The 144,179-nt window shown below is 43.8% G+C and overlaps 8 protein-coding genes across 11 annotated transcripts; 4 read left to right on the top strand and 4 right to left on the bottom strand.

The window, feature by feature from the left end:
• Positions 1-9: 9 nt before the first annotated feature.
• Positions 10-2,975, top strand: LOC118787702 (transmembrane protein 254-like). The gene is made up of 4 exons (XM_036543362.1): positions 10-96; positions 2,286-2,389; positions 2,568-2,627; positions 2,761-2,975. The coding sequence occupies exons 1-4, from the start codon at positions 10-12 to the stop codon at positions 2,882-2,884; spliced, it is 375 nt and encodes a 124-aa protein (XP_036399255.1). The 3' UTR covers positions 2,885-2,975.
• Positions 2,976-18,173: 15,198 nt separating this feature from the next.
• valopb (vertebrate ancient long opsin b) lies at positions 18,174-25,928 on the top strand. The gene is made up of 5 exons (XM_036531566.1): positions 18,174-18,537; positions 20,082-20,292; positions 20,687-20,804; positions 21,717-21,956; positions 25,692-25,928. Exons 1-5 carry the CDS (start codon positions 18,174-18,176, stop codon positions 25,926-25,928), a joined length of 1,170 nt encoding a protein of 389 aa, XP_036387459.1.
• Positions 25,929-55,279: 29,351 nt separating this feature from the next.
• Positions 55,280-74,907, top strand: gabrz (gamma-aminobutyric acid type A receptor subunit zeta). The gene is made up of 10 exons (XM_036527944.1): positions 55,280-55,502; positions 60,193-60,275; positions 68,333-68,445; positions 68,813-68,880; positions 69,130-69,347; positions 70,137-70,219; positions 71,999-72,136; positions 72,607-72,759; positions 73,383-73,576; positions 74,455-74,907. The coding sequence occupies exons 2-10, from the start codon at positions 60,220-60,222 to the stop codon at positions 74,776-74,778; spliced, it is 1,347 nt and encodes a 448-aa protein (XP_036383837.1). The 5' UTR covers positions 55,280-55,502; positions 60,193-60,219; the 3' UTR covers positions 74,779-74,907.
• A 21,649-nt stretch (positions 74,908-96,556) lies between these two features.
• Positions 96,557-110,269, top strand: adgra1a (adhesion G protein-coupled receptor A1a). Of its 2 annotated transcripts, none has more exons than XM_036543045.1 (7): positions 96,557-96,877; positions 97,467-97,664; positions 104,238-104,365; positions 105,076-105,199; positions 106,442-106,602; positions 108,297-108,392; positions 108,988-110,269. In XM_036543045.1, exons 2-7 carry the CDS (start codon positions 97,662-97,664, stop codon positions 110,246-110,248), a joined length of 1,773 nt encoding a protein of 590 aa, XP_036398938.1. In that variant the 5' UTR covers positions 96,557-96,877; positions 97,467-97,661; the 3' UTR covers positions 110,249-110,269. The 2 variants fall into 2 exon arrangements, with proteins under 2 accessions (XP_036398938.1, XP_036398946.1); XM_036543053.1 differs by lacking the exon at positions 96,557-96,877 and adding an exon at positions 97,001-97,057.
• Positions 110,270-119,825: 9,556 nt separating this feature from the next.
• Positions 119,826-121,505, bottom strand: LOC118772894 (zinc finger protein OZF-like). The gene has a single exon (XM_036521557.1). It carries the CDS (start codon positions 121,433-121,435, stop codon positions 119,834-119,836), a length of 1,602 nt encoding a protein of 533 aa, XP_036377450.1. The 5' UTR covers positions 121,436-121,505; the 3' UTR covers positions 119,826-119,833.
• A 3,254-nt stretch (positions 121,506-124,759) lies between these two features.
• On the bottom strand, positions 124,760-134,673 carry LOC118787653 (zinc finger protein 883-like). Its single transcript, XM_036543236.1, has 4 exons — positions 134,657-134,673; positions 132,815-132,962; positions 131,307-131,774; positions 124,760-126,433 (listed from the first exon to the last, which is right to left on the bottom strand). Exons 1-4 carry the CDS (start codon positions 134,671-134,673, stop codon positions 124,949-124,951), a joined length of 2,118 nt encoding a protein of 705 aa, XP_036399129.1. The 3' UTR covers positions 124,760-124,948.
• A 535-nt stretch (positions 134,674-135,208) lies between these two features.
• On the bottom strand, positions 135,209-140,095 carry LOC118772914 (zinc finger protein 501-like). Of its 3 annotated transcripts, XM_036521590.1 has the most exons (3): positions 139,925-140,095; positions 139,802-139,842; positions 135,209-138,638 (listed from the first exon to the last, which is right to left on the bottom strand). In XM_036521590.1, the coding sequence occupies exon 3, from the start codon at positions 138,318-138,320 to the stop codon at positions 137,049-137,051; it is 1,272 nt and encodes a 423-aa protein (XP_036377483.1). In that variant the 5' UTR covers positions 138,321-138,638; positions 139,802-139,842; positions 139,925-140,095; the 3' UTR covers positions 135,209-137,048. The 3 variants fall into 3 exon arrangements, with proteins under 3 accessions (XP_036377483.1, XP_036377475.1, XP_036377493.1); XM_036521582.1 differs by having other exon boundaries at positions 139,802-140,095; XM_036521600.1 differs by lacking the exon at positions 139,802-139,842.
• Positions 139,569-143,395, bottom strand: LOC118787530 (zinc finger protein 501-like). The gene is made up of 3 exons (XM_036543131.1): positions 142,351-143,395; positions 139,925-140,161; positions 139,569-139,606 (listed from the first exon to the last, which is right to left on the bottom strand). The coding sequence occupies exons 1-3, from the start codon at positions 143,318-143,320 to the stop codon at positions 139,569-139,571; spliced, it is 1,245 nt and encodes a 414-aa protein (XP_036399024.1). The 5' UTR covers positions 143,321-143,395.
• Positions 143,396-144,179: the final 784 nt, after the last annotated feature.

Below are 144,179 nucleotides of genomic sequence, written 5' to 3'. Positions count from 1 at the left end.
GGAGTCGCCATGGCGCCCGTCCGAAATGGGGCATATTTCGAGAGAACATCCTGGCGCTGGGCATTCCCAATCTCAGCTCTGCTGCTATGGTTCACAGTGAGTATGGGGGGCTGGGGGGTCTCAGCTTAGCTATTCTTGATGGCAAAATTAAACAGGTCAACAACAAATGCCTGTGGAGCAGAAACAGACAGAAGTACCTTTAATCACCTTGCATTACAGACACTCTTATCTGGGACAGGTTACAGAGCTTATATGTTTATGGCTGAATAGATGTGCGCTAATTTGAGTGGAGGACTTTGCCCAAGGGTGAAACAGCTATGTCCCACTGCGGAACTGAACCTGGAACCTTTGGGTTACAAGCTCTGCACCTCACTGCACCAACAACTCTGTATTGCTGCCCTGCTCCTTACCATTACATCACACTGCTACTCCTTACCACTACATCACACTGCTGCTCCTTACCACTACACCACAGTGCTGCTACTCACCACTATACCACACTGCTGCTCCTTACCACTACACCACATTGCTGCTCCTTACCACTACACCACACTGCTGCTCCTTACTGCTACACCACACTGCTGCTACTTACTGCTACACCACACTGCTGCTCCTTACCACTACAGCACCTGGGTGCCTCATTTAACTGATCTAATTGGTCAGAAGGGGGGGTGGGGTCCTCTGGAGGTGCAACAGTTTGAACTTTTTATGAATTGGGGACCTTTTGCTCGGAGTGACTGTAGCAAAGGGCGAGAGCAGTCACCCCACCCGGCCTTGAATCCGGGTCTACAGGGTACCAACCATGCAACTTTGACCGCGACGCCAAAGAGCCAGGCTCGTTGGTATGGCAGTCAGAGCGCATACTCAACCGTAGTGACGGCACTCCATCACAGTGACTCAGGCCTGAAGTCACACAGGGAGGTGACAAGATCATTGTCGCACAAATTCTACAGTCAATAGCATTGTGATAAGGACAGCCCCAGGTGCACAGTGCAGTACTGTAGTGATCCACAGGGATTCTGCATTCACTTTAGTGAAACTATAGTGGGCAGTTTGGCTTCATTCAGACATTGATTTGTGTGTTGAACCGAATTCTGTTCTAATGGCAGTATGTTTCCCAGTAGACAGTCTGACTGATTGCAGCTTCTGAGCCAGCTTCTGAAAAAAATTAATACAGCATATGAAAAAACTCCAGTCTGATTACAATCTGTTTTATTTTTGTTGTCTTTATTACTTTCCGAAGGTTTATCATCATGCCTTTAACTTTATAGACAGCTTTTTCAATTTTGGAAATGTCAGCACAAACTTACATTGGAAGGAAGCCAAAGGAAGTTCAGACAGAACTTTATCAGGGCAATGTTCCAAACAGCAACAGAGATACACGCAGGCAGATGCATATTCCAAAACACGGGCTTCAGTGTGAAGAGTCATGACTGTACATGTGTATATGAGTCCATATTTATTTCAGATGATAAAGTCGGAATTCATTTCTGCTTTGCTGTGATACCCTGAGGTGTGTGTGTGTGTGTGTGTGTGTGTGTGTGTGTGTGTGTGTGTGTGTGTGTGTGTGTGTATGTGTGTGGGTGGGTGGATGGGTGGGTGTGGGGGGGAGGGGGGTAGTTTGAGAGAGCTGAATTGAGGACATCTAGATAAAGACTCCTTTTTTCCTGGGTAAAAACCTCATTGCCACAGTCCAAATGGAGGCCTTGACTCAGGAGATGCCATGTGACTGTGGGTGAGGCCATGCTTTACTCCTGTGAACACTGGCCCGGCGAGGCCTGCTTCAGCTGCAGTCTGAGTGCACTCACTCCTCAGGCTGCCTCCGTCCTCACACGCCATTCTTCATGACTCTGTCTTCATGTGTCAGTTGTCGGAGTTTAGTCATCACAGTTGGCTCTTCATGGACTGGTCTCAGTCACCCTGCTGCTTTAAAGAGGGGCACACAGCTGTTGCTGCCCCACAGAACTCAGGCCACAGCAGCACAGGGAGACGATGCTTCAGTGCTGCTGTTTCAGTCCCCACAGGCCAGCCCTCCGTTATCCTGCCCTCGGTTCAGACTGCAGGTGTATAAAACACAGACTGGACCTACGGCAGTACTCTGACCTACCCCGGTTCAGCCCAGTTCAGCTCGGTCCAGCGCCTCACAGCTCGGTTGTGTAAACTGATTAATGTGGATCTGTCAGACTCCCTGCTGTCAGACATTGTTTGGCCACTGTGATGCAGCGTTGCTGGAATATCCTGCAGGCAGATGGCTGCCCTCTAACTTGTGTCTTTGTGTGTTTCAGTGGACTGTGTTCTGGCCGGGTCAGAACCTGTACAACACGTTTGGTCCTCTTGGCTTCGTGTCCAAATACCTTGTGGAACATCACTACCCTCTCATGTACTATGGGTGAGTCTCTTTGATACCTTATGAGGTACAGGCAAGATTCTTTACTACCAAATAAGCTACAGGAGAGTTTCTTTAGTACCATTTTCTCTAGAACCTAATGTCATATGAGCGGCAGGTTGTAATGTAGTAATGGAGGAAGGGTTACCCTATTTCAGTGACACGCTGCACTCTGTTCCAGCTGGTGGCTGGCCTTGGCCATTCACATTGGTGAAGCTCTCTACAGTCTAAAAGTCTGTCGGTAAGGTTAGATGCATGTGTGTGTGCACGTGCATGCATGCGTGTGTTTGTGCATATGTGTGCGTATGTACATGTGCGTTTGCGTGTGTGTATAGACTCCTTGATGCCAGTGTATTCTCTGTGTGTCTCCGCAGTGAAAAGGGGGTGGACAGTGTGCTGACTCGCTTCCTGTGGTTCCTCCAGACCTTCCTGTTTGGGATGGCCTCTCTTCACTTCCTGCTAGAGTACGAGCCTGCACCCCACCCCAAACAAACCTGAGGTCCCCCGACGTCCACTGCCCTTACCGGACCCCGCCAGCTTTCCCACAATCCACTTCCATGCCTTCTCATAATACATCATCAAACCTCCCACAATGCACAGCTGCCCTCCCACAATCCCCTACCATTCATCACCATGCCTGTTTGTTATCAGATTGACTGTTCAGCTCTTAGAATAACACACTTCTGTTTTCTTGGACATGAGGATTATTTCATATGCAAAAAGCAAACACATAGTAGTCCGAGTAGTTTCTGTCACTTGGTTTAGTTCAGGAAAGACAAGTTCTTGAATGAATGATAAGGACTAGAGCATATACTGGCACAAACAGTGGCTCTGGGAGACAGGGATTTGACCCACAACAAGCCCAGTTACTGTGGTGCATTAATAATATCCAATTTGCTCTGCTTTATAATTAAGGTTTTTAACTTTAAGAGGAAAAGGAGCATCTGGCCTTGAGCAGTGTCCCCCAGAGGGATCTCAGTGCTGTGGTGCTTCTGTATGCGTATCTGTGGAGATGCCACTGTGTTTCTGATGTCTGATATTTCCATTTTGATAAGCATGCATATCCATACTGCTTCTTCATATGGTCTGGGTCTGTGCTCTCCCAGAGGATCAGCACTGATCCAGGTACAACACTGCCCCCTGCTGTCAAGAGTGTAGGAGTGCAGGAGCTAGGCCTCCTGCATTACTGTTACGCTGGAGTTTTAAAATGCCAGCCAGATACCTGAGCTACCACAGCTTGGTAAAAGCCTCCTCGTTCAAGAAACAGGTGGCTTAAAAGTGTTTCTTTTTCCCTTTCAAACACATTTTGACAGGAGGAAAAACAAACAGTTTGCCGATGGATCCAGTTTGAATTTAGTACAACCACAACCTCAGGTTAAATTGAAAATGTGTTTAGTCAACTGGCAGTCTTTATTCTCAGCATAATTCTCAGCAAAAGAAAAGCTCTCCTCACACTCTTCCCTTAAAGTCAGCTGAGGAAGCGTAAAATATTCGTCTGTCTAAGCACCTGCAAAGGAACTGGCTTATGAAGCCTGAGAGAAAGGGGCGCAAAGAGTTACCAATCAATGACTGATTTCTATGTAAGATCAATGCTAAGTAGAAAACCAGGGTGTTGCTGGAACTATGACTGTGTGTAAAAGGAGCTAGAAGAATGCAAGGCTGTGAGATTATAAGAGAAGATCCATCCTATTGATCTGACTTGTAACACACAAAGCAATGGGCGGGTCTTTATTTGCACTGTCCCTGCTCTGAGCTGGTGGTTCTATTTTAAACTGTGGAAACAATTTTTTAAAATTTCAGCCTCCACTAGAGGGCAGTACATCCTAAGGTGACATGGAGTCTGCCAATGCTGTGAGACAGAGCAAGTCAATCTTCACTAGTGTGAGTGTGTCGGTGTATCTATGCATGCACATACATTTTGAATTTAATGAAGGCTGTCTTGGCTTGAGGTCAGTCTCCATGGATAGAGATACTCTGATAGGTAAAGCATGCAGGCAGAGAGAGATATTAAAGTTGCACTATCCAGCCAGTATCAGGTTTTAGGCTTAAACAGTGAGGCCCAATAATAACAGAAGTTCAGTTTTATCTTTTCGTGGATCCAGAAGAGGCTGAAAGCTGGATCCTCTCTCTGCTGATGTGTGAAGAGGCAGACAAACAGCAGGTGAAAGTTTTGCTTTGTTTGGACTTTACTCCACCTCACTGGCATGTGTTTGGCAGAGGGATATCTCATCTGCAACACTGCCTTAGAGGGGCACAAAGGCCTCCCCTGGACCAGGAGGTTCCTGTTCTTCCACTTCACCAGCAGCTCAATTCTACAGACTCTGAAACAGTCTTTCTGAACCATGTTTTCGTGTATAAACCACTTGTTGCAACAGCCGTCTGCGGTAAACCGCAAATCATGCAGGTCCAACCAAATAATTTATTAGCGTAAGGTCTGTGAGTGTGGAACTGTTTATTAGCCAGCAATGTGGAAATGGCATAAGCCACAGGGTCTGTGAGGAAGTGACTGTGACTTTTATACCCTCTCCTGTTTTCTACCAACACGACTGATGCATGTCATGCTTTTGTTATGTACTAAAGTAACTAAACCATTCATGAAGAACCTCCACAGTTCAGCCCTTTTTTATATTCTTTATGTTTATTCAAACTGATCTGTCAAAGCATGAGAATAAGAATCATAGCTCATAATATTTCTGTAACAAGGTTACAGAATCTAATGTTTATGATTTATAGTGTAATCTGACAGATCCAGAACTATCTACTGGTTAAACATATAATCAGAACCACTGGCCAGACTCCACCCACAGATCAAACTCCACCTACAAGTCAGACTCCAACATCCAACCACTCTGCTGCCACTCAGACTCCACCCACTGATCAGACTGTACCACCATGCAAATGCAGGTTTATTCATGATGGGTTCCTGAGGAATCAGATTTCATTGCTCATTACTCTCCTTTCCCTCAATCGTTCATCTGATGGCCAATAGAGGTAATCCAAACAGCACAGAGGTCCAGGCGGAAAGTGTTTGCATCAACTGTGAAGAAAGATAAATTTTAGCAGAAGTCATGCACAATGCTGCCTGAGTAACATTCACTAAGTACAGTATGAGGACCGGGCAAGCATTACTGTATAACACAGAAGTAATCTTTCCTATCCAGCACGGACACCATGTCTTAAAACACAAACATCATGCAACTCTTTCACAAACCCAACGACCAGACGTCCACCATCATTAAGAGGCAAATCATGGCTTCTGTTTCTCTCTGGTGGGAGTCACGGTCATGACCCCCCAGGGGCTGTGTAATCTGTGCTCAGCAGGAGAGCCATTTCAGACACCAGTAAACACACATGCTGAATTGCGTTAGACGGACAGCAGCACTGTGCTCAGCTCTGTTTGGCTTCCAGCACCGCAAGCTGCACCCTGCTTCTGTTCGTCTGCTCCACTCCTGACCGATTCATCCCCACTCTGAGGCCGTTCACCGCTGATCTGGAAACAGTTGCTCCCTGCGACTGCATGCCTGGATGAGTGAAGACTTTCCCAGATTCAGCAGGACTGAGGCTGTGCTCCTTGTGTTAGAGCGGAGGAGCGAGCAGCGGGCAGCAGAGCCACAGAGACGCCCTGCTCCCGCGTGGCCGGCCTCCACGCTGCTCACCTGTCAGCCACAGCACTGCTCTGCATTCACCTGCCGATACACAGCTGCATGCTCACCCTCTGCAACCACCCACCGCACACACACACACTCACCCTCTGTAACCACCCACCGCACACACACACACTCACCCTCTGTAAACACCCACCGCACACACACACACTCACCCTCTGTAAACACCCGATTCACACGCACACTCACCCTCTGTAAACACACACTTCACACAGAGATTCACCTGCCGATACACTCCTGCACATTCACCCTCTGTACACATGCTTCACATACAGTAATACTCTGTAAACACAGATTTAACAGAAAGATAAATGGGTAATGCACCGTGTTGGCCATTATTCACAGTTTGGTATGTTAAAAAAAAACTCAACAACCCAGTCTGAACTTTGACTTGGTTTGATTAAACATGAATTATGTTTCAAGAATAATTACATTAATGCATTTTATTTGATAAGCCCTTTTCCCACACATAGTTTGAAAAGGTGAATAAGGCAAAAAAACAGCATGATGGTTTTAGTTTTGGGTGGTTCCCTGAGGCCAAGATAACCACCCTGATCTGCATTCCTCTGAGGGGAAAATAAGCAGAGAAGCTCTGAGTTTGAAATGTTCAGAGTCATCTGCAGTCCACAGAATCCAGATGGAGTCACAGTGTAACAGTAATTTACTAATGGCATTTACATTAGACTGCCACTAAATGTTACTAAAAGGAAGACTTTCCTGTAATTGATATGAGTTTTGCACTGAGCTAGAGGGTAAATGGAAGATCTTTTCAAGTTTGTCATTCTACCTGAGAGGGACAGAGTGATAACACTGGGGTCTGGAATAAGAGAAACACTGAAAACTGTGGTTATCCAGAGAGATGAATTCACCAGAATGAACTAATTCATACATTTCTCATTATGGATATTAAAAGATGTCAATAAGCATTATTCACCTCTCCGTTTGCTTCTGTTGTATTTTACTACTACATTACGTTATGAATCATAATTCATAACGTAATGTAGTAGTAAAATTCACAAACAGTTTGTGTGGAACATTCAAAACTGTAGCAGCACTTAGGAAAATGAATGCATCTACCATCCCTAACAGCTCTAACAGCCTTAAAGTCAAGTTATTTAATCCTTGTCAACAACATGCAGACAGACAGACAGACAGACAGACAAACACACACACACACACACACACACACACACACACACACACACACACAGGTACAATCACATAACTTGCAAAATACAATCTGGACCGTGCAACGCAGTTTAAACTTTCCAGTAGAAAAGAAGCGTAGTTCATTCTGCTGAAAGAGAGTGTGTGTTTCCTTTCACTTGACTCTGCTGGGCTGCTCTTTGGAGTCTTCTCTCCTGTGACGCCAGTCGGTTGACAAATAATCGAAAGACCAGAATATCTACAGAATTTCAGACTTAGATTCTCATCAAAGACGAGACAGTTTCATCTCCAGAGAGTGCGGTATGAGATTTAAACTTTGTAACTGGATAGGGTTTATTTTTCTCATTATCCCAGAATTCCCTTAGGAGAAAACAGCAAAGTCTGTTGTGGTATTGGAGGTAAATATCTGTGTAATCTTACACGGCCACACATTCTCACTACTTTCATCTGAGACGCTACGCAGTGCGAGCAGCACGGAGGAAAATGCTGCTTATCCACAGACATCCGAGCCCCACAAGGGCAGGAGCGCGTTTGTGCATGATGACTGCGGCCAGTGTCTGTGTGTGGAATCTGCTCTCTCCCCCCCAGACCCCTCTCCTCCCCCAGCCCCCTTTTCCTCCTTTTATCAGGCAAGATGCAATTAAAGCCCAATTTTCACCTGCCGGTGCAGGCGCCTCCCTCTCGGATGCGCTCTGCTCCTGCGGCTGACGGCTGGGTGGAGTCAGGGGTCTGTGTGAGAGGGGCAGAGTAATGGCTGTAATCTGACCCTGATGAGGGGAGATGGGACCATTCAGCCCATTTACACTGGGAATGGAGGAGGCCGCTCTGCTCCGGGATTGTTTTTGAAGATAATTCACCTTTCTTGTCTGTTTCCTCCGCTGCTCAGGGTTAAAGTGAGGCACCAGATGCTCCCCTTTCAGAGGCCTGACGTTTCCACACCCGCAGCGGCATCTGTCCCGCTGAGCATCAGTGGTGCTGATGAGGTTGCCATAGTCACTGTTTCATACAAACACAACAAGGCCCGGCAAGTAAAAGAACATTGGGATGAATTCACAAAGTCATTGCTGGTCAGAACATACATGGCGAGTGATCAGTGCTGAGCTTCGGTGCACTTCCTGAGACCCAGCCATTCACCAGAGCTGAGCATTTGAGAGGAATTAAAGCTGAAAGTCCATTGAGTTTCATTATGTGGCTGACAACCACTGCAATCTAAACTATCACTGGCCTTCCATTAAAATATACAGCCCTGCAGTTCTATACTTCCTGGCCAGCTGTGTGGATAGCATAGGAAAATGTGTACAAAAATGCAGGGACTCTGCACACCAGCTACCATGAGGTTTATGAAATCCATCTGCATTATGTTGTTATGTATTACTCTGGCAGAATATTTTATCACATGGACTGTGTTGTTTGTCACTGTGCTTTCAGTTAAGGCCAGCTTCTTATCCAGTGATACACTGAGGGATGGGGAGGCATTTGAGGCGAGAACATAGACTTGCCTGGGATGTGGAGCAGCTCCGTTGGAGGGGAAGAAATAGCTGAAGTCAGAGGAGAAACTGGAGGCTGCAAGAGATTAACACAGTGCTAATTTGCTGCTAGATGTAGCTCATCTTAATTTTTATAACAGATCAAATGAAAAGCTAAAAGAGGCTGCACAGGTCTAATGTTGTTGCCACACAGTGCCTCCCAACACTAGGAAGCGAAACAGAAGGAATGAAGAGAAGCTGCCTGTAGATACAGATACTGGGGTATTGATGCTAATGCAGAGGGCAGAGCTGGCCTGAGGACGGGCCCGTAGAATGTTCACACGGCAAAGTAAGAAGAAGAGCTTGGGCTCTGGATCTGGGCAGCTACAGGGTCAATGAAGGAAACTGCAGAGGGGGAAGACAGTATTCTGTATAAATGAAAGTTGAAGAGGAGGTCAGTCAGCAGGCAAAAACAGAATCATTGAGATCGAACTGAGACACTGAGAGTCAAAGGTCAGTGGGCCAGAGGGTCGTGTTCCTTACAACTGTGTTTAATGTTGACTGATACAGCCAAGACCAGGTCTGTTCTCTCTAAGACAAACTGTAGCCATTATGTAGTGCAGATATCTGAAGGAAAACTATATGTATAATTTCAGAAATTGCCGATACAAGCAGTAAGCCAAAAATAATATTTACGTGCCGTGTGCTCGACGAATGATATATAGGGCACAGGAGGGTGTCCAAGCAGATGGGCAGCTCCTTAAGGGGACGGCCTCTGTCACATGACCTGGGAGAGCTTCCAGCCAAACATCTGAGCTCAGCTCATTTTTTCCAAGAAATGTTTGCAGAAACATCAGCCTCTTTTTACTTTCTTATTTTTTATTTTCTCCGTGTTGCATTTGTCGGGTCAGTGGCCAGTGAGGAGCCTGCATCTCATAAATTTTTAGATCTGATTCAGATTTGTTGTAGTTCATTAAAGGGCAAAGTGAGCTTATTTAAAATGTCCTAAAATGTGTTACTATTTCATGTTAAAAAATTAAATTCATCTTTCTGTTTCCAGGCACAACTTTTCACTTCAGCAGAAATATCATCAGAGAGAACAAATTGCTGACAAATGTGAAAGGTCCTCTGTTTTTTTCTGTTTTAAAAACTGTCTTTGTGCTGAAATCTGAACAAAGCATTGCTCTGGCAGAGAGGCATCTAAGGCTGAATTTCAATGGGTATTTGTAGGACATTCATCCTTAGTACAGGCCACTCATACAACCACTGGGTTAACAGCCACATTCAAGGGATAAGCCACACACAAAAAAATTTCAGCCCTGATAAAAGTTTTGTGTTGAGCTTGCTACAGGTTCTTGTTGAGATTCAGCTTATACATGCTGAAATAGCACATCAACTTGAAAGTTCAGATCTTGAAATGTGTCCACAGCCATGACGAACAGTAATTGTTCTTCTGAGCATCTGCCAGGTAAAAATTTCTTACAAGTAAAAGGGTTCAACCTTTCAAAAATGAAATTTTACAAGAAACAATACAAAATCCATGGGAGCAGACAGACACGGTGGCAACAAAACATGAACAGCAAAGTTAAATCATGAGCGGCAGAGCAAAATCATGAGAAGTAGAGTAAAATCATGTTGTACAAAAAATGAGGGGCTAAATGAGCAGTCGCAAGAACATGGGTGCATCTGCGGAAACCTGCTCACACACCAGGCCACCACACCAATAAACTGTAAAGACACCGCCAGGGGGCTTGGTGGACCTGCAGTCCCAAAGTTAGCCATGGTCTGAACTGTAAAGCCTCAGCAGATAGTGGCACTCATTTTTAATACTAAGGAGGCACACCAAGACTCCCTGAGTTTAAATGTGTGGTGTATGATTCTAGCAGCTCAGCAGCTCAGTCATACAGTGTGTCAGGTTTACTTACTTACACTCCTTCCCTGTGTTCTGGGCACAAAAAACTTTCCTCATAAACAGTCCAAATTGCATAAGTAAGCTTTTATACACAGTTACACATCCAATGCTGTGTACCTCCGTACCAAGACCTTCTAAAATACCTAAATTGAAAACAACTTTGTCTGAATCTACCTCCTCACCAAAGCAAGCTACCGAACTGCACGGTGCACTTGTTGCCTTTTTCACAGAAGGAAAACTAACATTTTCTGCTAATCAAAACAAATCTTTGCTGGCAGCCCTTTGAAAGGTTAAGCAACTGTAAAGAAACTATCTGAGATGCCTTTGTAAAAGGTTGTCTGATTATCACAGAGAATCAGTCATTTCAGTCTATTCCAGCTTCTTTTCAGGAGGGTTCGTCTGCAATGCTGAGGACGCAGCCGCTCATTTGAGATGCATGTTATCACCTCTGTGATTAACGTCCAAGTTGACAAATGATAAAAATATAAAAAAACAACATAGCCATGGGTTCTGTCTGTCTTCAGTGAAAAACAGCAGACAACAACTGAGAAGAAAGTTAAAGTTGCATTTAAATGTCTGTAAAAAGAATACCAACGCACAGAGGTATAGGGTATAGGTCCTTTTAATGAACAATAACATTGCATGTGCACGTGTGACTTATTTTGTTCCCAGTTAAATTCCAGCACAGCATTTTAAACAGGGATGGCTAGCGAGCTAATGGCAAAAAGACAGGGTACTTACTTCTGAAGCCAACCCAAAGCAGAACAAACAAAAATGACACCTGATCCGAATTCATTGCTAACAGATCCGCTAAACAAAGGCTTCAGAGAAAAATGTATTGGCAAAAGTTGTAGCTAAAATTTCTGTCCTGAGGTAACATTCTCAGATGTGTAACAACTCTCCAGGAAATAAATAAATACACTTGCTTACATGTACAAACTCTATTAAAATGATTAATGTACTTTTTCCTGCATTTATCAGTGTACGAACCCCATCCTCTCCTAGTTGCCATTAGAATGAAACGTGAGTGAGGGGATGTCTGCTTCCAAACTGGAGACCTTAACATTCAGTTTTATACTGGGGGCCACCTGGAGGCTATCTACCAGACATACCTGCATTACGCTGCCAAGAAAAAATGCAGCGACTAATGTTGCCATACCTAGTTACCCAGTTTCCTAGTTAAAGCTAGTTACATTAAGTAAGATGAGCGGACAACTAGCTTACAGTGAACTAATTTACTGGTATGTAGTAACAGAGGCTACATTTGCTTGATAGATAAGTATTATTTCAGACACACAAATTGCTAATTGAATTACTGATTGAATATATTTTTAGAGCTGCAGAACTGAAGCTGATTTCAGTGTTAATTTGTTGCAGCTCGATTCAGGTAGATCAAGAGAATCAGCTCAATCAGAGATGCTGGTTAAACTCTGTTTTCAGTGCAGCAAACCCGTCTTTATAGCTCCTCTGTGTCACTGAATACTGCATTAGCTGCCTCAGTGAGCAGTGTGAGCCCACGATACTGCTGTATCCAAATTGCTCTGTACAAGTTCGGTTAAACGTTTCTCACTCATCATTTTTGTCGATATATCGCTGGTCATCTTCAGCGATATGTTAGCTCTCCAGTTAAAATAATTTGCTAGCTCTTTATAATACACAGCAAGTGGGATCTTTATCCATAGCGATGTAATAATTAGCTAACTGACTGTATTAGTCATTTGGCGTAATTACAATAAGAATATTCTCCAGCCATAATACTAGGCATCTTATTGAACCTGTAACTTTGTGTAAGTCAGTCAACCTCAATGCTTCAATCTTAATCCCGCGATGCAGTAGATGCAGATCTGTTAATTTCGTAGACTTGATTAAAACTTTCACCGTGTGCATATACATTAACAGAAAACATTAACAGGGGGATTTGTTCTTGTGCGACTCAGTGGAGACACTCCAGCAGTTCACTCTGGGACACAATCCAGTTTTTGAAAAACACTGTTGTAGAGCCATGCTGGAAATCTGAGCCTAGTGTCTGGTTGGGGGCTAACAAACAGGTAAAGTCTGAGCCCTGATTATGGTGACACAGGAGTCACAAACGTAGCTCTCCACCACATTCATCTGTAGAAATGAAAGTAATTTTACGCATCCTGCTGTGGTTCTTCTTTGGGAAAATGAAACGTTTTGATTTCAGACAGCAAATTTGTTCCAGGTCATGGGGGAAAAAAACCACCACCAAGCTACTTGGACCTAGTGTCAATTCAGAAATCTTAAAACAAACAACTGCTAGCTGTTATATCAGTAAATTTAATTTAACTCAGATATCCTGGATCTTTAGAGTTTCTGCTATTGTCTATGATCACAAACACAAATGTTCAAGGACCATTGACGTCACATCTGCATGTCTCACACTTTGATGCTGCATTGTTTGGTGTTAATAATCTATTATGCAAAAGTGTATTATGTTGTAATAATACACTTTCAGAACTGTATTATGCTAAAGGTCACTCTGGATAAAAGCGTCTGCTAAATGAATGTGATGCATTGTGTACCTTCACCGTGTCTTGATACACTTATTTGTATGTCACTGATTGTATTGCTTTCCCCAACAAAACCCAATAAGAAAAGCTATTTGGAAAGTGAAGTGGTTAAAATTAGATGTTGTGTTCTAGAGTAAAACAGCAAGCACCTGGGATGTGATCCTGCAGTCTGCTGGGTAAGATCCCAGCCCCTTCTGTCTGCAGTAAAGTGTAGCACAGTCACAAGGTGTAGTAACCTCCTGTGCTTCAACTCTAGCGGTCTAACTGTAGTCTAACCCATATGTCCTGCTAGCTGTCTGTAATCTGGTCTGTTACCGTTTGTGGTCTGTTTGTGGTCTGAGCCTTAAGGACAGCCGGTGGACTGCGGTCTGAACCTTGTGGTCAGCCAGCAATCAGAGGTCTGTGTAGTGATTCCAGGTCTGAACCTTGTGCTTGGCTGGTGGTTTGAGGCGTGAACCTCGCAGTGGGTGTCCAGTTTGGGTCTCTCTGAGTTTTAAACACGCCCTCCTGAAAGAGCCGCGTGGTTATCTGCTGCTTGGAGTCGTCTGGGTGTCTCTAATGTGGCAGATAAGAGCAGCCAGGCTAATGGAAGGTGGGAGCCACGGTGAGTGCTGCTGAATGCCAGGCCGAGCATATGAAAGCAGCTCGGGCAGGAAGATGGGCTGCGTTACACGCTGGAGGAGATGAGTCATCAGGACACAGAGGCAGCTGTCAGATGCGGACACGCCACGGTGCCGCTGCTATAGGTCACCAGCGCATTACTCTACAGCCCATATGAGCCCCTTCAAGGCTGAAGTTTTATCCTCAAAGGGTCCCTCAGACTCCATCCCACTGCCTGTAACTCGGTAATGAAGTCTGTAAATTCAATTAAATGACCTGCACATAACCTGCAAATTGGATCTGCAGTATTTGGACAAAGTGAATCCTCTGGATGATTTTCATCTTGTAATTGCTGTTCGTTCTGACTTTAAATTGAAATGGGATGGTAACAGTAACTATGTTGCCTTTTGTTGGTAATTTAACTGTATAGATAAAATCATGTCGCTGTTCTTAAAATCACAATATTTGTATGATTCTGTCATTTGTTTCCATCATGGTTTGACCCAGTTATGCTTTATCCACACCCACTGAGACACCTGTCAATCACAGCTGCAACACCCACTGACATACCTGTCAATCACAGGTTCTCCCTCTCCAGCTGCTAAAGTCTAGGTAATCCAGGTATTCTGGGAACCAGGAAACTCAAAAATCTAAATTTTCAGCTTCCCAATGAGAAGTGTTTCAAAATGTGTCAGTTCTTTTGCAAAGAAATAGCTGTATCTCTAAAATGATATGTTTGGTCTGTGTATTAGTCCATTAAAAATGTCCAATACTCACCTCTAGCAGGAGCGTTAGAGAGCTAAGTGTTCTACAGTACAAATATGAACGTCACTGAACTTCAACATACCATAATCAAATAAAAAGGACTATTGTTAGTCAGCCAGTTATCTTAGCTCACCACTAAAAGCTTTCAGTCTATTCAATCTCTCAGTCTATACTCATAATCAAAGCTATAGACATAGCTAGATGGGATACTGTCCCAGTAAACTAACAGCTACTCACTTTTCTGATGCTTTGTGCTTTCCTTCATGTTTCATACAAAAAGTTCTCTTCATCTGACTTGTAGCACAATTCCACAGCATCTACAGTGAATCACTGTCACGCAAACCAACTCTGAAAGCAAAATATCGCTGAAAATAGAAACAGTAATGCCATTTCGACTGCTTTGTTTCAGTTTGGAATTTAGTGTTTATGTGGATCTATGTGCTTCTGTGGTATAAACTGAGGATTATCTGTGCTTTGGCTGCCTGTAGCCTTCATGGGATTCTCCAGAGCTATTCTCTGCTGCACCTGAAACTGTCCTCCCGAGGTTCAGAACATGTGAATGATGGAGCTTACTTAGTTCTTTCACAGACATCTTCAGTGTTAATGAAAGTCGCTGTGTCTGTACAGACTCCTGTCCAATAACCTCTGTGCTGGACAGTGTTAGCATCACACTACATTTGTAATAATGTGGAGCTGAGCAGTGTGTAGCATGCTGATGTGTGGGGTGTCCTTTGCTTGTCCAATCAGGGCTGAAAGGAGCTGTCCTTGCTCTTCCCCCCTGACAGTTCAGCAAGGATGCGTTATCATGTCAGGTTAACCTAGTCCCTCTGCTCCCCGTGCAGGAAAAGCACCATCAATTATCAGGGAACCATTCATGCTACAATTTATTTCTGTTCCACAATTAACCCTCAGCTAATGTCATCTGCTCCATTTTCCACTCAGAAATGTATCTGCGTTTAGCATGTGCTCTTTGTGAATGTGACTTTATTAGGGGTATAATGGGTGATCTTTGCTGAATACATGCTGTCTGTCCTGTTATCTATGACTCCAGTTCTGCCATTTTGTGCACATTGTGTCCATTCTAAATGAGTATTCATATGAGCCACGTACATCTGTCCTCTGTGTGTCTGCTGCGTCCCTGTGATGTCTCTCTCTACAGCATCCACCTTCTGCAAAAGCATCTGCTTGCATCTCTCTGTGTCTGCATTTCTGTGTCTGTGTGTTTCTGTCTGTGTCTGTGTCTCTCTGTATGTCTGTGTCTCTGTGTCTCTCAGTGTCTCTGTGTCTCTGTATTTCTGTCTGTGTCTTTATGCCTCTTTGTGTCTTTGACTGTGGTGAGTCTGACTGTCAGGGCTGAGAGGTTCAGGGGTCAGAGGTCACAGGTTAGATAATGGGCTCCCCAGCATGTGCTGCTGTTTCTCGTGTTCTCTGTATGGGGTCTCTCTTAGCATGCCCTGGGGACGAGTCTGCCCCCAGGCTCTGAACTCGGAACAATTCAGGCTTTTCAAAGAGGGGTTGGGGTCAGGATTTGGCACAGGTCAGTTCAGTCTTTTGCACATATGGGTCAGGATAAGATGATTTGATGATCATCTGTGAGCCTCAGGGTTCTACCTGTGGAAACGAAACCAGACTCTGCACACCAGACAGTCCCAGACTCAGGGATAACTGAAGCAATCCACACATCCTGCACTCAGATCCACTGATCCTGGATCCAGCCTCCCTCACCCGCACCGTCCTGCCAGCAGCCCTGGTCCTACCCCAGTGTAATACTCACCCACTCCCCTAAACGCCACAATGAAGCAAAGCACACCACCACCACAGTCTCTGGTAACTGAGTAGAGTACACCCTGCCAATACCACTTTCACTCATGTCACATCTAATTTTGCCCTCTCACATTATCACTGGCTGCATATTTCTTACATTACAGTAATACTAGACCTGGAACCTGTATACACACAACATGTAACAAAATATTTGAATATTTATTTCATTTTTTTAAGATAATATTTTTTCTTGTAGACTGAGAAAATTGATGAGCCAGACCTTCAGTGGGACAAGACCATAATAAATCATTTGCTGTTTGAGCCTAATTCATGGAGCCCAAAGGCAGCTACAGCCAGCAAACACTGAGAAACAGAATGCTGGGTCACATACAATAGGCTACTTACCATTACACTTCTATTCACTGCGGTTTAAGTGGTGTGTGTGTGTGTGTGTGTGTGTGTGTGTGTGTGTGTGTGTGTGTGTGTGTCAGGGCTACAGCAGTATAACAGCAGACACACAGGTGAAAGTGTCTAAGCCAGACGTTGACAGACGGTGGTGTGATCAGGCGCGAGAACATGCTGCTTCAAAGCCCAAACAGCCTAGCCAATGGTTCCTACGGAAACAGACAGGACAGAAGGAAGTGCTTCACCGCTGTGTGCTTTATGGGTTGAACTTAGTTTAGTCTCTGAAAAAGTCATGTTTTTATATATTTCTATTAGTAACCTTTCACTCCTGACAGCAAAGGTGGTAATTCCCAGTCTGGATGAATCAGACACCCAGATAATCCTTCCCTAGACTTTACTTTTCAACTGTAAAAGAAGACAAAAGATGCTGCTTCCAGCACAGTGACAGGCAGCTGACATAAAGATGTGCACATATAGAAGAAATGAGCTCTCCAAGGTTTCCTCCCTTTAAACCACATCAAACGAGTGGAGGCTTGGGAGTCTCAAACAGAAGAATCCGAAAACTTACCCTCAGACCAATCACTGTCTTCGATCTGTTTCAGTGTCTAAGGAGTGAAAGAATGCCATGGAACAAGGGCATCAGTTTAAAATAACGACATCCTCTTTATCGACAGCGGATTCCTGATAAACGTGTCTGCTTATGAGGTGGTTCCACTAGAGTAAATATAATAAATTTGGCTGTATTATATATTATATATGTAGTAAAATATATAATAAAATATAATATACAGGCTATATTAATATTAATATTTGATAGAATGCAAAACGGTAATGTAACTCTACCACAATGCTGTAGGTTCATAATAATTTTTTAAAAATGCTGATTGGGTGTCACTTGTTGTTACTTGTTACACGCTAATCACGAAAAGCAATAAGAATAAGAAGAAGAAGCCTGTGCTGTCCGTCTGCCTCCCCCGACGTCCATACAAGGAGGGCAATGAAAAAATGAAGAAGAGGTTTTTTTCCTGGAGCGCAGTACTGCACGGCGCTATATAAAGGAGGATGCGCTGAAAATGCGTTGCAGGAGGCTGTGCGCGGTTCGTAGACCGGACAGTGGCGCTCCCGTGATTTTTCTCAGTCCGTGGATCCTTACCGCGTATTCTCTAAGACGTGGAGGAGCTGTGGACCATCAGTAACAGCTACAGCTAGCTACTTTTATTGGATCTTTGTAGCAAATACGTTCTTAGAAAGAATGGTTCTTGAGAGTTCCAGGAAATCATTTCTTGTGAGAGTGCTTGTGCAATTGTTATTTTTTCAATGTTAGTTTTACATCATATAAGACATATTTGGGTTTGATGCTATTTTTTTTTAACTGATCTACGGCTATTCCATTAACTGATTGCATAAATTAATTGGCATTGCTATACAGAAATTTAGTTACTTGGTAAGTGGTTTTGTTTCAGAATAAACCATTTTATGCACTTTGTCCGTTTCCTCGCCTGTAGCTGAGGAATGGATGCGTTTGTAACGACAGTAAACGGGGTTTCGTTCACCGAAGCCGCAGATATCCCGAAAGCAGACGATCCGTTTTCTGGTCCTCTCAAATCCATCGCGCCCTGGAATTACACCGTTTTGGCGTGTTTAATGTTCGTCGTCACGTCTCTCTCGCTGTCGGAAAACTTCACCGTCATGCTGGTCACCTTCAGGTTTAAACAGCTCCGACAGCCCCTCAATTACATCATCGTTAACCTGTCTATCGCGGACTTTCTGGTGTCTCTCATCGGCGGGACCATAAGTTTTCTCACCAACGCCCACGGATATTTCTTTCTGGGAAGCTGGGCTTGTGTGCTGGAGGGATTCGCGGTGACGTTTTTCGGTAAGTATAGAAATATCCCACACAAAAATTAGCGCAAATCACCTGTCAGCGCTGCATCTTTGGCCGCGCTGTGTGCAGCGGATGTCAGCAGGTGTCCGGGGTTTCGCCGGTATGTAGAGGCTATATCGGTAATGTCGCTGTGCAGAAACACACCGCGTTCCTGACTCCAGAGATAAAGAGTGTCATAGAAGTCCGGATTAAGCTACACAGCATTAATAACAACAACAATAACACAACATACGTGTTGAAGAGTAGGCTATATTACGTTCCTTGTTTATTTAGTTTTAAAAAGTGCCATGATGTAACCTACACCTTGTTTAAATGTAATTGTAGTCTTTATATTTCGTAAGTATACCGTTTAGACATTTAGGCTATGCATGCAAAAGTCAAAGAATCATTAGCCTACAGAAATACTATACAAATACAGAGTTTGTTCTATAGGCTAACTTATAAACGTCGTATTAACCCTCATTAACAATATACGGCTTAAAGACGTGGAAGAGGCTAGACGACGGAAGAATAAAGCTGGTAACTTAAAACTGCAGAAAATTATGTGCTATTTTTGTAAGTCTTTTTATTTATTTGCTGTGTGGTTGAGCGGCATTTCCCGTTTAATGCAGGTGCCTTCACTTTAATGTGCTATACTTGTTTTCCGTATTAGACTGAAAACTGTAGACTGAAAACTGGGGAAACTGTAAACATTACTGTAGTGTGCGTTTTCATCCGTATAAGGATGTACTGCTCCCACACGGTACACTCTCACAGTTACTCCGGGACAGAAACAGAGTGGTACCCAGCGTCCTCGAGGCTCCCCCCGAGCGGGAGTAATTGAGCACATGTCGGATTCAGTAGTAAATGTACTGTTGTGCACAGCGCCGCCTACAGGAGCAGTAAGGTGTAAAAAGGCAAAATCGACCCGTTTTAAGAGCAGGTATACAGGCGTAGGATATAAAGGAGTCACGTTCCCAGCACAGATAACTTGTCACAGAGCTCCTTATTACTTTAACTTTTATTTCACGGATGAAAAACTAGAACTAAATATGGTGAAATATGTCTGACTCTTGGGTGAGGATGTACTCAGTGTAAGTCTGCAGGAAGCCTGGGAAAGCAGAGTTTGATGGGCATTATTGCACCTGTCAGAGTCACAGATGTGCACAGATCTGTCAGAGAGCATATCAACAAACCAGAGCAGCAGTAACAGTGTCTTTGTTTCAGCAGCTACATCACAGTACCCATACACCGCAGTAATTACCAGCTGCATTACCTGCCCTTACCAGCACAGAACAGCGTGACATCACTGAAGACTGATTCACTGACCTTTAGGGCCTCCAGCAATGTGTCACACAGTCAATCAAGGAGCTGCAGGTTTGAACGCCTTAACTAGCAAAGCTAAAATGTGGAAATAGGTGTTAAAGTAGAATGGCTTTACAAAAAAAAAAAAAAAAAAGAGAGTACGTGGTTATATTATACTGTGTTATATTATATTACCTGGGGAAGGGGTAGTGCTGCAGGGTCATGGGGTCAGGTGATCTCTCTGCCTGCAGGTATCGTGGCTCTGTGGTCCCTGGCTATCCTGGCGTTTGAGCGCTTCTTTGTGATTTGCCGGCCGCTGAAGAAGGTTCGTCTCGGGGGAAAGCACGCTGCTCTGGGCATCCTGTTCGTCTGGACCTTCTCCTTTGTCTGGACCATCCCTCCCGTGCTGGGATGGAGCAGCTACACCGTCAGCAAGATCGGAACCACCTGCGAGCCCAACTGGTGAGTGCAGCCCTCTGCCCTGACCACACTTTCACACACACACACACCCATACACACATACACACACACACACACATGCACACACATGCACGCACGCACACACACATACACACACACACATTACGTGTTCATACATGCATAACTAGCAAAGTTTAACAGGCCAAAGGACAGGCCATTCCATCATTTTGGCTGTACTCTGGAGTGCTTCTGTGTCAAGCCTGACTTTGACCGCTTTGCTTCTCCTAACACATTCCATGAATTTATAACTCTGAGAGGGAAAAAAGACCTCCCATTGTCAGTGTGCAATGTACCTTTAACTGAAACACAGACACAAGCATGTATATATCATAGGCAGGAAGTAGAGGGTAGAGATGACTTCTTGTCTGTTTTGCAGGTATTCCACTGACTACTCTGACCACACCTACATCATCACCTTCTTCACCACCTGCTTCATTCTGCCACTGGCCGTCATCATTGGCTCCTATGCCAAACTCATGCAGAAACTGAGGAAGGTAAGTCCCTGTGAACACCTCACAGCTTCTCCATCCCTGAATGAGACCTCACAGCTGCTCTGTGACTGAGAGAGACCTCACAGTTGCTCTGTGATTGAGAGTGAGCTCACAGCTGCTCTGTGACTGAGAGAGACCTCACAGTTGCTCTGTGATTGAGAGTGAGCTCACAGCTGCTCTGTGACCCTGCAGCAGTGCATTTACGGTACAGTACAGTCACAGAAAATAGCGTTTCAGCAGGGTTCTTGCTTTTTCATGTTGTTCATCAGGAATGAGCTTGAATGAAGCTGTGATGTCAGTGCTGAATGAGCTGAGATTTCAGACACAGGAAGTAAAGGCTGGAGAAGGAGAGGATGTGCTGCTGTCAGTGGGTTAAAGGGAGAACTGTGATTATAACACACTGAAACCTAAACCAGGCCAATTTCAGAGGACAGAGTTTAAGAATGAAGATTACTGTAGTCTTCTGATATCGGTGGCACCTTAGGTGTGTGTTTGTGGCTTCATTGAGTGGTGGTTAAACTGGAACAGGTATTTAAATGTCCCCAACCATATGGCCCTTTTAGGCAACTGCCTATATTTATCATAAAGGCAGCCGCCTTGAGCAAGCGTAATTTATGAAGTCCACATTTTCTATACTGCCTGTATGTACAGTTGGATAACATCTCCTGAATCTGTTTAGGTGAAAGGATCTATCTATAAACAGTTTCTAAGCTGGGCTTCAAACCTGTAGCATGCTGGCTTCCAGGTCTGTCCTGTGAGCACTGTGAGTGTGCATGGCTGATCGAGGCTGTTCCTCTCCCAGTCTGATGGAGGCTGTTCCTCTCTCAGGCTGATGGAGGTTGTTCCTCTCCCAGGCTTTTGGAGGCTGTTCCTCTCCCAGTCTGATGGAGGCTGTTCCTCTCTCCGTCTCTGCAGGTGTCCAACACACACGGCCGGCTGGGTAATGCCAGGAAGCCAGACCGTGAGGTGGCACGCATGGTCATCGTCATGATTGTAGCCTTCATGGTGGGCTGGACTCCCTATGCTGCCTTCTCCATCACTGTCACAGCCTTTCCCACAATCCACCTGGACCCGCGGCTGGCCGCCATCCCCGCCTTCTTCTCCAAGACTGCTGCCGTCTACAACCCCATAATCTACGTCTTCATGAACAAGCAGGTACCCCCCGAGCCGCTGCTGTCTCTCACACACATGTCCACAGCTGTGTGGTCAAACCAGTGACCTGGCCAGTTCACATGTTATCTCTGTCTCTGTCCCAGCAGCTGGTTGTAGTTGGTGCTGGAGCTGTTGGACTGTTGGGCTGTTGGGCTTGGTCTGTTTCTGTCTCCCACATTCAGGCTGTGTTCTGATTAAATTCTCACTGCTGCTTACACACGTGTTATTGAGTATGGATTCTGCAGCCTCGGTCACAATCCTCTCCTCTCTGTCTGAGCACTGGAATCCCCTGACCTGTTACTGATGGCAGGGTAGGAGAGCTCATCTGGAAGAGGTAAGAACCAGCTCAGAGTCTGCTGACAGGAGGATTCCTCACAGACAGATGCGTGTCAGCATTCCAGCTTCAATAATGTAGGGGGCTGCAAGCATAACTCAGCTGGGAAAGCCGTAGTGGAGCGCAGTCGCATTTAAAAATGCATCAGTCCTGCAGCCTGCACCCACTTTCCCCATCTCTCCACCCTGAAATGGCTGGAGAACCTGCGAAATGTATCCACACGGTGAAGCGTTAATTTATGCAATCAGTCCAACTTCATCTTCAGCACTGTTTCACTCCTCATCTGTGTCAGTTCAGTGCTCTGTATCTGTAACACTTCAATGCAGTAATCATTCAGCACTGTTTCTCTTGGCTGATCTCAGTGCAGGAGAACACTGTGTGGTACAGTAGTGAGGAACAAGGCTAATAATCCAAAGATTGCTGGTTTGACTCCCTGTTGGGGCAAGGTCCATGGTACCAAACTGCCTCAGTAAATATCCAGCTGTGCAAATGGATGGCATGTAAAAATGTCAGTCCAGTCCACATCAGTCTGGCTGAGAATGAGCAAAATAGCATAACTGTAATGAGTGAGTGAGGTCAATAAAATTCACTCCATCTTACAACAGTCATACCTTACATTATCTGATATATAAGAAATGTGCTGAGGGCTAACTAGAAAGATTAAAAAAGGGAGAAAGTGTCTTTTTCTGGAGTGTTTTTATATCCATCTCCTGACAGTCTAACTTTCCTGTCACCCTGGTCTACAGATGTAATGTAATGTGAATGAATGTAATGTAAAGCCCTTTGACAGGAGAGCTGTGTGAGCTCTCCATCTGCTTTGCCAATACAAACTACAAAATGTCAAGGTGAACCTTCCCTCAACTGAAACACGTCAGACACCAAAGACATTTCTATCGGTATGCAAATCACATTGTCCAAACGACATATAAGTGATGACTAATAACGATGCTATCACTCTGACTTACATCAAACAGCCACCTGCCACCATTTAAGGTCAGCCAATCACTGAGGATGTGAGAGTCTCCTGCCTTCAAACAGCTCCTGGACTGGTGCTGAAAGTTCAGGGCGAGAGGAAGGCACAAAGCTGTAGGTCTCTGAACCTGTACACCTGAAACAAAACTCAAACCAAATCTTCTCTGTAATTCACAATATTTTCCATTCATCTTCGACATGTATTTTTAAGCATGACCATCCATTAACGAATAACTGAATATTTGCGAACTGGTTCACCAATTTTGATTTCTTGAGTTAGTGTTGTTAAACTGTAGTGAGGTCCCATGGAGAGAGGAGGTGGAAACTTCATGCAGAATCAACACACTGTGAAGATGTCCCTGGAGCTGTGACATCGCAAAGTGAGCATGACTTAAGGAGACAGTTTCCACCTCTCATGTGATGATCTGATACTCACCTTGGCCCTCTGTGATGTTTGCCCTGCACAGTTCTGTGAGTTGCTGTGTTTGACCAGCACAGCTCTGTGAGCTGATGTTTGAGCTGCACAGCTGTGTGAGTTGCTGTTTGAGCTGCACAGCTAGTGAGTGAGTTACACAGTTAGTGAGTGAGTTGCTGTGTTTGAGTTGCGCGGCTCTGTGAGCTGATGTTTGAGGTGCACGGCTCTGTGAGTACCTGGGTCTGATGTCATAGCTGTGTTTACAGCTGTGTGAGAAGCTGCAGGTTTGAAGGGGGAGCTCGTGGTCTGATGTATGTCCCTGGCTCTCCTGCTGGGTGGAGGGGGTGGGGGGGGGGTAAGTGAGGGGTCCCGCTGTGACCCCGTGAGCGCTGTGCACCTCACAGCTGAGGCCTCTGTAGCCCAGCTGCTCACACGAGCTTCGGAGAAAAGAGCAACTGGCAGCTCTGTCAGTGAAGAGGCTAATGAGAGCGTCCTGCTGCTCTGCAGCCCGGGGGCCGCGAGATGCTGCTGCTGTAACCCTGCGGAGAGCAACTGCATCATCTCACTAATAACCCTGCCATATGATACAGGCCATGGAAATGCTTTAACACTGTATATCACCGTCTGTAGCAGCACCTGGCCAGGACACCATCAGGTGGGAACTAAAAAAAAAAGTGTTTCTGGGCGTGATTTCCAACTGACAGCAGTAGCAGCTTGTGAGTGTCTCGGGTGGCATATAGTGTTTCAGTAGAACACCAGCTCATCCTGACTGACAGCATTGATAACTGTTCTAGGACATTCTCAGTGATCATGTTACCCACAGTCCACACACAATTCTCTCTGACCGCAGTGACCATGGTCCACACCCTATTCTTTCTGACCACAGTGACCGCAGTCCACACCCCATTCTCTCTGACCACAATGACCGCAGTGACCATGGTCCACACCCCGTTCTACCTGACCGCAGTGACCACAGGCCACACCCCGTTCTCTCTGGCAACAGTGACTGCAGTCCACACCCCGTTCTATCTGACCGCAGACCACACCCCATTTTCTCTGACCTCAGTGACCGCAGTGACCGCAGTGACCACAGTGACTGCAGTCCACACCCCATTTTAACTGATAGCATTATTAGCAGTGCATATCTCACTCAGACAATGACAGGGCTTCACATTGCAGGAAATAGAGATTTTTACGGAAATGAAAACCCAGCCTCTCTCTGACATTTTCTGGTTGAATCGGGGTCAGAGCGTCAGCAGATGGCCTCAGTGCAGACACACACAGCCCTCATGCCCTCGCCCTTTCTCCGGCCGCTGTGAACTGGAGCCTCCTATTCTGTGCCCTACATGGGAAAGTGTTGCTTTTCTGCTTCATAAACTCTTTAATCAGTATGTCGAATACAAACATAATTCCATAACCAGCAGGGATGTAGTTATGATCATAGACAGTTTCAGACAAGCTTCCCTTTGATGATTCATCAGAGTGGTAGCACTGTTTAAACAAGTGCATAAAGCTGCTTGTTTTCATTTTTACTTCAAGCAGTGAATGGTAAGACAGTAACATCAATAACAAATGGTGACACAGCCAAAATTGATGTTCCAGGACATAATTTAAACATTGGATTTGAAGTAGAAATATGCTGTGAGGTGGACTGACCTGGGCAGTTTGCTAAGACTAATTAGTCCAGCTGGCCCTCAGGTGTGTGTGTGTGTGAGAGGAGTCTGTCTGTCAGTCTGTCTGTCTGTCAGGGCAGCCAGGTAGGCAGAGATGCCACCTGGTTAAAAAGCTGCACTTTGTCTTTATTGCTGTGCTGGTGCAGCAGGTTGCTGTGTTTTGATGTGAAATGTACTGCACTGTGGAATGGTTTGAAAATATATCAAGCATGTTGCACTGGTGTTAGTAACTTTCCTGTGTTTGATTAATATCTGTGTCGGAAAATATCCAGGCGCACAGGTGTGTGGATGCCCCTTACCTGTCAACCTGACCCTGTAACCTCTGACCTCTGACCTGTGTCCAGTTCAGGAAGTGCTTGATCCAGATGTTCAAAGGGAATGGCACAGCGTTGGAGTCGACCCTGAAGCAGACGTCTGACCGCGGGGCCGCCACTGCGGAGAGTCATGTGGGAGAGATGTCCACCATTGCTGCCCGAATCCCTCTGTCCAGCTATGCAGCTGAGAGGACAGAGGAGGAGTCCAGTGACTTCTGCTCGCCCTCCTCCCCACCTGTCCCTGAAAACAAGATCTGCCCCATGTAGGGGAACACCGACCCCCAATCCCACCCCCTGCACCTCCCCGAAAATGAAGCCTGTCCCATGTCAGGCACCACCTCCCTGCCCTGTCCAGAGGAAGCATCTCTCTACCGATCAGCTATTCACCTGCTGATGAGGGAGAGAGACAGAAGGGGAAGGGTTCCTGGAATTATGGGATGTCGACAGACGGAGAGGTGATGCACTGTTATAGTTTCATAGAGAAGCGGATACGTTTTCCATTCAAAAATCTGTAGCCATAACAACACACATAAGAGAAAACATTTTTGCTGCAATGTTATTAGCCCTATTATTCTCCCAAACTGTGCGATTGTTGCATTACAGAATGCTTTAAAACTGGGATCCAGAGAGAGTCCCTGGCTCCTCTGGGGGGGCGTCCTGCTTCATCCTGAACCCCCCCCCCAGGGTTCGGGCTCTCTGTGCAGGTCAGCCCCAGCCACAGCTCACCTGGGGGGGCAGCCTACACCTATATCCCCTTGTCCCACAGCGATCACAGTATGAAACCCATAACTCCATGGATTCAGTATTAAATAATAATGTGGTCCGCTTTTAAATTTGTCTTCCTAAGTGTGCTGTAATCGTTCCCGTCTGTGTTTTCTGACTGTCTGTGTTTTAGTGCAGCTAGATGTTTTTAATTCTTCTTAAAAACTGCATAGGAACTACATCACACAGGGCCAGACATTCCTGCTCTGGAGAGCAGGAAGCAGATGCATTAGAGAAGAGCAGCAGCTTCTGACATGAAAAGCAATATCTTTACAGAATAACACTGTGTTTATCCCGTGAGCTCAGCCGATGTGGCTCCACCTTGTGCTAATATGATCCATCGTATTCTCTGAAATGTGTTCATGAGTCATGTCTACAGAATGTTTTTCTGTTCTTGAACAGAGAGATAGAGTTGTAGTCTATCTCAGATATTAAACAATACCTTCGGATGGGATTGATATGATCTGAATATCACTGTTTATTGAGGCACTGACAACTGTCCGACTGCTGTCTGACTGCTGCTGATCTTCCTGCTTGGTACGTTAGTTTCACAGTAAAGCACACAGTGTTTCTATAGTCAATCAGCGCATATTCCTGTGTTATGAGTTCTGTGAGCACCAAATAGTCTGAGATGGGAGATCTCAGCAGCATGACTCTTTCTGGGAGTGATAACTGTCTAATTTGGATTATACTACACAGCTATATGAACGCCTGTCTAAAAGCATGTCTCACACCCCCCCCCCCCCGCACCCCACCCCCCATGAGCCGCCTGCACCTAAAGAAGGAAGCATCTGAAATACCATCTCTCTGATGCCCCATAAGGAGACCAGTTTGGGCCGGTTTTTGCAAAGGTCAGGCGGCTAGTGTCCGTGGGGCAGGGTCCATGGGGTGGGACTGTGGCAAAGACTGCTGATTGGCTGCAGACTTAATATTCCAGTCCAGGAGACCTTTTTGGATTGGTTTATTATGCATTAGATGCATTGGCTACGACATTTTCGTAAATGAAGGAGAAGAAGTACTCAGAGCATGTCGTTCTCTGTAAGGTCATATGAGTCCTTTTCTCCAGCTCATCCAAATGTAGTGTCTCCTTCCATGGTTTTGTTATGTCTGTATGTTAAATTTGCACTCAGACTAATAATTGTCAATGTATTTATGCACTGCATGTTTAAGAATGCATTTCCAATGTTCACTTGTCACGCGTCTCTTTTGTAGTTGGTGGCCATTAGGATTTATAGATCAGACCTCTGAAGGAATTACACTCATTGCAAATGTCTGTATTTCCATGGGAATAAAATGTATTTTTTGAAACCAGTTCAGAATTTCCGGAATATTTGTGATGTAATATAACTATAAATGTTTCTGCATCCTGTGAGCAGATAGAAGAGTTCTATGAGGGCAGATATTACACGTGCATCATCGTTTTAAGAAGGTTACTGTGAGATGTTTGATGTTTGATTGACGTTCTTCGGCACACACCTGCAGGAGCACACCTGTTTGGATGCACCTGCAGGTACACACAACACATGATTTAGGTTCAGGTTCCTGTGGAATGTGAAGAGCCTGTCAATTGTGCCTGTTCCAGAGGAAACTCCGTCTCTGATCATGAATGTGACCTAATCCAGCCATCACAAACATGCCGTGAGAGGGTGCTGGGGTCAGTGTGTGCCAGACACCGATGGCCTAAAGTAACAGCAGCCTTTTCACAACCACAGAGGCAGGTCACACGTCATGAGTCCAAAGGCTGCTGACAATCCCAGGGCCTGCAGTAAAGGTTAAAACGATGAGAGCACAGAATAATTCACGCTAGCAGAACTCCTCCTGTGGACGGATTACAGGATTATCATGCTGAGAACACTGACACCTTTTATTCTCAGTTATTTCAAACAATTTCTGTCACCTATAAGCAGAGCCAGAGGGAAGAAAGTGGGGTTTGGTAAAACAGCCAGGCTGAACAGGTGTGTGCGTTGGACAGAAGGTCAGCACACGTATGCAGTGCTGGGACACAGATAACATGGGCATGACCCATGTCTCACTGTGAAAATATTAATATTTTATCTTTCTGCTGCTCCACATGGACTCGTGCAGGAGAATGGATAGGTACTGGTCAGGCTGTGTTAGCGTAGTTGTTTTGGGTGCATGTGGGGAATTTGACCCATGGAGACTGCAGACTCTACCACATCTCACAGCGTCCTCAGTGTGTAGGATGAGAGCATCTGATAGGATGAAAAATAATATCAAACTAAGCTCTCTCTCCCTCTGCCTCATTTCAATTTCAATTTGAACTGTATGCACAGAACATACGGTAAGATTTACACACTGTATGTGCAAATATTTCTGTAATTATTCACATTGCATACAGTTCCCCTCCATATTTATGTATTTTTATTTACTTATCATATTTATTATATATGAATAAAAGACATGTTACAAAAAAATTTAAATAGTGTATAATTTTTTCCTACTTTTGAAAGATGTTATATTTGAAAGGCGGATAATTCAATGCTGCCACACACTCAGCATTCTTTAAAAAATAATAGTTTGGATTTTACATGCACTAAAGTGCTCCTAAATTGGTTTGCCTGTCCTCATGAAATCCCCTTTAAACTGAAGTGTGAGGGTTCATTCATGTGCAGAATGAGGCAGGCAGCTTTCATGGTAGCTGGGTGATTCAGTATCTGGAGATTAAAAAAAACATACTGTGACTCATTAATAATGTGCACATCTGTTGGATGATAACGTTGAACAAATGTTAAACTGATGTTGCGATCTGTACATCTCTCCAGTGACGGGAGTTACATCTGAGATGCGTGCATGGTACCCAGTCCTGCTTTCTTGTTCTGCTGTTGTGTGTCAAATTTTCCAGGAAATAGTGACATCGCTCTGCTGAAGGTGTTCTGCGGGAGATGGGTGGCACCGCGACGGGGAGCTGGAAAGGTTAAAACGCCGACAATCCCCGATTCTGATCTCTTTTCCTGGAATGCAGGCGAGGCGAGGAGAGGGGAGCTGGTCCCTGTCGGCTAGGGAACAGGAATGTGGAGTCAGGAGAAGGAGTGAAGGAAGGGGAGTGAGGAAGGAGGACCAGGAGGGCCAGTTATGAGGGCTCAGCCATGTGTCTGACCTATTATTCTATATATGATTTATTTAAATCATCTCTGCAAAGTCAGGACTGTGACAGTATACCATGCAATATTTAACTTTCAGTGCTTAGTAATGATCCTTTCAAAGACAGGAGCACAGCAGGTATCACAGAGACCAGCCAATCACGTTTTTATCGACCAATGTGTTACAGACAAGCCTGCTCAATGTCTACGCTGCTCAGCTGGGTTTGTGGGACACTCTGTTCTCATCTCAGCCATTGTGAAAATATGTTCAGAGGTATCCTGCAGAAACAGGTCCATTAAGGCGCTGCTTTTCAGTTAGAGCTGAGCCCACATTGTGTGCAGAGAAATGTAGACTAAAGTTTTCTCATCATGTCTTCTAAACATTTATAAATATCAGGGTAGTGGAATCAGACTGTAGATTTACAGAGATTGGAGTGAAATCACAGGTTTGCAGGTTTACTGTCTGAGCTAGATGGCTGTGCTGGGGTCAGCAGGCAGGGGAGTGTACAGGAGTGAATGTTTGAATGGTGAATGGATGAAGGTATGGCTACAGTGCAGTGTTTCCTGCCTTCACCTCTTTCATGATCCCACTAAAACAAAGGAAATAACTTTTCACCAACCTATGACTGGGTGCTGTAGCCGAACAGTCAGTGATGCCACGGTATGGCACGTATGACATACGGTCATGATGGTGTCGGTACGGTGATTACACACTCAATCTTAAATATTAAAATATAAAAAATAGGAAGTGCTCTGTTTTGCAAAGACCGAGCGGACCGTATTTGCTGCTGTCTGTGCCGAGCTCTCGCTGTTCACTGCCACAGAGATGATCCCCATAAAATACCACCCCCCCTCCCCCCCCCCCCTCCTGCCACCCTGCAGGTCCAGCAGGAAGAATACTAAAGTGTGGGCCATTTATATTTAGTAAAGGTCACAGATACCAGTCCATGTTTGAAGCAGAAAGCTTAGCTTTCCTTCCTTATTTTACATATCTACGTCTCACCGTGAATGACCCAGGCAGCTCCACTGTCTGCCCCATATTCACCCTGTTCCGGAAACACAACCCCTGGAGGCTAACAGCGCCCCCTGTGGCCCTGGAGTGGTGAGTGCACTCTGAGCCCTGAACGGACCGTGTCTGATGAGACCAATGCATAGATGGGCCTCTTAGGGGGGTGTGCTCACAGTGAGGGGTCTGATACGCCAGGAAACTGTGGCTGCCCTGCTTTTAAATTTGTCGCATATAGCTACAGTTCAGTGATCCGTAAAATCACTGCAATTTGAAGCAAAGCACCATGACAGAGAAAAAAACAGTTGCATTTAATTTAGACTTCCTGAGAGGCAAGCTAGCTGACAGTAAAAAATAAAATGCATTTTCAGTTCTGAGAATGCACGAGGACAAGGCAAGGATTCTACATTAATCTAACCTGTGCAGTTTATTTATCATTCAAAAATTCTATCATAGATGTTTACTATATATTAATCATAGCATTAAGCGTCCTTTCTCAGTTGAGATATTGAAGTATGTCAAAAAATCTGTATGTGGAAATTCTCATAGTATTCATGGAGTACAGTAACACTAAATTAATGGTTGCACTAGCGCAAAAACCTTGTAAACCCTCTGTCATATGGGAGACCCCTGTAGGGAGACGTACAGGAGAGTCAAGTCAAGAGTCAAGAGAGAGTTTATTGTCAGCCTATCCATATGCAAATATACAGTAGGGTTGAAATAACATTTCCCTGGGTCCCTTGGTGCTACATTCAATCAATCAATTGAATGAATACACAAGACAATAAATAGATAATAACAATACAATAAATAGACAAAATAACAAGCCATGTAATTGTAAAAGTGGCAGTGGCAGGCAGATAAGTGGTGTGAGGCTACAAATGACCTTGTTAAACACAATGGATGCTCACTCTTCCATGTGGCTTTGGGAGCAGAGGCAGTGTTAGGATGGAGGTGATGGGCTGCAGGGGTCAGAGGTCATGCTGGATCGATACCCAGAGTGTCTCTGTAGGACCTGTTGTGTCAAACAGCTGCAGTGAAGCTGATCACTCTTACAGCCTCCACACATCTACCACTGTGCTCAGAGACGCTGACACACTTACATGCACTTACACATATATATATACACACACACACGCACACACGCACATATAAATACACTCATACACGCACACACAAACACATACACGCACACACACACACACACACACACTTACAGAGTACACACAGCATGTTGGCAAGCACATGATTTATTTTATCTGATTGTTGTACTTATTTATATAATCCTTATTATTATTAGCATATGCTGAGAGATGGCTTTACTGTAAGTGGGAATTCTTTATCTACATAAGGAAAAAGCCTTCATTGTGTATACTGAGCACGCGTGACTATATAACCGTGATGGGTTTCTTCCAACAGATTCCTGGAGGAAGAATCTTGCCTTTACCTGCTCATCACTGAATGCAATAAATGCAGTGATTACAGTGTTTTTTCTGAGAATAGCTCTCCCCATGCCGTGACATACTCAAATGAAGCTGTCATAAATAGCGCAGCGTAGCGTGTCTGTTTTCATATGGCTTCAGATCTCATACCTTCCGCCATCTGTTTGGAGTTAGCCAGCAGTCCCTACAGCATTAGCTGCAGGTTTCTGTAGCATTAGTTGGACGTATCCATAGCATTATCTGGACATTTTTTTGGCATTAGTTATTACTGTTTGCAGCAATAGCTTTCCTTGGCATCTTTAGGGTCCATTCAGGTTCCTAACTGAAATGAACATAGAATATCTACAACTCTCCAGTTTACCCGTACATACTATAAATACAATCCTAACTGAACTAAGCATAGAATACCTGCAACTCTCCACTCACCCCCATAATATGAAATACAGACCCTGACATAGACTCTTTGACATGCATTTCAAACACTTTTCATGCACATATGTTTGCTGAAACAAGTTGAGTTTGTATGAATATTTAAAATGGGCATACTTGAACACTAAATGCATATGGCAGCAGAGTCATGTTTCAATTTCCCAGAGTCAGGGAATAATTTTCCAGTTTTTTGCCAGTGGGCCTATTGTCTTATGTTTTCTTATTTCCTCTAGAAAAAACACTGCCATTTGTACAGCACATTGTGAAAATCTGAAGTGTTAAAATGCAGTATAACAAATAAATTTCATTTGACTTGATTCTGAATTATAGTCCTAAAGACTTATTTTCTGACTGATAAAAGTATTTTATTTTGAAATCCTTAGAACCTGGTGATGGTCATCATCTCAACATTTATGACATCTTTCTAAGGGATTTTTTATGAATGTATAGCATCATCTTGATTTGTTTTTTCTAATTAAAATTGAAAAGAATAATTGAAAATCATTTGTGTCCACAAACTCACAGCTGAGAGGACCAGGCAGGTAACTGTCACAGGGAAACTCTGTCAAAACACGAACACACCCAACACAGTAGTCTGTGCGGGATGCTCACTGAGAGGGGGATTCTGCACTGACTCTGAGGGGTGTTTGCTGAGGGGGATTCTGCACTGACTCTGAGGGGTGTTTGCTGAGGGGGATTCTGTGCTGACTCTGTGTTTGCAGGTGGAGGCAGTCTAACAGCTAATGCAGAGGGACAGGAGAAGCTCCATTACAGATGACCCAGGAGCCACACTCTAGCATCAATCATTTGTCTGACACCGCTCCACAAGGAAAAATAAGTCAGCTGCAATAAATCATGGGTTTATAATTCATATTTTGGGGTAGTTATAGAGGCCCATGTGAGTTACCATTGTCCTCTGTTGTGCCAGAAGAGGCTTTTTTAGCTTACTGCCTCAAAGCATACACAGGAAACAGTACAGAGCTTAAATAAATGATACAGAAACCTTGTACATTTTACATAGAATAACCACAGAGGATTCAAAGATTTTATCATACTGGTTAAATATTACGCAAAGATAACAGGTTGTAACAGTTCCACAGTTAGAAAGCTGTAATGTTGGATAATATTGGATAAATGTATTTTTAAAGATAAAAAATTTGGTTCCTAGAGACAGAATATGCTTTTCTGTAAACACAATTTGCCCAAAATAGTAAAATAATTATCTGAAGTGGTCCCAGTGATGCTTTCGGCTCCTTCTCTGTCAGATTTACCCATCCCACACAGAGCTGAACATTCAAAACCACATCATTTGCCATGTGTATGCTGTCCAATGCCAGACATTATTTTACACTTAAATAATAGATGAATTTCCAGCACACACAAAATGAGGCCCATTGAAGTTTTAATTTAGTTTTTAATTGAATTTTTAGTACCAGTGCTCAAAAACCTAAGGATGTGTTTTGGGAACAATTATTTGGAAATAGAGCAAACACGTACAGGCAGTGTAATTAGGACATCAGTGTTCAGTTAAAGCATCTCCTAATGGTGGTTAGTTGGTGATTTGGAATATTTTGAGCAGAGATGTTTATGTCTTAGGGAGATATATTTTTAATTGTCATATTTTGAATACACAATAATATGTGTTAATTGGTGGATTGAGTATACCTGGTGCTGATCTCCAGGTGATGTCAAGGTAAAGTCAGCTCTGGAACTCAAACAGACAGGTGGGGGAGGGGGAGTCACTGGGAGCTCACTACTCGCTGATTGCCTGGGTCAGGCGAACAGCACTGCTGGTTTGTGATAGATGGACCCCATGGGGACAGCCATGTAGAGACGGGTGTTTCTCTGTGTGTGATCAGTCTCAGAGAGCACCGTGGGGAAATCCGAGTCTATAAGCGCCCCACACCAGCGCTGGGTCAGTCGGGCTGGCCTTGAATCCTAAAGAACAACACCAGAGCTGCTGTGAGACCCCATAAATCTGCCTGCCACTTTCATGGTTCATTCTGGGAGCACAGAAAAGGGAGTAATCTCAGAGAGGAACAGCTTTAAGCCTGAACACCAGGTTTAACACTGTCCCTTCTCTTTAGAAACAAGTGTGAAAATAGCTCTCTGAGGTCCACTGTCAGACGCCCTCCACAACATGCCTTACACACTAATAACATTATCCACTTACAACAGCTTACACACTAATGGAAGACGATACACTTTAACAGCTATTTGGCACTAACTGAAGACCATCTTCTGTTAACAGTTTATTTTTGTGGGGATAAAAAATGTCCTACCATTACAGTCCATGGTGTCCTCCACTTTTGCCCACAGAACCTTCAGTGGGATATTCCAGCTGAGTTTCTGTCTTTTCACCTTTCAATGTCTACCTCACTAGTGAGGTAGACATTGAAAGACTCACACTGCAGGATCTTGATGTCCAGAAAAACTCACACTGCATGATCTTGACCACATGACAACCATAAACAGATATGGGTCTGGTTTGGGGGCGTGCAGGCTGTGTGAGGGTCTTTGCTGCTGATATCCTAAAGATCTCCTCTCAAATGAATATATATTTGTATGATCTTTCTTTGCATTGTTATTATGATTTTATTTTGTGACATATACCCGATTGAGAGTGAGGTATGTCTCACCTATTACAGCAGCTGGATGAAAACTGTCCTATCCAATAGATCACAAGGCTGAAAACAATTAGAAAAATCACTCAGCAGAAACGTTTATACGAGTCTTTTGCTTCAAATTTTAACACAAGTTAAATTATAAATGTGTTGTGAGTGGTGTTTATGAAATATTCAATATTGATGTAAAGAAAAAGTGTTTCCACTGTCTGCAGAGGAAAACAGAGCTGATCTGGCTAACAGGTTGGCTAAAAAAATGCACATTCTGTAAATGAAATGCATCTACACATCACTCAACAGTGGGCGTCCTTTTCAATACAGCATATATATATCCTTCCTTTCCTGGATAGAAGAGAATGAGGACAAATCCTCCAGTTCCTAAGACGACATTAAATACACAATCAGACATATATCTTCACTGGATCACACCTCCCTGTGTAGTCACCATTAGTGCTTCAGAACATTTCTTTGTCAAACCTGTAATACAAATATACTGATGAACGTAAGGGTTGTAAGTTCAGAAATTATTTATTATTAAAATGTAGCTGTTTGCTCTATAAAGGGAAATTTTATTCATAAGCTGTGAGCAGCAGAGTTCTAGAGAAAGTGCAGAACATCCTGGAGGTTCAGAACATCCCTCTTTGGAAGCCATCGTCCTCTTTCAAGGTATAAAAACAGTAGAACTGAGAAATTATTTGTGCCAAACGCACTCGTCTTTGTGAATAAGTCACAAACCCAGCCTGTGGAGGTATCCAGGGTTTTGGCTGATATATTGCTTTAGAAAATAGCGCTCATGAGGCTCTTTTTCATTTGCTGTTCTTGTTTTCGTAAAAGACATTTTTAAATGTATTATTATTTAATAATCATGGATCTAGACATTGGGTTAACCCCCCCTCTCCCCAACTCACAAAAGTCTCACCCCGTCAGAAAAGCTTCACTACAATCAGAAACCCTTCAGCTCTGTCAGTAAAGTCTCGTGACTGTTAGGAAAGTTTCACTGACATCTGAAAAGTCTCACTTCTGTTAGCATAATGCCCCCTTTCAGAGGAGTCTCACCTTGTCAGAGGACTGAAGCAGCAAGACGGACTGGAGAGCATCCTTCAGGGCCCAGTCTGAAGTCACAGCATTAATCACAGAGAGATCTATGCTAAAATGTACAAGGTCTTTTCATCAAAACACACAAACTTCTGCGGCACTTTCTGATTCTGTTGTAAAAGTACATTGGATGAAAAGCTATGCAGCCCGTGGTACAGGCAAATGAAAAGTAATCATATTCATAGTATGTACATTTAAAACGCAAGAGGGTGAACAAAAACACATAAATCCAGATGAAACTGACACACTGCAGCCTTCATTTGGATTCGCTCACCTTTGTTCTGTTCCTCCGCATTTCTGTGGAAAATAACTGGGATTCATCTGGGCATGATTAGGCTGTAATCCCCAAGGCCTCCGCAGGGGGCACCAGAACGCTCATCCACACAAAACAAATGGAAAAGCATCTGAAACAGCAGCATTGTTAATCTCAGCAATCACACTACTGTCTGCGTGGGAATACATTTGAAAATGATCAGACTTGCGGAGCATCTGTCCTTGATTTTTTCCATAAAAGTAGACATTGTTTTGAATTATAGTATCTTATTGTTCATCATCCTTAATCAACACACCCAAGTATCTTTTGTATATAAATACACATATTATTCCTTTTAACAGGTGCTTTCATTGACTCCCGTCAAAGGGCTGTGAGATGCTAAGACAGGTCACCTGCTGATCCAGACCAAAGTGATCTGATCCAAAGCGAATCTCCTTGCAGGACCTGTGCATTTCTGCGGTGTGTTTGGGTTTGTGCTGCATTTGACTCGTCTGGCCTGACACACTGCAGTCGTCTGTTTGCTCTCTTTCACTCATTGCTGTTGGGGGGTTTGTGAGGAGTGAAGCTGAGGTCGACAGGCCCTCCAGAGCTCCCTCCAGGGTTTGACAGCACTTGCTCTTTGACAGCACAGCAGGGGTTTCTTCCAGTGGTTTCTCTTGCAGAAATGATTGAAACTTAGGGATCCGCTCATACTAGTTTTTATAATGCTTCCCCACAAAAGAGGAAACTATGAACCTGATCGAGGGGTTGGCTTTTTCAGTAAGGTTCTATCATGGTCCGGATTGTGTGGTTTACACTTTTGGTAAGGTTCGATCATGGTCTTTGGATTGTGGTCTTGATTCTGTGGTTGGCTCTGTTGGTAAGGTTAGCTTGTGGATGATAATTCTGATGTGTGATGTGTTATCCCTCAGGTCTTGCTGAGGTTGGCAAGTACTGTGAACTGGACCAGCTGATGTGCATATCCTGGAAGTAGCTCATAGCCATGGCCTTGATGTTGTCTGGGATGTAGAAGCAATCTAGCGTGAAGGCAATGAGCTGGTGTGGTACTGACCCATATGCATTGGCCAGGTCTAGCTATACAATGTGCAGATCTTTTTTCTCCCTCTTAGCTGTCTGGATCTGTTCCCAAATCATTGAGGGATGCTCCACGCAGCCTGGGAAACCAGGGACCCCAGCCTTCTGGCAGCTGGTATCGATATAACCATTCTCCATCATCATCATCAAGTGATCATCCTTCTTGCCATCACAGAGAAGAAAATCTTCCCCTCAACATTCAGTAGGGCTATGCTGCTGAATTGGTCGAAAGTCTTGGAGTTCTGCTCTTTGGAAATGGAGACTGCCACTGCCCTTTGCCACTCAAATGGAATGCTCAGCTTGATCCAGGCAATTCTCATGAGGGCCCATAGGAGCTTTAGCACTCTTGGGCAGTTCTTGTACAACGTGTATGGAATTCTGTTTGATCCTGGTGCTGATGCTGATCTTGGCCACAGGATCACCTGCCTGACCTCGCTGAGTTTGGGGGGTGATGCGTCGAACAGCAGCAGTGTGGGGTGGTGGTAAGGAGTAGCAGTGTTGTGTAGTGGTAAGGAGTAGCAGTGTGGTGTAGTAGTAAGAAGCAGCAGTGTGGTGTAGCAGCAAGGAGCAGCGGTGTGATGTAGTGTTAAGGAGCAGCAGTGTGGTGTAGTGGTAAGGAGTAGGGCAGCAGTATAGTGTAGTGGTAAGGAACAGCAGTGTGGTGTTGTGGTAAGGAGTAGCAGTGTGATGTAGCAGTAAGGAGTAGCAGTGTAGTGTAGTGGTAAGGAGCAGCAGTGTGGTGTAGTGGTAAGGAGTAGCAGTGTGATGTAGCAGTAAGGAGTAGCAGTGTAGTGTAGTGGTAAGGAGCAGCAGTGTGGTGTAGTGGTAAGAAGCAAGGCAGCAGTGTGGTGTAGTGGTAAGGAGTAGGGCAGTGTAGTGGTAAGGAGCAGCAGTGTGATGTAGCAGTAAGGGGTAGCAGTGTGGTGTAGCAGTAAGGAGCAGCAGTGTCGTGTAGTGATAAGGAGCAGCAGTGTGGTGTAGTGGTAAGGAGCAGGGCTTGTTGCTTAATGGTTGCTGGTTTGACTCCCAGTTGGGCCGCTATTATTGTACCCTTTGGTAAAGTACAACCTTTAGCTGTGTAAAATTCTTTTACTGGATATTAATTGGAATCTTAGCTTGTACAATGATGCACAGTCATAAGAGGAATCCCTTGAAACCACACACACACACACACACACACAAACAGTAAATGAGATATGCATTTTTGCTGCCCCTCCATGTAAGATGAAAGAGGGAGATAAATATAATTTCAGACAGAAATAGGAATGTTGTTGCATGTTATGTAATTGATGGAAAAAGCTAAATAATTGAAACAGAGCTGTGAGGGAGAGACTGCGCTCTTTGGCTCTTATCTTCACTCCCAGGTTAATTCGGCACTTTGAAGGCCTTTCTTTAATCTCTGCACCTGAGCCAGCCTTTGACTCGTCACTTTCAACAACAACAAACACCCTGCGGAGGGAGGGCTGCAGTCTGGAAATCATTTAAATATGATCTTCAGCATCGGCCACACCACTGCACTTAATGACATTTCAGCTGCAACGGCCCCACTACAAACTTTGCATTCATGCTCTCAGTGGTGTGCACCCGAGGGCTACTCGCTCTGAAAAGACTGCTTCTCTGTGAGTATCAGTGAGTCCAACAAACAATTTCACCAAACAGAGGAGCAAGCCCAAATTAAAATAGACATGGAGAGTCATTCAAATAAAATATTAACTTCATTTAAATTAGCAGAGCTATGTAAACTTTGCAAAAGCATTTCAACTCACAGAATATTTAAACTGTGCTTTTGCAATGCGGCTTTGATAAAATCTGTTTAGAAATGTTAGAACTGGATGCATCCAGCCTTCATGCTTATATAAAAATGAGTGAAACATTCAAAGTTCAGAATTCCAAGTTAGGGCATTTAAAGAATTCTTTTTTTTAGCTAGCCAGCACTATTTGTTAGAGTTAGTGAAGAGTGTTATTATGAGAGTTAGGAGTGTTATTGTGGGAATTAGATAGAAGGAGTGTTATTGTGAGAGTTAGCAAAGATGTTTAGCTCCAGTCCTGGAGGGCTGAAGTCCAGCTGCCTTTAATCAGAATACTCTCTCACACACTTCGTTACAGCTGTGTAGAGTTGTAAGTGATTAGAGTTGTAACACGTTAAGATGCTAGATTATATCAAAATAACAAGAAGTATCTTCCAAATTTCCATTTTCACCATGAACCTTCTAAACCATTTCCAGACTGAAACCCTTCAAATATCGAAGTCATTTCAGGAGTAAAATATGACCTGGGGAATCCAGCCACATAATATTGAAGACACCTGAAAAGCTATTCTCACCGGTTCAGCACAGAGGGATTCCAAACTCTGCACTATAGAGGGTTTTATTTGATACTGCATGTGTTTTTATTACAGGGTTATTTGAGTACAGTATATGGATTTTGTGGTTTTATTTGATTTGTGTTTTTATGAAGAGTTAAAGTCACTACAGTAGAGGGATTTATGTGCTGTGTTTCCTAAGGGGTAAGAAGTCATTGTACACAGCACCAAGAGACCCCACTCTACAGTAACCCACCAGCACTGAGAGAGCCCCCACCAACACTGAGAAAGACCCCACCAGCACTGAGAGACACCGCTCTACAGAAACCCACCAGCACTGAGAAAGACCCTACCAGCACTAAGAAAGACCCCACCAGCACTGAGAGAGACCCCCCCAGCATTGACAGAGACCCCACCAGCACTGAGAGAGACCCCACCAGCACTGAGAGAGAAATGGCTGTCCTATTTCTTTAATAAAACTGAAATTAACCATCTGTGATCGATACCTTTTTACCTGCCTATTAGATATATAACACCACTAGATATATATCACCCGCCTATTAGATATACCACCCACCTATTAGATATATACAACCACTCAATACAGCATGTACCACCACTAGATATATATCACCCGCCTATTAGATATACCACCCGCCTATTAGATATATACCACCCGCCTATTAGATATATACCACCCACCTATTAGATACATAACCATCCAACCATCACCACAGTGAGCTGCTGCTGCTGTGAAAGCTAATACTGCCACCAGGATTTTAACTTTTATCACTGAGCATTTACCATGATGTTATCAGAGGTTCGGTCTGTGGTGAAGCACTGTATGCTTAATATGAGAGCGTGTTACATTCTCCACCTAACAGGGTGCCCAGCATGCATGTAAAGTGCATCATCTCATAGTTAAGGGTTTTGAAATGATGAATGAAATCATAAGTGAAGGAAAGGTACTGTGCCACTATAGCAAGGAAACAATGTATAAACTTTACTTTAGCGACACCTAGTGACAGAGAGGAACACTAACATATGACATTTTCTTCCTCATGCATCCTCTTTTACATTAAAGTAATACTATTTTTAAGTGTGCATATTTTGAGCGAAGACTATTAGTTAGTTTCACAGTTTTTTTTTTTTTAATTACAGCCCTGAGGTGGACCAGTAAGGCCAGAATTCAAATCACTCAACAATGATCCTGAGGTTCTGCTTCTCACCTGTACTAAACACAGCTTGTGGCCTGTGCTTAACATTGAGAGAGAAATCTGAACACTGTGTTGTGCTGTGTTTGTAGGATTGTAGTGGAAGGGTGAAGTTTGCAGAGATTGGAGGAAGGTGCTCTGAGGCCAGTTTCAACTACAAGATGCTTTAATTGATGATTACTACATTCAGTGGTCTGAGGCTTTTCTCTAAGCAGCTGACCTTAGCGCGGACCCAGATTTCACACTAAAGGGTCGAGGGGTCATGATTAGGGGAGGGAAAACAGATCTTAACACTGTTATCAGAGCTAGAGATGGGAGATGACCCTATAGTGACAGGAATAACCAGGTGCTGTTATTCACTGGCTTTTAACAATCAACTTATCTGAACCTTTTGCTACGTATCAAACACTATGACTGATTACATTATTGACATTTAGCAGACGGTCTTTTCCAGAGCGACTTACATCAGTTGCTTTTTTTTTTTTTAAAACAACGTCATCCATTTATACAGCTGGATATTTTACTGAGGCAATTGTGGGTTAAGTACCCTGCCCAAGGGTACAGCAGCTGTATCCCAGTGGGGGATCCGCCCGACTGGAAACCACTGCCAACTGATATCATCATAAATGAGCCAATCACTGATAACACATGACAGCCCCACCACATTCTGGGGTGCACCAACCTCCAGTCTCCCGTTCATTAAATGGAGTACGGACATCCCATCCACACAGATGCTGTTTTCATGGTGCAATGCTCACTCATGGACACTTGATGTCACTCTTTCCATACGTAAACCACTAAACACTTTAAACATCTACTGGAATACAGCAGCATAGCACTAGCATTTTCAGTTTAACCACATGTTACTAATATACACAGTACAGGTGATGTGTTCCTATCATATGTGAACTGGTGCATCTGTGGTGCATCTATGAGACACTGCGTAAATAATAAAGCTGAACCCAGCCGAGCTCCACCGGAAGGAGAATCCAGGTAAGTGTCAGAACATCCACCCGGGAACACCCAGACCCTGGCTCCTTAGCCACACCCATCCCACAGCTCTTTAGCCACACCCACTCCACAACATTAGCTGAGAGTTTGTCTGTGTGATACCCTGCTGTGTGCTCCGCCTCCTGGGACAGCATTCTCCCTCAGACGGAAAAACTCGTCAGTGTCTTCATGAATATTTCATCGATAAAAGGCTGCCATGATGAGCCGATGGGAGTGAACGTGACAGAGGTTATAAATTAAGGGGAAAATGTTGGAGGGAGGATGTGATCAGGGGAGAGAGGAAAGTGGATTTGCACGTGTCATAGTCTGTGCAGCTGCCAGATGGAAACAGTGTGTCCCTGTGTAAGAGGTACACTGCTGTGGACATGGGGCGGCACAGCACCCCCGTGTGCTGGTTCAGTAAACTGGTCCTCTGCAGTCCAAAATGCTTTAGGGTACTGCAGGGTGCCTGAAGAATTTGGTCCTCATTAATGCCAGACTGAATGGATACAGACACACTAAATAACTCACTCCCACACCTGCTCTTTCAATAATTCACTCACTCACTCAGTTTCTCACTAACTCACTCACATACCCGTTCTTTCAGTGACTCACCAGCTCAGTCAGCTATTCACTCAATCACCTGTTCATTCACTCACTTGCTCAATCAACACAAGAACAGTGCCTCAATTATTCATTCACTCTTTCACTCACCAGCTCCCTCACTAACACATTCACTTGCTCACAGACTCCCTCATTCACTCACCAACTCACTCACTCATTCATTCACTTGCTCGCTAACACTGTAACACTGCTCACCGTGGGATGATGGAATGCATATCAATACAGTGTTTCCAGTGTTTGAAATTTTTGGCAAAACAGTGCCACCCATCAATCATCTGGAGTGAGATAAAGGCAGCAGCTTGGGTCTGTTCACTATCAAGTCTATTGACACTATTTATTACAAAAATGAACTGGGGACAATGTTGCAACAAATTGCAACTCTAACGCCAAGAAACACCAACCAGCCTCAGGAAACCAGATTACACAAATTGCCATCAAATCTAGATCACTCTGCATGGAAACACAAGAAAAAGCACAGAGCAAAATCTTGCCCTTAAAAGAGATTGCATCACACTGCGACAGTTCATATTTTAGGCCAATAAGAAACAGAACTGTCCTCTAACTATAGTGGATTTGATAAATTTCAACAAATAACAAAAACTTTCTTCTTCTGTGGCGACTCACCTCTGATTGAGGGAGAGGAGACAAAGCATCCAACACTGCCAAAGACCGAGAGACTGCAGCCACACTGCAGCTACACTGAATAAACCCTGCTCCTAATTCTCCTAACCTGTCATTATTAGTGTTTTCTTCTACAGCACTCATATATTATGTCAGTTGCATAATGCACTAGACTGTAGGGTTGAACGCAGTGGATAGAGCCTGCTGGAGGACTCTCCCATACTGCAGAGCCCCACCGCCTGCTCTCAACCCAAAATGTTCCATTCTTCAATCCTGAATATTGTTGCCATGGTAACACCTCTGTGACTTTCCACTTAACATCCTGCATTATGTGGCAGATGTATAAGAAACATAATCAAATCTACCACGAGTAACACCCCCTCATCACCATCGTCCCCCGCAGCCCACCCCCACTGGATCCACACGTGCGGCAGTCATTTGCTCTGAGTGCAGAGGGTGACAGAAGGTTCGTTAGCACAGAGGACTGAAATAACCCCGCCTCCGCCTCCCCCGCACTCTCCCTACATGCACATCTGCTACAGGACTAAGAGCAGGTCCACACACACAGCACGGCTGCACCTGCACAGCAGCATGTGGGGACACACGCATTTCAGTCTGAAACAAGCCTGCTGTCTGATACCATCACTGCTGTGACACACGCATTTCAGTCTGACACCATCACTGCTGTGTCACGCGCATTTCAGTCTGACACCATCACTGTTGTGACACACACAGTTCAGTCTAACACCATCACTGCTGTGACACACGCATTTCAGTTTAACACCATCACTGCTGTGATGCGCACATTTCAGTCTAACGCCATCACTGCTGTGTCACGCGCATTTCAGTCTAACACCATTACTGCGGTGACACACGCATTTCAATATAACATCACCACTGTTGTGACACACGCATTTCAGTCTAACACCATCACTGCTGTGACACACCCACTTCAATCTAACACCATCACTGTTGTGACACACACATTTCAGTCTGTCTGATACTATCACTGCTGTGACAAACACATTTCAGTGCATGGAAGACAAACTTCTATGAGCCCTTAAAAATATCCTCCTCTCTTCTCTCAGTATCTCAAAATATTTGCTCAATCCACATCTGTTCCATCTCCGGTGTTTCCAGTCTATATCTATACAATATACAAAACAGAATCTGAAAGCAAAGTGGGCTTGTCTTATGTGTGGTAGAATGAGTACTGATTTCCACATATGCATGGTAATTTCTAAACTATTTTGTGCTCAGAAGCACATAAATATATGACATCCTTTAACGATGTGGTCTCAGAATTCTTAGGTGGTTGTGCACAAACATAAGTATATGCCTTCAGATGGAGGTGATGCCTTGTCTCTACATAAAGGGGAAACTCTAACAAAAGAAGCAGAATTCTACAATTCTAGAAGTAGAAAGAGAATTCACAGAAGTGTGATTCATAGTCAAATTCTAGCTCTCGTGGTCAAACCCCTACTGTCATGGTCACTTTCCTGAATGCACGGTCATATTCTTACTCTCATGGTCACACTCCTGAATCCACAATCACACGGCATTGTGCTGCCAGTGATATTGTACAGCTGGAACACCTGTATATACTTGATAAAGCAAAGCTGAATACCTGTGCACACCCAGGCCATGAATTACAGTATGAAATGTTCTCTTTCCAGTTGTTTTCTAAAGTATTTTACTAATTGAGATGTCAAAGGTTAGGATATTTGAATGCTACATTATCCCTGCATCATTAGAAAAAAAACAGTGGATAATGTTCATTGTCTTTGTGTGCTTAATATTAGGCACGAAAATCCAGTTATAAGTGATATTAATGCAATTAGTATCACTAACAGGGGAGATAATCTCAGAAGGAAGGTGTGGAGTCCAAGCTGAGGCTAAGGAGAATACAGGAGGATTATGAAAACAATCATCAGAAAATCATTTCAGATAAAGATGAGAACAGACGAGTGAAGCTGTTTTGAAAAGGCAATTATGCAGCTCAGAAGCAGGACAAAAGATTAAGTTTAAAACTGTCATGATTAGAGGTCTTTTGCCAAGAAATCTAATCACATTAATGGCTGCCCACGCAAGGACACGAGAATGTCTTCTGCAATTAGGGAAGTGGTTTCTGACATGGTCTGTTCTGCAGAGACACACAGCCATTGCTCTGTGTGTGTGTGTGTGTGTGTGTGTGTGTGTGTTCGTGCGCGTCTGAGAGCGGGAGGCTCTTCCTGCCTTCAGCTGCTCACTGGGACTCTAACACCCCCTCGTTGATCAGCCTCTCTCTGTGACATCTTTGAAATGTTGACAAGCTGGTGACAGTCAGATACAAAGACAGAGAAGGTGTTTTTAGATGGTAGTTCTAGGCGGTGGAGAGCTGACAGAGGAATGGAGCATTTTCTGTTTATTTTTATTTAAAACGGTTCTCACTTAAACTCATCAGCTGAAGTTTACAGATGTTTTCAAACAGAGGTGACAGTGAACATGAGCAGGAGTTAGCCTTTCCTGTTTTTGTTTGCATTACCCACATTACGAATTTCTTTTTCAGTAAAATGTTCCATACCGCATTGTTTTTTTTGTTCAGTAAAATGCTTCGTACTGCATTGTTGTAAATATGATGGAGATCCAGACTGCCAGAGAGGTTTATTTTCAGTCAAAATGGTGACAATCACTCTGACTTGACCCTGCATTTTAAAATCTTCTTTCAACCAATGGCATTGTTAGAACTGACTTGACCTGACGTGGCTCTTTCTTATTGCACTGGAATTGTGGACATTTTTATGGAGAAAAATTAACTCTGTGCCTTGAAGAAATGGCTGTCCACAATGGCTGTCCAATGATCTGACTGAATTCAGTCAAATGACGTTTTCAGTTTCATGACTGATTTTAAGTTGGAAACCTTCCCTCAGCTTTCAGACATTTGGCTTCAACTTATGCTCCAGTAAACTGTGTCTTTGAACATATCAGCAGCATGTATGTGTGTGTGTGTTTGCGTGTTCTAAGCCCACTGTGATTGGCTAAGTAAAGCACTGTACTGCCCATAGGCAAGAATGACCATGTGATTGATTTTACAACTTTGAGATAAAATTCAACATATGTGGAAATTGGTCAGCTAGAATAAATTACTAAATTTGTCAGACATCCATTAAATAATAGATAACATCCTGCAAATTCTCATAAATGATTTGCAATGCATATGTATGGGCATATGTACATGTCTGCTCTATATGCCTGTACATTCAAAGGTCCTCAGTTTCTTTCACACAAAAATTATTTCTTAGTTTTTACAATATATTGTGACATTTTACGACATTAACCACTACTACTGCCATCAGCGCTGACACACTTCTATTCATTTGGTAGACGCTCCTAACCAGAGCAACTTCAAGAAGTGCATTCAGGGGCTCCTGAGTGGTTCAGACAGTAAAAGTACTCGTTTCAGTTGCAGGCTGAGCTCTACAGCCTGGGCTCAGTCCCAGGGCTTTTTCTCTGTTGCTCATCGGTCAGGGAGTCTGCAGTCTTTACACAGCTGCACATCAAGTGCCCTCCTGCACATACTGTATCTGTGCATGTCTACACAAGCTGGGCATGGGGACTGCAGAGTGAAAAGAGCTGAAGCTTGGCGGCGCGTGTTTATCTGCACTTTCCCAAGCTGATAGCGGGGGTTTTAGCAATGGCACACTGGGGCAGACTGTGGGGCAAAAGCATTGAGCATTCCGAATTAAAAAAGAAGTACATTCAAGAGGGTTATCAATCAGCTGTACAGATACCAAATCATGAGTGTCATCCCTGTAGTGTGGGAAACAGTGAAACAAAGGCAGTAAGTGCTGTCACAGGGTGCAGAACCTCCAACTGTCAGTGCCAGTTTCCAGCCACACGGTTTGTATTGTCACAGCGCATTCACCACTAAGCTTCTGCTCCTGAAAAAGCTTCATGCCACCAGGATTTTATTTCCTGCACTTAAGCCACAAGCTGCTTTACAATGACTTATTAGCATTGGGGGGGGGGGGGGGGGGCATCAGAGTTCAGAGCCCAGGTGTAATAGATCTGCTTTGGGTCAGAAATGCTGACAAGTGTGACAGTAGCAGGGAGCTCATTCCACCACCTGGGGACCAGGTGAGAGAACAGGTGTGATCGAGATGAGTGACCATGCAGGAGGGGACAACCAGGTGAGCAGAGTTTGGGAGTGCAGAGTGTGAGGTAGTTTAGTGGAGTGTTCTGGGATCATAGCGTGTGAGGTAGTGGAGTGTTCTGGGAGTGTAGAGTGTGATGATACATTGTAAGGAAGGGGGCAGTCTTTCTTTCTGCTTGGTTGGCTAAAACTAGAGCTTTGACCCTCTGTATTCGTCCACCCTCCTACAGATTTCGGCTGCTCTTACAGCTTCACATCCCCCAGCTCTCTTTCAACGTCTGCCTCCATTTTCCTGAAGACTGAAACTCTGTTTAAGCCGCATTGCAGGCTGGCAGATCCATCCCTGTTCCCACCTCAGCAGCAGCTTCTAAGCGATCCTAACTGACGGCTCTGAGACTCAGCCTGTCATTCTCTTTCAAGTGTCTCATGCATTTCACACCTACATATTTTGTGCAGACTGTTACCATTTCCAGGAGGAATCATTTTAATGCTGTTTTATCATACACTGTTTTCCAGCTAATACCGGATTTGTGTTGAATGGTGTTGCTGACCACTCTGTCAGTGTGTTTAAAAAAGACTCTAAAAAAAAGCCTGCAGTAGGTATCTCTGTCTTTCCTGCACTAACACAACATATCCCCCCCCCCTCACCATAACCCTTAAGCAGCATCATAACCACTTTTTTTCAGGTGTTCATTATAAAAGGGTTTCAAATTTGAATTGAGCAATACAAACAGAGAGGGCATTAGAGACACCCCTATAGGGATGTGATGCTCTTGCAGCAGAGGGAGAGAGAGAGTAAGGGGTTTGTGAAAGGGTGATGCTGTCACAGCAGAGGGAGAGAGTAAGGGATTTGTGAAAGGGTGATGCTCTCACAACAGAGGGAGAGAGAGAGTGAGGGGTTGTGGAGGGTGATGGAGCAGTGTGTGCTATCCCTACCACCAGTTGAGTGCACAGCCAGTGTTTCTGAGGAGTATATAGTCCTTTCAGGGAGATTAGCTATGAAATCTGTGGCTTTAAACCCGTGATACTAGAGCTCTGCAAAAATCTCCCACTAAAAGGAGCTGGGATTAACAGACTCATGTGAACTCAGTCATGTTTTACAAGGTAACGCCCATCACCTCATCCGGCTCAGGAACGCCACTACCCAGAAGCCTCGGGAAGCCTCTGTGCTCAAAGCTGGATTACTCCCCCCTCCTACTGGCACTTTCAGCCAGAATCACAGCTTTCATTTTGTCAACATTATTTGGTCATCTCTATTCAGGATCATTTAGGGAAAGGGAGTGGGGCAGTTATTACATTTAATACACATATTTTGATGTGTTATAATGTACTGTCATACTACTAGTCCAGCTGCTTGTCTGTCTGCCTCAAAGGGGCGTAGAGGCCAAACCCCTTGAGGCTGATGCTGAATCAAAGGGGAAGGTTTCTCATTGCACTCTTTTCCCTTCACTTTAGAAGACAGCAAATGAATGAATATTCTGGGGCTATAATCAAGTGATTAGGGCTGCTGGGATTATAGGAATAACAGTATTAATCACTACACTTTCATATACAGTAATAATATAGTTATAATGTATGGAATACATTAGCAGGTGGTTAGCAGACTGTATCTGTAGGACCTGACTCAGTGAGTAAAGCAGCAGGCAGTGAGTCAGTGAGTAAAGCAGCAGGTAGTGAGTCAGTGAGTAAAGCAGCCGGCAGTGAGTCAGTGAGTAAAGCAGCAGGCAGTGAGTCAGTGAGTACAGCAGCCGGCAGTGAGTCAGTGAGTAAAGCAGCCGGCAGTGAGTCAGTGAGTAAAGCAGTAAGCAGTGAGTCAGTGAGTAAAGTAGCTGGCAGTGAGTCAGTGAATAAAGCAGTAGGCAGTGAGTCAGTGAGTAAAGCAGCAGGCAGTGAGTCAGTGAGTAAAGTAGCCGGCAGTGACTCTGTCAGTGAAAAAGCAGGCAGTGATTCTTTGAGTAAAGCAGAGTAAAGTGACTCGGTGATGTTGAATTACAAATACCGTACATCGGTCACATCTTCAGTGAAAAAACCTCACAATTCATTTAGGAGAGAGATAGGATAGGGGAACAGGACAGAGCTGGGGAAGGATATGGCAGGACAGAGCGAGAGAGAGAGAGTGAGGAAAGAGAAAGAGAGAGAGAATGCTTTATCGGCTTGGGGGGGTCCCTGGTAATTCACTGCCTGAAAGCTGGACATCTGGCATCTCACCCATAGCCGTTCCCATGGTGACAGAGCGAGGCGCAGTTTTGGAGATGTACTGTGCAAGTCTATGCTTAAAGTGGTTTTGGAATATTTACACCAGAGACTTTGGCGGGGGGGGGGGGGGGGGGGGCTGTATGTGGCAGCTAAAGGTGTGGAAGTACAGACTGATCCAGAAAGCAGGTATCAAACACACCCCCAGTCAGAAAGAGGAGCTCTCAAATGAAGACCAACTGGGGTATAATTCAGCCTGGGGTGGGATCAGGAGTGAAGCCAGGGACAGAGAAGTGGACAGTATAGATGAAAGTTTAAAATCAGCTCCATCTGAGCACAAGATGATAATGATAAAAATGATACACAAGATAAACACGATTACAGAGCAGTTTCAGCATTCAGCAGTGTGTGTTTCATCACACCAAGCTCCTCAGCCTTCATTTCCCCCTCTGTAGCTTTGATTATAGGAAACTTTGAAGCAGCATGCACCGAGCAGTGGTAAACACTGTCAGCTAAACAGCTGAGAACACTGATTCAGCTCTGTTAATATTAGCCTCCCGTAAGGATTCAGCATTTTACAGCAGATCCAGCTGCTTGTTTAAAGTCTGAAAGCGAAACAGAAACTCAGTATATGAAATCTCACAGAAATCTGGATCTCTGTAATTCATCGAGCTGTAATGTACAGAGGTTGCAATTAGGTATGAACCTGGCCAGGGAACATGCACTAATGCTATTTGTTACATTATTTATTTTCATTACATTATTTATTTGCTTAGTCGGCTTGCTTGGTTTATATTTTATATATTATCCATTTATATGGCTTGGCATGTACCCCTCCTCAAAGCTACTGCAGTATCGCTTCCCCTGATCTTTACCCACCCAGCACCATAACCCCTGCTTCACATCAACACCCCACTCCTCCTTAAGATGTCTTTATGTAAAACATTGTGATCTGTTTTTCTTATCCCTCACCACCACAAAAGGACTGTTGCTCCGTCTGTCTGAAGCACTCTGAATGACAGCTGATACAGTATGTCTCCAGGCAAACAGCGTTCTGGGAGATTACACAAGACAAACCATCTGCTCCGCAGAGCTTTGATGTCAGTCACATTACGGCACTTTACAGACTTGCTAAGGCACAGTGTACCTTGTCACTTAAAATAACATCAGAAAAAAAATACTCTGATTGCAGTTAAGGAACCGGGTGTGTTGCAGGTTCCAGACCCGGTTCCCATGTGGGGAATCCGGTCCTGAGCTAGCCACTGAACCTGAAGGGCTTCAGTGAATATCCAGCTGAATAAAGGGGAATATGCTAAAAGCACTGAGAGATTGCTGTGTCTGTTAAATAATACACCAATACAACAATCTGCATACACACAACAATGTAAACAACATACAACGTATAATATTCAGCTTTGGATTTCAGCAATGTCATATTAATATGAATGATGGGTTTACTGTTTCTTTATCTTTGGCAAAAGTGTAATCATAATAAACCTCAGACACAATATATACCCAAATGCATTTCACCAAACTGGCACTTATCATATAGATAAAGAGAAAACATTCACATCTCCAAATCATCTCCAAAAATCTGTATTCCTCAGGGAAATGAAAAAATGGTTCAGTAACATATACAGCAATGCATTGCAAAAAAAAAAACCTTTCACAGCTCACCCAGTCTTCTTCCAAGAGAAATACCCAGGGATTGTTGAGGGGCAGTCAGGCCTTGTTTTCTGTTTGCATATACAAATACAATATGACTGTTCAATTGCTGACTTACATGCTCAGAAGGAAGCATGACAACAATCCCAATTAAACAACATCATGGGGAGCAGTTGTTTTTGCAGTTCAACAAGAACAGAAAAAAACACACACAAAGGCACATTTTAACAGAGAATAGTTAGAAGTGTATTGATTTGTATCAACTCACAGATGCTCCACTAGGATAAACTTCCATTGGTTTGGTTATAGAAAAAACTGTGTGATCCACAGGGGCTGCACCTGTTATTGCTATTACCCACAATGCTTTGCAATAGGCTACAACAAACAGATGCAGCCATAGGATGAATGTGGCAAAACAGGCTATCCCAGCAGGACCAATCATCAGTGAATGTATTATGAGGTGTCCTGGGGAATTTGCGGTGATGTGATGCAGCAGGAAAATGAACTCAGAGAAGAAGCAGAAAGGAAATTCTTGAATTCTGGCTGTTTATTGTGTGGTCACATGAAGATGTGTCCTGGCAGACGGCATACCTGCCACCCCAATACGAGTTCATGACACATTATCAGATTGTGAAGTACAGAATTTCTTTCTCTACTCCTCTCTTTCTCACACATCACTCTTTCTCTCTCACTAACCAGATTTGATAGAATGAGTTTTGGGCAGTGTGTCACACGCTTTGGGCGTCTCAGCCATCTTTTCTGGCCTCCATGTTCTGGATGTTTTTTCCCCCTCTTAAAACACCAAAGAATTTTTAAAATGTCACGTCTTATATAAGTCTGTGAGCCCAATTTAGTGTCAGAAGCGCAAGCCTGTGGATTGCTGCAGGACATAGCATATGGAAGGCCAGCCTGCAGACAGTTAGCATGTAGGCTCCCTCCATATCTCACTGCTCATATCTGCACAACACACATTCCACTCCACATTCTCTCCAGTCTTCACTTTTCCTTATAAAACCAGGTTACGTGGCAAACTGACTTCAGCTATTTACTGACTTCATGAAAAAAATTACATTTTGATGATCATGCTGATTCCACATGTTGAGAATTTCCCAGAGGACAGGGCTGAATGGCAGAATACTATAATTAGGGGATGCATAGGGGTGAACCATCATCATGTTGGAAAATAGATGTCTCCGTCCACTAAGGAAGACTAACAAAATCAGAGCAGGGGTGTGGTTAAGGAGCACAGCTTCAGAAGACTTCAGGTCTGATGGGTATATTTTTGGAAATATACCTTTTAAATGAGTGAGTAGCTCAGAGCCTGAGAGCAGAGTCTTTCTAGAGTAAACACAGAAATCACAAACTCTCTCAGTGGCACTGAGCCATCTACCTCTCCTCCTTATGTTCTCATGCCTTTAATATTTTAGCAGTAATTGGAGTTTAACATGCAAATAGGCTCTTGTTTACCAGTTCCTGCTGGCACTCTGTGTATGACAAAAAACATGCAGTATTCGTCTGATCAACCCCCTTCCTTCTTGTTGTAAAGATGAGGCCTCGTTATTTTTAATAATCATTTTTATTATATTGAGAGAGACATAGTGATCCTCCCCTTCCTCTGAATTTAATAAATACAAGACAGTGCTTTATTTTTTTACAAATGTAATCAAGAAAATAACAGTCATTTCCAGATGAAATGTAGTTGTAGCTGGTATTCTAACAGCTAAGCTGTGCAAGCTGCCACTGGCATTAATTATATTTACTGAAGCCTGACATTTTTATCACATCCAGTTCTAGTCACAGAATTTATGTTTTACAAAAAACATTCAGCCCAATAGACTGTGACTGCATAATTAAACTGCTTCAACACTTTAAATGAGTTCAAATTTGAACAAGACAAAAGACTGCTGAACTGAGTGGAATAACATAAATTATAAATTATATAATGAAATAATAAAACAATAATGAATTTAATGTCATTCCAAACCTAAAACTCAAAGTGCTACACAGGCAAGTGGGATAGGGACATAATGCTAAAAATGATAAACCACCCAATAACACGGCAGAAGAGCTTTGTGTCTTAAGCTAAAAAGAGCTAAAATGTGGCAGTGATTAAACAGCATCTTTAAAAGCCAAGCAATGAAAGTGGCTTTGAGCGCACATTTAAATGAAGAGATGGATTATGGGAAGCCCCGGGGCACTTAGACAGGGCGTCCCAGAGGCGGAGAGGAGGAGAGTCAAAATCAAACCCCCTCTTTTCCTTCTCCACGTCTGAGGACAAACAGGTCCTACATAATTTGACTCTGAATATAATATTAATTTAAAATGGTTTAGTGAAGCATAACCAATGTAATAAAAATATTTCAGGAAGACCTGATTTTCGCTACCTCTGTGGTGACTGCATGCATTCAGACACGGGCTGGTTAGAGTGGAACAGTTACTGCTGCAGGGGAGTGCTCCTAGTGCCTCTGTGAGGGATTAAAGCCATGAATCATGGGTATAACAGCACTCTGCAGTTACACCTCTCTCCATACAACTGTGCCAAACATTGCAGTATGGAGCAGAGCATCACACCTTCACAAAACACATCCGCTTGCATAAAACTCATCCACCTGCACAGAACTCACTACACCTGCACACAATACATATACCTTCACAGAACACATCCGCCTCCATAAAACTCATCCACCTGCAGAGAACTCACTTATCTGCACAGACACATCCACTTGCACAAAAAAACCACACTCCCCAGCATGGCATGTCAAGGTCATTCTGTAAGGACACCTGTGCACGGTGGACCTCACACCAAATCTACCACCATGCTGCAGAAACCTTCAGCCCACTCCACCTTACACACTGAGGGAGCATCAGCTGTGTGGCAGGTTGGTGCACATAGCCTGAGGAAAGGAGACAGCAGAGATTCAGATGGAGGTGATGCTGTGGACCAGTAGGAAACATTCCCTCCAGACCAGCTTCAGCTGTGGGACTCTCCTCAACTCTCCTCACGTTCCACTGCCCATCAAATTACACTTCAGCCTAATCAGCCAGGTCATTTCACCTCATCTGATTTCAGGAAAAGGTTAACAACAGCACCTCCAGTACTTTGCTGAAGGGCACATCCATGCTACTATTACAGAGGAAACTCCTATAAGGCAAAAATAGAGGCAAAGAGGCAAAGCCGAGGGGCACCAGACAGGGGCCAGTGTCATCACAGAGCACTGCAGTTCCTGTGCTGCTTGCTGTGTGTTTATGCAGCCAGCTGCGTAGTTTATGTGTTAATTGGCCCTCTTCTGTGTTGTCTGTTTGTAACCAGTTGGAAATTAAGTAACATTAGCCTTCCCACATAATCTGCATTCATACAGGTCATCAGGTTACTGCTGGGACTCCTATCAACAAAGTGCTTGTGGTTGTTTACCTAACGATGGCCATTTATTTTTGGAAACTGAAGCATGTGAGAGATATGTTGCTAGCTAACACGTTACCTTGACTCAGCATCATTAAATTCAAGATAGCACCAATAATGTATCCTTCAGTCATAAACTGTACTCTCACAGTAACTGCATATAGCTGCCACTTTCATACACTGAACGATCTTGTGCTTTTTCAAACCTGAAAAAAATACCAGTTATGTAATTCAGCCATCAACTAAGCCAAATATGCCAATCTTCAATGAGTAGATATATATTCCTATTATATCTATTATACCTATTACATCTATTCGGACATACTTTTCCTACATAATGCCAACGCTTATAAGTGAAATGCCAGATATATTTTTTACATTTACTGTATAGGCTAATTCTATGCACTATCCATAACCACTGTAAAATGACGCTGTTGCCGGCAAAATCCCAGAGTCCAAAAGGATGTTGCCGGTTGATTGCTTGTTAAATGTATCGATCGTTGAACGGATTAGTTGCATCACTGATTTGTTAAAACTTTTTTTTTTTTTACTGTACGTCAGAGAGCGCTGTTTGAGGCTTCGTCATGGAGCGCGCAGCGCCGCAGAGTTTCCGCCTCCTAGTGTGCGGGAGCGCCGCGTTTCCACACACACGCACACTCAACCAGTCGTTTTCGCAGGCGGATGGATGCGCACCAGCCTCGGGGTTTGTGAGCAACTCGACAGGACAGTGCAGGACTCTTGATTACAGGCGATAAAGACTTCACGTCAAATCACCAATGAAAACTCGGTAACGTGGATTTGTTGGTCAGTACATATCTGCGGATCGATGAATACACCGTCGTTTCGCTGAACTGCAATCGAAGGGAAATGTATACTGCGACACATCGCTGCATGTAAGTGCCAGTGTTACATCTGCGAGATTGAACTTTGTAATTAACAGCTGTATCTAGTCCGTGCAAAGTTTAGCTTTGCTAAACTGCGCATGCATTAGAAAATACTTTTAGCCAGAAAATGTGGAATGTTGTCTGCATTTTGAAAACTGTGAGAATATTTGTTGTCACCCAGAGTTCAACATTGACCTGGTTTTAAAAGAGACAGATTAATGAAGAGATAAGGGGTGTTGAGAAGAGTCCCCTAGCACACACACACACACACGCACGCAGACGCAGACGCACACGCACACACACTGCTCTGAGTGACACTGCTTTTTTGGTGAGACCTTCTCTGCGGGACGGGCGGCACGTGCACAACAGGTGAAGCACAGAGAGGGTGGAGCCTCAGGTGAGAGACATGTTGGTTGTACCGGCTATGAGTAGTTCTTTCGCCCCTTGTTGTTCTGACAAACAGATAAACATGGGGCAAATGTCAAACCTCACACCGAAGCCGACGAAAGAATTACGCACGACTAGTGTAGTGGATGACACGTTTTTGCGCAAGGTACCAAGCAGTACTCTGTCTCAGGGGGCAGTAAAACGCAGTCAGGCGAAAGGGATAAAAACAGCTTTTGAAGGGAAATTGTAGGTTTGTAAAACGCCCAGAATAAATGCGGTGGGCAGTGGATAGCCCCGTGAGCGAGAGGAGCAGCGTGGCTGTGTTGGCACTGATAACCACCTGTGGTGAGCTTTATTATAAGTGTAGAACATGGACAACACTAACGGAATAAACGCAGAAACACTCCCGCGGCTTTCCGACGCCCAGAGCACTGTGTTCTGTCCCAATTCAGGCTCGTTAGCTTGTTCATTATAACAGCTGGCGGGGCGAATGTCTGATTGTTACAACAGAGACATGTCTTTGAAGTGCAACAGCAGTATTAGAGATGTGCTGGTTTATGAGACACTTTTCTCCCGCTTTACCGTCCGTCTGTAGCTGGATTCTGAATCTCCTTACCTACCGCTCAAACACCTCAGACGGAGTTTACATAAAAGCAACCTACTTTGCGCAATATACCGTGTTTTTATTTAATAATCTAATTTATATACATAAAGTTGTTTACGTTTATTTATGTTGTAAATTATTATCCTTGCTTTCTACAAATACTTCTATTCTAGAAAGATTCTGTTATTTGTGAAAACGAACATGGAAGTGATACTATGAGACAGTTTTTCCAGTTAATTATGTCTAGCTGTATGTATTGATTTAAGTTTTATAGCTGTAGGAAGGAGAGGCTTGTGGAGTTTTTAATATTTGATTGGCCCAGGCTCTCATTTGGAAATGGTTGTTTTAATGCAAATATGAAAGTCGATTTGCTTTTGGCTCTGCATTCTTCACAGCATGCACTTCTCTAGGACAGCCACATTGTGTTGGGGCATCAAGATCAACCAATGGAGAGCTCGCACTGCACTGCACGGCACCAATCATAGGAGAGTTTGCATTACACTGCAGCAATCATAGGAGAGTGTGCACTGCTCTGCTCCAATCACGAGAGAGTTTGCATTCCACTGCACCAATCGTAGGAGAGTTTGCACTTTACTGCACCAGTCGTAGGAGAGTTTGCATTATGCTGCATCAGTCATATGAGAGTTTGCACTGCAGTAGTCTTAGGAGAGTGCCCACTGCGCCAAACCAAGAACAGGTGAGTGCTCACTGCAGTGCTCCAATCAAAGGAAAGGACACTTTGTGTGCTAAGAGAAGATTGGCAGTCTCAGACGGTTGACTGGATTACAGGGGTGATGCTGATGCCATTGGAGGCCCGACAGCAGCATGGAGAGGTGCCTTCACTGACTGCATTTACAGTATCATGTGACTTCATCAGCACTGCCTTACCACTATCAGGCATGCACATGGGAAGGCTGGTGTTTCAGTGTAATGATAGTCTAGGGAAGCTGGCTGCCAATTACTGTACAGCTGCCCACTGTGAAGCCCCTGCAGCTCTAAACTTCACTCCTATCTTGTAAATGGAGTGTATGAGTGAATAGTACTCATTATTGAAAGAGATGGTGAAGCCATGTTTTAGGGTTTTGGTTTAATTGGTAGGTATAGGAAGTGCTCAGGGCCTTAGGTGGATTTGAGGGTTTTGCAGCCTATTGCAGGCTGGCTCAGTCTTATCCACGGTTTCTTTTTGCCTTCCCTTCTCACTTAGAACTTCATTTCTGTTTCTGTGTTTTCTTTAAGCACCTACCCTTTCTCACTTTTTAATGTAATTCTCCCTGGATGTGCCAACAGCTTCCCCTCCCCTGACTGAATGACATGATACTTTTATAATCTGTGTTCTGGATTATGTTGCTTCACCAGATAGACTGCCGCACAATGTTGACACCATAAGTGAGAGATGGTTTTTATTATGTGTGAGGTGAAGGGATAAGCTGAACCTCCTGAATCCACCTGTGGGTTCCAGCAGGTTTTGCAAGCTGTAACGTATATCTAGGAATGTTTTTTGTTAAGGCCGTAACAGTGGTCTCTTTAGCTTTCACCTCATCCTTGTCATAGAAAGGAAAACGCGTTCCTTTCTCAACTGAGGAATCGAACCTGCAGCTGTGCAGCCACCAGCCGAGCTCCTCCAGGCCACACTGTTCCATCCTCTGAGCCTGTAGGGCCCACCGATCGCTGTTCACATGTGCACTCTGACCTTTCTCCAGCTGGGGGCGGGGCATGTGTGATCTCTGCACCCTGGGCCTTGGAGTCAGAGTGGCAGGCTCCACCCCGCAGGGGCTGAGACAGTGGCATACAGATGCATCGTGGGAAGACAGCTGTCATGACTCAGATTTGTCCTCCTTGGCCTTGACCCCTGGTAGATGTCAGCTGTCACGCCTAATATGGTCATTCCTGTCATTGCTGATATGGACGTCGGGTGACAGGAGGAACGTGCCATACAGCAGGTCCTGGGTGGGTGAGGGTGCTGCTCTGTTTTACTCATTTTTTCCCTCAGTCTTATCCTCTAGCCTCTTGATCCATTCTTACTGAGGGGGACAGTAAAGCTTTCCTGCAGAGTGAGTCAGTAGGAAGCCATTTATTTCTGTGTGAATCACACCAGCCAGGCCTTATGCCTGTGTCGTTTCTGCTTTGGTATGTATTTGTATATATGCGCAGAGGACACATACACTGTTCCAGAAACAGGGAAAAGTTTGTGCAGTAAAACCCGGGATCTCTGGATTTTAAAATCATTTAAACAATGTTTTCTTTATATTAAATATGAAAATATTATCAGATTGGTTGAATTCTCCATTACATTACATCATAATTCCATTCAAAATGCCAGCATAATCCATTGAAAATATGGCCAAAGAACCAACATCTGGGAATAGAGTTGGAAGACAGTGGCTTCACAGGAAGTAGAGAAATACATTACAAAAATCAAAACTCCAAAGTTCAGATTTAACTCAGTTACCTTTGGTACAGCTCCATCTCTGTGATGCTGCTGTGAGACTGAAGTGAGACTGCTTGGAGACTGCTCGGAGACTGCTGTCAGAGTAGTTTAAAGCCCTGGAGGGAGAGGGTGGGGTCTGATTGATCCAGGATGCTCCGATTCTACATATTATGATGACAGAATGATTTAAAAAATGGGCCAGTCACATTACTTTGATCGAAACACATCACCTGGCTCCTGAGCTGGAATTTAGTGATTCTGAATGATCATATCTAAAGACAGGTACCTGGTTTGTTGTTGTGTGTTTTGTCCTTTAGTGATAATCTGAATGATCGTATGGCTTCTTGTTCTCTGTGCTGTTGTCTTTTTCTGTGCAGTAAGGAGAGAGTCGAGAACCACACCACAGGAATGTTTAAAGGAGGAGGACCATCATGAGTGCCATGTTTTCAGTAGAACGTTTGACAGACACTATGGAAGTGGAATTGGAATATGATTGTTCTGGACATTTTAGATCCTTTCACGTGATTAATTTGTCCAGACTGAAGTGAATTTTTCCCCTTTTTGAGACCTGGCAGATTAAAATGGAATCTTGCAGATTCCTGCCTGTGCTGCAGTGGGTTGCACAGCTTTGCAGTTTTCCAGCTCATGCCTCTGAACTCAGAGCAGCCGTGCTTACAGTGAGGAGATTAGACTCACAGCGCTGGCCATGAACTTACACCCCGTCTGGAGATACTGTCAGTGTTGTATTGTGTCCTGTTGTGTTAGTGCTGGGGTTGTGTTAGCATTGTGTTGTGTGGTGTTGTGGAGCTAAATAAGCTCCATCACTGTCTCTCTGTTGTTCAGGCTGAGCAGAAGAAACAGACATGTACTGTGCATGTACATGTACTGATGTCTGTTAAAAATCTCTCTGTGTAAAGTGTGGAGGTACAATATCAGGGTGGGGAGCATAGTGATGTCAGGCTGGATATTTACCTGTTAGCTCAGAATGGGCCATTTGTTCTGTTGTAAACAGTAAAACATAGGGCAGATTTATCAGCAGTGAATAAGTAAAATGACACAGGAAGTTGTAAACACTTTGATAGTAACCTGTAGTCATTTCTCCTTCGAAACAGGATAACAAGTCTGGGTCACATTCCCGAGCTTTAGTGGACTGTCTCATTACATGAATGAAAAATTGAGTTGTTGCAAGTTACATAACAATGGACCCCGATACGTCTGTATGATTACATCATTAATCAGTTAAACGGAACATCCTGACTGTGATCTTCCTCCCTCTGCAGATAAACACCCCGTGACCGAAACGTAGCATGCGTGTGCGTACCCCCGGAGGAGCCTGGCTTCTCTTCATCATCGTCACACTGAGGTGAGCCTTCCCGAATGATGAGGACTGCAGCCGGACTGCCCCGCTCACGCGCTCCATCCCTCTGGCCATGTGGGATAGAGAATAACAGCTCACACAGTACATGATACCAGGGGAAGGTTCTGTGTTCACACAGGGACTGATATTCCTGAAGCATGTGTGTCATTGTGGGATAGGTTTTACAGTCCTGTCCATACAGGCACAGACATATACGTATACATGCATGCGCGCAGACACACACACACACACACACACACACACATACACACAGACACACACACTCAGACCTGTACCCACACCAGTAATGATTTTGTCCTGCAGCCTGTTCCACCATTTCACAAATTCATCAGGTGAAAACAGCAATATTTCTGTCAGCAATTAAAAGACAGAACTGCAGAGGCAAAGGCACATCTGTAAAGGGGCTCAGCTGTCCAGCAGGGTGGCTAATTTGGCATTCGGTGAATGATGTAAATCAGGCCTGACAGATGCAGCTCTGTGGGGGGTGCAGAGGACTCACACATCTGACCCTGTCTGTGTTCCTGTTTCCTAACGATAATGAGCTTTAGCTCCAGGTCTCCCGTAAGTCTTAAATGGACTCTAATCTTCAGCACCAGAAGAGAAAACTGTATCCCATCATACAATAAACACAAATCCACAGACGAGCCCTGGCATGTGTTCCCTTCAGATGATCACATTTTTAAAAAACCCAAATGGCGAGATCCACCCCCGTCCTGGGCCTGTATGTGAGATTCAGTGTTTAGTGGACTAAAGAAAGTCTTTTATCGCAGCGGCAGGAGGCCAGACTTCACAGCGCTCCTCCACTGCCATTCAGCGCTGATGGGTGAATGTGCTTTGCAGTAGGATGAAATTAAAGCTAATCCCTGTGTACTGACAGCTGAATGTCTCTGTCGCGGGAGGCGTGTGGAGGCAGCGGCCGATCTGCCTTCACTTTGCCTCTTGGCTTAATCCTTCCTCAGTGTCTGCAGAGATGCTGCTCTGACATCATCAAACCTGGCCCAGTAAACCAGGTTCATGATGACAGGAAGCAGCATAGGCTTCTGAGGTGTCTCATCAGTGCAGAATCCTCCTGGCAGAAAAGCTGCACTGCAGTCAGGCTCTGCTGTGGGTCTTCTTACTGCACCCAGATCAGCTGCTGGGCTGAGCACATACTGTGCAGTGCAGTGTAAACGCTGACCTGAGGACAGGTCTGTGAGGTTTGCTAGTTGATAGAATACTGACCTGTAGACAGTGTTGTCAGTCTCTGTGCTGGGAGGATGGTGATTAGCACACAGATTCTTACTGTATCAGATGAAGCTGATCCCTTCCTTCTTGAGACCAGTGTGGCAGCAGTATATAACCATGTCAGTATTTACCTCAGACTCCTGTTACACTCACACTAACAGGAAGCAACGCTTCAAATGCTGCTCAGACTAACAGGAAAGAAATGCTGAAATTATACAGACTAACAGGAAGGGTGCACTCTAATGTTACTCGGGCTAACAGAAAGGGTGCATTCTAATGATAGTCACACTAACAGAAAGGGTGCACTCTAATGTTACTTGGACTAACAGAAAGGGTGCATTCTAATGATATTCACACTAACAGGAAGGGTGCATTCTAATGATGGTCACACTAACAGGAAGGGTACACTCTAATGTTACTCAGACTAACAGGAGGAGAATTCTCTAATCATACTGATCAGACCCTGCTTCTGCTCCTGCTTCTGTTTGACTCGTTTTCTCTCCCTGGTCTCCAACTGAGGTGGGGTTCAGATCAAAGGCACGGGGGACGGGGTGTGGGGGGTGCCGACGGTGGGGGTGCAGGCAGTGGGGGTGCTGGGGGGGGGGGGGGGCGGGGTGGGGGGCATCACCTCAGCCTCCATCTGCTCCTCCTTCTCCAGCCCTCAGAACATACAGAGCCAAAGATGCTTCCCTGACATGCTTTCAGCAACAGCCTCTCTCCTCTGTCCCTTTCTATCTCTCTGTCTCTATCTCTCTCCTTCCCTCCATTTCCCTCTTTCTCTCTCTCTCTCTCTCTCTTTCTTTCTCTCTCTCTCTTTCTCTCTCTCTTCTCCTCTCCTTCCCTGTCTCTCTGGAATATATCTAATATCCAGAAAAATAAAAAGGTATTTGATAAGCAACACTTAACTATTACCAAAAATAACCAACAGTTTCGTGTTCTGAAAGGAGGTACCCTTGCATGCTGGCAAATGAACCATAACATTGATTTTATTTAAAAAACAATTTACGTTCCTTTGAACTTCCAGTTCCTGCAGCGCGGGGTATTGGCAGAGCGTCCCTCAGGCTGTGACATATGGCCACGCACTGAGCAGCTAGTGGTGCCTGAAGGCTGCAAACTGACAGTTTTTGTGCGTCAGTCATCTTTGTGTAAAGAGGAACGACTGCTGTGACACATTTCCCTGGCTGAGAGTTTTCATTATTCTACATTTAAAAAGAAATTCAATTTAAGAAGAAATCTTCATCTCAGCCTCTGCTGTGTCACAGCGATCACAGAGCCTGGAAGTATGGATATGACAGGGAAATTGTTTTGTCTTTCTCTGGTCTCTTTCTTTTTATTTTCCTCCTCCCTCTCATTTCCTCTGTCCTCTTCTCTCTCTGAATGGACAGCTGACCATCAGTGGAGAATAGCACACAGGGCTTTAACTACAAACAGATACCTGGCACACTTGGACCCAGCAGGTGTCTTTTGGGTGGGGTCAGTGGATGCCAGTGGTGTGGTGACTCACATAGCATACACCACATTCAAATTAATGCTATGTGTTGTCCTGTGTGTCCAAGTGTGTTTACAACTCAACCTTACATTCACCTCTCCCTCTCTCCTGTCTATCTCCCTCCCTCTCTCTCCCTTTCCTCTCCTTTCTCATACACAGTACAACAAAAGTTTCAAACAGACAGTATCCCATCATTCCCACAGACAGAATTACCTAAGAGTGAGTGGCTGTTTCCATCTGCTGAATCATTTGTGTGGACATGAATCAGAGCACCAGGAGCATGCTGGGAGTCTGCCAGTCAGAGAGGATGCTGGGAGCTTCTTTTGAGATCTAACACTGCAGTGGTTAGCTTGTTACCAAGGAAACCATATGGATGAGAGGACTTGCAGCTCACGGCTGATCCTTGGGGATGTGTGTTTGCTTTGCAGTCTGTGTTACCTGAGAACTACCTGAGAATTGCAATGCAGTCTCTCACCTGAGAATAAAAGTGTGTCTTATTGTGGATGTTGGCATGGCAGGTGTGTTACAGAGCATACCCATCCAGAGAACATCCAAACAGATGCAGCCTCCATAATAAGCAGTAACAAAAGCTGCACCCTAATACCTTTTAATACCTTGTTATCATACGGTACACCACATTCCTGCCAGACCCCTCTGCTCTCTCTCCTCCTGGTCGCTTCTCTCTGTGCTCTGGAATGACAGCAGGGCCACTGCCTGTGTTTTAGCACAGTCTCAAAGCCTGCACATAAACACCCCCCCCCCCCCCCCCCACTGAGGAACAGCCTCAGGTATGAGAGTAAGTCAGGTGTAACAGTACAAGTCTGAGCTGCAACAGAAAGCTCAGTGGTGATAGAAGCTTCAGGCAGCTGAAACTGGGGAGAGGTGTGTGTATGTGTGTGTGTGTGTGTGTGTGTGTGTGTGTGTGTGTGTGTGTGTTGTTATTGTCTGCCAGGTGAATTGATGTAAAAATGTAATTGTAAACCATATTAAAGCACTATTAAGGGAGGTTTTGCAACTGCTTTGGAACTTGCTGTCATTTAAACACCCTTCAATGAGTGATGTGTGAAGTGCTGTAGAATTAGACATCTCCCTGTGTTGCCATGGTATCACTAGAACAATCATATAACACCTGGTCCTGTCTGGGCTGGAGAGGGGGTAAGATGTGACACATCTAAATACTGTCCATTTCAGGGTGTGCCACTGTAGGCAGTTTGGATGGTAGTTTGTTTTTAATAATACTGTATGAACATAATAAATTTATTGATGATTTAATCGTAACGTATTTAATGATATGATTACATTGCTGTGCGCTTTGAGGTTAATGACTAGCATTAGCACTATAGCAGAGCAGCATGGATTTTCATGGGGAGATTTAGCCTCCTTTTAACTCCCGTCAGTTGGGCGTCACTAGCATTGTGATGTCATGTGTAGCCCACCGTGCCATTTCCATCTGCAGGTGCTTTGGGTGGAGCTGCAGGTGCTTTGGGTGGAGCTGCAGGTGCCTGATGGACAGGGTGCCTTCAGTGTGGGGTCAGGGGGTCCTAGCACTCTCACAGGTGGAAGGAACACCGCCTCTGTGAAAGCGATGTGAATATCAACCATGTGACAATGTGGTCCCACCTCATTGTAATTCTGATATACTGTATAATTTAGTTCTGCCTTGCAGTGATTGACTTGTTTCTGGAAATCATTTCCCCTGAACAGACAGGCAGAGAATGTTCACCCTGCACAGGGATCTCGTGCAGAGAGATGGATGTGTGCTGTGCTCTTCCCACCAGTCTCCCAGCCTGCTTTGAAAAGAAAACGTTGCTTTGCTCAGCTTTGCTGAAGGATCTGTGAAGTGTCTCTGCTGTCACAGAAAATTATCTCTCTGAAAATAAAAACCTTTATCTAAAAATGACTCCTTTGTCTGAAAATGACTACTTTCCCTGAAAATGACCATTTTGGTTGAAAAGTACATCTCTAGCTGAAGTGCATCTCAGCTTGGAGTACCTGTGATTGGATGATGTTGGCTGGGAATAGCTGATTATGGCTATGATTGGCTGGGAGTGGCTGAGGATAGCTGATTGTGGCTGTGATTAGCTGGGAGTGGCTCATTATGGCTGTGATTGGCTGTGCTTGGCTGGGAGTGGCTGCGGATAGGTGCTTATGGCCGTGATTGGCTGGGAGTGGCTGAGCATAGCTAGGAGGGGTGTTTGGCTATGATAGTAAGATGGGGCCGCGTGCAGCTCTGTGTGACGCTGATTGTGCGTGGCACGCAGCACTAAGTGATGCTGAGCTCTGATGCTCATGCCTGATGAGGTTTGATGGTGTGAGAGCGAGGCTGTCCTGCAGGGAATGAGATCTGTGATGTCATCACATCACTGCGGACCCCCGGCTGGAGCAGCAGCTCTGTCACTCAAACAGGCGAGAGCAGCGTTTGCTCACCGCTCAACCGCTGCCGCTCCCTCTGAAAAGACACGCCGCTGCGCTATAATGAGATTAAAGAAAGGGAAGAATAATCCTCACTGATTGTAGGCCAAGACGCTGAAGACGCAATTATCAAATTTGATCATTGTGCAGAGAATATGCGGTGTCAGATACTCTTGCTAATGTGATGAGTGATGTTATTGCCTGAGCGTTCGGGTGTTTCCTGACCCAGCAGTTAGATTAGAAAACTGTGGATATTTTTCATTTTCCATTTCACTTTTTTCTGCTACATTCTCATTCTTGGTTTTGGTAAAACTCAGGTGTTGGCCCCTTTCATTCCCGTGGCTCATATTCCCCAGGACCCCTGTGCAGTGCCACTGGGGTTGCCTGATAACGTGCCTGTGGAGAAAATTATGATCTGTTGTTTGCAGATAAATCCAATTATAAAGAATTGCTAGGCGTCTGTTCAGACAGATACGTTGGAATAATATTTTTTGTAACTGGATTCATAATTCTGTCCATTTGTATGCGTAGCATACTGAAATGACCCATGTTAATTAAACTGTCAGAGAGTTCAGATGAACTCTGAGAAGCTAATTTGTATGGGTTTGTTATCACTGGTATTTGCTGTGGATAGTCGCATAGAACAGTAAAGGTCAGTTCGAGCTCTAGAGCAGTTAAAGTTGCAGTGGAAGGGGAGGCAAATGCATCTCTCCAATACACACTATGCACCTCTTAAATTGCACATCAGCCAATGACACAGCCAGTCCCCTCAGCAGGGCTCAGCCTATGATTGGAGGAAGCACTCATCCCATCTGAGCCGCTCGGCAGCCCCTGTGGAGGGTGTAGATGAAGCTGTAGCTGAAGTTGGTGGTTTGGTCAAAAGTAAATAAGAATGGTATAAAAAGTACAATGCATGATTAAGAAATAGATGAACATATTCTACCACTGTGTGAGATAATATATAGATATAAAGCCAGTGGGAATAAATCAGAATACAGAATATTTTATGAGGCGTATATTATGACACTCACTGCCTGTAATTTAAAATGCAGAAAATAAGCATTTCTCTTGCAATATTTACACTTCAGCAGGGAGGAAATACTGCCTTTGCAAAATTTACAATCAAACAAGGAAGTCTTAGAGGGTTAAATAAGGTGATGCACTTGCGTTAAACCTGCAGAGTGCGAGCCAAGAAGTGCAGTGAGTTTAGTGGAGGAACAGAGAGGCAGGAAGCCAGTGCGTAGCGCAGTAACGCAGAGGCAGGAAGCCAGTGCGTAGCGCAGTAACGCAGAGGCAGGAAGCCAGTGCGTAGCGCAGTAACGCAGAGGCAGGAAGCCAGTGCGTAGCGCAGTAACGCAGAGGCAGGAAGCCAGTGCGTAGCCCAGTAACGCAGAGGCAGGAAGCCAGTGCGTAGCGCAGTAACGCAGAGGCAGGAAGCCAGTGCGTAGCGCAGTAACGCAGAGGCAGGAAGCCAGTGCGTAGCGCAGTAACGCAGAGGCAGGAAGCCAGTGCGTAGTCCAGTAACGCAGAGGCAGGAAGCCAGTGCGTAGCGCAGTAACGCAGAGGCAGGAAGCCAGTGCGTAGCGCAGTAACGCAGAGGCAGGAAGCCAGTGCGTAGCGCAGTAACGCAGAGGCAGGAAGCCAGTGCGTAGCGCAGTAACGCAGAGGCAGGAAGCCAGTGCGTAGCACAGCAATGGAGAGCCAGGAAACCAGTGTTTAGCACAGTGTGTTTAGCGCAGTGTGTTATGTGCAGTGTGTTCAGCGAAGTGTGTTTAATGGAGGAATGGAGGGCTGTCAAAGGTGGGGGGCATTGCCCCCCACCCCCGCCCCCCCACGCTTCCCTGCATGGATCAGAGCCATGTTAAGGCAGCCAGCTGGCAGCAGCGGGAAACCGTGGTAACAGCAGCGTGGCAGAGGAGTGCGTGTCAGGATTGTTTTTGGCGATTTCCCTGTGTGGCCGCGGGTTGAGGATTATGGGAGAGGAGACGCAGTGTTTGGAGGAGAGAGGAGATGTGAGGAGCATGCTGGGTCCCTGCTGCAGCTCTGCTGAGCTTCCCCACCAGAGTACTGTGTGTGTGTGCTTGTGTGTGTGTGTGTGTGTGTGTGTTTGTTTGTGTGTTCTGCACTGTGCTGCAGCCCCATACTGTGATGCTGTGCGCCTGGGTTGTGCTGCTGCTCAATGCACCACAAAGAAAACAGCAAGAAGAAAAAAAAAACAAATCATAAAAAGCACAAAAATCAACAGCAGAACACAACCAACTATCCCTGTTTAACAAACCCTGCTTAAAAAAACCTACTACCCTGCTCAGCTAACACTTATTACCTAACTTAAGCAAGTTATGCTTAACTAGCAGCTCAGCTCCCTGCTGCTACAGTCTCATACACACTTTAAAGCCAGTTTAATATGCAGCTGTGGCTCATTTGCCACTGACAGGCTTCTCTCCCATACATAATCAGATACATACACACACTCACACACAATACACCCAGCAACACACACACACAAACACTCACACACACACAGACAAACACACACACACACGCACACTCACTCACATACATTTACAGTTAACCAGTTTGCAATAAACTGGTAGAACTATTCAAGGAATTGTTTTCAGTTAAAGGAGTCATTATAGCCCAAGCAATTCAGACCCAATTTCAGATCCCTTTTCCCAGAGGTAACATTCAGAGTAACATTCTAAAAATGCTGTAATAACTCTAGTAAAGCTCTGGTACCTGGACGTGAAATGGAAGTGCCTACAAAATGTGAAATGTGTTTGTTTCTTTCTTGCACAAAAGCAAAATTAAATGAATGAGGGGGAAAATGCTAACAATGAGAAATATTGTATATACATTGTATAGATATTAATTTCATATATGTAAAGAGAGAAAGCGTCGTGTTTCTGACTCTCTGTAGGATGATGGAGGATTCTGTGCTCCATGCAGAAGTGAAGGAGGGAGATGTCCTACCGCCCACTATTCACAAGCTGATGAAAGGATACAACAAATACCTCAGACCCTTCTTTGACAGTAAGAACAGAGAGAGTGTCTCTTTAGGGAAAGATAAGTCAAATGTAGGTATGTGACTGAGACTGACCGAGTACTGAGACTGCCAACTGCACAACCAGCATTTCCTAAATTTAAATTGTTGGTCTGATGTTATGTGTAAAAGAATATTCACATTTGATCATATTTAGAGCACTGTACTTGTTCCCTAATATGTCAACATACCATGAAGTAAGTATGATATTCTAAATATTCTAAAATAGGAATATTTTTCCAGTGATTGTTATTGCTGTGAATGTTTGTGCATATACAGCACTATAAAAATTGAAATCTTTGAAATCTCTGTGTTTTTGCTTGTGTTTATGAAGTGTGTGTGTTCCATCTCCACCAGATGGCCCTGTTACAGTGGGAATGAGTCTGGATATCGCCAGCATTGACACAATATCAGAGATCAACATGGTGAGTACATCAGTCAAGAAATCAATCAATCAATCAGTTTCATTTTACATATTGTATAGTTATCATTACTGCTTGACGGTTGCAGAAGGATATGTTTTTATTGGTCTCATCTGACTAGGCCAGTACATAAGGTACAGCATTCAAATGGTGTTAATAGCAGGTTTGTTGTTGCAGATTGGCGGGGGGATAGTGTGTTATTATTAGCAGCAGTAGTGTGTCAGACGCACTGCCTGCTGTGTCTATCCGCAGGACTACACTGCCACCATATTTCTGCGGCAGCGCTGGACAGACGAGCGCCTGTGTTTTAATGGGAATAAGAGTCTCAGTCTGGACGGCCGCCTGGTCGAGCTGCTCTGGGTGCCAGACACCTTCATCGTGGACTCAAAGAAGTCTTTCCTCCATGACATCACAGTGGAGAACCGGCTGATCCGGATCTTTCCGAACGGGACGGTTCTGTACGCCCTGAGGTACATGAAGTGACGGTCTTTACAGCGTGCCACCTACACTGCTGTGTTTACAGTGGTAGAATAGTGAGTAATCACTGCTAAACATTCAGGTGAAATTACAGGCAGAAGACAACTCAGAGAGTCAGAGCAGGAGGTGTGAGATGGAGCAGGCGGTGAGGGGGAGGGGCTGGGTGAGGGGGAAGGGGGAGCACCCTGGTTAGGATCAGGAGGAACAGGATGATAGGGTGAGGGAGGAGTTTTAGAGCAGAGGGAGGGGAGTAGGAGCAATGTGGGGGGAAGGATGGTGAGGGAGGACAGAGGAGACTACAGTGTTGAGGAGAACCAACCTGGAAACATTCAGGGAAAGAAGACATGTTTCCCTGTATCCAGGGAAAAGTGAGGTCTTTTCCTGTAGTCTGGGTGAAGAGAGGTATTTTCGGTTGCCATGGAAGGTAGAGATGTTTCTCTGTATCCAGGGGAAGGACAGATATTGTCCTCTAGCCAGGGAAAAGCAAGGTATTTTCCTGTAGCCTGTATAAAGAGGTGTTTTCCTGTAGCCAGGGAAAAGCAAGGTGTTTTCCTGTTGAAAGGAGAGCTGTGTTCCTGTAGCCAGAGAAGGGAGAGCTGTTCTCCTGTAGCCAGGGAAAGGACAGATATTTTTCTGTAGCCAGAGAAAGGATGAATATTTTCCTGTAGCCAGGGTAAAGTGATTTTCTGTCACACTGTCACAGTATAATACGTAACACAGTGACAATGCGCAGGGGAATGTCACATGTTCACCAGCTGTTTGTGGCTTCCTCATCTCTCTAGGATCACCACAACTGTGGCCTGCAACATGGACCTGACCAAGTATCCGATGGACAAGCAGACCTGCACTCTGCAGCTGGAGAGCTGTAAGCCCCACCCCTCAAACCTTCAGCACAGCTCTGAATGCATGCGTCAGTGTACCTTCATCTGATGCAGTGAAAATCCGGGGTGTGGGATAAGAGTGCTTCACAGAGCAGGCAGAACTACAGCATGTCAAAGTGGAGTTAGTGCACCAGCTTCACTTGCAGGCTGACATAACCCCCCGATAACACCAACCCCTGCACCATACCCCGCCCCTCTGCACCCAGGAACACCCACCTCAACACCATAAGCCCCCCAATAACACCCACCATTCTACCAAAACTCCCCCTGAAAACGCGCACCCCAGCCCCCCCATATCAGGATGAACTGAAATGCAAGAGATTCTTAATATAGTATCATGAAATATCTTTTCAAATGCTGCACGCAGCTTTTCTGCCTTGAGGACCGAATGAAATGCATTTAAATGAAGTTGTGAAACTGCAATGAAATATTTATCTCTTCTACTCACAGGCCCGAGGTCATAAAAGATTCACCATCATGCCTGATTTACCCATTTTATCTTAATAAGTACAGGAAAAAGTCACAAAGCGCCATGTGACCATTCACACAAGTTCACTCACCCATTCCCAATGGGCATTTTAAAGGGTTTTAATGTAACTGATCAGATCCCAAAATGAGTAGAGATCACTCTGCAATACAGGCCATTTCCTGTTTCTAAGCTCATAATTATATAAACTAGAAACTACGAAAATCAGCTGTTTCTATGAGGTCAGAATCACATACTGAACTAACCTTTCTCTTATTTCTGAGAGAGGAGTGTCCTGCTGAAAGGAGTGCCTCCTGCAGGAGGCCTTCTTTCAGCTGTAGTACACTGCAGCCCTGCAGTCTCAGAGAATATGTTATGTCCTCCAAATATCAGACGCTTACCATGAAAGTTTACAGTTCACAGCTTTCAGCTGAAAGCCAGGGAACCATTTTTAATATGCACTTAGTGCTTGTCCGATAGCTGTATGAAGCAGGAAAGGGTGGACCTCAGAGCACCTGAGGAAGAGAATAACCTGATTTCTGGGAAAGAACAGTACCACAGATATCCTATTATGACCAGGTATTCAGCTCCTGACTGGTCCACATACAGAAGACCTCTGACAGCACTGTGTAGCATTCACCATACCAACTAACTAACGTACACCTGTTCAGGGGCAGCTGAAATGCTTACCTGGTTACCTGGTTTCCCTGCATCACTGTGTGATTGTGAACTCAGCATTATCACCTTTACATACTGTTCTGAAGCCAGAGCTAATGGCTAGTGCTAGTGAGCCTCACTACAACACAAACCCCAAATGAAAAGACGAGTGTTTAAAAGCAAATCAGTCACAAATACTCTTACTCACTGTGAACAATACATGGTACAAGATCAATAATGTATGCATTTGTAGACTTATGCCGTGATCTAATGTATGTGGGAAAGTGTTTCTACTGTATAATTAACAGACTTTCTAGCCCTCGGGACACTTCACTGGTGAATTTGTAACACCATCTAAGCATTAAAGAAAGAGTACAGCTAAAGTGTTTGAAAAATCATTGTGTTAATAAATATTTAGCAGTACATTCATAAATGACTGGAACTGGCATTGGAATTGTAAAACCATAAATACCTCCATGCCCTTCTACTTCCAGTTTCCAGCTTATTCATATTTCAGAAAATGTATTGATGTATTGAACCCCTCAGTGTGCTGAATTAAAATGTCGGAATAATGGTGGACAGTCAGCGTGTTGGCATGTACGGAAAGGAGTTTTGTGCTAAAACAGTCCTCCCTCCGCAGGGGGCTACAACGTTAACGACATGATGTTTTACTGGACCCGAGGGAACGAGTCGGTCAGCGGCCTGGACACGCTGCAGCTGGCCCAGTACACCCTGGAGGACTACTACACCTCCGAGTCTGAGGCTGTGTACGAGACAGGTGAGGAGAGCACCACCACTGCAGGGGGCTGCATATGAGATAAAATAGGATTAACTATAACACAAGATTATTATAGTACTTTGTTAATCCAAAAAGGAAATTGTTTTTGCCAACAGTCAAGCATGTGGAAAAACAGAAGCACACAGCATGAAACATTAGAACAGTTAAAAAGAAGCACGTACCAGGTATTCATACACATAAGAGTAAAATTAAAGTACTACACTAATGAAATAGACATATTACAATATTGCACTAAATGAGCTTATTAATGGTTGTTAATAATATGGGAGAGTGGATGTAAAACACCACAGAAACCCTAATTTTTTTGTATTTCATAGATCACAAATGTCAATTGTCTGACAAAGGATCTGTGATAGTTGTGATGGACAGCAGTGTGTGAGATTTCCTCCTGTGGGGAACTGCTCCAAACTGCTATTCTATAATGCAGCTCTGTGATCCTCCTTCCACAGGGAACTACCCCAAACTGATCTTCCACTTTCAGCTGAAGAGGAGCATTCTGTACTTCATCCTGGAGACCTACGTCCCCTCCAGCCTGCTGGTGGTGCTGTCCTGGGTCTCCTTCTGGATCAGCCAGTCCTCAGTCCCTGCCCGCATCTGTATAGGTACCTTACCTTTCCCTCACCTGCACAGGTAGTGTAACTGTAACTGTAACTGTATCTCATTCCAACCAAGAGTACACATGAGTGTACCTCTATATCTCAACTAATACAGTGAGGGCAGGGTGGGGGCACAAGGGAGGGGTGGCTGAATGATGGGGCAGAATGAAGGTGGAGTTACAGCACAATGAGGGTGGGGTCAAGGCGGAATGAGAGCAGAGTTACGGTGAAATAAGGGTGGAGTTACAATAGAATGAGGCCAGGGTTACAGCAGGATGAAGGTGGAGTTAGACCCAAGTGAGGGTGGAGTTACAGTAGGATGAGGGTGGAGTTAGAGCACAGGCAGGGCAGTGTTAGGGTGGAATAAGGGCAGGGTTACAGCCGGATGAGGGTGGGATTATGGATAAATGGGGGTGGGGTTACAGCAGAATTAGGGGGAGTTACAGCAGGATGGGGGTGGGGTTAGAGCACAGTGAGGGCAATGTTAGGGTGGAATAAGGGCAGGGTTATAGTGGGATGAGGGTGGGTTAGGGCAGGATGAGGGTGGGGTCACAGCAGAGTGAGGGTGGAGTTAGGGCAGAGTGAATGCATAGAGCACACTATGAGGTCAGATCATGTTTCTCTGTCAGGCGTGACCACAGTGTTGACCATGACCACTCTGATGATGGGTGCACGAACCTCTCTACCCAACGCCAACTGCTTCATCAAGGCCATCGACGTCTACCTGGGAATCTGCTTCAGCTTCATTTTTGGGGCTCTGATCGAATACGCTGTGGCTCACTTCTGCACCCTGCACCAGCCCAACCAAGCCAATGCACTGATGGTGAGACCGCACCACCATCATCACCACCATTATCACCATCATCATGACCGTCACCACCAGCAACATCACCATCATCATTATAAATATCAAAATCATCACCATCACCATAATCACCACCATCATCACCATCAACACCAGCAGCATCACTATCACCACCATCACCACTAGCAACATCACCATCATAATTACAAACACCATAACCATCACCATAATCATCAGTTATAAATACCATAATCATTATAAACACCGTAATCATCATAATGGATAACATTGTAAAAACCTGTAATTGATGTAAGTCGATGGATACGATCAGGGAGAAGCACGTCTGCTAAATGCCAAGAATAATCACCATCATCGTCATCACCACCATCATTTTCATCATCACCATCTTTATCATCATCATCATCATCATCATCATTATCATCACCGTCAATTTCTTTTTTATCATCATCATAATCTATCATAATCATTTCATCTTTATCCTCCTGCTCATAATCGTCCGTATTCTTCATAATCCCGGTACTCTCAATAACAGGCTTCCTCTTCCTCATCTTCATACTCACCGTCACTGTACACCATTATACCATTATAATCTTCATCCTGTCAGCTCTTGTTCAGCAGCCAACTGGTCACTGCCACAGACTCCTCTGAGAGCAGATCTCAGATCAGCTGAAGGGTTTTTATTTTAATGATATGATTATTAAGTGAATAATGAACCATTAGTTTTGCTTGTTAAAATATTAGGGTTGAATAAGTCGGGATGCACAGCACCTTCCCAGAACTGTGACCGAAATGGTGAGATTGCGTAGCTGCTGTCCGTGGGTGTCGGGCTGGATGCTCAGTCCCTGACCCGCCTGTCTGTCTGTCCCTGCCCGCAGTATGGACAGGAGATGCAGGAGAGAGAGGATGAGATGAATGGCATCATCACGGCGATCAGTAGCTCAAAACTCAGAGCGAAGAAACACCAGGTAGCACTGGCCACCAGAGGGAGCACCACTGAGAGTGACCCCGCCACAGAAAGCCGACCTGAGCCACAGGGCTGCTGCTACAAGTCCCTGTCCCTCCTCAAGAGGGCACTGTGCTTCCTGAACTTCTGTCGGGTGGAGAACCCGCACTACATAGATAATTACTCACGCATGTCCTTCCCTCTGTCCTTCATCGTCATCAACTTCCTCTACTGGACCTACTACCTGTACCTGTAACACCTGTGTGCTTAACAATGTATCTTTCACAAGAGTGTGTGTGTGTGTGTTTATCTCTGTTTGTGTGTGTGTATGTGTGTTTGTATGGATGCTTGAGTATCTGTGCTGGAAGTGCTTGTATGTGTTTTGAGTGTGCTCATGTGTCTGCATATGTGTGTGTGTGTGTGTGTGTGTGTGTGTGTGTGTGTGTTTGTGTGTTTGTGTGTTTGTGTGTGTTTGTGTGTTCGGTTTGTGAGGTCTTGTCATGAGATCCCTTTGGGTAGGTCAGGGTACATTTTGAGGATAAAAGCCACAATGATGTGCTGGTGTAGGTTAATACACAGAGGAGACACATTAACTGATGATCAATGTGTTGGTCCTGGGGCAGGGATCTGTACTGTCACATAGAGATACAGCTGCACAGTCTCACACAGATACAGCTGCACGGTCTCACACAGATTCAGCTGCACGGTCTCATACAGATACAGCTGCACGGTCTCACACAGATTCAGCTGCACGGTCTCACACAGATACAGCTTCACGGTCTCATACAGATACAGCTGCACGGTCTCATACAGATACAGCTGCACGGTCTCATACAGATACAGCTGCACGGTCTCACACAGATTCAGCTGCACGGTCTCATACAGATACAGCTGCACGGTCTCACACAGATTCAGCTGCACGGTCTCACACAGATACAGCTTCACGGTCTCATACAGATACAGCTGCACGGTCTCATACAGATACAGCTGCACGGTCTCATACAGATACGGCTGCACGGTCTCACACAGATACAGCTGCACGGTCTCACACAGATACAGCTGCACGGTCTCATACAGATACAGCAGCACAGTCTCATACAGATACAGCTGCACAGTTTCATACAGATACAGCTGCACAGTCTCATATAGATGCAGCTGCATGGTCTCATAAAGGTACAGCATGTATATATTTGATTATTAATTGTATTACTGACATATTTGTTTGATTATTATACTTATCTCTTTACATAGTGCCGTCTACAGCACGGACAGTGTGGTTTGGCTGGCTGGGCCTTGAGGAAGGCTGTAGAGTGTAGGGATATTGAAGGGTGTGGGGAGGAAACTGTCCACATGTCTGTCTGCAGTTACCACTCTACTATTTCCCTGCAGTCAATAGAGCATTAAGTAATACTTCAGTGTCAGCAAACAAACATCTTTCCATGTCTCTCTTACTTCTGTGAGTCTGTGGCCTTCGTTTACCTCATTCAGAGCTCAACTTTTACTAACATTCAATAGTCATCAGTAACACTAGAGCTCACAAACAAAATTAATGCATAAATACACATGCAATTCACACATAGAATCCAGTGATTGTTTGAAGTGTTTTTCTACTCAACTCATTCATAAGAAAGCAACAAAATATTAAAACAAACAGCTGAATGTAGACATTAACAGAACTACCTGACAGCGTATTTATATTGGTTCTATTTTAATTACACAGTTAAAAACATTACTTATTTGCCTCTTTGATAAAGATGTCAAGCCTTTTAGGTGCCAGTTAAGTCATGTATGACACAGTAGCAATATCAGCTGCATCGGAGGTGTCCCAGCTAAAGACTTCAGTGCTCCCTGCTTTAAGCTTTGATTGGACCACATGCTGGAGCTGTTCAGACTGAAAAGTACACAGTAATCAGACACATATCCCACTATTCTCTGCCTGCATACAACAAACCTAAGGACCAAAGATTTTTTAGCTGTTACATCTATAGTGAGACTTGATAAATAAATACCTTGCAAACAGATTTTACACAAAAAAACATTTGAAAGGTTAGTTCTGTTACATTAGTGGTTTGTCATTTAAATATGTAATTGTGTGATCCTCTCATATGAGTTGTTTTATATGCAGTACATCTTGTCAAAGAATTACAATGTTGATAAGTGTTGAATAAAATGTTGCACATGTTAACGTACCTACTGACGAAGGACACCTCAGCATTTCCCAGCATGCAGTGCATGTTCTGGGTGTAACTCTCTCTCTTTAGGAGCATGTCTTTCAGGAGAGAGAGCAGATCCTCTGTGTTCTTTTATTTTTAAACAGTCAGCCTTTGTACAGACACAGGAGAGGTCACTCAGACTCTTCCCTCCTGTAAACTCTGCATGCCTCTTTCTGATTTACGCAAATTGCAATAGTTCTGTTTGCCACCACGATGAGCCAGCATTGTGTCCTTTTCAATAGGAAAGTCAAAATGCACTTATTTACTTTACTTCAGACATTCATTTGTATGTGTTTAGGCATTGTTTACATTTTCTTGTGGCACTCTGTATTTTGGGGTAAAACATATTCTGTTCCTTTCATTGAAGTCTTCCATCCACACACATTTTAATATTTTCTTAACATTTCTCCTGTTAAGCACCTTCACTTTTTTCAAGAAAGTTTGATTGTCTTGGCAGATAAATTATCACAGGAGGTTCTACTGTAGGTAATTCACTAGAACCTATTTGCAATGTCTTCCTACTCTGTATGTAAGCAAAATCCACACGATGATTTGTGTTATGAAGTAGTACTTTTGTATCATGCATGATTATGGCATTTAGTTTTCTCTTTAGAGACAGTTAAGTTCATGTGTAAAGTGTACAGCAGACGTTTTATGAAGCTGTAGAGCCTGATCTTCTCCACAGTGAGACTCTGTGCTCAGGCAGTGAAAACGACAGCCAGTCGTCATAGTGATCAGTTCTTCCTTTGTGATAAAGCAGGTAACTCAAAGCTTGAATTTTGACAAAAATACAGTTTGGCACCACACCGTATTTTTCAACCCTGTGGTACTAAGAGATTTACAAGTTCTGTAGAATATTTTTAGGTACTTTTTTGAGATAATTCTCAGCTTCTCACTGGTCAAAATGGGAGAGGAACATTGTGTATCTCTGGTGCCCCCTGTCGGCAGGTCTGGCATTGGAATTTTTTCCAAATGCAGTAGATACCTGACCAAGCATACATGAACATATATACATGTGCATGTAGGCTCATATACATGGATGCACATATAATGGAAATCTGGTTGAAAACTTACTATGAATTCCATTTGTAAAAGCTAATAATCTCTTCCTGTTTTGTTTTGTTGACTGTAAAATGTATTTTTATAGCCAGTTCTTGGCTGGTTCAGTTTTTATATCTTGCGTTTTCATTTTTCTGATCTATCATCTGAACTATCTTCAAGTAGAAACTAGAGAGCATGTCCTCTCCTGTCAGTCAGAGGGCTTGTCCTTTCCTGTCAGTCAGAGGGCTTGTCCTTTCCTGTCAGTCAGAGGGCATGTCCTCTCCTGTAAGTCAGAGGGTATTGTCCTCTCCTGTCAGTCAGAGGGCATGTCCTCTCCTGTAAGTCAGAGGGCTTGTCCTCTCCTGTCAGTCAGAGGGCATGTCCTCTCCTGTAAGTCAGAGGGTATTGTCCTTTCCTGTCAGTCAGAGGGCATGTACTCTCCTCTTGGGTCAGAGGGTATTGTCCTTTCCTGTCAGTCAGAGGGTGCTGTCCTCTCGTGGCAGTCAGAGGGTGTGTCCTCCCCTGTTGGCTACCAGAACATGTCCTCTCTTGTCCGGCCCTATCAGCTTGGACACTAATTCCCAGTCCTGGTTCTAGGGACCCACTGAAAATTCCATATTTTATTTCAAGTGAACTCCCAATTCATCAGGTTTGACTGAGTGAATGCTGCTCTGGGCTAACAGGACTGAAAGAAATGTGCGCTTAAGAGGAGTGTTTGTGTCAGTGAAGATGGAAGTGTATTTTGTTCTAGGCAGCTGCCTCAGTTTTATTTAGTTGTTCAATTAATACAAGACCCTTAATTATTTACTAATTTGTTTAAGGAGCAAGAGTACATTAAAGAATTCTATTATTTGAATACATCTTTAGTGAAAATACACTTCTAACAGCCTGTTTTCTTCAATTGGTCGGTTGTGAAAAGATTTACATTTAAATGTAAATCTGACTTACATGCAAAGCAACTTACATAGGTTACAAAGCGACTTACATAGGTTACAGTTCTTTACAATGTTATCCATTTATACAGCTGGATATTTACTGAGGCAATTGTGAGTTAAGTAACTTGCCCAAGGGTACAGCAGCAGTGTCCCAGCGGGGATCGAACCGGCAACCTTTCGGTTACGAGTCCTGCTCCTTAACCACTATGCTACACTGCACTGATTTATAAGATGAGTTTTCATTTAACACTTTGCCCAAGGCTAATTATGAGGATTTCAGCAGGAGAGACATCCAGCAGGTCACAGAGTGTCCCGAGGCCAGGACTGGGAAACAGGGGACAGGAGGGTGTGTCCCCTCTGCTGTACATACTCTCAGTTTTTACTGTAATATATGAAGATGGTTATTCAGACAGTTTGAATATATTATTATAACTATGCATGTTAATGTTTCATGATAATAAAACTAAGATTTTATGTCATAATTTCTTTGTTTCTCTTAAATGGGTTTTTTGGACATGAGATATTATATTTGGCTGATATTAAATGGGACGTACCTTCTATACAAAGAAAACACAGATCTGTACAGAAATCTAATGCTCCCAAGTAGGTGAGTGGGAGTGGGTTGCCTGCTGGCTGCTGGGTGATGTCACTGATGCCCCGCCCATCCACTAAGAGGTGCTTAATTGGCCGTACTGCACTGCGTGACTTTTACTGTGAAAAATAGTCCCAGCTGCTATGTGAGTATCAGAGGAAGCATTCGCTGTCCCCTGGCACTCATGCAATGCTTGCTGTGGTGAGACAAGGCTGATGCATCCAACCTGCATTTTCACCAGGGCTGCATAAAGAGGAAACAGATTACAGAAAGAAAAAAAATGTCATGGCTGCAGATGGACCTTTTGCAGGGCTGTAGGCTTAAGAAATTCCTCCCAGAGCAAAGCGAAAGGGTCAACAGGCTGTTCAGGGCACCATTATGCTGCAGATGATCAGGCTTACCACTGGGGGGTGCTACTGAATCATATTTCATCACAAAGCTACTTTCATCATACTAACATGCCATGTCAGCAATACCTCTGTACTAAACTGTACAACAAGTTGGAGATATCTGGTTTTGAAAATACTTTTTTTTACACTTCCTACATACATTAATCACGCCCATCACTTGCTCATTTAAATTATGTTCTACTCTCATTATTCACTTTCCTTAAAAAATGCAAAATGTGTGTTTATATGGAGTCCTGATTCAATAAGTCATTGCATAGAAGCCTATACAATGTGTCAGTTCAGTTTTGTCTAGTCACATGCACGTGTGTAATTCGCCTGTGTTGTTTTTTCAATCGCAGAGGGATTTTTGATGTGTCAGTGCTGGGCCATCCAAATGAATGCAGATGTTGAGGTATCAGCTCTGTCTTGTCCAATCACATGCAGATTTATAATGTGTGGGTGCTGCGCTGTCCAATCATGTGCATCAGTTTTAGAACGCACGAGCACCGTGCTGTGCATTCGTGCATGTCAGATATATGCTGCGTCGAGGCTGTGCCTTCCAGTCCCGCAGAGTTACAGTGTGTGGGCGCTGCTCTGTCCAGTCCCATGCATCAGATCAGTAACACACCAGCGCTCTGCACTCGGCTCATCCGGCAGTTTCACGGCGTAAAGGTGCTGTGCTCTCCAAGCGCGCATGTCAGGTGTACGAGTGTTTCCTTTCTGTTTCCGTTTCTGTCCGTAGCCTCGCAGGAAACTCAGTCCTGAAGTGTATTTTCTGACCTTGCCTCATAAATATGAGCCTGAGCTCCTCAAATCCCCTGTAAATGGAAGGAGTGCCAGTTCTATAAAGACTCTTAAATCCATTACTAATGTCTGACTCAGCGATCACACCCCGGGCATGTGTCGGGGCTATACTGCACAGTATGGCAGAACATCGAAAAGGCTTTCTACTATTTCAGTTCTATTACAGTCTCTCTCTGAGATCTCGCTGCCAGGAAGGGGCTTTGTTCTGAGAGCACAGGTTTAGGGAAAGCACAGATCATCCATAAACATCCTGCAACCAGTAACATCCCCAGCACAGACTCCCTGCAGTGAGGGACAGATGCTTGCTGAGATATTTTTCATATTCCATCAGAAAATCGTTTGGACGTTTACAGCAGCATGGTCCCGACTTTGACCTCAAACGTTCGGCGGAAAAGCTCTTCTGAAAAGGCATTTCACACTTTTGGGCTGCAGCTGCTGAGCTTGGATTTCAGCTGTCGTAGATGAGAGGGATCCTGTTCCTTCTGAGGAGAGGTTTAGCACAGGGTCAGACGGCAGCCGGAGGCATCACTGCTGCAACGCCATGGAAAAGCGTTTGTTGAGCCGTTCCATTATTCCATTATTCCATTATTTTTGCTAGCGTTTATGTTTCCTTCATATTGTACGATGTCTGTCGATAGTTTTTTCCATTTGCATGCATGCCAGACCACCTCCCCCGGACACTTTGATCTGTCCTCCCTTCCTGCAGGGGGTGCTCATCTGAGGACAATGGGGTGACAGGAAAGGAAAAATGGGCCAGAAAATGTTATACAACCCATCGCTCTCAGTCCACTGTCTGCTATTATGCTCGGTGTGTTTACAGTGTGTTTACGCTCAAAGCTATGGAGATCCATGAATGCATGCATGTCAGAAGCAAGTTTGATTCCCAACAATGTGAATTGATTCAAACACATTGTGTTGAAAGAAAAATATTGATTGAATTCAATAATATGGAAAAGTAAAAGCATTTGACTACTAGTAAGTGAACGGCCGTTTACGCTGAACCAGCATGTCTATGTGCAAAAAGTCAATAAGAAGTGACGTTTAAATGGGGCAGCGTCACTGTAGATGTTTGCTGAGGGTTAATTCCAGTATTTCCACTGCTAAAATCCAGGGGTCAGACAAGGTAGTGGGTGCAACCAGTTTGGATTCTTTCACTGGAATTAAGGGCGAGATATCCAACCCTCGGGGCTTCATAAATATTCATCAGTGGCTTTTCAAAGGACCAAATATTCAAACAAGTATCCGAGAGGAGATTAACACCACTCTGCACCCCCAGACATAGAGAAACAGAGAGAGAGAGTGATAGAGGTTCGAAAGGAAGAGAAATAGAGAGAATGAGACTGGGAACAGTGTGGGCGGGGCCAACATGTGACCCACCCCTCTGCCCAGCCCCTGTCACCATGGAGACATTCTGGCAGAGAGAAATAAAATAATCTGAGCTGAACACGGGGCCAGTTTGGTAGAGTTCAGTGAGGTTTTACAGAAAAATGTGGGGCATTTCGTATCTTATATAAATTATCCTAAGTCCTGCTCTGAGTGTTGGACAGGAGAGATGAATTATAAGTAGAAACACACAGCATTGTGCTAGTGCCTGGAGGTTCTGCCGAAGCAGAAGAACAGAAATCTCCATTTCCATTTCCAAAATCCACCCTCTCGGCCCTCAGGCAAACCCTGCACCCCGCACAGCACCCTCACACCCACACCTGCACTCTGCTCCCCAGCCCTGTGGAAACCATGCAAAGGGTGCAGCAACATTGGAGTACTCATCCATAATGGACCCCAAATGTCCAGAACAGCTGTTCACATATTACCTAAAGGGCACCCCCTTGTGGCTGCACACAGGCTGGGGAGGTGAGAGAATGAAGAGCAGGGCTCCAATCAGCCTGGCACCACTGAGTAACAGTTAATATTGTTGCTGGCTGTGGGGTCAAGATGTTGCTTGATGCAGCATTTGCTGCTGGTTGTGTGGTGTGGGTGTTGCTGTGTTTAACAGCTGGATCTTGATTGCTCTGCTGTGTCTCTTGGCTCCTGTTTGTGGTAGAGACTCACGCAAGGGCATCTGAGACTATATTCCCTGCAGCATACAGCCTTAATTAGTTAATGAGCTCCCTGTAAATCAATAAATTGAATATGAAACGGCTGTTGCATGGGACAGGACAGAGAGCGTTTGAAATCGCGCTAATGAGGCGTTAAATTTCAGCTGTGTGTGTTTGAGTACGGGGGGGGGGGGGGGGGCTGAGGGTCTGTATTCTACTTTTACTCACAGGGCAGTACTGTGAAGAGAAAAGGCAGATGGAGAAACGTCTCACCAGACCCAATGCTGCGGATTGCAGGTCTTTCTTTTCCGTTTTTCCCCTTATTTTCAGTAATTGTATACCGGGCTCCTCTCACCACGATAGCCACTGCCCCCGTGCAGGAGCACTGAGGTGAGAGGAATGCAGTCCTCTGATACACCTGAATGCAGCCAGCTTCTTCCCACCGCAAGTCAGTACACTACAGAGGGGTGGCTGCTCAATGGAGGACAGGCGCTACTCGGCTGACATCATCCCAGCAGCTCACAGGTGCCTGATGAATCACAGGATGCCTGAGACCGGTGAGAGGAGGAAGCCCTGAGCAGCCTCCCCACCCCTCTCCCCAACAGGAAAAAGCTGCTGTGGGCTCCCGGTCATCATCAGCACATCGACGCGGCAGGGATCGAACCCTAGCCGTACAGCTCAGCTTGCGTCGCAACACTGTAACCACGGTGACACTCAACAGCCTCTCGCATTCTTATTCTTACTCTTATTCTTAAAGTGGTACACTAATGTTACAAGTAATTACTTTGGATTTGTAAAGCAATGCCTAGTGTCCTCATGAGCAACTAGCAAAGTTATTCAAGTTAATTATAATAGAGGAAAATCTGTGACAGGAACAGTGATGGTCTCATCCATCAATACACCTCCACTGGCTCCATATTTTTCTAGTGCCTAAACTGGAGTGCTAGTGCTTAAACTGCACAATAAGGGAACTGTAAACGTGGAGTATTTTTAATCTTATACCCATGAGACCAACTGAATATCTACTGCACTTCTAAGAAATAAACACAAACCTAAGTGCTCCTAATTATTTATGAACCTTTGTGTGAGTATGACAGTGATTATTCTCAGCCATAAATTTTTGTTTTAAACTTTCAAGGGTACACTTTTAGGCTGAAAAGGAATAATATTATTAGGCTGGCCTCCCTGCCCAATTGAATTGTGACTTTCTTTGAGAACATCTTGGTCATATTTTTAAAGATAGTATGTTTTTGCAGTTGCAGGTCATAATTGTAATTGTTCAGCATGTGTTGCTTTAAGAAATTTCTGTTTGATGGTTTGTATTCTGCATTACCTTGTTTTAGCCCCCCCTCCAAAAAACATTAGAAAATTAGATATTTCAGTTGAATGGGTTAGCACTTTATATGCAGCATTTATATAAATAAATAGAATAATAAAAAATAATTCAACTTCATATTCAAAAGTGTATACACTGCAAAGCACACACTGCACACTTTACACAAGAGACACCCCGTCCGTTCAGAATATGTCCTGACCTCTCCATACATGCCCCGCCCACTTATCACATGCTCTGCCCTCTCAGTGCATGCTCCGCCCTCTCAGCACATGCCCCACCCCTCTGTGTGAGAAGGTCAGTGTGTGACCACAAGCTAAATGCACATATGAAAATGAAACTGCCTTTTCTCCTGCTCCCTCTTCTCATAATGGACTTAATGAAATATGCTCCTCTGTAGAATTGCATTAACATAAATGTTATAAAGTCTCCCTGCGTTCAAGGTGTAATTGCCCTCTATTGCATCATGAAACTCAGTTTTTCCTGGCTGTAATTATGTGAAATGGAGCATAACTCTCTCAGCACACCACAGGTCTTTATCAGCTTCATAGGAGACTGTCTGGCCCAGGACTGGACGTCTGGCCCAGGACGTTAGTATTAACCCTGAGTGTTAGTACTGACACGCAGGTTTCTGCGATCATCCATTACTGTGGGTTAAGTTTTAATTCCTCAGCATATTTATGAAACACATTATTGTTATGATGTGATGATAACATTATAACTGAAAATATTTTAAATCCTCTTGAGTTGTGACAGCTAGATTAACGAGGTAAGGCTCACTTTGGCAGGGAGTACCGATAATCATGCACAACCTGGAGTAATAAATATGTACATTAACATTTGGAAATCATTTTCATAAGCAGAACACATTTCAGAGTGGGACCCGCCACCCCAAACACATACATACGCACACATGCGCACACACACACACACACGCAGTGTTAAAGCCATAGTCCATTGGCTGTTCAAGGACAAAAGGAAACAGGAAGCAAACCTTTATTTCCTCCAAATCACAAAATCAGCAGGGGAGATTTTACATCTTGTGTATCTCACAGCGACGTTTTCTCAGCTTCACTTATTTATTCTTATTTATTTGTTAAATGAACAAATACCCTTTTATCAGAGTGTGAAATGATGTGGGTAATTAGTGCAGGAATGAAAGAGGCCTGCTTATCCTTATTAAAAGAGAATATATTATCCTGTTCTCTGTGGAGCTGGCAATGATGGAGGCAGATGAAGGCGTGTGGATCTTATTAGGCAATCTGAGAGACATTTTAAAAGACACTTTGATGTGAACAGATAATGTGTTTCTCATGTCAGTTCCGCACCACAGAAATGCTGCGCTTCATTGCAGAACTCATCACTTTAAATAGCTTTACAGTAGCTTTACCTTATGGTTTTCCTGCATCTCCCCAAACAGTAGTTGCAATTTCGTGAGATACACTGACGAGACATCAGGTCCTGTACAGACAAACACTGTAACTTCACCCACGAACCCCTGTAACTCTTCCACCATGACCGGTGATATCAGTGCAAATTAAACTATACAACCCTGACCACAAAACACCATAATGCCACACCATGGCTGCAATTATCACCACCAAGCTCAGTAACTCCACCCACTGAATAATAGCATCACCCACCCTGGTCGTCGTCATCATGGTATGGTTTTCACACCTCCGGTTCTAGATCCTCAATCCATTTCCTGAAAGTTTTCACTCCATTACTAGGTGGTCAGTGTATTGCACGTCTGCTCTGCAAGCTGAGCAGGATGGTGACTCATGTAGCCCCCATCGGTACAAATTTAGGCCTGTTCTTGCCTGTTTGCACCTGAGTCTGTTTGCTAGTACCCACTGTCTGCGAGTTGAATTATTGAAGCCCTGTAGTGGTTGGGTTGGGTCTGACCCACCCTGGTAGTGGAATACAGAGACGGGTTTGTGTGTGTGGCCCAACCCAACCAAAACCCTGCAGTAATGAAGCTTTATTCCCCATTTTACTGAAACAAACAGCACAGATGCAATGCAGATGCAGTTCCAGGAATCTGGGATTCATGCCAAAAGTGCACTGGGTTGTCTTTGTTTTGGGGATGTGTGCAGCAATGTGCCAGATATCATCTTTTCATTAGGGTTTTCCTTGCTGTATTTGCGTGTTTGTGGCCACAGTGGCTATTAAACACTTTCCTGTTGTAGCATTTTATCCATTAAATGTCTGCAGGGATTAGCGAGCAAATGGGCGTGTGTGGAATGAGAGGGGATTGGACAGTGAGTGACGGAGGAGCATCACTTACTCCTGCTGTGATGATATTAATACATTCCTCTCCGCTCCCTGCTGTCACCATGCATTAGGAGACATCCATGCCTTTATATGCAGTGACACTGAGTGTAATTCAGATTCAGGAGGTAAACAGCACTGTGAACAGCAGATTCAGGGGGTCGGTGAGAGTGAGGGGGTAAACAGCACTGTGTGGGGCAGATTCAGGGGGTCTCTGAGAGTGAGGGGGGTAAACAGCATTGTTTGGGGCAAATGTAGGGGTCACACCCCAGCCAGGTGAATCAGTGTACGTGTCATTCAGAGGCTACAGGGCGACGCTGTGCTTTAGTGAAGGGACTGGGCACCTGACCTGTGTGTTTCACAGCTGACTCCCTATACAAAGGTGTTTGAGCTGAATTTCTTTATCAGCTCTAAAGCTCTACATATGGGAATGATGTAAAAAAAAAGACATTGTAAGTTGCCCTAGTTAAGGGTGTCTGCTACACAATATTATTAATATTAATAACCTGCATCTCATTTGGATCTACTGAAGCTTGAAGCAACGCAGTCTCAGTTCTGAATATTTTTAATGATTTATCATTTCATGATTTCCATTTCATTGTTTGGAACTGAAACAGAACTAAGATGAAACCAGGGCTTAGACTCACAAATCCTCTCAATGGAGCATGACTTGCTGAAAGAGCAAGCTTCACTCTCCACTCAGCTGCCATGCAGTATAAAACTGCACGTTGACACAGCCACATCCAGCATTTTTACAGGACTCTCAGTGTGTATCAATGGTCACGGAGACATCCTGACCAAAAGCACCCTTTAGTCAGACAGATTTTTCTCTGTCCACTGGTAGACAGGCAGGCTTGCATCTCAGACTCAGAGATAAACATTGGTTTCTCGCCCTCGAGGTCATTGTTAGGATCATTCAATCGTGCATTCAGATACTTGATCCCTACCATAAAATACACTGAATTATGATTTTGGACCTTAGTTCTTCTGTGACAGATGAAAGACAAATAGCAGCCAGACTGCCTGTCTGTGTTTGAGGTCTGACTGAAGCACTAACAGATGACAGTGGTTAATAAATTAAACCTACAGTTTTGTTTGGCACAGAACTTCACTGTTGAATAAAAATCTATTTATCGGCCAGCCAAAACAACAGCGTAGCACTGCAGGGGTCTCAGAGCTGCCAGACTGTTGAATTCAGAGCCATGGAAGAGCCTCAGAAACACATTCAGAGATGAGTAGAGTGTCTCAGATACACCTGTATTATCAGAACGGTCCTTTCCTCCCCAGCAGAGACTGTGCGCTGTGGACTCATAACTGTTTCATTTCTAATTCAGATATTTTAGCTGAGCTGTCAGTCAAGCACGCAAGCACACTCCTTCCAGCTGAAGCTTTCTGCTGCTTCGCAGAACTGGGGCTTTTCCCCTTTTTTGTGGCACATAATCGTCCTGACAAATGTTTATGCCTCTGGGCAAGATGTCAGTGCAACTAGAGGCCATTACCCACAATCCCTCTCTGTGAAGTTGCTTGTCAAGTTTGAAAACAACAGCCTCCCCCACGATTGAAGTTTTGCGTTTGGTGAAGTGACGGCCTGCCCAACTTCCAGGTAACTGATACGGTGCAGGCTGGAGTTTACAGTATCATCAGTACATTCCCTTTCAACTCCCTGCCACACAAGGCAAGTATTTTTTCTCTCATCAATCAATTTAAATCATCAATCAGAAATGTACAATGCACAAAAAGGATCACAGGTGAGTTCTTTTTTTGGAAAGAAGTGCAAAGAATGGAGAGAGAGGGGCATTCCTCACTGTAATCAGAAAACACTACCACACCGGCTAAACACAAATACTGATTTTACTGTAATGGTGATCATGTGTACTGTAGTGTTTACGTAATACATACTCACCCCATGAATGAGGCCAGCTTTGCAGGAATGTGACAAAGAGGACAAGGACAGCGTGGCATTGTGGTGCAGGTCAGGTCCCCTGTCAGTGCGCCAGGAGTGTGATGATGTGTACAGGCATGTTTTGAAACAGGGTTATAGCTCACGATGTCACATTGGACCCTGAAAACAGCGGTGTGTCTGCTGCTATTTCGCGACGCGATGGGTGAAACAGCCCTCACAGCACACAGAGAGCCGCCAGGGACAGAGCTGCACCCTCTGTAATGGTTTAGGACAATGTCAGCTTCCACCTCTCTGCTCTGCCCTGTGATTGGCTCACAGCTCCCTCACGTTCTGCCTCCCCTTTTCGGACCCCAGAGTTTTTCCTCCTCCTGTTGCTGGAGCGTCGAAAGCCAAGTGAACAGCACTGCTGCTGCCCAGACAGGACAGTGAAACATGCTGTGGAAGCCAAACGTGGCCTCACCACACCTGTACGGTCCTGCCCAGGTGTGCAGCCAGTGACGTCTCTACGATCTCCATAAAAAATATCGCCTGACAGCACTGAGATGCTCAATACTGGATAAAAGCTTCAGTTGCAAAATGTGTTTTCTGCTATTAATACTGTAACAAACTCATTTATGGTGCAAGTCTTGTGTCATGGTTGTGCCCAGATCCTCGTGGGAAAAGATGCCTGTGAAACTGCACATGTAGGTAAGGTGTCACAGTGTATTGGGTCCAGTACAGTAAGAGAAGTGAACAGGTTGAAATGGCTTTAGAAAAAATGTGAGCATAATTTTGGAAAAAAAAGGTGTTCAATATTTTTGCTGTGAACATATTTTCCCCTTGTGCAGGGTTAATAGGGTGAACTAATTTATACAATGACAGAAGTATCATTTCAATGCCAGAATTTATGTAGTTCAGACTTGAAGGCATTATAGCACATTTTCACAGCAAGTCTGATTTTATGTTTTAAGATGCTTGAGGATATGTGTCCAGGTGATAAAATTGTAACGTAGCTGTGCTGTAGAGGTCCTGGATAGATATGTAAACTCACATCCAGGCAGACACGGGTCACAGAACTCCTGCTACATCCATCACCTCTGAGGTAGCAGCAATCTGTCACTTCCCATCACATTCATTGATCCACTGCAGGCTAATGCTTTTTATGAGTGTGTGTGTGTGTGTGTGTGTGTGTGTGTGTGTGTGCGTGTGTGTGTGTGTGTGTGTGTGTGTGTGTGTGTGTGTGTGTGTGTGTGTGTGTGTGTGTGTGTGTGTGTGTGTGTGTGTGTGTGTGTGTGTGTGTGTGCACGCGCGTGCGTGCGTGCGCGTGCGCGTGTGCTCATATTACAGCATACACCACATCAAATATTCAGAGGCGTCCATGTAGTTAATGGTATTTTCAATAGTATATGCAAGCACAATGTGCATACCTGTATTTAAATCAACCACACTGTAATACAGTATGTATTTTACAGAGTAGTATGCAGATACAATAACGCAGGAGGTCACAGTGATGCACTGTGTCTGGATTTTAGTGTTTTGTTCTATCCACAGCTTTTATGTTTAAGTCATATTTCTTTTAAATAAAACCTTTTCGATGGAGCTGACCTGATATTACAATCCCTAGTGAATCCAGAGGAAGGACTGAGCAGCAGTGTTCAGTCACCCGAGTGTTACTGATGCGCTCTAAAAGGTTAAAAACAGAGCTACACTCTTTCAGAATCCCCTCTGTCAGACTGTAATAGCTGAATGCAAGAATTGGGGCGTGTGACGAGTCCCACCACAAGAGCTCTGACCCGCTTTCAGCGCTGGGTTGTCCGACTCGTGCACAATATATGAGCATCCAGCATAAAACTTTAAACGGTCTGCGAATACAGCCTGACTGTCTCTGCTCATTGCCAGCTACACTCAAACACTACGTCCTGGCTCCCAGAGGCTCAACGTCTTCCCTTTGTGACATTCACTCGTTTGGCTTTGAGGCACTTAACACTTTCCTTTTGTGACATTACTCATTTCCCTTTGTGACATCACTCTCCCTTTATGTGTGCTGCTCTCACAGATGTAGACCCTAAGAAAAAATCCTGCTTTTGCTTGTCTGTGAAATAGCAATCCCCAGGAATGTGTCAGTGGAAATATACACTACATTCACTCTCTCTTTTTCTACTCACTTTCTCTCCCAACATAAGGAGAAACAGAAACATTCCCTGCTGGCTCTGCTCTGTTTGAAGAACAGATCTTTCATGCTTTGGGTTAGATCAGTATTTGTAAGCTTACAGATTGCAAATCTTTCTGTGGCTGCAATCCAAGCATCCTTATCATGTCAGTAGCATTTCCTCCTCAGACTCCTCCCCCAGCCTCCAAGACTCCTCCCCCAGCCCCTCAGACCCCACCTCTAGCCTCTCAGACTCCTCCCCTGCCCCTGAGACTCCTGTGATTCTGCGCAGTTCCGTGCAGCTGTGAGTCAGCCTCTGCGCAGTGCTTCACATGTTGGCAGTCTTTGAAGAGTAAGTCGATGAGTCATGAGTGTTTACAGCTGAGTCCAGCACTGACGGAGTGTGGCACAAACAGCACGCTCCCAGGAGAGAGGGAAAAACGAGCGTAGGAAACACATCGCAGGTGCCAACCAAAGGGAGCGCAGACGAGCGTTGCCAAGGAATCATTATGAAGAGAAAACACAAAGAAGTGCAGAGTCTCTGAGCACGGTAATGAGGGCGCTGTGCTGACAAATTCATCAATACGCTGTCAGAGCTGAGCATCCCACTCCGCACCGGTGACCTCTGGGGTCAGGCAGTGGGAGGGATGAGGGCAGGAGCTGGCTAAAGGCACCAAATGAAAAGGTCCTTCATCAGCAAGAGAGGGTGGTGCAGCTTCATTGACAGTGTTTCTGACATCATTGGAAACACTGGAGCTCCATTTCCACACCACCGAAGGGTGAGCAGTCTAAACCAGCAATCCCCCCCCCCCCCGCCCCCCCACATACACACACACACACACACACATACACATACACACACACACATACACATACACATACACACACATACACACACATTACACATACACACACACATACACACACATACACATGCCCTCGGCAGCTGCAGCTCTCTGGGGCACTGAGAGGAAGAAGGAGTTTCACTGCGTGTGATGTGAGGTCACCTATCTATCTATGTCTATCGCTTCCTTCCACTCTCTGTGTGTGTGTCCCTCTCTTCTTTGAGTTGTAGCAGAAATGCAGAGCCCTCTCCCTGCGGCCCATCACCACCCTGCCCTGCAGAGCGGACACCTGAGGCCCTGTGTCCTGGACAGCTGCTGGGTGTGTGAGTCCCTGAGAAACCGCAAAGAGGACCACTTAAACAGGCCTGAGGGGTTCCTCACCTTAATCTCAGAACCATCTGCACATTCTAACTGGGGTGGCAGTGTAGCATAGTGGTTAAGGAGCAGGACTCATAACTGAACTGCTGGGGCACTGCTGCTGTACCCTTGGGCAAGGTACTTAACCCACATTTGCCTGAGTAAATATCCAGCTGTATAAATGGATAACATATAAAAAAAACACTGTAACTGATGTAAGTCGCTCTGGATAAGTGTGTCTGCTAAATGCCATAATGTAATGTAATGTAAATCTGCAACACTAATGTAACTCAAAGCAAAACTTGGACCCGTGTTTACTCAGGCATGTGAGAGATCGTTGGCGTGTCAGATGGAACACTGTCACAGAGTGTGTGGTGTGTCTCTGCAGAACTGCAGTGCTTAGCAGGAGCCTCACAGCGGGCGTGATCTCCCCATCACTCATAATCTATTCAAACGCTCTCCGGGGAGGCGTGACAGGAAGGGTGGGGCTCCCAGCTCCACACAGCAGGCCAACAATGCTCTCCATAATGACCATAAAGCTCCTGCTTCTGCAGTGATAATTAATGAATCACTGTACATGACTGACATACTGAGAGCTTCCATTTTTAATGACCGCTGATTCTGAAAAAAGTCCACTGAGAAATGCCGAGAGGCAGCCTTCTGAAGTTCTCCTCTGCATCAGGACGACTGCCAGCACTACGCCCTGCAATACCCCGAACTGCAGTACTGTACCACTATACCACACCGCACCACACCACAAGAATCCAAACTGCGAAAGTAAGATCATTATTTGATCAACATGAGGTCATCTCCATACAGCGATGGTGCTTTGGTGTTGTAGTGTAGGTATGCCATGGTATTAGTTACAATTAACCACTGCACCTGTGGTGGTGGTGGTGGTGTTTTTATTTCAGCCTGACAGAGGAATAATATTACATTATCAGAGCAACATTTCCAGGTTTAAATGGGGGTGCTGTGTTGTCATTATAAGGCATACACACCCATTTCAGACTCATTTCACCTGTGCTGTGGAGGACAGCCTGAAAATCACTTTCACTCAGATTTATAATAATGGAATGATAAGAGCCCGACACTGTGGTGCAGAGACAGAGCTGCCAATTGTCCAACATTACAATCCTCGAAAAGAGATCAGCTGTGATAAGGAGGCATAAAGCACAGCTGTTTTATCAGCCATGAGGAGTAAAGAGGTGAGCAGCAGGAATGGTTGTTTCTCTGAGTTATTTATCATTTGAAACAGCTTCAGTCAGCTGCTATCTAGATGGAGGAATTGTGTTGGAAATGACATTTTGTGTGGTGCCATATATCTTGCTTAATGAGTTTCTCATGTTAGCACCATGAGTTGCATTTGATGCTCAGGCTGTGTGCCTTATCCTGTGTGCCTTATCCTAACCCTAACCCTGTGAAACTGCAATGCAATTGATGTATTTGATCATTTTTATGATTTTAATGTTGAAATGATGGTGATGCTGACAGGTCTATGACTGCATTAAAACCGCTGGCCTGGTTGCCATTTCAACCAGCTGCCTCCCCCAGACTCAGTTTCATGGTTTGGGGTCAGTTCCACGCAGAAATAAAATTAACGTCCCTCAAAACAGGAACCGAAGGCCACATAGTACAGGCCTCTGTTTGAGGTCAGACAACTTCCACCTGAACAGCAGATGTGACAGCAGGAAGCCTGATCTGATGCCACTACAGGCATTTGCTGTGACACGCACAGGTATAAGTGAAAAAGGTGTGTTTAGGTTTATGAGGTGTGTTGCATTCTTTCCTGAGTAGATTGTTGGTTGGATCTCAGGGTGGTCAGTGTGTGGACCCTCAGGCCGGTGTGTGGCCCCTCGGGGCAGAAGCCCAGGTGTAAAAGGCAGGATTTTATTGAGATATGTTTCCTGAGGAGATGAAGGTGTCACCTGATCAATGCCCTTTAGCTCAGCCACACTGGAGGAGGAGCTTTTTAAAAAGTATTCTTTACAGGTATGTAATGGTATAATGTATTGTGGAAACAGTCAGAGCTACTCAGGAACAAACATCCTTTTTAAGTTCCAAGGCCAGTGGGTGGTTGCACACATCCAGTGCTGTGAGTGCAGGCAGATTCTGTCCAGATTACTGAAGCTAAATGAGATGTGACATCCACAGCAGGCCCATGCACTCAGAGCTTAGCTGCCCAATCCAATAAACAGGCAAAACCAGATGATAATTTCTACCTGGGATGAAAGGGGCATGGAAACAGTGTATTTAGACAACATGCTTTCAGAAGACTGAGGAAATTACACATTAAAACAGTCATTTAGGGCTTCGGCTGTGATCTGTGCTGGACTGGATAGTCAATACTGTTTTATATTAAAGCAGATGTTTTTTTCAAAATATGAAATATTTGGATACAATCACTACACCTCTTGGAAAAGTACACTTCATTTGAATGTGTAAATGCAATGAGGGAAAACTGAAGACTGCTCAGAGGCCATGTCTGCATGCCCACTGATACCTGTCCACTCGTATTTGAGTTTCCTATTTTTCTCTCTATTTGTGTGCAGTAGTGATTCTATCTTCATCAGTGTTTATCAGGTAGGAGTTTACACTGCTGTGCATGTCTAACACACTCTGTTCTGAGGCCACCAGAAGCTGGATCTCTCTTTTTTCAGCATAAATCTAACCACCTCAAGCTTTTTTTAAAGTGCCTGCTCTTTGAAGCCCGTGTCAGGGTAAACATTCTGCCTTCCCAGTTGGAATGTCACAAAGATATTAACGAGATCATCTCCATCAATAGAAGGTTGAGTTCTGGGACTGAAAAACAGTGACAGTGAAATGACCCACCCAGTCACTGCTCCCCCCACCCCCCAACAACCCCTGCACCCCCCCCCCTTCCCCCCACCAACACCCCTGCGCCCTCTCCCACCCCTCTCAACCCTGTGTGAACATGAACCTTTTTTTCAATGAAAAGTGCATGACCCTGCTTGACAGAGCTTTCAAGACTCACTGAAGAGTGAAAAGCTATAGATTGAAGGGTAAATTCTTCATATGGCTAGCTGCACACTAGCAGCTCCATCTGCAGAAAGACCACACAGACACACTGTAACGCTGCTAACAGCTGAACTAGAACATGCTTCTCTTCATCAGCTTGAAGGTTGATTTGTTGGGTAACCACAGTCAGTTAACAGTGGATCTTATGGCAACACAGTGTACGCCTTAAAAGAAAATGTTGCAATTTTCTTTGTGTAATACATTCAAGGTAGAGATGCATCTGTACCACAGGGCTGGATAAAAATCAATAGTCTTGTTGTGAGTCAATGCAGAGACTAATGAGCTACAAACAGTCACAAGACAGAGGACTGGGAGAACAAGCGGACAGCATCTAACAATGATACATAGCCAGATAGCCAGGTAGCCAGCTACTCCGCGTGAAATACACCTTTAATGCATAAAAACACACTCTGAAACACATTAACTAAATAACATCTTAGCACATTCTATTCTTTCCATAAGTGGCAACAACCACAGATACCAGACAGATAAGACCAACACAGGCTAATGGAGAACTCAACAAAAGACTAAAATGCAAAAAATGTTAAAATCAAATAACCAATCAGAATAAATATATGCAGTGGAACAGTAAGTAGACAGTAGCCAATTGAACAATAATCCTGCAAATATACATTTAAAATATGTGGAGCATTTTTAAAAAATATACAATGTATTTATTGAATAATTTGATGTACATCATGTATCAAAATAAAACATAAATGTTTGCCTCTGACATATCACCCATTCTTTGTAGCACAAATTGTTGAATTACATACACAGCACCAGAATATATATTCCATAATAAATATATTACAGAGATGAATTTGGCTGTGATTTCATATTACAATGTAGTTTGATGTAGTTAAGGGACAGATAAAGTCATGAATCAAGGAACATACAAACTATATAAACTATACGTGTGGTAAGAAGACCCCACCATGACATAATGACCTCTGGTACTCAAACATCCCACTTTTTAAATGTATTTCCAGGTTTGGCTCACCATAATAGAATAGAACATCCAGATTATATGAAAACCGTCTACTCCTGAGAGCACTTATACCTGAGGCTGACTGAGGCCAGAGGAAGGCCTGTTTGGATCAGCTGTGTGCAGAGTCACATGATCACTCTAAGAATTATTATATTTTATTTATTTTCATCATATGGTTACATGTCACATACTGTGCCTGGAATTATTGCATTATCAGTTGTGTGGGTTACAGCATCTTAGAGATAATAAGGAAGTGCCGGTTCCAGAGCTTGGCTGCAGAATTTCACAGCGATTATATCGTTGATGTGACGGTATATTGTAAAGACAGGTATATAATTTCACCTCCAATCTTTTCCTTCACTTACATATTAAAGCTGTAGGCATTTATAAAATGAAGTATTGATTGTTTCATATGTGTTTCCACATATGCGTCTCATGAGACATAGTGTATCTCACTGTGTGCTGCAATTTATACAGTTTGATCTGGAGCAAAATGGCCTCTTGCTGTTCATACTGTGGATCTAATATGAACATACACATACAGGGTGATGTCCTCTGTATTCCTCTAAATTAATATTGACTATTTCTCAGTGCCTGAGAGAGCCTCTTTGCCTTCACTCTGTGTGGGTGAATGTACTGCAGTGTTTCTTTGTTGTACAGCTTTCTTGTTTGTCTCATCACTCTTCCTCTTTTGTATGTATTACAATCTTCACACAATACACAATACAATACACACACCACCACCTCTGCCATCACAGATACACATGCCACACATGCAACAACAACCCACGCACGCAAACACACAACCCTACCAGCCTACACACACACACACACACACACACACACAGGCCTTACCAATATCTGGAGGAAATAGAATATAGAATCTTTCTTGTGTCCTTAATTCTATTTTTATGGAAGCATTTACAGAATGCTTTGTGGAGGGAAAGCCCTTTGCGAGCTTCCGGACTGCGCGAAGGATAAAACCTGGTCGGTTGTCCCTTTAAATCAGAGCTGCAGCGCTGATGCGCCCTGGAGCAGAGACGGTAGCAACCATTTCAACCCCTGCGACAGGGAGCAAGTGCGCCTGCGAGAGCGCGCCATCAAACCGAATCAAAACCATTTCCATGGTTACTGCTGCACTTTGGTAGCTCCCAGTCTGTAGCGAAAGGAGGAAACGCATCACTTGTGTTTTACATGGGTTAAAAAATGAGCGCGGCTCTGGCAAATGGTATTTTTATTCATTCTCTCTCCTTTATTTCCTCTGTCTAAAACAGAAAGAGCTTCTTCTATAGATCTGCCGCTGGCGGATTCTCCCAGCTGCCCACATTGCAATCTGTTGATAATTCCACTCGCCCGCCAGACGCAGTTTATTGTCTTTGGAGATGGGAAGGTCTTTCGTTGCACAGGGAATTCTGCGCATCCTACAGATGATGGGAAACGTAGGCGTTTTTCAACACCAGTTGCATTTACCAAATTAGGTAAGATGACAGTCGAATCTTCCGTTTTCCCCCGATTGGTGCATGTGAAGAAACGAATAGTCTGCAGCAGTCTAATGATAGATCGTGACGATATAGACGCTTGTGTACATGGTAAACGGAATAATTCTGCAGAATGTACAGCTTTAATTCAGAGGGGCATCTCCTGTGCTGCAGTGACATGTAATGTGTGATAACAGCTCGTTTCTTACAACTGATATAGAAACAGGGTTATTGAAACAACAAAGCTGGTTACACCTTTTACAAATGTTCTTATTTTAAAGTTTAAGAACCATCTACAAATGTGAAACAACGGAAATTATTAGTATTTTTGACGCGTCAAAGGACGTCATTGTTGTCTTCATCTGATAAATTGGGTAGTCAAGGATACCTTTTATGTTGGACAGTCTCTATTTTTATGTCTCGCACAACATTCCGATCGCTTGGTAACGACAGCATTAAGGCTGTTCTCTTTTTGTATATTAATATACACAATTATTTATGGTTAATATCATTTGCTCCAAGCCGGGCTTGAATCCATGCCGAAGTACTTTCCGCTCGGGTTGTCTGACTCATTTGGTTGCCGTTGCAGATGGGTACCGCCTCGGGCGCCTCGCGAAGCCCGTTACCTCCGCTCCCGGGCACTCCGCTGACCCGACTGCAGCCTGTTGGAATGTTGGCCTTGTAGATGGACAGCGGGGCCGGAGGGCAGAGCAGAGGCGCGTAACGGCTCTTTGGACAACCTCATCACCATCCCTGCTCCCCGAACCGCAACTCCACCGAGCCCATGGTGAGTACGTGGAAACAGGTCCTCCCACGGTGCCGTTCACCGGCATTAATGTTTCGTGGGTGTAGGTCTATTATTGTCAGGTATCCTGAGTTTGTCAAAATTGTTTTTTTTTTCTTTTTTGCTGTGTAGAACGCATGACGTCAGGGCAACTTCTGAAAGTCTGGGCGATGCGCTGCTGTCTGTGTTCGAATCGTGTTCATAGCGGTGTTTACCTTTATTCTGATGGCTTATAATGACACCATTTAAGTCATAATAATCCTCAAGGGAGCTATTGTCTCATCGGCGTCTTTGATTGCTTCAGTTAGTCCCAGGCTGTCCGAAATTGGTTTGTTCAAGACAACAGCGTCATACAGCTGATGGTAATTTTCCAGCAAGGACATGTGGTGTTGAATGCTCGGGTGCCATCAGCAGAACGCCCTGCCTGTCACCGGGCTCGGTGAGCTTGTGGCAGGGAGTAGTTACCGAGGGAAGGTCTGTTCTGATCACAAAGGGTTAGTTGTTCTCGGTGTATTGGTTTACGTACTAACAATTATTATATAACCGACTACCATAATTCGTCTTATTGTCAGCTGAAATATTTTCCAGTCTTATTTAGCCGTTTAAAGGAAAGGGAGATTTAGAGGCGATGTGTTGCTGGTAAAGGGCGGCAGAGGTACCGTGGTGGAAGTGAGCGCAGGCGTGCGCTGAATACCGATCTGTAGGCGTCAGATGGAGCGCAGATGTCAGCGCGTCATTGCGCCGGGCTGTGGCAATCTCCAGAATAAAACACGCATTATCACGCGCATTCTCAGTGTCTGGGAAACGTGAGGTTGCGAGCTATTCACTTTTTCATAGACGTGACAGCAGATGAATGATTCTGAACTTCGCGGCTTGTGAAAAGGTTTGAGAGCTTTGACGTCCTCGACGTCAGACAGTGCGTTTTTTGTAATTGACGGAGATGGTGCGGAATGTATTCCTTCTCTAAACCCATATTCTACTGAAGTGTGGCTACCAAAATACATGACTCCTGACATAATTGTCTTCCCTCTTGATGTCGGCTAGGTCACCATTAAACATTACTTGGCATTGCCGCTGTATGACAACGCCGAGCACACGACATCGTCTCCTTTGTTTTTCCACCGGTTTTCAGGACAATTTTCGTCATTTGCATGTGCGTGTAGCAAGTTCGTTTTTAACTGAGGTCATTTTGGTGCTCTTTTCATGAGTATAATCAGAGTTCTTGACGACATGATTTGAAGTTCAGTTCTGACCAGTCTGCAACACTGCTACACCACTCTGTGTGTGTGTGTGTACGTGTGTGCGTGTGTGTGCGCAGCTTTAGTGAACTGTCACTCTGAGGTCTAACAGTCTCAGAGTGGAGTAAAAGATTTCAGCACCATGGACAGAGGCACGAGGCCACACTTTCATGTGAACTGCTTCTCTGTTAGTGGAGAGTCATTTTCTGAGATCTTTTTTATTGAACTAGTATTAAAGTGTCATTAGGATGTTTTAGTGAGATGTTGTGAGATGATATGCAGGATTGCCTGTCAATTATATTTATTGTCAAGGAATATTTTTAATAAGAAATAATAGTTCATAATTATGTTTCCTCACAGTATATTTGATATAAATATACTTTCATTTCTCAGAAACTGGTTTATAATTGTTTTCATATTGCCATTACTACCACACCATTTTGTCAATAAATCAAACTTATACTTTGAAATAAAATAACATTTGAAAATATTGATCATTTACAAAAATATTCCCGATCAAAGTTATTGGTTAATCTTTTAATTGCAACACACAATTTCCTGTTTGCGGTAGTATTACGTTTTGTTGTAGGTACTTTTGACTTTTGTTAGTGAATCACTTTCTGTTTTATAACCTTTGACCTGTCCCATTAACAAGGATAGAGATTATTTTATTTTATTTTTAGGCCTATTTTTTTCATAGGTCTAACACTCACCTGGGTGTGTTACACTGTAAGGTAACACGTAGGTGTGTCTGTAAGGAAAACAGTGCATACGGTTTGCATTTCTGTTATAATTTACCCCTTTTGTGTAATATGAGACTAAGGGTCATTTCCCCATTGTCTGTACTGCAGTCAGCATTAGGTTTGTTTAGCTGCTTTATTCTCTGACATATTGAGTGTAATTTGCATTGCATTTTAAATCGTTTGATATAACTGTAAATGGTTTGAATGCACATAGCTGATGCTTCACTGTGCTGATGGACAGTTATCACACAGCTTGAGGAAAACGCTTCCATCTTTGCTCTGAAACTGCTGTCCAGGCAGAGGAGACAAGGCTGTGTGTGTGTGTGTGTGTGTGTGTGTGTGTGTGTGTCCTCGGGGGTGAGCAGAGAGCTCTCCTCAGGGGGGAAGGGGGGGGGATCGAGGACAGGAGAAACAGATGGACTGACTCCTGTGTGACCCCACAAGACAAGAGCACAGCACCCTGACCTCCGCACATGCAGTGTCTCAATGCATCCCAAGAGATATAACAGAGAAATGAGCCCTGTCCTGCGTTCAGCTTCACGCAGAATGCTCATGGATCCATCTCTAGAAATCACTCCTCTCTGTTATGGCTTTGAATTGGTCTCTGTTCCTCTTTCTGATAGTTGCATGTGAGTTCTCTGTGTTTGCATTTCTGAGAGCTGCATATGCGTTCTATTGGTTTGCTGTTTTGATAGCTGCATGTGAGTTCTCTGTGCTTGCAGTTCTGCTAGCTGCACAAGCATTCTGTGAGTTTTCTGTTCTGATAGATGTATGTGTGGTCTGTGAGTTTGTTGTGATAGATGTACAGTATGTGTGTTCTGTGAGTTTTCTGTTCTGATAAATGTATGTGTGTTCTGTGAGTTTGCTGTTCTGACAGCTGCATGCGAATTCTGTGTGCTGCCTGCTCTGACAGGTGTGTGCTTGCTCTGTCACAAAACACTGACCAGCTCCTTTTCTCAAAGCCATAATTTAATAGGATCATGGTTGGCAGGAAAGGAAGATGATTTATTGCTGCCAATGAACATTTTTCCCAGGATGCATCTGAGGTGCTGTGTCCTTGGCATGAACAGAAGTCACCCCTCAAGCAGAGGTCAAGTACACATGCATGTGTCCCTCTTGCTGGCCTGAGATGCCAGGAGTTTCCTCCCTGATTCCCCAGATTGTGTTGTGTTGTGTTTTTTGTTGAGAATTGTGAAGTGTGAATTGTGTGTTTGTGTGAGATATTGCAAATTTTACGAGAGTTATGTTTCTTCACATCACCAACAAAGAAACTAGCTCTAAGTACATTTACCACAGATGGTGCTGAATTTTACTGTATGAATGAAAGTTTCTCACACATACTCACGCTGGGCTGAGCAGTTCCTGTGCATTAGAAGTAAAAAAACTGATTTGTGGCTAAATATTAAGGCTCACTGTGATGTTTATCTGGTTATCAGGTGTCTTTTTTCAAGACTCAGAAAAATAAAACGTTTCACACCAGAACAGTCTTTTTAGGAATAAGGCCATATTTACTGCTGATTGCCCTGAATGTATAGCTAGCCTACTGACTTCAGTTATAAACAATGGAACGCTCAAAGTATTACGCTGCTAAAATATGAAGATAATGGGAACTAGAGATTTGTGTGAAAGTCATATTTTACTCATTCAAATGTATCTTTCTTGCATCCAATATTACTTCCTGCAGATTGATTTAACATTTCCTCTGTGTAGTTCATCTCCAAAACAGGGTGAGTCAGTACTGGGAAATATCAGCACAGGAGAGGACAGGATTAAATGTGTAGTGTTAAATGAGTAGTGTTAAACATGTAGTGTTAAATGTGTAGTGTTAAAAACCACATTCCCGTTACCCAACTGGTTTTTCAACATTATTTGCATTGTACGATTCCAATGTCTTTTCTAGTTGTCTCTGCTTCAGCTGTTGCCATGGTTTCCTGTAGAGTCATGTACATTTTTCTGAGTTGCTTGTCTTTGTCATGCGCCACATCGCTGGAACGATGACAGCAGAATGTGTCCCGAATGAACTCCCAAATCACGCCTCTCCCCCTCCTCCAGAAGTATGTACCTGTGTGATGCTGTCTGAAGGATGGACTCAGTTGCTCTTGTGCGGTTTGGGATGCAGCCAATCTGTCATTAGCAAGGGTAACACCCTATCCCTCACCAGCGCCCCCCACAGGGTGCAGGCTGTATTACTCGTCTCCTCAGCAACTGGATGGTCCTTCCCGGCAGGTCACAGAGAAGGCCTGAGCGTGGGGTCCAGAGACACCCCTGAGAAACTACCACACCGCTACATTCCTGCTGCCTTCAGCTCAGCACTGATGCTGTGCAGTGCATGACCATGAGTGTGTGGCATTGCTCAATTCAGGCAGCTAACATGCTGTAGCCTGTCATGTTTGCCTTGTGGTAGTGGATTCTGAACCACAGGTTATTGTAAATACATTTTCATAAAGACAGTGGGAAACTTTCTTTATTTCCTAAATGTTGAAAGCAGAATGGCGGTTATGGAGTGTTCTCTCTCTGACCAGGATCACGTTTTCTGATGGTCACTTTACTGCAGCTGCTATTTGACTCCGAGCTTTTGCTGTTCTGGTTTTGATTCAATGGATATAAAAATGTAGAATTCTATCTCTCTCTCTCTCGCTCTCTCTCTGCCTAGGGAGTGAAACATGGCCAGCCTCGAATGTTAGAGCTGTGGGGGATATGTGTTACTCGCAATGCGTTCACACACGCCTGGATGTGTTTCTAACAGTGTGTTCACAAATGCCTGGATGCGTTACCCAAAGTGTGTTCAGAAATGCCTGGATGCGTTACCCAAAGTGTGTTCACAAATGCCTGGATGTGCAGTTCACAGAGCATTCTCAAATGCCTGGATGTGTTAATCTGTCACACTGCTCCTCTGAAAGTGTCTGTTTCATAATGAAACTTCTGCTGTTATTCACAAAATCCTCGCAGCTTTGATGAGGTCTTTCCAGGAATTTGCTGTAGACATTTCTTTTCTGAATCCGTTTCCGCAAAGACACAGAAGGGCATGTTGCTACAGCGGAGATGCTCCGGTTAGATGTGAGATTCATGTCACTGCATTCCTCTCAGTCATTTCTGTTGTGTTGCTATTGCGTTGTGCTTTTATTAAGTACACTAGAAAATCCCCAGGAACACTTGATTTGATGTTTTTTTTGTTTGTGTTCTTGGTACCAGCAGCAGCAGCAGCAGCAGAGGGGTTTGCAGGGAGTGAGAGAAGCAGGGGGTCATGTGGCTGTTTTCGGGACAGGAGGGCAGGACAGGGCTGCTGGCAGCCGCATGCTGCACCACTGAGACTTTTGAAACTGAAAATGACATCATATTACATGGGCTGTGTCCAGATTGTGACATGGTTGGATTTTCCTCTTCGAAAGCAAACACTACTAATCACAGCCATTTGACTGGATGTAAAGCCTATTCACAGTAAACACTGATCTGTGTGACCCACAGTAAGCATATATGAGAATGGGGTTTGAATCAGAGGCTTTTAAAAGTAACAAAGTGTGATTTTTTCACTCATGTCTGTTTTTGACCACACTCTTCTCTAACACCCTTCCCTCTTTTCACAGTTCCACTCTCCACACAGGGGACTCCTTGTTTTTTCAGCTGCATGCTGTTATGACTTGCCTTCCCTGGCTCGAAATAAAATGATGAAACGGCTGAAAACGGGAAAACTAGTGTGACCTAATTGTGTGTTGTGTGTGTGTATATAAAAACAAACAAACAAACAAACAAACCCAAAAAGTGGCATGAGGCAGATCTCCCAGACCTCACCAATGCTAGAGATCTCATCACAGGCCAGATCTGTCCTCTGGCCTCCGAAGGGTACAGAGCTGCAGCAGTACTGAGTTCAGTTTAGTTTATTTTCATTTAAAAACAGTGGCACAGTTGTTTCATGGAACCGACAGTGAACATGTGACTCCCAAAAGGACGTCTTGCGGGTCCCAGTGATACAAGCAGCATAAAAAATTACCTACAGTCATGGTGGGGCCCAAACAAACCACTGTGTACGGGCGTCCCGGCTAAATAAATAGTGTTAAACAAGCAACATAAAATCGAGTAATCCCCCGAGAAATGCTGCACTGCTCTCTCCATCCAGACTGTGTCAAAACCAGGCACCAATGCCCCCTTTCACATTCACAATTAGCCACCAGGTTTCTTGACCCTCCCTCTTCCAGTCGGCAGTTCACCTTTTCATGCGTACCTGGAGGAGAGGCTGCCCCGGGCTGCATAATGACGCGTAATGCGTAATGAATTCCCAATAAAACCCCAGATAAACAGCGTGTGCGCATATGCATGTGTGCATGCGTGTGTGTGTGCGTATGTGCATGTGCCTTTTCTGTCTTGGCCCAGTGTTTCCAGTTCCTTAGTGAAGAGCACTACATCAAATAAACTTTAGCTTTACTGACTGCTTATTGACTGATGCATTATGTTTTCATTGACTGTACAGTTACAGATCGTATAGATTTGTTACACTGCCTCTATATTTTCAGTGGTCAATACAGTGAATGTCTGTGTTTTGACAGATTGAAACATTGTTTTTATTAGTTGCGTTTCTGTGTGTGGTCTCTTTTCCTCAGGACCTGAAGAGGGCGCTGTCGTTCCCCCCATACCCCGGGGAATACCTGCACCCTGTGGTGTATGCCTGTACAGCTGTGCTGCTGCTGTGCCTGCTTGTGTCCATCATCACTTACATAGTGCATCATAGGTAAGGTATAGCTCTCTGAAGAGAGCAGCATTCATCAGTTATTTTTGTTAATGAAGCAAAAGGAACAACTTTCACAGCAGATGTTTTCTGATTTATCTAAAGCCTAAAATGAATGCTTAATTCTTCATAATGCTGCGTGGTCCATGAGAACTGGCTGCAGCTCTCACTGTGATGTGGCAGTGCTTCAGATATGAGACGTACAGAGGGAGTCCTCTCTCTCTCACACAGACTCAGAGCTCTGGATAAACTCAGCTGTCTGTCGAGTGCTGAAGGACAGCTGTTTGTGTGACTCTGGGTTCAGCAGTGAGACATGTGCGGTCTGAGTCACAGCGGATGTGTTTACTGTATCAGGCCTCACCCTGTCACAGGCGGCTCACAGCCCTGACTAACGACCTGCGCTGGGAGATGGGGGTGTTGCCGCCTGACCCTGGATCAGTAGCAGCAGAGAGCTGTGCCTGCTTTAGCACACCTGACCTGCTGTCGTACGCTGTCCCCCCCGTCCCCAGGACAGCCGCGGGCTCCGCCACTCAGAGCTGCAGCTACTCTCTCATCATGCAGTAACAAGCATGAGACTCTAACGCTTGAACAGCAAACTCCCCAAAGGACTGCAGACAACGGCTGCCAAAATCAAAGGCGGCCGACTTTCTCTGTCTGATTTTCGCTTTGTTCATTTTTACTCGTTTGTGTTTGCTTTGTGTCCCACTCGGCAGCACCATCCGCATCAGCAGGAAGGGGTGGCACGTGCTGATCAACCTCTGCTTCTACACAGCAGTAACCTTCACCGTGTTCGCTGCAGGCATCAACCGAATCAAATACCCCCTCGTCTGTCAGGCAGTGAGTACTCAGTTCTGTGCAGAGCTGAGCGTTTCAGGAAATGGATTATTCATGTCAAGTGAATGAAAGCTGTTCTTTGGCTCTTTGGTTTGCGTAGGTTGAATGGTTTTGTTCCTGCTGTCAGCAAGTCTCTGTCCGTGTGGGGATGACAAATCCGTCACTGTCCCATGTCATTTTACTTGGGTTAAACTGTATCCCAGCTCATATATGATGAGCTAATAGCATTTCTGAGATATCAGAGCAATGCTATAAGGATGCAGTGTCAGTCCTGCAATGTCATAAGGATGCAGTGGATGTTGTGCGTTGGTAATTACAGTACCACTACCAAGTAGAACACTCTCATTAAGGTTACACGCAGCTATTCCCAGTTACCTACTATTCTTTAAATATTTTAACTTTACTGTCGTGTCTCATAATCATTTCTCTGCACAGCTCTTTCTGCTCTTCTGCTCTGCACTGTGACAAGACCTTTATGAGGCACAGACAGGGAATAACAATTGTCTAGGAAACAAAACAAAAAAAAATGTTTTAAATGTTTCCTACTCACCTTAGAGGCTGTCAGCAATCTGGAACAGATCACATTTTGTAATGATATGGAACAGAGCATGCTTGCAATCCAATAACAAGAAAACAGAAATAGATTTTTTTTCTCATCTCTTGCAAAAATGAATTTTGCAACATTTGTCAAAACAGCTTTATCCTCACTGGGTGTGCATAAATTGTTAAATTGTCATCAGTGAGAAGGTGCCTCTGGTATATGAAATAGCCATTGGCTGTGGGCAGGTGTCTGAGAATTGTACAAGCCAGGTTTCCTCTGCAGCAGTAGGTTTTTTTTGTTTTGATAAAGTACTTTTTTATTTTCTTCTTTGAAAAGAGGGATCCCCTCATATAATGAGGGTCAACTCATATTCCAGCCAATTTGGTAATATATATTCTGCATTAAATAATGTATCTATTTTTTGCATGGTGATGATGTTCTACATGTAGGCTCAATAATGTTAGAATTTGGTGAGTTAAGTAAAGAGTCTGGTTAACGATGTTAAATCACTCCCTACCAAACTAGCTCAACATGCCCACAGAGAGATTTCAGCCAACCATCAGAGGAGGTTATATGCGCTACGACATATCAGGCAAATAATAACTGTATTCTGCTGTTGTCAATAGCAAAGCTGGTAATTGCAATGTTGCAGAGCTCTGGCAGGTTGGAAGGTTCTGGAATGACAGGCTGTCTGTGTGACGCAGGTGGGCATAGCTCTCCACTACTCTTCTCTCTCCACCCTGCTGTGGCTGGGGGTCACAGCCAGAAGTCTTTACCAGCTGGTAACCAAGGTAACCAAGAGGCCTCCCCAAGCCCAGGATGGGGATCCACCCAGACATCCAAAGAGCACGCCCACCATAATACGGTGAGTAGTGTAACACACCCACAGACCACAGGCACTGTAATGCACCGAGCAGGGCTACAGTGTGTTGATGGATTTTGATTATGTTAATGGCTGCACTGCATCATTAGTTAAATCCTTCATCTGTAATATATTAGTATACATATACTTTGTCACTCTCACTTTGTAAATTGCATTTTGTGCACATTAAAAGCACTTCTTTAAAGCGCATTCTGAGCCCTGCAGCCCGGGTTCCAAACAGGCTGTCATTTGCTGACAGTGGCTGCAAGCCCAAATTCATTTTCCCAGTCTGAGGGGTGCCCTAACCCGAACCCGACCCCTAACCCAGGAGAGAAAAAACAAAACCTGCAGTGGTGTCTCATCTCGCAGGTATAAATGCAGATACAGTGGAATGTATTTCCTTCCTGCTGTGGCACAATAAAAGGATTTAAGTCACATTCAGCCAGAGGAAGCCGCTGTCTGCAGCTTTTGTTTGCAGTGACTATAACATGTCTAGCACCTTTCTCTGCCCTGTTCAGAACATCTGTATATCTAACAGGCATGATGGAGAGGCACTGTTTCCTGTGTCAGAGCTGCAGTGACAGCAGACTGTAGCGAGAGAAAGGAGTGATCATATGTCTGCTTATTTACATGCTTCCTATTGACTTATATAACAGTGACATTCAGACAGATGAAATGCCGCTGGACACTTGTTTCTCAGTTCAGAGCATCATCTGGCAGTGAGGAGCATTAACTAGCAATGAGGAGCATTATCTGGCAGTGAGGAGCATTAACTAGCAGTGAGGAGCATTATCTGGCAGTGAGGAGCATTAACTAGCAGTGAGGAGCATTATCTGGCAATAAGGAGCACAATGACACAGTGAGAAGCATTAACATATAGTCGGTAACATGGTGAGACAGTGAGTAGCAGTGTCTGAATTTGAGGAGCATTTAGTCTTGTTGCATCATAAATGTGTGTCTGGTTCCTGTTTGTTTCTAAAATGGCAGAAATCACTACCTGATGTGAAACTGACATGCTTTATTTGAACAGAGAGCCTCAGCATCTGTGGTAGAAGCAGAAGCTCAGTTTTCTGGTTTTGCAGTGCAGTGATCTTAGACTGAACCACTAAAGCTGTCAGGTTTATTAATATTCATGTGCAGGAGGAGGAGCCATACAGGCCTGTGTAGGGTTAGGGTTAGGGTTAGGGTTAGGTTTAGGAACGTTACAGAACATAGAGCTGTCAGATTCATTATTATGCATGAGCAGGAGGAGGAGGGGCTAAACAGGCCTTTATAGTTCCACTCAGGGCTTCTGCTGGGGCATTGAGACTCGTGATTCTCATGTGTATCCCCTCTCTCTGCTTCTCCTCCCTCTCTGCAGCTTTTGCCTGGTGAGCGGTTAGGGTTAGGGTTACGGTTAAGGTTAGGGGTAGGGTTTGGGTTAGGGTTACTGTTAGGGTTAGGGTTAGGATTAGGGTTTGGGTTAGGGTTAGGGTTACGGTTATGGTTAGGGTTAGGGTTAAGGTTAGGGTTAGGGTTTGGGTTAGGGTTACGGTTAGGGTTAGGGTTAGGGTTTGGGTTAGGGTTAGGGTTACGGTTACGGTTAGGGTTAGGATTAGGGTTAGGGTTAAGGTTAGGCTTAGGGTTTGGGTTAGGGTTACGGTTAGGGTTAGGGTTAGGGTTAGGGTGATTCTCATGTGTATCCCCTCTCTCTGCAGCTTTTACGTGGTGAGCGGGGGCCTCCCGCTCATCGCCTGTGGAGTCACGGCTGGCATTGATATGGACCATTATGGCAGCAGAGAGGAGGCACCATAGTGAGTACAGCTTCATTCTCACCGCTCGTCTGTGTCCGTCAGCTCGGTCAGGAGATATTTTTCAAACCCTCTCAAAAGGGCAAAACATGCTGTGTTCAATCAGGTACTCTAACACTCTGATGAAATTAATTCTTTGGTAATTAATGTCTGGGCTTTATCAAACTCAAACCCTTGTTGAATATTTGTTGTCACTATTTCTGCCATTTCTAACAGAGCAGTGTGATATTTTGCTGACAGTCGTGGCTGGCAGGAAACGCTGCCGTATAGGGAGAGCAGGAGGAAGCCAGGCAGCAGCTGTACAGCCACACAGCCCCAGGCAGTGATGGTTTGGAATACGTCTCACTGGCTACTACTCAAATGTTCATTTTCCACACCATGTCTCCAAGACGCTAGTGAATGTTTATCTTTTCTAAGCGACAAACTCCAGAGATTAAAAGCACTCCAGAGGACACGTGGCGAACAGATACTGCATTTGTCTGACAATAAGATCATGCAACGTTCGGTAGTGTAGCGTGAGGCAGATTCCTTCAGTGACTGAGCACAGGGTGAATCTGTGCAGTGTCTGTGCAGTGATTTCTCTAAACTGTTTCTGCAGCTGCTGGATGTCCTGGGAGCCCAGCCTCGGTGCGTTCTATGGTCCAGCGGCTTTCATCGTCGTGGTAACCTGCGTGTACTTCCTGTGCATCTACGTGCACCTGAAGCGGCACCCTGAGCTCAGGTACGAGCTGCGGCCAATGACGGAGGAGCAGCAGCGGCTGGCCACAGCCGAGATGGGCCACTGCCATGCGGGCGACTCGGGCGAGCCGGGCGACACCGCCCACGCAGGCTGCTCCGCCATCAACCCCTCCATGCTGGCCAACGAGCACTCCTACAAGGCCCAGCTGCGCACAGCCGCCTTCAGCCTGCTCCTCTTCCTCGCCACCTGGACCTTCGGTGCGCTGGCTGTGTGGCAGGGCCACTTCCTGGACATGATCTTCAGCTGCCTGTACGGCGCCTTTTCCGTGACGCTGGGGCTCTTCCTGCTCATCCAGCACTGCGCCAAGCGCGATGACGTCTGGCACCGCTGGTGGTCCTGCTGCCCCGCCCGCCGGCATGCCGACGCCCCGCCCAAGGTGGACGTGAACGGGGACGTGCACACGCACAGCGAGCTGCACTGCCAGGAGGCGCCGCCCTGTCCGAGCAAGGCGCTGCTGACGCCGCACCTCCACCACACCCCGTCCACCCACTGCAAACTCAGCAACCTGCAGGTGCCCCCGAGCCACTCCCCCTGCTGCGCAGCTGTGCGCAGCCAGCAGCTGCTGGAGGACGAGTCCCGCCCCCTCTCCTCTCCCACCCTGCCCCTGCAGAGCTGTCTGAAGGACAGGACTAAACCCCACTCATACAGCAGGCCCCGCCCCGGCAGGCTTCGGGAGTACGCCTACCACATGGCCTCCTCCAGCATGGACAGCAGCGTGCACAGCTTCCACCTGGACAGCCCGCACAGCGCACACGAGGGACACACCTGCCTCGGCGCACACGAGGGACACACCTGCCACAGCGCGCACGAGGGACACACCTGTCTCAGTATGTTCCAGGGACACACCTGTCACAGTGAGCTTGAGGGACACCTGTGTCACCTGCATGCGTGCTGTGCCAAACCTGCCACCGTGGCCGGCACCTGCCACGCTGCGGGCTCAGAGCGCACCGCGGTGTTCAGCTGCAGCAAGACGGCAGACGAGGACGCCCACTCCCTCCTGCAGGAGACATCCAATCAGAGCAGGACTCTCACCAGCAGCTCGCAGGATGACTTCCTGTACAGCTCGGACAGCACAGGTAACATACGGACTGGGCCCTGGAAGAACGAGACCACCGTGTAGCCCCCCCGGACCCCGCTGTGCCCCCCCTCTGGGAAAAAAACAGAACAGGAGCTTTTCCTACACATCTGCTGAAATATTTTTACTGTTCCAATCAGTAACATCACATATTTGTTTTGCCATTTTCACCCATTGATGGAACCTTCTAGAACCTTCCTTTCAAGTGCTTTACAAAAGTATAAAAGGAGCATACAATGAAATATGTCTTTCCTTTAAAGTATTTTTCTATCTATATGAAGAGATCTCCTATTGAGTGTGTGCTTGAAAGTGTGTGTGCATTGTAGTTACTCCAGATAGAGATATTTATAGTGTTGTCTGGGGAGCATGAATATAAGTAATTAAAAAAAGAAACCTAAGTAATTAAACACATTTATGCAGTGGTGCCCATATGATCTGCAAAAAGAAAAAAAAAAACGGAAGACACTGTCCAAATATGGTCTATACTCCGTCAGTTATAAATTCATACAGCCCCAGACATAGACTGAGGCTCAGATTTAGATCCCCACTGGCTCAGTGATAGATCCACTTTTGCTCAGTTGTAGATCCACTGTGGCTCAGTTACAGACCCACACTGCCCTCCTGTTGCAGGGACATTATCAAGATGCAGAAGAGATCCTGTATTATCACTGTGTTCCTTTAGGTCTTGCCTCTATCCTGTGATTGACAGCGCTGCTCTTATTGGCTGGAAGATGTGATGTGGATATTACACGGACAGCATCATTACATCACACCCAGGTTATTTCACTTAACATCAAGACATAACATCAAGTCATAGGTCTTCATGGTGACAAAGAATTTGAGGAATATCCCCGCAGGGGCCTTGAGTGACTGCTCCAACTAATGCATCTTTGTGCTAATTTCAAGGCAGCCTTCAGGGGGCAGCAGTGAATTACTACTATTAGTATGGCACCTCTGCACCAAATTTACTGCATCCTACAAGGAGCAGCCATGACTACCTGCTATAATAATTACACCTGTGCTGATTCCCACAGAAGCTGCTCTGTCTGTATTTACCGGGTTCTTTTTTCCTTTATGCCATCCCAGCAGCAATGCCATCTGAGTCACTGAGTGATGGAAGTTTGAGTCTTTCTGTTTGAAGTCTGTGTAAGGACTGGGGGCCACATCTGTGCAGATCCTGAAACCACAGGCACCAGCACCCTGTGTGTGTGTGCGTGTTCATGTGTGCGCGTGTGTGTGTGTGTGCGTGTGTGTGTGTGTGTGGTTGCATAGGTGTGTGTCGGGATGACACCCCTGTAGCATGTATGGAAATGATTTTTTTCAGTGTTTGGGGATCTGATTTGATTAAGTCAGGGAGAATAAATGTTTGTGTTTGAAGTAGAGAGGGACAGAGCAGGACTTGCATGGTATCGCTCTTGCACATTCATGCTGAATTCTTTCTTGTACATACAATGTGTATATAAAATGGGTTCTGATCGTTTTGCTCTGATTTCTGTCGTGTGAGATCTTTGGCAGAGAGAGAGAGAGAGAGAGGCCAGCTCCACTGTCACCAGCAATTGTCTGATGACCATTAGCCCACTTTTTCACTTTGTTTTTTCTTGCTGTTGGTGTGTTGAACTTGAAATGTTTAATATTTCTGCTTCCCCCTGATGTGCAAAGCTCCTGCTATCGGATGCAAGACTGTGCTGCTTTTATGCTTAATGCATTCTGCCTCTGGCCTGGACACAATCACAGCTGTGTGGCTGGATAAGAACAGTGTAAGAGTTGTGTGACTGTATCTGAAAGGTGTGATTGTGTAAGAGTTATGTGACTGTAGCGTTGTGTGAGTGAGTGAGATCTGTATGACTGTGTCAGAGCTGTGCGAGTGTGTTACAGTTGTGTGACAGTGTAAGAGATGTGTGGTTGTCACTGATATAATTGCCAATCTTTAACTGCTGATGTAGACTCTCAGATCTCTGTCAGTTTTGGCCAGTGGTGCTGTAACCAAACCCAAAGCCAGTTTTCACCTTTTTTTACATTGCCACGGTTTCCAATAAATGTATTTTATCACCATGAATAAAGCAAGTGTGTGTGTGCGTGTGTGTGTGTATGTGTGCGTGTGTGCATGCACCGACGGGGTGGAAGTAGGGCAGGGAGATCGGGGTGCTGGTGGGGCAGGAAGCGTCAAAGCGCATCTCCATCAGCCTGCCTCAGCCCGCATCTCCCCCTCGCCACGGCTCTCTACAGCAGAAATGCAGGGAAACCATGAAACACAGGAAAGCAGAGGAAATATCAGGGCAGTGTGGTGTGTGGTTGCCCTGGTGCTGAGTCATTAGGTGGAAGTGTTGGACCCCCTACTGTGGAGCAGGCATCAAAGGATCAAACAAATAAAAAATGGGATACGGTACCTTTTTGGCAAACGACTGTTCTGTCAGCACAGACCTCTGGGAGAATGAGATGGTAAGTAGCAGGGCAGACACTCCAGATTAGGCTGACTCATCTCAAACTGAGAGAAAAAGTACACTGCAACCCCTGCTGAAAAAAGAAACCTGCAGCTGGAGAGCTCTTTCAGGAAGTACATTCAACATTCAACTGTCAAGCATCTAAAGTGGTCAGTTTTAGCAGCTCTGTGAAACACTGCCACCTAGTGCCCGAGTTGAGCACAGCCATAAATAACAGCATTTCAGTGGAGCTGAATGAATCTGGAACAGAGGTGGTGACTGGAGAGACACAGCTTTATGGCCTTTTTTAAGGCCTTCAGGTCGCAGTTATTTGATGGGAGTCATTGATTGAATGGGAACTTGATTTTCCAGGTATCAATCAATCTGCCGACTGAAGGTCATCTCTTTGACCCGCAGAACCTAGCTTCTTTCTCATACATTAGTGCTTCTCAGCCATAGTGCTGGGACCATACTCTGAACGCTGGCTTAGGTTCCAGCTGAGTTTATGATTAGTTTAGATTAGAGGTTTAGCTGACTTTAAGTCCTTAACTTTTATTGAGCTGTAAACAGTGCACTGATAACATCTGACATCCTAGCGCAGCTACATAGCTATAAATAGCTACAGTTATAAATATGGTGTGAAAAATGTCCTGCTGAAAGAGTTTGTGGCAGGAAAAGGATACAAGTAAAGCAAACAAGTACACACACACACCTTACTAGCCACACCCATCATTCTTTCAGGACAAGATATCTGTTAATTGATGTCAAACAATTGATGACAGTATGACATGTATTCAGTATTAAATTAACAGCTCAATCAAAACTGATTGAGGCGATCAACTGGAGTGAAAACCACAAAAAAGGGAGTCCTGAAACCACTCACACGCACACACACACACACACACATATGCATATACACACGTTACACACACACACACACACACACACACACACACACAAATACTCTCACACACACAGTGAGTCACAGTGAGGCCATACAAACATACTGATTTAGGTTCAGATGGTGCATCACAAGAAGCAGCACATCTAAGACAGGGGTGGGGTTTATCTGCTTAGCAGGTTCATTGCTAAAAGGACTTTTATTAAAATTTTACACACAGACAGTGAGTCCCAAGGGTGTGGCTGTGAAAACAGCATCGTCTGAGCTTCATGCCAGCTCCTCTCTGCTCATCCATCTCCTCTGGAGTGTGGAGAGCCAGACACATCAAAGGCAAGATAACAGGCACGCTGCAGCAATGGAATATAATAAAAATATTATACAACAAACAACAAACTAATAATTGCTTATACTTTTATGAATGTTTGTATAATATTTAGAACAAAGTTTACAATTAACACAGTTGCACTTTGTGTGCTCACAGTCACATCTATGAGTAGTACCTAGTAATTTTCAAACATACGCGGTATATTTTGACATTAAAATAAGGATGTACATACATTTTGGGTCTCATATCTTAATCCTAATATTTCAGTATGGTTAACACTCAGAGAGCAAAAAAAGTATTTTTTTCCTCAATATATGTAATTTTCAGGCAACACATCAGATGCATTATTTCTGATTCCACACCTGTTCCCCTTTCAATCAAGACACTGGAGAACTGAACTGGACAGAAGTGATTTCCTTGACTGAGATCAGGACTTCCTTTTGACCGCAACGTACAAAGAAAATACATTGAATATGGTTCTCATAAATTTTGAGTTTGTTGTAATTTAACCTGCAAGCAACACAGTAGTGCTTCCTTATCTACTGCGCCACAATTGCCATAAACTACCACACTGACCACTGCTCCACACTGACCACTGCTCCACACTTACCACTGCTCCACACTGACCACTGCTCCACACTGACCACTGCTCCACACTAACCACTGCTCCACACTTACCACTGCTCCACACTGACCACTGCTCTACACTGACTGCTGCTGCACATTGCTGCCCTGTTGACTGTCAAACACTTCCAACAGCATATATTTAGTAATTGTATGTAATAAAAAAGTATGAAATAAAAGATAAATGTATTTTGCAAAGGCCCTTGTAAATAGGTTAAACTGTTCATGTCACAATTGTTGTGCATTTATTGTGCCCTTTGTGATGATGTCACAGACCCTGTTGTGCTGTTACTGCCATGGTGACGCTGCGGAAAATGCCACTGGCTGTTTGAATCAGTCACTGAGCACACACCGCAATGCCATGATCAGCCCCACTCACTGCCCTTACCTCACAGCCACTACATCTGCAGCATCCGTGGCTGCAGGTGAGAGACAGGTGTGAGTGCATCGGTACCCAACTCAGGTGAGTTGTGTCTGCCGGTATCACAGGCTGGCCAAGTGTTTACATGCAGGTGAGAGACAGGTGAATGTGTACCTGCAGGTGTCACTCTCAGTTAAGTTTGTATCTGCCGGTGAGACTGAGAAAGATGTGGGTGTTCTGTCATTTATGTGCTGGATATATAGGGATATATTCCTCTTTCGGTTCTGATTTACCCTGTGATCTATGTGTTGGACATGTAGGAGTATATTCCTCTTTCGGTTCTGATTTACCCTGTGATCTATGTGTTGGACATGTAGGAGTATATTCCTCTTTCGGTTCTGATTTACCCTGTGAACTATGTGCTTCTATGTAGGGGTATACTTCTGTTTTGGTTCTGATTTACACATTAGAACACTGACAACTGGCCATTTTTCCTTAGATTAGATTTGCTAGAGTGAGAGAGCTATGCCAGAAAGCCTGCTTCAGCTATCTCTCCTCTGCTAACCCTTAACGCATCACTGCTCCTCAGATACAATCCCCTCCCGGCAAAGCACTGGCCTGAACTACTTTACAGGGAGATGCAAGAAAGTGCAGCAGAGACAGGCCTGATAGCAGCGTGACCCATTTAACTCTCAGATGCGGCTGAGAAGTGCCCGCTCTCCTCATGGTGGAAGGGCTGCCCTACTTTACAGCCACACACTGCTGATCACTGCAAACCAATCAGCACGCAGAGGAAAGGCTTTGCATTGTGGGTAAAGTGGCCTTGATGAAGAAACTGTACCATGCCAAGAATTTGAATCTGCAGATGGACACGGTCATCAGGGACAATCCCTGTTACTGATTTCACTGTAATGTTTGAAACAGTTCCTTAAGGGCACATACATACCCATATGTACGCACAGCTTTCACACACACACACACACACACATGCACACATGCAAATTCCTCAAGTTGTCTGACTTCACAGCTCCCGTTATTGACATTTGGAAACCTAATTAATTAAAAACAGTAGAACAACTTGTATTATCATTAAGTGTTATTCTGTTAACATCACATTATGGTTTAATAAAAAAAAAAATCAGCAGTAAACTGCCAGTGATGCAGTGAGTGGCTACAGGAGTGCATAAAGCAGCAGAAGATGTGTTTCAGGACCTGGTCCCCCTTTAAAAAACAAACCAGGTTTCATATGATGCAATCACATCCTGCACTGCCTAAATGTAAGGAACAAAAACATGACAAGAATATGTAGCTGCTGGGTATTTTCAGCATTAAAAATGTAAAAATGTTTTCATGACATTATATATATACAGTGACACAACGACGGGTTTGCCACCGGGAGAGGGTGAGGTGTGCCATAATTTGAACAGTGTAACAGCTGAAGCAGTTCCTGGTACTTTTATTTTGAAACAAAGCTGAAAAATCACTTAACAAGAGATGACGCACAAACACACAAACACTAGCTCACCATTTCTGAGCCTGACACCAATTCCCACCCAATTTCACTCTGCTGCTCACCGGAAGCACACAAGCAGAGCGAGAAAACAACCATCCAGTCCACACAGCCAAACAATCAACACAAGTATTCAGCCAAAAAGATCTTTAACAAGAAGACAAGCAGACCTCACAACAGCAGATCTCCACACAGTCAGCTCTCCTCACTCTCCACAGCACACAGAGCTGCAGGCCTCCCGGTCTTTCCCTGCATGTGCATGTGTGTTTGTCACTATTCAATGTTTGGCAATATGTTGCTATTAAGCACTTGAAAACTTAAAAAAAAAATGCCAAATGAAAGAAATTCACACTTCTATAACTGGACTGGAAAAATGGAGTAAAAGAGTTCTCCACTGCCATGAATGTCTCCACAGCTTAGTGTTGACATACAGGTATACAAACCAACATTATTTTAATAAGGCTCAGAAAACACCGTGTCTACTCACACAGTGGAGAGACTCTTCAGAACGACTAAATCCTCTGCCTTTCAAGCAGAGCTGGCCCTGGCTCAGAGCTTGTAGGTTGTCAGTTGTTGTAGGTTGTAGGCTTCTGTAGGGTTAGCGTTAGCATTAGTTGTTGTAGGTTGTAGGCTGCTGTAGGGTTAGCGTTAGCATTAGTTGTTGTAGGTCGTATGTTGCTCTGTGTTGTGTGTTGTGTGCTGCATGTTTTGGAGTTTCATCATGGGTGTCAGTTTGTTTTGAAAAGTGCTGGGGACAACGATGGGTTCGACGTGTTCAACTAACTAAAGGCTTTCAAAAAGTGGTGGGGACGAAATGGGCCACGATAAAAAGTGGTGGGGACATGTCCCCAGTGTCCCCAGCGTAAATGACGCCTATGAGTTTCATTATCACTGATTCTTATCATTATTAAAGGACAGATCTGCTCAGTACCAGTGAGGTACAGAGGTATCCGTTTTTACAAATGTATTTCAATTGATTGATTCTGGCTATACGAAATATACACACAAGAATATGTCCTAATATGAAGTGTCTATATTCCGAGTCAGACAAATGTCTCTCAGCAAACACTGTCATACATTAGAGGGCAGCACTGCTTTAAAAGTACCAAGACAGGGTTCAAGTATCTGACACAATCCTTCCCCGGGGTGGAATATATAATTGTTTACTCAAGTTTGAAAGTTGCCACACAATGTTTACCTGAGTTTTGTTTCAGGCATTGGAGAGAAGCACAGGAGAAGATGCTGTGAGACACAGCAGACCAAGCTGGTTGCTAACTGGAGCTGGTTACTAAACTAAGTAACGGAGTGCCCAGTCATGAATGTGATGGCCGGATATAACACCATAAACGAATGTGGCGAAACCTTTCAGGAGATCGATCGAGGATCTAGAATTGGAGGTGTGAAAACTATACATGTATGATAACAACGGAGCAAAACAGCTGGAGGCCTCCTCACAGCTTCAAAAAATGTATAATATTGTACAATATGGGTATGGAGGCCTCTTCACTGCTTTAAATTGTACAATATCATATGAGTACAGAGGTCTCATCACAACCCGCAGCACACCTCCAACAGAACTACAATCCCTTTCTTACACAGCCTTTTGAGAACTTTTCCCTAGAAAGCTTCTTGGTGAGTACAGTGAGGATTTCATCTGACTTTTAGAAGGCAAATACAATAATTAACTGAGTGACACACTGACTTTCAGGGATCGTCACACACGACCAAGGGGGAATTATCTTTGTGAATTACCTCCTTCCTTCCAGTCAGGGCTCCTGGGTCATTCCACTACGCTGGCATTCATTGACACTAACAAAACATGTGCTTGAATGATAAAAAAAGTCATTTTAATGTATTAACAGTAACTATGTAATACTCACCAGCAATTTTTCCCCTGCTCACTGACCGCAATGTGAAATTGTTCAGACCATGGTGGAGGACCATATGAAATGAGCTTGGAAAGTCTGAATTAACAGATACTAACAGAATTTTGTGAATTTTACATAAACAGAAATGCAGAGGTATGGGGCCCGTTACTCTGAAGCATTTTAAATGACATTTAAGAATCCACTTATCTAGTGTTAAGATTAACATGACCCTAATGTAACACAGTTCCATTACGACTAATATCCATTCTGAGAGAAATAACAGTAACACAGTTCGATGTCTGGCACACAAAATTACTGAATTAGGTAAAGGTTCTCACATGGTACTTAAGTCACCAAGCTTTTAGGTGTAACAAAAGCTTTAGAATGCAGTGAGATGCAACTTCAGTATTCTTACTGAAGCTTGGCAGCCTGGACACAAATGAATTCACACATAAAATTCATACATATAAATCTATTTAAGATTAGTACTCTGAACACCAATATAATCCTCAATCCTCAATTTAACTTTGGAATTTTACAAAATACTACATTCTTTGCCATGACTGAATATTAAAAACAATTAAAATCTCACTTCACTAACTGGCTGAGGAAAATTCCACCACTGGGATTAGAAACTCATAAGGCAGTACTCTGTTCATAACCACAAATTATGACTTTTTACATAAAAGGCATTTATTAGTGATTATAAATTAGAAAATTAACATTATATATATATATATTTGAACATCTGCTCCTTTTAAAGATGTAGGCTAACAAATGTGAAGAGAAAACAATGAGTTCTGAAAAAATCATTTCCCCACAGTCCCAGTTTCTCCCACTGCAAGAGATGTCTTCACAGAAATGAAGCTAGATCAGGAACCAAGCAAAGACTAACAAATGGACTCACCTTGTGTTCACATATACACACATGCTGCTGTCTTCAGGTTCTTAAACTGAAGGTGTGAACTGTTACCCGATACTGTCCATGAGCTCAAGAAAAAAACAGAAATTGATGCCAAAGTGGCACAGATTCCTGGCCTGCAAATCCTAGAAGTAAATCTACAGTGATGGCAATGCTTGTACTTCTATACCCAAACCTCAGGAAGTGCTCTGGTCTAACACCCCACACTGATATTTTAAAGGCTGCTCTTCTCATAGATAAAGCTCATTCAGAGCAGCCGCTGTGAAATCGACACACCACTGTATCAGCAGGGGTCTGGAGATAAACGCAGGCAATTTTTAATGCATCAATATAACAGACAGAACTGTGGATCCAAGCAGCACCCTTTCTGATTCCCTGATTGTGAGCGACAGGGCTTCCATGGCTGAGGAATCTGTGTATGAAGCTACCAATCTCAACAATTATTTCCCACACAGCATGCAGAGTACAGGATGTGAATGGAAAACCAGTAGCACTTCCAAAAGCAACCTGTTTTTTCTAGGAGGTCTCCCATTCAAGCACTACGCAAGTCCAGCCCCTCTCAGCTCAGCTGTTTGGCAGAGGAAGGCCATAGAGTGGCTGCTGGTAGCTGGCTCAGTCTGCAGTGCATTCTGGGATATTTATACAGAACTATCCTGAAATCATAAACCTTACTGTTCCAACAACTCATACAGGTAAAACTCATGAAAAAAGCATTGTTTCTTTGGTATGAACTTGCTCATGCTGTTTAAAGTGTCCTAAATGATTAAAAACATCCCCGCATATAATACATGTATATACTTTCTCAATGGTGTGAATTCGCTGATGTTCTCTTAAGCTTCCTAAACGACAGAAATTCTTTCCACATTCAGTGCATGTATATGTTTTTCCACCTTTGTGAATTCTCTGGTGGGTCTGTAAGCTTCCTAAGTGAGTGAAACTCTTCCCACACTCATCACAGGAGTATAGTCTCTGCCCTGTGTGAAACAACTGATGTTGTTCTAAGTTTCCTAAACGAAAGAAAACCTTCCCACACACTGTGCAAGAGTATGATTCATCGGTATGACTTAACTGATGCTGTTTCAGGTTTCCTAAATGACAGAAACTTTTACCACAATCTGAGCAAGAATAGGGTTCCTCCCCTGTGTGTATTCTCTGGTGGATTTTCAAGCCTCCTACATGACTGAAACTTTTCCCACAAATAGTACAAGTGTGTTGTTTTTCTTCTGTATGAATAAGCTGATGCCGTTTTAAAGTTCCTAATTCTCTGAAACGTTTACCACATTCACTGCAACAGTGTGGTTTCTCTCCTGTATGAATTTGCTGATGCAGTTTTAAGCTTCCTAAGTGACTGAAGCTCTTACTGCATTCAGTGCAAGTATAGGGTTTCTCTCCTGTGTGCATTCTCTGGTGGATTTTTAAGTGTTCTAAGCGACTGAAACTCTTTCCACAGTGGTTGCAGGCATGACACTTCTCTCCAGTGTGAACCAGCTGATGTCTTTTTAAGTGTCCAAACTGCCTGAAGCTTTTTCCACAGTCAGGGCAAGAGTGTGGTTTCTCTCCTGTATGAATCTGTTGATGCCGTGTTAAACTCCGTGAATGACTGAAAGTCTTACCACAGTCAGTACAGCTAAGAGGTTTCTCACCTGAGTGAATGAACTGGTGCTCTTTTAAAGTTCTTAACTGCCTGAAACTCTTACCACAGTCAGGGCAAGAATGTGGTCTGTGAGTATGTAACTTCTCTACTGTGCAAATCTCTTTTTGTCTTTCAGTGACCTTTGAACTCGGTGACTTATTCACACTATCCTTGCAAACAAGTGGAGTCTCTCCCAGGTTGGTTTCACTGCTCGTCCTCAGGTAAACTCCCTTACTGAAACTCTTACTATCCTGTAGACCTGACCTCCTCTTTCCAACAGAGCCACATTCGCTCTGATCATCCACTGTTTCTATTTCAATCTCAGCAAAATCAGCATTAGACTCAATCTGTGTTGTGTTTTCTGTTGAGGCCTCAATATTTCCATCAGGACTGTGGACTTGTTGCTCTGGCTTAATCTGATTCACCTCATCAGTCTCTGTTTTTATCTGGTCAGACTTCAGTACCATTTGAGGGCTTGACTCTGCAGTGCCGACACATTCATCAGCTTCATTTCCATCTCTGTTCCTGTCGTAGTTCCTGGTATCATCTATGTCACTGTCAAAGAGGAACGGTGATACGTATTCCTCCCATTCTTCACTCTCTGATTTGATTTTGTCACAATTCAAAGCAGGTAAAGAGTCCTGTTCTGCTTTTCTGAGAGACTCCATCTCAGAATGATCCAGAGTGGATGGAGTCACACTCCCAGGCTCCTCTCAGACAGAAACCTGTGCAGCTAGCATTTCCCTCTTCTGGTCTGGATCCTCAAGTGACACGGTGTCAAATAAGAGCTTCGGTGGATGAGTGTTGAGTTGTGCTGTAACTCCCACGGTCTCTGTGCCTCAGATCCACAGAGCTCCTCTGTCCTCTGCTGCTCTGACTCTTAGTGAGTCTCTGCTTCCTGCCTCAGGATGGATCTCTTCTTACTGACAGCACTGCTGCTCAACATGAGCCCTTTCCCCTGGTCTGAGAGAGCGCTGGGCCTGCAGCTGCACGACAAACACATACAAACATTTAGAACATCAAATCACTTTTAGGCACAACAAAAATGAATTAATCACTAAAGTTCAAATCTGAACTAGCATCCTGTTTCTTGACTAAAATAAAAGTTTAGTTCGATGATGACACGAAAAAGCCTCATTACTGCTTAAATATTGGTGTCAACGAAACATAATGCATTGGGTTTACCTATAAGTGTATGTTGGGCTCACTCTTTGAATAACCAATTTCGGGAATCCTAATATGTTTAGGACTTTATGTTTCTGATTGATCACATGTGGCTGTCCTGAACTGTTTGACGGATCAGGGAATTAGCTAATGACAAGCCATCAAACCATATAATTGGGGAGAACAGACTTACTGGTTTAATGGGAGAAACAAACGTTTATATATCCACAGACTGGCTGGCTAGGTGACTAGCATTATATCGGTGTGTCAACAGACAGATCTAACAGTGACCTAACGGTATTTTGCCAAACTGCTCTGGCTTCTGTGACACTTGGTTTCCCACAATAAGTGCTTAACGTTAAAGCCGCCGTTACGCTTTGCAAACTAGGGAACAAAAGCTAACTTATCCATTTAAATATCAAATGTTCTGGGAGCTGATTAGCTGCTGACATTGAAAATGAAAATAAAGTTCGTTAGACTAACATCTGAGCTGGATGACAACTAGCTAGCTAGCAAACTAACGCTAATAAACAAAAGCAATGTACAGGCTTTCCTGCTAGTCCATATGAACATTACCTGCGTGTTTATGAATGTATAATTACGCATATAAAAATGCAATTCGCAAATCTGGTTCCTCCGAGTACAGTAAAATAAAGAAGCTGTGTGCCTGTGGCTATTTAAACCACAGCGAAGCAACCAGGGCGTGCGTCTCCTGTGAGAGTTCACTGCGCCCGCGCAGCACGCTCTTCTTTTCTATGACTGTGATATTACAGCTCATACAGCACATTACTGCCACCTACAGACCGGAGGGTCACAGCCACTGTCACGTAGCCTGTTGGGGGAATACAACTACAGTAAGAATTTATATGAACTTTAACACTTTAAATCTAAGGAATATTTGAGGCAAAGACTCTGAGTGAAATAAAGAGTTACAAAATAACATGCTACCACAGGCTATGAATGAAGAATCTTTGAGAGGGGTCGGGCCCATTATCCTTAATAATAAAAATTATTAAAAATGGTCACAGAGCACACTGCAGAGGAACACCGTGAATAGGACATAAAAGAAAGGGCAATGATACTTTGCCACTAAATCCACTGCTGATGTGTGGAGAAATCCTGATGGAGTTAACGGCCCATCTGTCTTTTGCAAATATACAGTAAATTAGATAATGAAGTGAACGATGGACCTGAATTGTATCCAGCTAATGGTTTGAGAGTGGGGCAAGGGTTAAGGAGCTGAGAGCAGGGGTATAACAGATGTGCAGAATCATATTTCATCCCACACTGAGGAGACACACAGTCAAAGCACACTGTATACACACAAACAGCAGATCAGCTTTATTCAGACTGTTACATACCTGAAATAATATACCTTATGAGGAAAGGTACACTGCCCTACATCTATAACATTATGATTTCCTTTCAGTTCAACCCTCATTCTTACAGGCTTCCTGGTCTGAAACTCCATACAATCAATCAGTGGGACATAACTGTGATAAAAAGGGGTTTCCAGTTAAACTCTGTGTACCCTTCCTCTTGAAATGTTTAATTCAGGGTAAGAGAACACTTTGATGTAAATTTGTTGATGCTGTTTAAAGTATCTCAAGTGACAAATACAATCCCCACATTTACTGCAAGGTTATGCCCTCACTTGTTTTCATTTACTTTTGTTTGTGGTTTGTGGTTTGGCAAACTTTAAGTTGGCTTGAAAAAGTACTTAACAATAGGTAATTCCTAGTAGTCTCAAACTTTGATTAAGAGACAGTCTGTGTCTATGGCTGCTGTACCAGGCCCATTGTGACATCAGCTGCACGTGTTAGCATGTTTGCATTCTGAACATTTTATTCATGTTAGTCAGTGGGAAATTTCTCAATGTAGGATCATAAATATCTCCAAAAATGTTTTAGATATTGATACAAAAATCCCAAACAACATACTGGCTGAAGGTATTGGTCAAGTTCGGTAAGTATAGCAGAACAGCTCCAGGAGGAGTGTCAGAGTGTCAGATGTAACAAGAAGGAATAGTAGGAAGAGTAAGTTGGCTTTCTCAAGCTTAATAAGGGAGTCATTAAAATATAATCAAATTCAAAAAATGTCCTTTATTTCAATAACCTACATCTTACAGTGTTTCCAGTATTAAAAAATAAATAAATGACATATCAGCCCAATTTACCCTTCTGAGTATAACTAGGTAATATCCTCCTACACACACACACACACACACACACACACACCGCTTATGCAATCACTGATACAGCTTTAAGAGTTAACAGTAAGGGGTTGATAGTGGTGTGATAGCATTATTGTATCATATTTCAACCAAGGAGACATGTAGGTACCTAAGCAACAGTAAAATAGTGGCAGCATAAAGTTTAGATACAATCAGGACATCAGTTTTATTTAAACTGCAATAAAACTGAAAATTTTGTGCATTGTGACAGAAAGGTCTGCAGCCATACACTTATTACACTCAATACACTTTTTAATCTGTTAATGTACAGTATTTGCTTTCTCCTCAATTAATTTAGTCTTCTGTAGTGTCTGAATTCATAAAACTCAAAAATTAAATAATTCCTACAGAGTAACAATTCAATTCGATAAGAAAAATAAAATAATAAGTAGTGGTAAATAATAATAAGTAGTAAATAAGTAATTGGGCAATACCAAAACTGAAAAAAAAACATTATATGGTACAGAACAGACAGAATGATGGATGAGTGAGCAAAGAAAAAAAACAGTAATAAACAGCCATTATTATTATTTTTAATCGTAAAATCTACCACCAAAGCAGGACTCATAAAATCTCATTTCAATCTGGCATGGACATTCTCAATTATTCTGTTTAAAGACAAAGAGACAGAGATCAGATAATCTCACCTCCCCCTACTGACCACAGAGGAAATCACACAATTACAAGTTCTAATCTGTGGAAAACACAAAAACAACACAAAAAAAGGTTTTTTGCATGACCTTTTTGCGAGACCTTGAGTGAAATGCATCTGGAGACATTAAATTCAGGGCAGGGGTACAGTTTCCTTGATGTGAATTTGCTGATGCTGCTTAAAGTGCCCCAAATTACCAAAAGTATCCCCACATTTAGTGCAAGAGTATGCTTTCTCGTTTGTGTGAATCTGCTGCTCTTTCACGTTTCCTAAATGACAGTAACTCTTTTCACCTTCTGTGCCAGAATCTGTTTTCCCTGCTTTGTGGATCCTACAGTGGGTCACTAAGCTTTCTAAGTGACTGAAAGTGCTTCCACACTCATTGCAGGAGAACAGTTCCTCTCCTGTGTGAATTTTGCAATGCTCTTTAAAGCTCTTTAGGTCCTTAAAACTTTTTCCACAGTCACTATAGGATCGTGGTCTTACCCCTGTGTGTGTTAGCTGATGGAGATTGACACTGCCCAAGTGAGAGAAACTCTTCCCACACTCATCACAGGAATACAGTTTCTGCCCTGTGTGAAACAGCTGATGTTGTTCTAAGTTTCCTAAGCGACAGAAGATTTTCCCACAAACTGAGCAGGTATACGAGTCATCTGTGTGGATAAGCTGATGCTGCTTCAAGCTTCCTAAATGACAGAAACTTTTATGACAAACAGTACAAGTGTATGGTTTCTCTCCTGTGTGAATTCTCTGGTGGATTTTTAGGTTTTTTAAGTGATTGCAGTTCTTTCCACAGTCAGAACAAGCATATGATTTTTCTTCAGTGTGAATTCTCTGGTGGGCTTTTAGGCCCCCAATGTAATTAAAACTCTTCTCACAGACAGTGCAAAAGTGTTGCTTTTTTCCTGTGTGAATTAGCTGATGTCGTTTCAAAGTTCCTATTTGCCTGAAACTCTTACCACAGTGAGTGCAAGAATGTGGTTTCTCCCCTGTATGAATTCGCTGATGTAGTTTTAAGCTTCCCAGGTGAGTAAAACTCCTTGCACATTCAGTGCAGGAGTATGGTTTTCTTACAATGTGAAATATTTGATTTTTTAAGATAGGCAATTGATTGTATCTCTTTCCACACACTGTACAGGAATGCAGTTTATGTACATTTATTAAGTGCTGCTTTGAGTCTTCTGCATTACAGACACTCTTCCCACATTCTGTGCAAGACAACTGTTCCTGTCTGGTGTGAATTCGCTGGTGAGACTTTAAACTCCCTAAGTGACTGAAACTCTTACTGCACTCACTACAAGAATATGGTTTCTCACCTGTGTGCATTCTCTGGTGCGTTTTTAAGCTTTCTATGCGACTGAATCTCTTCCCACATTGGGCACAAGAATGATGTCTCTCTCCTGTGTGAATCAGCTGATGTCTTTTCAAGCCCCCTGACTGCCTGAAACTCTTACCACAATCAGCACAAGAGTGTGGTTTCTCTCCTGTATGAATTTGCTGATGTCGTATTAAACTCCGCAAGTGATTGAAATTCTTACCACAGTCGGCACAGCTAAGAGGTTTCTCACGTGAATGAATGAACTGATGTTGTTTTAAAGTTCTTAACTGCCTGAAACTCTTGCCACAGTCAGGACATTGGTGTGGTCTGTAGGTGTACAACTTTTCTATTGTAGGAATCTCTTGTTCTTCAGTGACATTTGAACTCTGAAAATGATTCTTACTGTCATTACATACACGTGGTTTCGTACCCAGGTTGGTTTCACTGCTCGTCCTCAGGTAATCTCCCTTACTGAAACTCTTACTATCTTGTAGACCTGACCTCCTCTTTCCAACAGAGCCACATTCGCTCTGATCATCCGCTGTTTCTATTTCAATCTCAGCAAAATCAGCATTAGACTCAATCTGTGTTATGTTTTCTGTTGAGACCTCAATATTGCCATCAGGACTGTGGACTTGTTGCTCTGGCTTAATCTGATCCACTTCTTCAGTCTCTGTTTTTATCTGGTCAGACTTGAGTACAGTTTTAGGGCTTGACTCTGCAGTGCTGACACATTCATCAGCTTCATTTTTATTTCCGCTTTCTCTGTATTTCCCAAGACCATAACTACTCCTATCAGGGAGGTGCTGTGATAACGACTCTTCCCATTCTTCACTCTCTGATTTGATTTTGTCACAATTCAAAGCAGGTAAAGAGTCCTGTTCTGCTTTTCTGAGAGACTCCATCTCAGAATGATCCAGAGTGGATGGAGTCACACTCCCAGGCTCCTCTCAAACAGAAACCTGTGCAGCTAGCATTTCCCTCTTCTGGTCTGGATCCTCAAGTGACACGGTGTCAAATAAGAGCTTCAGTGGATGAGTGTTGAGTTGTGCTGTAACTCCCACGGTCTCTGTGCCACAGATCCACAGAGCTCCTCTGTCCTCTGCTGCTCTGACTCTTAGTGAGTCTCTGCTTCCTGCCTCAGGATGGATCTCTTCTTACTGACAGCACTGCTGCTCAACATGAGCCCTTTCCCCTGGTCTGAGAGAGCGCTGGGCCTGCAGCTGCAAAGCACACACATACAAACATTTAGAACATCAATTCACATTTAGCCATGACAGAAATAAATGAATCAGTGCAAGGCTTCCTAACTGGCTTAGGAGCAGTGTAAAGTGAGTTTGGCCCCACCTTTCTTGCCTGGAATAGTCGCCATGCATCAACAACAACAAGAACCAACACAAGTAAGTCTGAACAAAATGCTTTGTCTCACAAAGTATGCATTAATGTGGCATGTTAAAGAAATATGAATGTATGTTTTACTGTACAAAAACAACATCCCAAATATCAACATAGCTGCAGGGTAATATTATCCACGAGCGTTCACACATTACAGTGTATTTCCATCAAGCGTGCATCATAGTTACGTACCATTTTAACATAAAGAGGATCGTTAAGGAAACATTTTTCCGAGTATGCAGCTACATCACATGCTTTATCAAGGCCATTACACACTTCACTTTCAAAAGCCCCGCACTTTGTATTTATTAAAAATCTCTGCTTCAGTGACCTGCTTCCTGCATTAAAATTATCAGATTAAATCTCTTCTTTTCAGTATTAATTTACTCATTTTTATTGGTGCACTTCATCCATCCCAGCGGTAAGCACATTAGCCAGCTGGCTAAACGGAAAGCGCTTTGATGCACGCTTTGAATTTTTAACAGCTGTCGGTTGCTTTTTGTCACTGTGTATTCCACGGGATGTGTCGTGTTATTTACTGGAAAGAACATCGATCCTCAGTAAGTTATTTGCTATACAGTCAGAACCTCCAGCGTTGAATCAGCAGCATCAACAGTAAGGAGTACTTCCGGGTTACGATTCCTGCGACATACGTCAAAATTAAAGCACCCATTTACAGGCGTTATATTATAAATGCTTCAATTAATATATTTTGGATGTTCTGACCTATAATAGCATCATATTTATAAATTATAATCCCCAAGGATCACATACATGTGAAAATTGAGACGCAAACTTTTTAATAACATTTCATCTGGTTCCTTACGTAAAAAGTCACTATTCAAGCTGTATGGCACATATACACTGGGCTGTAGAGTAAAACAAGCCAACGAAAGTGTATTAATGAGAGGGGGTTTTACTGTACTCACTGTTACCCTAACCCTCCAGCCAAATCAAGTGAATCTGAACAGAAATTTTCTCACAAAGATTTGCTGAGCTTTTACTGGTCAAATAGTCAGTCAGCAGTGAGCACATACAGTATGGTCTGGTACAAACATACTGGGCTGCAGAGGGAAAAACTAAAGAAAGAGCATTAATTAATTAAGGAAATTGCAGAAGAATGGGCGAAGCTTCCTTTTGCTCTGATGCTCCCAGACTGTGGTATACCCTGCCTCTGCAGGTTAGAAAGGTCAGCTGCTTTTGGGTTTTTTATTCTTTTTTTATTTTTGATGTTCTTGTATTTGTTCCTGATGATTTCAGTATTTTCAGACTCTTGAGTATTTTGTCAATGTTTTACCTGGGTTTTTTTTGGCTATATTATGATTGTATTTTGGGCCACAAAAGGTTGTATTATTCTTGTTATTATTTTATATGATGTTTATGATATGATGGAGCTGCTGGCTGGCCCCAGTGAAGACCACCTAGGATCTATTCTTTCCAAAGCTAATTTAACTTACATTTAACTGTGATTTAAGCATAAAATTACCATATAATTACATTTCAATGACATCATATTTTAAACATTTTAGTTTTAATGCAATTGTTATACTGTTGGAAAATGATTAAAGATTGTAAAGGAGTGAAATGCATTCCTCTGGCTGTCTAGGTAACAAAAACCACTGAGGTTCATATTCATATCCCTCCACATTAACGGCTGACAGTGGTTACCAAGGTCACAGAATAAAGCACATATTCACCCCTTTAAACATGTGTTAAATATGATTGACTTTTTTATGCAGACATATGAGGTATCAGGGAACCGCCATGACCACAACAAATCAAGCCCTCGGCTCAATGTGTCCTTTAAAGGAGTTGGTTTTCTGTTTGGGCTAGCTAGACAGAGGACTGCCCTCTGCTGGTCACCCCTCAGAGAAGCAACCTGATTTTTCCCAGGACATCGACCAGCAAAAGACTAAGCCCAGTCCCACCCAGCCTCAGCTACCACAGAGGAGGAAGTTACAAGGTAGAAAAGCCATTGACAGAACAGCTGTGTTTCCCCATATTAAATTAATGACAAGTAAGTGAAGTCTGCTTCAAAACACTCCATTAAATGTAGGAATTTAATTAAGCTTAAATAAGTTGCTTCACAAAGAAGGATGCAGCTGCTTTACTTTGTGTCTCTGTGATACATGTTTGAATGGACTCTCCTCTGATACTAATACCCATTTAATAAAGGGGCTGTTCTCTCAACAGTGTTAAGACTGAATCACAACACATCACATACACACATTTTTTTTTTCATTTTGGTCCTTGGATTTGGCATGTGCTGCTATCGTAGCCACGCAGCTAGAGATAGCCTCCCTTCCAAGGAGCTAGATATAAAGGTAAACTGTGGACCAGAAGAGGAGGTGAGGAAAAGCTTAGAGGTAACTTTGAACATGACAGAGATATTGGTGTCTATTAGGGAGACCAGCTGACAACATTTGCTTGACACTTACAATGATTTCTGTCATTTTGTTCCAATCATGGTCAATAATGACTAAACAATTAATATTAACTGTCACCAAAAACATTTAATAAATATTCAAATCTTTATTTTGTATTTTTGTAAAAAAAAAAAAAATCATAAATAAACAGAAATCTTTCTTTGCTTAGCAAAGGAATACATATAGTATAAAATCACAATGGGACATGTTTCTGAATGTGAGGCTTTGGAATCCTTCAAGGCTAAATTCATCAAACAGATGAACTCTAAACGAAAGAAGGATCAGAAAACCTGTTTTCATCACTGTGCTCTGTTATGGTCCCACATTCTATTACAGTCATGAATGTAAAATGTAGTTTGCAAATTGTTGTTGCATTTCACAAAAAACCTTTGTTAGTTCACTGATATGTTACAAAGAGCTGCCAAGCATGGCCCCTGAATGGCACTCAGCCACATGGATTTACCTGTGCTGTCCAACACTATAGTGACCTGTGTTGGAATTAGATCTGATAACACCTGAAACATCCAGTAACCAATTATAAATAACAAGGTAAATAATGTAACAGTAAATAACAGACACTTACAAGGTAATCACATCACTGTTATAGATTATTTCATCAAATACAATGTACCTGTGACCATCCGTGTTAGCATGTTTCTCAAGAATTTCAGTTTCAACTGCTATGCAACTGCTTTATGTCCCAATGAAGCCAAGTAAAGCTGAGAGCATGTAAAAACCTGGATGACTGTATATTTTCTGTCAATAAGGTCTGTAGACAAGCAATTACACTCCTTGGTCCCAGGTAGAATAATTGATTGTAATGGTGGATGGCTCTCCATAGTGTTTACTGTCTTTATTCACAGTTACACTTAAACAGTCAAAAAGATACATATACTCAAAGTACCGTATACTTTCTAAGTAAAGTATAATGCATTGCCAGGTATTCCAGTTTTTCCCATGTAATGTTACAACACTGCTCCCCCATGCTGTAACATTTCCTTTCACAAGCACATAATGTTCTGTAAGATTTGACAGATGTCACAACTACATTTACATCAATAAAATCCGGTTATTAATGTTGATGTCATCACACGCTGTCTTTCTCAGTTTGTGCTTCCAACTGTTACTATACATTTATATTAGCATTATTCTTTAATGTATTAAGCAAGACATGATACATGTCCATATTGTTGTCCTTGCTACATGTTTTGTATTAATGTTTTTATCGACTATGATAGCAATTGTAACTTCCATTTGCATTTACATTATTTAACATGTCTTCTAACAACAGACCCTGTATAAAAATGAAAGAATTTGGTTTTATATATGAGCCAACCTCTTCTGATAGTCAGTGTAAGAGTGTGGTTTCTTTGGTGTGAATTTGCTGATGCAGTTTTAAGTGGCCTAAGTTACCAAAACTATCCCCACACTTTGTACAAGAATATGGTTTCTCCCTTGAATGAATTCTCTGGTGAGTCTTCAAGGCTTCCAAACGACTGAAGCTTTTCCCACACTCCGTGCAGGGGTGTTCCTCTGTGTGAATGTGCAGATGTTCTTTGAAGCTTTGTGAATGCTCAAACTCCTTCCCACACTGAGTACAGGAGAACAGTTTCTGTCTCGTGTGAATCAACTGATGCTGTGTTAAGTTTACTAAGCGACAGAAAATCTTCCCACACACAGTGCAAGGATATGATTTATCAGTGTGACTTAATACATGTTGTTTAAAGTTCCCTAAATAACAAAATCTCTTCCCACAATCTGTACAAGAGTATGGTTTCTCTCCAGTATGAATTCGCTTATGGATATTCAAGCTCCCAGACTGACCAAAACGCTTACCACAGTCAGTGCAAGAGTATGGTTTCTCTCCTGTGTGTGTTCGCTGATGTGTTCTTAAAGTTCCTTTGTGACTGAAACCCTTCCCACATATGGTGCAACAGTGAGGTTTCTCTTTTTTATGAACTCTCCTGTGTATTTTTAAGCTTCCCAATTGCCTGAAACTCTTACCACAGTCAGGGCATGAATGTACTTTCTCTCCTTCATGAAACTGCTGATGCAGTTTTAAACCGCCCAACTGACTGAAACTTTTCTCACACTCAGTGCAGGAGTACAGCTTTTGTACTGTCTGAGTTTGTTTGGAATTTCCAAGGACATCAGAGGCATAAAAACAATTCTTGGCACAGGAGTACAGTCTTTCCCCAACTGAGATTTCACTGTTTGTCTTCAGGTATTCTTCCATACTGAAACTCTTTGGAATCTGCAGACCTGACTTCCTCTTTCCAGCACAGTCATATTTGTTACAATCCTCCTCTGTTTCAGTCTGTCTTGTGGTTCCTGTTGAGTTTACATCAGGTCTAAGGACCTCTGTTTCTGGTTTTATCTGTTCCAACTCCACAGGCTCTATTTTTACTGCAGTCTGAATATACTGTCCATGTTTAAAATCGGCCGGTTCACCATTCTCTGTTTTTATCTGGTCAGACTTCAGTACAGTTTGAGGGCTGGACACGGAAGTGCCGACACAATCATCAGCTTCATTTTTATTTCTGCTTTCTCTGTATTTCCCAAGTCCATAAATAATCCTATCAGGGAGGTGCTGTGATAACGAGTCTTCCCATTCTTCACTCTCTGATTTGATTTTGTCACGATTCAAAGCAGGTGAAGAGTCCTGTTCTGCTTTCCTGAGAGACTCCATCTCAGAATGATCCAGAGTGGATGGAGTCACACTCCCAGGCTCCTCTCAGACAGAAACCTGTGCAGCTAGCATTTCCCTCTTCTGTGCTGGATCCTCGAGTGACACGGTGTCAAATAAGAGCTTCAGTGGATGAGTGTTGAGTTGTGCTGTAACTCCCACGGTCTCTGTGCCTCAGATCCACAGAGCTCCTTTGTCCTCTGCTGCTCTGACTCTCGGTGAGTCTCTGCTTCCTGCCTCAGAATGGATCTCTTCTTACTGACAGCACTGCTGCTCAACATGAGCCCTTTCCCCTGGTCTGAGAGAGCGCTGGGCCTGCAGCTGCACGACAAACACATACAAACATTTAGAACATCACATTTAGGCAAGTCTGACATAGCTTCAAAGTTGTAGGAAGTGTATGTCTTAATATCAGCACCCATTTATTGGAAAGGCACAATATTTCAGCATGATGACACTGTCTAATAATGATGACATGTCTAATAAAACAAACACAATACAAATCATATGTTCCATATACAAGAGAGACAAAGTATGGTTAACTTCATATAGCACTAAGTGTAAGTACGGTGCTCGCTATGGTCTGACTGTCTGAGTCGTCAGGCTACAGGAACGCGATAAAGACTTTCCATCATCTACGACACGAAGTCTATAGGGCATTTTCTGCATAGGTAGGCTACCCGTACTGATCTGGTCCGTTACTGAAAGGTATTAGAAACATAGTGGGGCTCCTGGTAACCATTTCCAGATGTGAGGAAAAGACAAAATGCCTCACATTTCAGGAACAAATTCGAAATAACACGCCGAGAAAACAGTCGACAGAATGAAAGATTGAGGATTACCTGACTGTTCCCAAGACAGACCGGAGTGCACCCCCATGGGAGAGTAAAGGGCTACCTTTCCGTTACATACCTAGCCTATGATTCGTTTAAACAACGCTAATAAAGACAAATTATCAATAAAAAGCTAAATTAACTGTTACAAAAAGAAATGTTAGCTCGGTATTTATCTGTAGCAATAGTAGCAAGCTACCTACTTACTGAATGCTCCCTGTGATGAAATATGGGGTAATCCACATGCATACGGGTGCATTCAGATCAGCCCAGTCAGTCAGAAAACCAGCTAACAGTGTACAGAAATGTGAACACCACAGTTAACCAGACTATATGCCTCTGAAAGAAAGATCGGTAGGTTTCTCAAAGTCTTTTATTGCCATTTGCACAGATCACACAGGGTAAGTGATCATTGAAATTCTTGCTAACATATAAGGTAGGCTCGGCTAACATGTAAACATGCAAACATTTCTGTAACCGTGGCTGCATGGGAGCGCAGATACTGCAGCTCCTGCACTTGTTAAACACAGTTACACTTGACCACAGCAAACGGGGTTGTTTAGTTTTACCTATTATTTGTGTCACCCCTACTGAAGCATAATGAAATTGTAAACAGTAGCAGCCACACCCACCGCCCGACACATATCGGCATCGCTAAACGATTCCTTTCGGCTGCTCGTGCATTTCTGTGATCGAACGACGTTTGAGGCTTTGTCCACAAATCTATCAGTTAATGCGTAACTACCTGTATGTATCAGCAGTGTTATACCTACCATATGCATAATACCTATATCAGCGGAGATTTCCGTCGCGCTGAAACTACGTTGTGATCCATAACGGATAACATTCCGCGTTATCTCAGGTATGTTGAAGCCACAGTGAGGCTCACTGCACATGCGTAGAACAGCTGGCGAGGAACAATGTTTCACGTGTTTGAGCGGATCTAGATGGTAGGTGCGTCATCCATCCAGTTACGGGATTGTCCCATGCCTATACAGCAGTGAAATACAGTCCTTTTTAGGGGTTTTGTAATAACAACCATAATGGCCCTGAAGTCTGTCTCATGACAAACATTATGTCCAATGTCATGCCCGTAGTCTTCCTTTTTCTTGTCACTTATCTCCCTGGTACATGCCATCAGATCATCTACAAGACTCTGGGCACCAAATTTACACACCTCACCATTGGTGTCTCCCCATCTTCACCCAATTGCAAGTCACTTTCTCTCCTTGGCAAAAAATGATACCCATCTTGGCTGTTCAAAAAAACTTAGAAGGGAGACTGTCTCTAGCTGTGTGATGACATCAGCAGCAAAGACCAAACCAAAGGAAAAAAATCAAAATGTGTGCATGTGTAATGTGTTGTGACCCCATCCTAACAACACTGAGTCCAGCCCTGCATTTTGGGAGCCAGCAAGCTTTATTGGTTCCTTTCTTTTCTGCCAGTTTGATGTCTCCTGAGCTGTTTGGGCAGCATTGCCAAACATGTGCTTTCAGCATTAAGTGACCCCCACAGACTAACGCTGTACACATGCAGTGGCATCTGAATGTTATTGCAAGCCATTTTAACAGGTAAATACCCATTGGTAATTTATTACTTCATTAGCTATTGGGATTTACTAATTTTAATTCAGTTCTGACCACTGACAATTATTTCCTTATGAGTGACATTTATTTTCTTTTGGGAACAATTCATATCACATTAGTCACAACAACATGCTCATCTTGAATATTGGCTGAGACCTACAGCCCAAGTCCAATCCCATCTGTGCCATCAGCTGATGCTGAAGCCAGATAACGTCTTTGAGTTTAATAGAACAATAACATCACAAACAATGAGCTATAACTGAGGAAGATCATTTTACCACACCAGGAGAGTATAGACAACTACAGAAGAGAACCTAGGACAGAAATCAAAAGGTACATGTGAACGTGGGCTAAATAAAACAGGCAGAATGGACAGAACAAAACAGAATTCCACTTTAAACAGGTTTAAAATACACAAAGCTGTGTGTCCATCCATCCTGTTGCTGAACCAAGCAAGCCTGTTATATTTAAAATCCATCACCCATCTTGCCTTTAACCTCTTTCAGTGAATATTTTACCTCCTCTTTCCTACAGAAACAGCACAGCGTACGCCAGCAGATCAGTCTCTGATAGGACACTGGCCTTCAGAACCTGACTGCAGGGGTGCAGCTGTGCCCTCAGATCCACGAATACTTTGATAAACATCATACAGAAAACACTATGCAGAGACTGTCCTACAGAGTCACAAGTTCTTAATATTCTCTCACTGCAACATACACCTAAAATAATACAGACAATATAACTACCCATCATGGATTGGTGAAAATTAAAGACACTTTCTTCATAATGCAAATATTAAAAATAAGACAGGTAATAAGACATATAACTACGGGTTCATTGGCTGTTTAGCAAAGTAGAAATATCCACTAACAGACAGGGCAGATGCTAATAGTCCAATAAACTGACACTGTTGCACAGGTGGCTGCACTTCTTTTCTCTCTGCGCCATACTGTGATCTGGCAGAAAACTCTTCCAGCCATGGGGCTCATGGGATCTCATGCTAAGGTATACAGCTCTGCCCCAGCTTTGAGTCCAGCTCTTTCACCAGACCACAATAACAGAGTCTGTAGCAGGGGAACACAGTTTCCTTCCTTCTGACGGGACGGGGTGGACCTCGTGGGTCAGTGTTCCATCCTCCACACCCTGCAGAGTGTCAGCTGTCTACAAACTGCTCAGATGACATCAGGGGGACGTGCCTACACTCTGTTCTATGTTTGAATTCCTGGTAACCTGATGCACAATTGGTGATTCCACAGTAGGGAAAGTAACTAACAATATAAATAAATAAGTAATAACATATATAGGACAAGCTTAAAAACAAAAAGTAGAAACCAATGTCTGAATTTTACAATTCATTGTTGCAGATAAAAATAAATGATAGTGAAAGAATTCAGAACAGAGACATTTATACAATTGAAGAAAAAACAAAACATTTACACTTTCTTTATCATGTGGGCTTTAACAATAGACAACTGCTGTCCCTTGTTATGGCACACAAGGTATTCTTGCCCCCTCTTCTCCATGCAGAAGGGTGCTAAACAAAGACATTTATTTCAAAATATGTATTTTATTTAACATTTTATTTATCAAACCAGGGAGGTCAGCTGAGAGCTCAGTTCTGTGTTGACCAGTGTGGGCCTGGGACACAAGGCAGGTGGACAATGCAAGGTATTACACAGGCAGTCAGCTGTAGGGGGCGACTGGGTGGTCATAGGTAAGCAGCCAGTGTGGAAATTTGACCAAGACATCAAGGTTAACATCCTATCCACAAACTGCCACCTTCTCCTGTGCACTCATAACTGCACTGGGGAGTTGGATTTGCTTAGCTCAGAGAGAAGACAGGCTCCTAGTGGTGCCGGAACACTCCTTCCAGCAGTAACCCAGCTTTAGCAAATGTCTCATATCCAAGAACTCACTAAGACCCACATCACTGAGTTCAGCTGTTTGGCAGGAGAGGTCCTGACAGCACATACACATAAATCACAAATTCAGGGCAAGAGCGTGGTTTCTTTGGTGTGAACTTGTTCATGCTGTTTAAAATGTCCCAAGTGACTAAAACTATCCCCACATATAGTGCACGTGTATTCTTTCTCAATGGTGTGAATTTGCTGATGTTCTTTAAGGCTTCCTAAATTACAGAACTGTTCTCCGCATTCTGTGCATATATATGTTCTTCCACCTTTGTGAATTCTCTGGTGGGTCTGTAAGCTTCCTAAGTGAGTGAAACTCTTCCCACACTCATCACAGGAGTGCGGTTTCTGCCCTGTGTGAAACAACTGATGTCTTTCTAAGTTTTCAAGGCCACAGAAAAACTTCCCACACACAGTGCAAGGATATGATTTGTCTGTGTGACTTAATACATGTTGATTAAAGCTACTTAAATGACAGAAACTCCTCCCACAATCTGTACAAGAGTATGGTTTCTCACCAGTATGAATTCGTTTGTGAGTTTTTAAGCTCCCAGACTGACTGAAACTCTTCCCACAGTCAGTGCAAGAGTACGGTTTCTCTCCTGTGTGCGTTCGCTGATGTGTTTTCAAATTTCCTTGGTGACTGAAACCCTTCCCACATAAGGAGCAACAGTGGGGTTTTTCTCCTGTATGAATTCTTCTGTGTATTTTTAAGTGTCCCGATTGCTTGAAACTCTTACCACAGTCAGGGCATGAATGTACTTTCTCTCCTTCATGAAACTGCTGATGCAGTTTTAAACGGCACAGCTGCCTGAAACTTTTCTCACACTCAGTGCAGGAGTACAGCTTTTGTACTGTCTGAGTTTGTTTTCCCAGGACACCAGAATCTGATTCCTCACTGAAACTCTTACGAACCTGCACATCTGACTTCCTCTTTCCAGCACAGTCATATTCGTTACAATCCTCCTCTGTTTCAGTCTGTCTTGTGGTTCCTGTTGAGTTTACATCAGGTCTAAGGACCTCTGTTTCTGGTTTTATCTGTTCCAACTCCTCAGGCTCTATTTTTACTGCAGTCTGAATATACTGTCCATGTTTAAAATCGGCCGGTTCAGCAATCTCTGTTTTTATCTGGTCAGACTTCAGTACAGTTTGAGGGCTGGACTCGGAAGTGCCGACACAATCATCAGCTTCATTTTTATTTCTGCTTTCTCTGTATTTCCCAAGTCCATAAATAATCCTATCAGGGAGGTGCTGTGATAACGAGTCTTCCCATTCTTCACTCTCTGATTTGATTTTTTCACAATTCAAAGCAGGTAAAGAGTCCTGTTCTGCTTTTCTGAGAGACTCCATCTCAGAATGATCCAGAGTGGATGGAGTCACAGTCCCAGGCTCCTCTCAGACAGGAAGCTGTGCAGCTAGCATTTCCCTCTTCTGTGCTAGATCTTCGAGTGACACAGTGTCAAATAAGAGCTTCAGTGGATGAGTGTTGAGTTGTGCTGTAACTCCCACGGTCTCTGTGCCTCAGATCCACAGAGCTCCTCTGTCCTCTGCTGCTCTGACTCTCGGTGAGTCTCTGCTTCCTGCCTCAGGATGGATCTCTTCTTACTGACAGCACTGCTGCTCAATGTGAGCCCTTTCCCCTGGTCTGAGAGAGCGCTGTCCCTGCAGCTATAAACACATACAAACACTTAAGAACATCAATTCAGATTTAGGCAGAACAGAACTGAATTAATCAATGTAAGGGTTCCTCACTGACTAGACAACAAAGATTCCCCCCTGTCCAGCATCTTTGATTATGGCATATTATTGAGTTTAAGGGGTTGTGCTCCTTGATTTTATACAACTTTGTATTACATGAATTATGATATTGACTAATAGAAGTGTATGGTCAATACCATTCAACTAGAAGTGATGAAATATTTGTGATCATAACACTATAACAGATCTGATATAATAGTTTGGCAGATTTGTTTGTTTGTGTGTGTAGGGGGTATTTATCTGCTTTGTTTTAGGACCAAGCATGGTTGTTATGACAGGAAGACCTCTTTCAAACAATGCCTCTGAGAATACCAATGGTATTTCACTAGAGCAAAATGTGATACCTAACATTCTATGTATAAACTTTTATCAGAGACAATAATCTGTCATCTGATGGCATCCCAGAAATATCTTTCTCCAACATGACAAGACCCCTGCAGTCAATTATAGCTCTTTAGGGTTAATGGTGGAATTACACATCCCAAGATAGAACACAGGACTATAACTTCACCAAACCTGGCATGTGTAGTTTCAGAGGTATAGCAAGTGTATGGTGTTTATGTCAGCGCCCATATACTGGCAAAGCACAATACTCCTGCACGATGTAACATGTAGACTAATAAAGCAATCACAATACAAATCATGTGTTCCATGCACAAGACGGACAAACTATGTTTAACTACATACAGTACTGAGTGTAAGTACGGCTATAGCTATGGTCTGACTTCATCAAGAATCGTCAGGCTAAAGGAACACGATGAAGATTTGCCATCATCTATTTCCATGACAGACACAGGGTACAGTAGTGAAGTGGCTTTGTGACTGAAATACGGATAGCCGTTAGATAGCGCTGTCGTCATTTCTACGGGTGAGACTCACTGCAAAAAACAGAAGGCTCAAAATTATCAGTTAAAACCGTGACAAAATCTGTAAAACAAAGCACTCACTTTTGGCATTCTGTAGCCCCAAAACATATAATTCCACACCATATTAAAATATCTGTTTCCTGAAATAAATTAAAACATTCACGCTGAATATCACCAGGACAAATATGAATATCACAGCTACAATACCTGCGAGTTTTCCATCGATCGCACCCATTCGCCCTAACCACCTTTAAATCCGACAGACAGAACGGTTAGCATTCAGAGCAACAACCGTTTAGGACAGGAGACAAAACGCGATTGCTTGGCTACCTTCCGAACCGTCCAGCACTTCCTTGTTCCCGATGAGGACAGCGATTTCCCAACGTTTCTCCCTCGACCTGACAGTTTTCCGCAGGACAGTCAAACAGAACAGCGCGTATATCGTGTGCAACACCCAGAACGATCGATCTACACTCCCGATTAAAGTCCGGTCGTCTTCTTTTTTCCCCTTTTTAATCGCGTTCTCGGCGCTGCCCCCCTCAGGCCTGGAGCCACACAGCCAGGGCGCTGTGCCACGAAGCGCGCTGAGCGAGTTGTCCTCCCTTATTTCAACAAGCCCGACTAATTTCCAGCAGTTTTAGCTCCATCAAAGAAAGCTATCATAATTCTCGCTCAGTAATTAAAGCAAAATATACTCAACTAACGTGCTCTGCAGCAGGCCCCTGCAAAGCACAATCCAGCCTTTATTATTGAGAGTTACCAAAACCTTCGTCGGGCAGAAACAAAACTGCGCCGTTCAGTCCTGCCGTTTTCATTTCCAGTTCCACGCATGTTGCAGTTGCTAAGGCCTCTCTTTATTTTGTTACACTCTCAGTTCCATTAAGCAACTACAAATGCCAACAATAAATGTAAAAATATGAGCACATTTAGACCAACCTAATATTTGCTTTTGTATTTCATATTTAAAATGTGATTATTCAACACAGATCTGGCCTAAGTCCTCACCGTCTTACCAGCGACACACGGTCTCTCTCATGAGCTGTCTCACAGCTAGACTACAACCTCATTTTAATTTTCAATTAATTAAATTATTTACAAGAATTTTGATTTTATGATTTAATTGTGCAGCTTAAATAGCCTACTAAGTAAAAGAGAAGCCAATAGATACAGACTTACATTTTATTACCAAAAGCATTATACACAGATCTTCATAGTTAGGTACAATGTATGAAAAGCCTAGATTTACCATGCCATTAACCATGGCATACCCATTCTGGGAAAATCTTCATTAAGAGAGAGCACAGATAGTGTTCTTATTGCAGTTGAATAAATATTTATTCCAAGCAACCCTTTGTGTAAAACATATCTGTTCACAGTCCCCAAAAGGAACAAAATCAAACATGGTAAATTAAAGGTGATAAATATTACATTAAGAAATGTAATAATGTAATGACATTTAAAAGGTTCAATGCAACAAATAATTCTGTGACTATTCATTTAGATTATGTTTAAAGAAATACATGCAAACAATGTACGAGTATGAATGAAGAATGGTTAAACTACAGCTCTCAACTGGAGGGCACGACGCCTCAATCCGTCATCTCTCCCCTACTCAGTCATGCTCATTACAGGTGACACATCAGTGTACCAGTCACAGCTAAACAAAACAAAATGTGCAAGGATTTAGGTGTGTTACATTCAATTAAAACATCATACTTCCACATGTATCACTGGTCTTATCATATTTAAAAACCTTCCAATGTACCTAAAAAACAATCATGTCCTGAGATGGAGACAGGTACTTCAACAGCTTATCTCCACAGGGCTGCTTTGTGATAAATTGTCTTTGAAAAAATTGTTATGATAAGACTGAATTGAATATTGCTTCAGTTTATTGTCACTGGTTAAATGTCACATGCTTGTCTACAGTAGCTGCATCACTTTGAACTTCTTAGAGCTGAAAACAGCCTCCACACCCTGCAACTTGTCAGATGTCTATAAACTGCTCAGATGATACTTATCCTCCATTCTGCACTTGGATTCCAGGTGGACTATGGGAATTGTAGTCACTGATGTGCTAGTAGATCAGAGAATTGCAGGAGTGTTGCATCCTAACATTGGAGGAATAAGGAAAATAAAAAACATTTACACTTTATCATGTGTAGATTTTAACAAGAGACAGCTGCTATTCCTGCCCCCACTCTCCATGCAGAAGGGTACTGAACAAAGACATTTATTTCAAAATATGTATTTTATTTAACATTATTTTATTTATCAAACCAGGGAGGTCAGCTGAGAGCTCAGTTCTGTGTTGACCAGTGTGGGCCTGGGACACAAGGCAAGTGGGCAATGCAAGGTATTACACAGGCAGTCAGCTGTAGGGGGCGACTGGGTGGTCATATGAAGGCAGCCAGTGTGGAAATTTGACCAAGACATCAGGGTTAACATCCTATCCACAAACTGCCACCTTCTCCTGTGCACTCATAACTGCACTGGGGAGTTGGATTTGCTTAGCTCAGAGAGAAGACAGGCTCCTAGTGGTGCCGGAACACTCCTTCCAGCAGTAACCCAGCTTTAGCAAATGTCTCATATCCAAGAACTCACTAAGACCCACATCACTGAGTTCAGCTGTTTGGCAGGAGAGGTCCTGACAGCACATACACATAAATCACAAATTCAGGGCAAGAGCATGGTTTCCTTGGTGTGAACTTGTTCATGCTGTTTAAAATGTCCCAAGTGACTAAAACTATCCCCACATATAATGCACGTGTATTCTTTCTCAATGGTGTGAATTCGTTGATGTTCTTTAAAGCTTCCTAAACGACAGAAACGCTCTCCACATTCGATACAAGTGTATATTTTTCCACCTTTGTGAATTCTCTGGTGGGTGTGTAAGCTTCCTAAGTGAGTGAAACTCTTCCCACACTCATCACAGGAGTATAGTCTCTGCCCTGTGTGAAACAGCTGATGTCTTTCTAAGTTTCCAAGGCGAAAGAAAATCTTCCCACACACAGTGCAAGAGTAGGACTCATCGGTGTGAATAAGCTGATGCTGTTTCAAGTTTCCTAAATGACAGAAAGTTTTCCCACAATCAGAGCAAGAGTAGGGTTCTTCCCCTATTTTAGCTTTTGGGTGCTTTCTCTGGTGAATCAGCTGATGTCTTTTAAGGTTTCCTGATTTCCTGAAACTCTTGCCACAGTCAGGACATTGGTGTGGTCTGTAGGTGTACAACTTCTCTACTGTAAGAATCTCTTTTTCTTCAGTGACCTTTGAACTCGGTGACTGTTTTACACTATCCTTGCAAACAAATGGAGTCTCTCCCAGTTTGGTTTCACTGCTCGTCCTCAGGTAAACTCCCTTACTGAAACTCTTACTATCCTGTAGACCTGACCTCCTCTTTCCAACAGAGCCACATTCGCTCTGATCATCCTCTGTTTCTGTTTCAATCTCAGCAAAATCAGCATTAGACTCAATCTGTGTTGTGTTTTCTGTTGATGCCTCAATATTTCCATCAGGACTGTGGACTTGTTGCTCTGGCTTAATCTGATCCAGCTCATCAGTCTCTGTTTTTATCTGGTCAGACTTCAGTACCATTTGAGGGCTTGACTCTGCAGTGCTGACCCATTCATCAGCTTCATTTCCAGCGTTGCTTCCATAACCAATTTTGTCAAAGCAATCAATCAAAGCAGGTGAAGAGTCCTGTTCTGCTTTTCTGAGAGACTCCATCTCAGAATGATCCAGAGTGGATGGAGTCACACTCCCAGGCTCCTCTCAGACAGAAACCTGTGCAGCTAGCATTTCCATCTTCTGGGCTGGATCCTCAAATGACACGGTGTCAAATAAGAGCTTCAGTGGATGAGTGTTGAGTTGTGCTGTAACTCCCACGGTCTCTGTGCCTCAGATCCACAGAGCTCCTCTGTTCTCTGCTGCTCTGACTCTCGGTGAGTCTCTGCTTCCTGCCTCAGAATGGATCTCTTCTTACTGACAGCACTGCTGCTCAATATGAGCCCTTTCCCCTGGTCTGAGAGAGCACTGTGCCTGCAGATGCCAAACACACACATTCAAATATTTAGAACAGGGGTGGCCAACCCTCTCCTGGAGAGCCACATGTCCTGCATGTTTTAGATCTCTCCCTGCTCCAACACAGCTGATTCAAATGATCAGCTCGTTATGAACTCCTGAAGCTGCTGAATAACAAGCTGATCATTTACTTAGCAGAACGTAGTTTCGTTTTCTGTACATGTGATTAGCTAGCTAATATCAACGGGGCACTGCATTACATCACATACAGTAAAAGAGCTGCGGTGAGGCTTACAGGTAATGAGCTGCAGGTAGGTCGCTGCAGCTGCACTCTTAGGCAAAACACTTACCCCGATTACTGAATGTCTCAGCTATGCGACATAATGTAGCGTTAAATTGCTTAAATTAGCAGCGTCTACTAACGTTATACAGATCCCGAACGTTATATGCTCTACATTTAAAGGGACCCGTTAAATGATCAGGTTATTTCGATACAACTTGAAAAATGCCTACAAATAAAATCGACTTTGTATTGTGTAAAAAATCATTTGGTTTAGACAGCTAT

This window comes from Megalops cyprinoides, chromosome 1 (assembly GCF_013368585.1).
Source record: "Megalops cyprinoides isolate fMegCyp1 chromosome 1, fMegCyp1.pri, whole genome shotgun sequence".
Lineage (NCBI taxonomy): Eukaryota > Metazoa > Chordata > Actinopteri > Elopiformes > Megalopidae > Megalops > Megalops cyprinoides.
The sequence above is the reverse complement of the archived record's forward strand: the minus strand, read 5'-3'. Positions and strand labels throughout refer to the sequence as shown.

Coding starts and splice junctions, on each gene's coding strand:
- valopb (XM_036531566.1), top strand. CDS start 18,174: ATGGATGCGTTTGTAACGACAGTAAACGGGGTTTCGTTCACCGAAGCC. Junction 20,293..20,686: donor ACCACCTGCGAGCCCAACTG/GTGAGTGCAGCC, acceptor TCTGTTTTGCAG/GTATTCCACTGACTACTCTG. Junction 21,957..25,691: donor ACGTCTTCATGAACAAGCAG/GTACCCCCCGAG, acceptor ACCTGTGTCCAG/TTCAGGAAGTGCTTGATCCA.
- LOC118772894 (XM_036521557.1), bottom strand. CDS start 121,435: ATGGAGTCTCTCAGAAAAGCAGAACAGGACTCTTTACCTGCTTTGAAT.
- adgra1a (XM_036543045.1), top strand. Junction 106,603..108,296: donor AGCACGCCCACCATAATACG/GTGAGTAGTGTA, acceptor CTCTCTCTGCAG/CTTTTACGTGGTGAGCGGGG. Junction 108,393..108,987: donor AGCAGAGAGGAGGCACCATA/GTGAGTACAGCT, acceptor CTGTTTCTGCAG/CTGCTGGATGTCCTGGGAGC.
- LOC118787530 (XM_036543131.1), bottom strand. CDS start 143,320: ATGGAGTCTCTCAGAAAAGCAGAACAGGACTCTTCACCTGCTTTGATT. Junction 140,162..142,350: donor AGAATACACGTGCATTATAT/GTGGGGATAGTT, acceptor TTCGTGGCACAG/CGCCCTGGCTGTGTGGCTCC. Junction 139,607..139,924: donor AGTGCTGGACGGTTCGGAAG/GTAGCCAAGCAA, acceptor TGTTTTTTGCAG/TGAGTCTCACCCGTAGAAAT.
- gabrz (XM_036527944.1), top strand. CDS start 60,220: ATGCGTGTGCGTACCCCCGGAGGAGCCTGGCTTCTCTTCATCATCGTC. Junction 68,446..68,812: donor CCTCAGACCCTTCTTTGACA/GTAAGAACAGAG, acceptor CATCTCCACCAG/ATGGCCCTGTTACAGTGGGA. Junction 72,137..72,606: donor TGAGGCTGTGTACGAGACAG/GTGAGGAGAGCA, acceptor CTCCTTCCACAG/GGAACTACCCCAAACTGATC.
- LOC118787653 (XM_036543236.1), bottom strand. Junction 131,775..132,814: donor AGGAGCTCTGTGGATCTGAG/GCACAGAGACCG, acceptor CGTTTTGGTCAG/TCTGGGAGCTTGAATATCCA. Junction 126,434..131,306: donor AAGAAACCACACTCTTACAC/TGACTATCAGAA, acceptor GACTGTGGCAAG/AGTTTCAGGCAGTTAAGAAC.
- LOC118787702 (XM_036543362.1), top strand. CDS start 10: ATGGCGCCCGTCCGAAATGGGGCATATTTCGAGAGAACATCCTGGCGC. Junction 2,390..2,567: donor TACCCTCTCATGTACTATGG/GTGAGTCTCTTT, acceptor ACTCTGTTCCAG/CTGGTGGCTGGCCTTGGCCA. Junction 2,628..2,760: donor TACAGTCTAAAAGTCTGTCG/GTAAGGTTAGAT, acceptor GTGTCTCCGCAG/TGAAAAGGGGGTGGACAGTG.
- LOC118772914 (XM_036521582.1), bottom strand. CDS start 138,320: ATGGAGTCTCTCAGAAAAGCAGAACAGGACTCTTTACCTGCTTTGAAT.